This window comes from Balearica regulorum, chromosome W (assembly GCF_011004875.1).
Source record: "Balearica regulorum gibbericeps isolate bBalReg1 chromosome W, bBalReg1.pri, whole genome shotgun sequence".
In the NCBI taxonomy this organism is placed as follows: Eukaryota; Metazoa; Chordata; class Aves; order Gruiformes; family Gruidae; genus Balearica; species Balearica regulorum.
This window is the reverse complement of record NC_046219.1, coordinates 7,302,491-7,446,669: the sequence shown is the minus strand read 5'-3', so window position 1 is coordinate 7,446,669 and position 144,179 is coordinate 7,302,491. Positions and strand designations below refer to the sequence as shown.

The 144,179-nt window shown below is 43.1% G+C and overlaps 1 protein-coding gene across 1 annotated transcript; it reads left to right on the top strand.

The window, feature by feature from the left end:
* The first annotated feature begins 32,560 nt into the window (after positions 1–32,560).
* LOC142599294 (microtubule-associated serine/threonine-protein kinase 4-like) lies at positions 32,561–136,932 on the top strand. The gene is given in 13 exon segments (XM_075739167.1): positions 32,561–32,602; positions 38,047–38,148; positions 42,509–42,641; positions 54,445–54,514; positions 60,015–60,064; positions 60,067–60,094; positions 74,223–74,431; positions 75,775–75,913; positions 77,338–77,470; positions 78,197–78,362; positions 131,964–132,065; positions 136,434–136,556; positions 136,808–136,932. Coding segments are annotated over 13 exon segments (1,422 nt in total).
* Positions 136,933–144,179: the final 7,247 nt, after the last annotated feature.

The following is a 144,179-nucleotide window of genomic DNA, read 5'->3' as shown; positions in this document are numbered from 1 at the left end:
TCCATCCTTTAAATTTTAAGCTCGAAAAATAATGAGTAACTCACCAATTTTTATATATGCCTGAATGTCCTATACCACTCTTGAGATGGGACCTATTGAGTAAATTGGAAGCGCAAAACACCTTTAAAGATGGGGAGGTCGAGGTGTTAATTCCTGATTCTAAACTTGTACAAGCATCTGTGCTCCTATTGCAGGAAGATAAAATTTTAGAAACTGGCATTCCAACCGAAGTGGAAAATGCAGTGACACCCCTTGTATGGGCTGGAGAACTCCCTGGTAAAGCTAAGAACGCTGAACCAGTAAAGATTGAACTCAAAGCAGGAATGAAGCCGGTAAGGCAAAACCAATATCCTTTGAAACTAGAGGCTAGAATCAGGCTAAAACCAAGAGTGGTTCACAGTTCTAGATTTGAAAGATGCCTTTTTCTGCATACCTCTCGAGCGAGAAAGTCAAAATATATTTGCCTTTGAGTGGGAAGACCCAGAAATGGGTTGCAAATCACAGTACACTTGGACAGTGTTGCCACAGGGATTTAAAAATAGTCCCACAATATTTGGAAATCAATTAGCCAAAGAATTGGAAACCTGGAAAAGAAAACATAAAACAGGGACTGTGTTGCAGTATGTTGATGATATTTTCATTGCAACTGTAACCTGGGAAGAATGCTTACAATTAACCATTGATCTTTTGAATTTTCTGGGATTAAACGGTTACTGAGTTTCAAGAGGAAAAGCTCAAATCACACAAGAATCTGTTAAATACTTGGGATTTGAACTTTTAAAAGGACAAAGAAGATTGAGCGCAGAGAGAAAAGAAGCTATCTGTCAACTCTCAGAGCCCCAGAATGCACACGAACTGTGAACCTTCCTTGGAATAGTGGGGTGATGCAGGCTGTGGATCGCCAATTATGGACTCATTGTAAAACTTTTATATGAACTACTGAAAAATTCACCACCTGAACATTTGGAATGGGACCAGAAATGCTTTCAAACAACTAAAAAGAACTCTGATGAAAGCACCAGCTTTAGGGCTCCCCGATCTAACCAAAACCTTTGAATTGTTTGTTCATGAGTGGCAAGCTGTAGCTCTGGGGGTGCTCTCTCAGATGTTGGGAGGCAACAGATACGCTGTGGCCTATTTCTTCAAGCAATTGGACAATACCAGCAAAGGATGGCCAGGATGTCTGAGAGCTGTGGCCGCTACTGTGCTGCTAATTCAAGAAGCCCGGAAACTGACACTGGGACAGAAGATTGGCTGGTTTTGTACCACACATGGTACTCACTGTCCTGGACCAGAAAGGCGGGCACTGGCTGTCTCCGAGCCGGATGTTGAAGTGGCGCTTCTCGAGCAAGATGATGCTGTTTTGAAATCCACTGCAGTCATAAACCCGGCAGTTTTCCTGTCATCCCAACAACTGGAAGAAGAGAAACCCACACATGACTGTTTACAGACCATTGAGGAAGTGTATTCCAGTCAACCTGACCTGAAAGACTCTCCTCTGGAAAACCCAGACTGGGAGCTAATATACAGATGGGAGCAGCTTTGTGAAAAAAGGGATCCGGATGTCAGGGTATGCTGTGACCACAGTGGATACTGTTGTAGGAGCAAAAGCTCTGCAACCAAAAAAATCAGCCCAGAAAGCAGCATTGATTGCACTAACAAGAGCCTTGAAACTAAGTGAAGGAATATATGGACCGATTCCAAGTATGCATTTGGAGTATTACATGCACATGGAGCAATTTGGAAAGAAAGGGGACTGTTGTCATCTCAAGGGACCGGAATTAAGCATGTGGAGCAGATTTTAAAATTACTTGAAAGTGTACAGAAACCAAGAGAAGTGGCTATCATGCATCGTAAAGCTCATCAAACCGGACGAACCCCACAAGAAAGAGGCAATCAATTGGCTGATGTGACCGCTCGTAAGGTTGCAGAAAAGGGTAAAGGGATATTGGCAATAACACCTGAAAAGAATATAGAATTAGGAGACTTCCCTAACTGTGATAGTTGGGATAAGAATTTAATTGAAACACTGAAAACTGAAATACAGGAAAATGGATGGGCTGTTACTCCTACAGGGCAGGTAATTCTAACCCCAATTTTGATGCATGAAATAGTAAAGAAAGAACAAAATAGCGTTCATTGGGGAACTGAAAATTTATTGAAACATCTACAAAAATCAGTGGTGAGTGGTAATATGGTAGAAATTATAAAGTCCGTAGTTGAAAGGTGTGAAACATACCTTAGGAATAATCCAAAGACACAGAATACAATTCAATTTGGATCAACAAAACCAGGAAATATTCCAGGAGAACACTGGCAGATAGATTTCACTGAATTACCAAGAAAAGGAAGGTTGAGATATCTCTTAGTATTGGTGGATACTTTTACAGGATGGCCTGAAGCTTTCCCATGTCGCACCAACAAAGCCAGGGAAGTTGTTAAGAGCTTGCTTAAAGAAATAATACCACGATTTGGTGTTCTCTCCGTCCTGCCACTTTGATGATCAGCCAGGCCTCCGATACTTAGGAGATTGACTAAACACCACAGCAGCCCAACTTATATATATCAAAACACTTACAGACCTTACAAACGTTTCAGACGCTTTGTCCATCTCTGGCCGTGTTCCTCGCGGAATCACGGAACCGCAAATCAGGACTCCCACTCGCTTCACAGCGGCGCTGTGTCTCAAACACACACACACACACACACACACACACACACATGCTTTAAACATAAAATACCCGGGCGTTTCATAGATAAAACATACAGTTCATGTTCTAGTTGTTATCCCTTCAGCAGCTGCACACTTTGGGGCTCGCTTACCCTTCTCCTGCTTCTTATACAGTCCTTAGCAGGTCCGTCCTGGCTCCCGATGCCGGGATGCAGCGATAACCTCAGATTCACTTGATCTACCCCCAAGATCGCTAGCGTCCGCTCTATCGGTCAGCGAATCCCCTTCTTAACATACAGGGTACCCTCCTCCCATACGGGGACTGTGCTGTATGCCAGACGTCTCTGTGCAATTTACCAGCGGCCCCGGCCAAGCGTGGGCATCCCCTACGACTTACTGGCCCCCTTGTTAAACATACCATTTATCCGCAGCTTCAGGAGGTTTTTGTCTACTCCCGCGGTGAGCGGCTGGAAGTGGAGGCTCCTCCGAGGAAAGTACTCGGGGCGTGCCTAGGGGCATCCGCTCCGCAGTCGATCCTGCAGCCGAGCAGAGTGTCTCCTGCCTGGCTCGCCAAAACGATGTGCAGAAAATCGGACTCCACAACTGAGAAGGTTGTAAAGTAGGTATGTTTATTCAGCGCTGGGCAGCATGGGGGGTCACCCCACCACAATCGTGCGCGCCTTACAGCAGCTTTTAGCTTCCTTATATGCTACAGAGTACTACATATTCATACTAGTTTCGCAAGACGCCTATACATATTCATAACCTTTCCTGTCTCGTATTAAAATTAGCTCTTTCCCCGACTCGTCCTCCTGGCGCATGCGTAGTGTCCTCTAGTCAGGGTGGGCAGGGGTCTCTGATGATGAAGTAAATATCATCCCCTTCATAATCTTTCGACCTTCTTCCCTTACGCAGGCGCAGTACTCTCCCTGATCCTTTCCCAGACCGCAAGGTTAGTTTGAACTGGTTCTTGTAAGATGTTTCCTACTGCGTCAGGGATTCTGTCCTTGGTTCTTCCTCTCATCATTGTGATATGTGTAAACTATTCTTAATCACCCTGTTTATTTTAAGTTTACTTGTGTGGGAACAAAGTTCGTGCCTCCCTTATCTCATGACAAGTAAGTAGAATATTACAAATAACATGGGAACTGCATGCCACCTATCATCCACAATCTAGTGGACGGGTAGAGTGCATGAATCAAACCTTAAAACTACAATTGAGTAAAATTTGCCAAAAAACCTCAATGATCCGGATACAAGCACTTCCACTTGCTCTGTTGATGAGAGTGAAAGGATATCTGAAGATTTAAAAATCACACATGACCAAACAACAATTTTACATGAAGTTACTAAAGATAATACCTCTTTTGGGTTTGAAGAGATTTGGAATACTCTTACTTCTTGGTTACCTAATTGGTCGTAGTTGAAAAAGCTATTTTTATTAGTGATTTTTATTATAGTGGTTTGTATTCTTGCCTGCATAATGATTCAATGCTGTCACTGCTGTATTAACCTCTGTTCAAGATACAATAAGTTTGTATAGTGAGAAATTGTAGCATGTAAGCTACAAATCCTCAAAAAGAAAAGAAGGGATTGATACCTGTGAATATTGGAATATTAAGATCAATTCAAGCAATTAGAGCCATTGCTCAATAGATGTAACCAAACAAAAGGGAAACCATTGTAACTTAGAAAATAATTAGTTGTAAGATAAGAAGCTCTGGAACAATCTCATTCTAAACAGCTCAGCCTTGGAAGAACAGATGCGTAAAGATAAGAAAGTTACAAGGTGATCACAAAACCAGCCTTGAGGGATAAGGTATAGGTGATACCAGGACTGAGTCTGAAGACCCCCAACGACCACCTGGAGGTGCCAACAAACATGGGCGAAAGACATTAGTGTATGCCGACGAGTTCCCGGAAAATCCATGAATGTGATAAGCACTACTCGGAAATATACTGAATATGTCTATTAACATAGTATAAATACTTGCTAGTTTTGTCTTTTGGATGTGCACGTTAGGTGGAGTTATCCCCCATGCACCCAGCGCTGCAATAAAAAATGCCTGCTTTCTAAAACTTCAAAAGAAGTCTTAGTGAATTATTTTGCCGCTTTCCGGTAACACTCGTGGGTTGGGATAAGGATGGGTTACTGGGGTGGCAAGGGAGAGGGAAACAATCAACAACAGTACTGATAATGGAATATTCACAATGGGTGATAACAGAAAGCAATTTACAGATCCAACAACCAACCCACCAGACACTCAGCCCATCCCGGAGCCACGAGGAACCTACCCCTCCCTGACTAGCCCCCTTTTATGGTGAGCATGACGTCACATGGTATGGAATAGGCCCCTGGCCAGCTTGGCTCACCTGTCCTGGCTCCTTGTGAAATTAACTCTATCCTAGCCAGAACTAGGACACTACTAGAAAGAAAATTAACTCTATCATCTCAGCCGAAACCAGGACAGCAAGTCTCCCCTTTTTTTCAGATTTGTAATTTGACCAGCTTATCCTGTATTCCTAGATAGTAACAGGAAAAAAACTTTTAAAAACATATTATACTGACTGTATGGATTATCAAATTGATAGTGGAAGGAAAAATAACTATAAAGTTCTCAAATCATAGAATCATAGAATGGTTTCGGTTGGAAGGGACCTTAAAGATCATCTAGTTCCAACCCCCCCCGCTGCGGGTAGGGACACCCTCCACTAGACCACGTTGCCCAAAGCCTCATCCAACCTGGCCTTAAACACTTCCAGGGAGGGGGCCTCCACAACCTCTCTGGGCAACCTGTTCCAGTGCCTCACCACTCTCACAGTAAAGAATTTCTTCCTAACATCTAATCTAAATCGACCCTCCTTTCAGCTTGAACCCATTACCCCTTGTCCCATCACTACACTCCCTGATAAACAGTCCCTCCCCATCTTTCCTGTAGGCCCCCTTCAGATACTGGTAAGCTGCAATTAGATCTCCCCAGAGCCACCTTTTCTCCAGGCTGAACAATCACAACTCTCTCAGCCTTCTCTACTTTGAATGAGTTATTAAAGCTGGTTGTGTTTCGGATTTGCGTGGCAAGGTTTTGGTAGCAGGGGGGCTACAGGGGTGGGCTTCTATGAGAAGTTGCTAGAAGCTTCCCCTATATTCAATAGAGCCAATGCCAGCCAGCTCCAAGATGGACCCACCACTGGCCAAGGCCAAACCAATCAGCAACAGTGGTAGCGCCTCTGTGGTAACATATTTAAGAAGGGAAAAAAAAAAACCCAAAACCCACCAAAACTAGAAGAAATTTTGTAGGCAGTGAGAGGAGTGAGAAGATGTGAGAGGAACAACTTTGCATACATCAAGGTCAGTGGAGGAGGAGGTGCTCCAGGCACCACAGCAGAGATTCCCTTGCAGCCTGTGGAGAAGACCATGGTGAGGCAGGCTGTCCCCCTGCAGCCCATGGAGGACCCCATGCTGGGCTGGAGAAGGTGGAGACACCTGAACGAAGCTGTGACCCTGTGGAGATTTCACAGCGGAGCAAGCTCCTGGCAGGACCTGTGGACCTGTGGTGAGAGGACCCCATGTTGGAGCAGGTTTGCTGGCAGGACTTGTGACCCTATGGGGGACCCATGCTGGAGCAGTCTGGTTCTGAAGGACTGCACCCCGTTGAAGGGACTCACGTTGGAGCAGTTCGTGAAGAACTGTAGCCCGTGGGAAGGACTCATGTTGGAGAAGTTCGTGAAGGACTGTCTCCCATGGGAGGGACCCCATGCTGGAGCAGGGGAAGAGTGTGAGGAGTCCTCCCCCTGAGGAGGAAGGAGCAGCAGAAACACCGTGTGATGAACTGACCACAACCCCCATTCCCCGTGTCCCTGTGCCACTTGGGGGGGAGTAGGTAGAGAATTCGGGAGTGAAGTTAAGCCCGGGAAGAAGGGAGGGGTGGGGGAAGGTGTTTTTAAGATTTGGTTTTATTTCTCATTACTCTACTCTGTTTTGCTTGGTAATAAATTAAATTAATTTTCCTCTAAGTTCAGTCTGGTTTGTCTGTGACATTAATTGGTGGGTGATCTCTCCCTGTCCTTATCTTGACACACAAGCCTTTCGTTATATTTTCTCTCCCCTGTCTAGTTGAGGCAGAGGAGTGATAGAGAGGCTTTGGTGGGCACCTGGCCTCCAGCCAGGATCAACCCACCACAGGTTGTAACAATGCAGATAGTTCTCTGTGGTTTCTTGTCACTTCTTGTCAGGCCCTTAAAATGCCTAGAAGTTAATTTGTTTGCAAAGAGGATTATAATAGTCACTAGGGAGAGAATTTGACCCAGAAATTTTCCTATACCAACATTTAATGATAAGAAAACATGGGATATATGCAGGAAACACAAAAACTAATTTTGGCTAAATGACTTATATACTACTTCAAATCTAACTATAATAATTTTAACTAAGCAGATAAAAGAGTTCCTCCTCAGTACTCCAGGTTCTGCACACTACCTCTTATACCTCCAAAACAATGGATTTACTTGTAATTCCTGAGTCATCAGATTTTAAAGACAAATCTCCTCCAGTCTTCTCTCTCTGGTTTAGTGTCATTCTCATAGCAGAACAACTGGTTTAATTTCCTACCTGGGAATTTGCAATTTGTAAGAAAATTGCTAGGTGGTGAAAAGCAACACTGCAGATCTTTGTCACTTCCTTTTCTTTCTCTTACTGCCTAAGATGAGACTGGAAAAAACAGAGCTTAGCCAAAGCGCTTCTACACTTCAGCTATTATCAGCTGCCAGTACAGCCCCTGTAATCTGGGGGCAGCAAGACATACATTAGAATAGTCACCGAACTGCTCTAATTTATGTTATAAATTGAAGCCTGAGAAGGTACTCAAGATTTATTACATCACCCCAGATTTACAAAAGACAAGTGAGAGTATTGTCCTGATTTGGCCTATAGACTATGCCAGATCATGTGCTCTGCTAACATTATCTTACACAAACAGAAGAGGGATGCTATGCTGCCTATAGTTGTTAAAAGGGAGCTAAAGCTAAAAGCAGCAAAGATAGAAGTTTTCCAGCCTGGGGAAAACACTGCTGCTTGCACTTCACTGTCACAGATCAGTGATGTACTTTGTGGCAAAACACTGAATATCTGGCATGACTTGAGAAGCTCATTTTGAAAATATTTTTTAAGATGATGCCCATATTTAATAAGCTTTGAGCACCTCTTGTCAGGCATTAGATACATTTGGCGGAGAGGAGGGGAGAGAACTGCATAGCTCAGAGTGGTCCAACCTCAGCTATGGCAAGAATCAGGTTCAGCTCTGGGACATTCACATGTTTTTTTCTACCTGTATGTTTACAAGCAGCCATCCTTTGATCTCCTCCTCAACTTTCCCTTTCTGTCCTCCCCCAGTACACACAACAGCCACCCACTCTGCACCACACAGCCGCAGCAGTCTACTCTTATACCACTGCTGCTCTTTCCCTCTCCTGCCTCTGTACTTCAGGCAAGGAAATGTCCCTTTCCTCCCCTTCCTTCCAGCAGGAAGTTACCTCCTCTCCACAAGTCGTGGTCAGCACTGCACATATTGAAAGTAAAACATAGTCCTCACACAATTTATAATTAAGGAAAATAGTCCTACAGTTTGGTACGGTTGTTCACTGTGTGCACTACTCAATTCTTTCATGTCAGTTAATTGAAAACGAAACACAAGAAAAGAAATAAAATGCATCTCACCACCCTCCCACCCCCCCATTATATACCCAGTTGTTAATGCTTGGCAAATGCTTACACTATGTGGTCTTGAAGGACTGGAAGAATGACTGGCTAACAGATTTACTAACAAATTTGGCACAAGATCACCAGGTGTAAGGGAAACACTGGAAAAAGCATGAAGAGGTGTAAAAAAAAAGGTCAGTAAATCATAGCTATACATGAGACAGCATGAAAAGACACATGAGAAGATAAGCATTGGTTTTGTTATTGGTCTTGAAGATAAGGATATGGGGCTTTCCCAAGAAATGATAGCAAGGAGTCAAACAAGTAAGTAGATATATGGTAAACATGACAAAGAAAGTGAACATTCATAGAATCATAGAATATCTCAAGTTGGAAGGGACCCATAAGGAGTTTTAAACCAGAGAAAAACCAGAGAGAAAGAGTATGCAACTCAGGACAAAATTAAAAAAGGTGGATTTTAGCAGGGCAAGCAACTGTCCTGTGTTATAGCTTTAATGGGTCAAATGCAAAAAGTAGAGTTTTATAGTAGCTATTACACCAGTTTTATGACATTAGCTGACTTCAAATCATTGCCTTTTAGAACTAGGCAGTGTTCTGCCAAATTCTGTTTTATACTGCTTAGAATATTCTTCTTTCACTTTGATTCTGTGTATTTAAGCAAAAATCCACATCTGAAAAAAACAGTTTTCAAGACATAGAGTGGGTTTAGCACCTGAGACAATCCCTAGACAAGACTGACAGCTCTGGCAAATGCAGGGCTGTCCAAATAATACAGTTACACTGCCAGCAACAACAGCGCACTGCTTCCCTTTCTGTATAGTAAATGTGCATCAAGGTTGACCTGGAAGAACAACTTCTTTGGATGAATAAGTCTCCATGCTTGCTCAGTTCTTGCCCTCCCTGTTGATGCTGCCAACAGTATTGCCAATTAGTGCCAATCCTGAAAGCAAATCCTAATATGAATAGGCCTTTCAATTTTTAATTCCAGACTTTTGCACTGGTGGTGTATAAATGTTTCATTAGCACACACACTTTTCTGTAAGAGGTGGTTCATTCACTCATATTTCTGCCTTACCTCTGGGAAAAAAAGCTGTCTACCTGAAGTACTAGAAGAAAATGGGCAAACAGGAACTTGCACTTTTGAGTGCTCTTCCCAGCTCTAGCAGTAAACTCTGAAATCAGAGTTCTTTTCTTGGGAATCTAGATCTATTGAAAAAAACACCTGACAGTGCCATGAAGACCACCTTAAATTTTTACCTGATGTGCTTTATCTCTACACATTCGCTCTCAAACAGTAGCCAAGATCAGGAATTCAAAAGCTTTTATTTGGTGGCAGGAAGACCCACTGATGCCAACTACAATGGTAGGTTGGAAGCACGTAAAACAATGCATAGAGGCAACTCTCATTTCTGGGCGGGGCAGGCACCACCAAACATACAGCATGGCTTGGATGTCTGTGGAGGGTTGACCCTGCCTGGGGGCCAGGTGCCCACCAGAGCTGCTCTATCACTCCCCCTCATTCACTAGGCAGGGGAGAAAAGGTATAACGAAAAGTTTGTGGGTGAAGATAAGGACAGGGAGAGATCACTCACTAATTATCGTCACGAGCAAAACAGACTGAACTTAGAGAGGGAATTCATCTAATTTATTACTAGGCAAAACAGAGTAGAGGAATGAGAAATAAAATCAAATCTTAAAACACCTCCCCCCACCCCTCCCATCTTCCCGGGCTCAACTTCACTCCCGGCTTCAACCTCCACCCCCCCTCAGCGGCACAGGGGGACGGGGAATGGGGGTTATGGTCAGTTCATCACACATTGTTTCTGCCGCTTCTTCATCCTCAGGGGAAGGACTCCTCTCATCGTTCCCCTGCTCCAGCATGGGGTCCCTCTCACGGGAGACAGTCCTTCACGAATTGCTCCAGCGTGAGTCTCTCCCACGGGGTGCAGACCTTCAGGAGCAGACTGCTCCAGTGCTGGGTCCCCCATGGGGTCACAAGTCCTGCCAGCAAACCTGCTCTGGCATGGGGTCCTCTCTCCACAGGTCCACAGGTCCTGCCAGGAGCTTGCTCCAGTGCGGGCTTCCCACGAGGTCACAGCCTCCTTCAGGTGCCTCCACCTGCTCCAAGGTGGGGTCCTCCACGGGCTGCAGGTGGAATCTCTACACCCCCTCATCCTTCCTCCATGGACTGCAGGGGGATCTCTGCTCCGGCGCCTGGAGCACCTCCTCCCCCTCCTTCTGCACTGACCTTGGTGTCTGCAGAGTTTCTTACATCTTCTCACTCCTCTCTCTGGCTGCAAAAGCGCTCTCTAACTGGTTTTTTCCCTTCTTAAATATGTTATCACAGAGGCACTGATTGGCTTGGCCTTGGCCAGCAGTGGGTCCGTCTTAGAGCTGGCTGGCATTGGCTCTATCAGACACAGAGGAAGCTCCTAGCATCTTCTCACAGAAGCCACCCCTGTAGCCACCCCCCCCCCCGCTACCAAAATCTTGCCATGCAAAGCCATCACAATGTCTTTTCTTCTTATCTCTGAGGGTTGTCTTAGACCTTAGGATAGATGAATTTCCTACTTCGGAGTAAGCAGAATCCACTTAAGTCCTTCCCAAGAGAATCAATTCTGAGACTCTCTCTCTCCATTAAAGAGCTTTTTTGACAATTAATGTGAAGCACAATTTACTTTCCATAGCACTTGCAGAGCATGAAGCAAGGACATTTGAACATGCTGATTAGCTTCAGATCATCTTGAAAGGCATTAACAGGCTGGTCATGTTACATTGTAAATCCTTAGGTATATGCATGAACAGAATTATCCCATTCAAGTCAGTGGAACATGTAATAAACCTGAGAAAAATATATCATTGTGTTGGTTTTGCGTGGCAAGGTTTTGGTAGCGGGGGGGCTACAGGGGTGGCTTCTGTGAGAAGCTGCTAGAAGCTTCCCCTGTGTCTGATAGAGCCAATGCCAGCCGGCTCCAAGACGGACCCGTCGCTGGCCAAGGCCAAGCCAATCAGCACCTCTGTGATAACATATTTAAGAAAGAGAAAAACAGTTAGAGAGCGCTTTTGCAGCCAGAGAGAGGAGTGAGAAGATGTAAGAACATCTGCAGACACCAAGGTCAGTGAAGAAGGAGGGGGAGGAGGTGCTCCAGGTGCCGGAGCAAGATTCCCCTGCAGCCCATGGTGAAGACCATGGTGAAGCAGGCTGTCCCCCTGCAGCCCATGGAGGGAGGATGAGGGGGTGTAGCGATTCCACCTGCAGCCCGTGGAGGACCCCATGCCGGAGCAGGTGGAGGCACCTGAAGGAGGCTGTGGCCCTGTGGGAAGCCCATGCTGGAGCAAGCTCCTGGCAGGACCTGTGGATCCGTGGAGAGAGGACCCCACGCCAGAGCAGGTTTGCTGGCAGGACTTGTGACCCCGTGGGGGACCCACGCTGGAGCAGTCTGCTCCTGAAGGTCTGCACCCCATGGAGGAGACTCACGTTGGAGAAGGCCGTGAAGGACTGTCTCCTGTGAGAGGGACCCCACGCTGGAGCAGGGGAACAATGAGTCCTCCCCCTGAGGATGAAGAAGCGGCAGAAACACCGTGTGAGGAACTGACCGTAACCCCCACTCCCCGTCCCCCTGTGCCGCTGAGGGGGGCGGAGGTTGAAGCTGGGAGTGAAGTTGAGCCCAGGAAGATGGGAGGGGTGGGGGGAGGTGTTTTTATGATTTGATTTTATTTCTCATTCCTCTACTCTGTTTTGCTTAGTAATAATTAAGATGAATTCCCTCTCTAAGTTCGGTCTGTTTTGCTCGTGATGATAATTAGAGAATGATCTCTCCCTGTCCTTATCTCGACCCGTAAGTTTTTTTTTCATTGTACCTTTTCTCCCCTGTCTAATGAAAGAGGGGAGTGATAGAGTGGCTCTGGTGGGCACCTGGCCCTCAGCCAGGGTCAACCCACCACAATCATATATTAATTAAACATGTTACCAGATGTAAGGTGTCACTGTCAAGGAAGGAAAAATAGCTAGTGTAGGCCTCTACCTGCTGCAGGTGCTTTTATCAAGTTCAAGTAGTGCCACCATCTTGTCAGCTAGAGATGATGTGATCAGGACTAAACAGCATAATTGCTAAAGACACTTTCCCTGATTACTGGCACCTGAGGAGCTGCATGAGCACTGCATGAATCACTGTCAGGAGATCTGCAGAAAGTCACACTTAGAGGAAACCTCTAGCAAATGTTTACACTCTGACATTTACATTTCTGATACCTTCAGGGTAAACCCCAAGAATTCTGCCCAACACTCTTCAGGCCTTTATATATCACTGAGCATCAGGAGGTTGTATGGGAAGAGAGGGAAGCATACCCCATTGATACCCTTTTCAGGTCTCCTTCAAGTCATTGCCATAAGGTTATACCACTGTGACTAAACATCAGAAACCTCTGCTCTCAATTTCAGGCAGACTGAGGGAGGCTGTTGGGCTGTGTGCAAGCAGGGACTAGTAAAAGTGATACTGTCTTAATCTGACTTCAGCAACAGAAATGTACTGCCAGTGCATTGTGCAGAGTTTTTGCACAAGTCCTGCTGGTTTACTGATGGATAACCCTCGAGCAAGGAGCCTTCCACAAATTCTCCCTCACCTTCACAGCATCTGTGCAGCAGGGGCATATAGCGACGTGCCAGCAGCAGGGAAGAGCAATGTGAGCTTGGCACAGGCCTGTTACCAACTGGCATATGAAGAGGTTACTCTGTCTGAGAGCCATGTTCCCAAATTCACATTCTACGTTATTAGGTGTGGCTTTTATAAAAAAGTCGAAGTCAATGTTAGGACTCTCATAAAATTATTGAAAAAATATTGCTTCTCGCAACACATTTTAATAAAGGTTATCACTGTTCCTTCACAGTGCTGTATCTGGGGAAGTAGGAAGGAGATGATAATTTCCATTTTACCATGCAGTATCCTAGTGCCCAGTCATGAGTTCTTACAAAGAACAGATAGACAGGAAGAGATGGTCCAGACTCAGGATGGAAATTAGAGATAACCAAAGCTCCACTTGCAGATAGAGCGGGGAGAAGAGAAGAGCTCTTGAGACCCTTCCTGCGCTGTGGTTATGTAGCCAGCCTCATGGTCTAGCTGAGAGGCATAGTCAGCTATGGACTGCTAAATATAATCTAGACCTGCATGGCTGCATCCTGTGGTGTATTCTGGTCACTATTTTTAGTGTTTGTGGTGGGTTGACCCTGGCTGGACACCAGGTGCCCACCAAAGCCACTCTGTCACTCCCCCTCCTCAGCTGGACAGGGGAGAGAAAATATAATGAAAGGCTCATGGGTCGAGATAAGGACAGGGAGAGATCATTCACCAATTACTGTCACGGGCAAAACACACTCAACTTGGGAAAATTAATTTAATTTATTACCAAGCAAAACAGAGTAGAGCAATGAGAAATAAAACCAAATCTTAAAACACCTCCTCCACCCCTCCCTTCTTCCCAGGCTCAACTTCACTCCCAATTTCTCTAGCTCCTCCCCCCCCCCCCTCAGCAGCACAGGGGGACGGGGAGTGGGGGTTACGGTCAGTTCATCACACGGTGTTTCTGCTGCTCCTTCCTCCTCAGGAGGAGGACTCCTCTCATCGTTCCCCTGCTCCAGCGTGGGGTCCCTCTCATGGGAGACAGTCCTTCACGAACTTCCCTAATGTGAGTCCTTCCCATGGGCTACAGTTCTTCACGAACTGCTCCAGCGTGGGTCCCTTCCATGGGGTCACAGCCTCCTTTGGGTGCATCCATCTGCTCCACCATCATCCTCCATGGGCTGCAGGGGGACAGCCTGCTTCACCGTGGTCTTCACCACGGGCTGCAGGGGGATCTCTGCTCGGGTGCCTGGAGCACCTCCTCCCCCTCCTTCTGCACTGACCTTGGTGCCTGCAAAGTTGTTTCTCTCACATATTCTCACTTCTCTCTCTGTTTGTAAATGCTGCTCTTAGTTTGTTGGTTTTTGGTTGTGTTTTTTTTTTTTTTTACCCTTCTTAAATATGTTATCACAGAGGCACTACCATCATCACTGACTGGCTTGGCCTTGGCCAGTGGCGGGTCCATCTTGGAGTCGGCTGGCATTGGCTCTATTGGACATAGGGGAAGCCTCTAGCAGCTTCTCACAGAAGCCACCCCTGTAGCCCCCCTGCTACCAAAACCTTGCTGCGCAAACCCAGTACAGCGTTCCCGAACCATGTTTTAACTTTTAGCTTGATAAAGATAAATCAAATTTACACCTGTAACCTGAGAAATGCTGGATTTTCCAGGTCGAGGGGATGGTGGACTTCCCTGGGCAGGTTTATATGTCCTCAGTTAGCTACATAGGATCCCTTCCTTAAATGTCAAGGCCTTAGTTGACAACATTATTATGGGCTGTGAAGTTTGTGGAGAGATATCCTCATTAGCAAATGTTAGCCAGAGCCTCTTTGAAAAACAACATGAAAGTAGGGAACAAATATGAGATCCAGTGATTGCCCTGAATTGTCAAACTCTCCAAAGCGCCACGGCAACAACTGAGGCAGAAACAGGTTTGAGTCAGCCCACGAGGTTTCTGTAAGCTCTGCCTGCCCTCTCCCCAGGCCTAACAGTTCCTAAATAGAGCAGGCACAGTGTTTGGGGAAAAGCTGTGATTTTTCTCTGAGAAATCAGCTATTGTGTGGAAGCCCTAAAAATGGTTCCACAGTATGTACATGCTTGTTTTGTTCAGACATTCTTGCTCACAGAAATAGTAAAAGCTAAGTCCCTGTTGTACATGTAAATAGGATGAATATTCTGAGTTTCAGTCTGTTCTGCTCTCTCTCATATTAATAACTAGGGTAATCTTCTCCCAAACTCAAAATGTCATGACTCTAAAGCTAAGAAGACATTACATGCTTAAGAAGATGCATTCAATTTTTAGTGTATATACCTTATGTGTAAAGTAAAATATTTAAAAGCTCATTTTTACTTGCTTGGTCTATCAGAATTAGAAAACAGGTGGGGTTTTTTTTGATTTTTTTTTTTCAAAGTATTGCTTTACTTTTTTTTGGCCATAAGATCTTAATAGCAAAAATGACATTCTTTGTGTCATACTTCCCATTTTCAAAGTAAAACCATATGACATAGGGATTTAATTTTCTTTATTCTATTATTCTTTTTTTGGTTGTCTACATTTGTGTCCTACCATATATCAAAACTGAGTTCTATATTTCCATGGGGAGACTGAGCAGAGAGGAAATTCATTGCTGTAACCATCATTCTCACTATGATATAAACACTTCTGTGAGAGGAAGGTTTTCTAAAGATGACTGAATTCTCCATTTACCTTATCTCCACTGAAAGCTTGTTCCTGTCAAGAGGGATGCTTGGTCTCCAGATGTTGAGTATCTTTGCCCAGGCTTTATGCATGCCATGTGATAAGGGTAAGTACTAACTCAGTGGATTCTAGATCAAAATTTGGTCTTTATTTGATCTGTGGCTTGATAGACTAATTACATCAATAGTACTATTCTGTGACCATTGGTATACTTTGCTGAAAATATTACCTAAAGCATACATTTTTCAACTTTTTTTCTATGTTCTATTTGCCTGCTTGGCAGTTTCATACTAGGACAGTTAGATCTAAAAATAAGTATTTTAAAGTAGTGTTTTGGGAGCTGAAGTTGACAAATCCATATCCTTAGATTCGCTTACTGCCAAAATTTCGGTACTATTTATACCAGTAACTGCCAGTTTAAAAGAAAAACTCCACTTAATAGGGATGTAGGAAACTCTCAACTTATCCAAATACTGCATGTTTAAAATTCAAACATTTCATTTTTATGTTTCAGATTGGAAGTAGTGATCAACACTTTAAAAAGTAAATGCTTAAGGCCAAATTCCTAAACACCTACAAAGGATCCTTAAAGGCCACTTACAAATCTGAAACCAGGTTAATTTTATGTAGGGAGCTAACTTGAGGCAACTAGCTGTATAAATATTAGACATTGTTGCTCATTTGGCCAATATGAATTGTGGAAAAGATTAAGGGCAAGTGCCAGATGGCTTCCTAGCCAAGGAGATCATTCTAGATTCTGAAAACCCACCCAGACTGCCAAATGTATTAAGGAAACAAGTTTTTCTCCCAGGTAAAAATTAATAAGACCTTCAAAATTAGATAAATAATAATAATTTTAAAAGTATTCTGAAATAATACAAGATTTTTATGTATAAATGCAATTTTCTATAGTTAATTTCATAATTCAGCAGAGTAAATTTGCACCTTCTCAATGTCTTATTCTCTCTTTTCTTTTCTAAACAACTCTCTCTAAATACTGATTTTTGTGCTCCAAATTATCTTTGCATATGTGACATTTCATCTTTCTAGCCTGTTTATAGCAACAATGTAATAAAGTTGAAGTGCTTAGGAAAACTTGTCTTCATTTATTAAGTGTAGAGAGATTACGCTTCTCCAATGATAGCTTTTCTCTGTTGTAACTAATGAATATGATAGGGGATGCAGTGATTCCCAGACCTCAGAGATATGGTAAAAATATTCAGATTGAAAAATATAGTCATATACATTAATAGAAAAGCTGCCTGTATGAATCACTGTCTCAGCCTAGGCTTTGTCAACACAAACAATTTAAGAAGTATATCAAGATTAAGGACATGTATTGAAAGAATGATCCACTCTTCATAACAGATTGAAATGTGGTAGTAGACACTTTCAGTATCATAAGAATCTGTCTTGGGCTGCTTATAATTATGCACAATTTCACATTTTCAAGCTGAAGAGTTTTCTATGATGAGAATTTAGCTGAGGTTGTGATCATCCACATGTTTTTTTCTGTTGTTATTGTTGTGGCTATTTTATTTTGCTTTTTTTTTTTAATTTGTGGAATTTTCAACCAAAACAATTCAGCCATTTCCAAGAATAACATCAGAGGAAATACACTGTTTAATCACGATGAAATTCTCACAGCCATTCAATACAAAGCTCCTGTGCTTTTATGCTTTAGAACCAGAACCAAAATTCGTTGGGAGGATCACCTTCCTGTCAGGGATGTGATTTTACCATCCCTATGAGAATAACAGTAAAATGTGACAAAACATTGAGCTACATAGAATTAATTGGCCTCAACTATTCTAAACTGGGATCTTTGTGTATAGACTGAAGGACCTCTATTACCAATACAAACTGAACTTGGGCTCAAAAGTGCTTTTTCCAGATCACTATTCTTTCTATTGCATTCTCCCAGTGCTAGGGAACTGGGTGTCAGAAGGGCTTCCCACCTTCTTTTTTCCCTCAGTGAAGCACAGCAGCTTTCTTGCTGGTCCTTGGTCACAGATCATGCAGCGAGAAAGTGAGTAGCCTGGAGTACTGCATTGCAAATGCATGAAATATAGGGCTGCCTGGGAGAGGATAATGCTTTAAAAACTTGTGCTTCTCCTCAATTTACAAGAACTTGACAGTTTGCTCTGTGGATGATTAAAAAGAGTAGGTTCCTATCAGAGGGTATAGGCTGTGTATCATTTTGAATATGTAAGAGTCATATCTGTGTTGAGAGTACCTTCTACTCTTGGTTATATAGCTGAGGTCCCCATATATTCCCTTCCTTCCTTGCTGAGCCCCAGAGGCATCCTCAGTGCTCTCTAGAACATAGAAGTTACAGCCCTTGTCACAAGGGTTATTATTTAAAACCAGGTGTGCAACAGCACTTAGGAAATCAGCCCTGCCTTTATTTAAAAAGGTCTCTTGCTATGAGAATTGATCAGTGTCGTGGTTTAGCCCTGGCCAGCAACTAAGCACCATGCAGCCACTCGCTTACTCCCCCCAAGGCAGGATGGGGGAGAGAATTGGAAGAGTGAAAGTGAGAAAACTCATAGGTTAAGATAAAGACAGTTTAATAAGTAAAGCAAAAGCTGTGCAGGCAAGCAAAGCAAAACAAGGAATTCATTCACTACTTCCCCTCAGCAGGCAGGTGTTCAGCCATCTCCTGGAAAGCAGGGCTCCATCACACATAACAGTTACTTGGGAAGACAAACACCATCACTCTAAACACCACTACCTCCCCATCCTCCCTCTTCCCTAAGCCCCTTATAAGCTGAGCATGATGTCATATGGTATGGAATATCCCTTTGGTCAGTTGGGGTCAGCTGTCCTGGCTGTGTCCCCTCCCAACTTCTTGTGCATCTCCAGCCATCCCACTGGCGGGGCAGTGCGAGAAGCAGAAAAAGCCTTGACTCTGTGTAAGCACTGCTCAGCAATAACAAAAAACACCTCTATATAACAAAAACATCTCTATATTATCAACACTGTTTTCAGCACAAATCCAAAACATAGCCCCATACTAGCTACTATGAAGAAAATTAACTCTATCTCAGCTGAAACCAGGACAATCAGCTATCTTGGGCAGTGATGAGTTTCCAACTACCATCAAAGCTAGCAGGGCCCCCTCAGGGCTGGTAATGCTTTTTGAGTACTGAGTCCTTTTGCTTGCAATAGCTGGTCCGGTAGTATATACATCCAAACTTCCCTCTGGCTATTTAAGGAGAAAATCAATAGTTCTTAAAAATGCTTCAGCTTTTTTACTTCAAAATATATTTTTTAAAGAGTTACCATTTGCTGTACAGTATCCCCTTGCTCTGGCACTTCAATATTTATGTTATAACTGCTTTGGAACTAAATAAGTAGATACCACTGCATGCTGACAGAAAAACAGAACCAAAAAAACCTCAAACAAAAGAAACCATATTTATTTTGCTTTCAAATAACTTGATGGTCAAGTTCCTAAGCATCTGACCACCTGATATTACTATGAGCACTGAAATGAATGCCTATCATTTCAACATAGAGATAATGTGTTCTCGTGAACAGTATCCAGTTACTGGGACCTCATAATATTGCCTATCAAAGCTTTCACAATGCAAAAAGAAAAGCAGAATATATTCTTAGTTATGAGTTAGGTAAATTAAAATAAAATCAATTTCAGTGCATCAATGTATATAATTCATTTTCATCTAAAGACTTATCAAATGGTATTCAGCCTGGATAAGTCTAGTAAGGCCAGGTGCTCAGCAGTGACATACTCTAGTAACTGAATTGCAGTAGATGCTTGAGATCCTATTTTCAAAAGAAAAATGGCCTGGCTAAAAGGATAATTACCATGCTAAATATTACTTCTCTTCCTGCTTTCTGCAAACAAAGCTGGGTAGCAAAGTGATTGGTGTATAAAATCTATCTGCATATGAGAAGAAAGAATTGAAACATTGATGATAGGTAAGCTTCATGTTGAGTATGCAGTGTGAAAAAACATTAAAATATTGCAAATTGAAATGCTTAGCTAAGACAGTCCTTCACTTTATAGAATCATGGAATGGTTTGGGTTGGAAGGGACCTTAAAGATCATCTAGTTCCAACCCCCCTGCTACAGGCGGGGACACCCTCCACTAGACCACATTTATGAAGAACCATAGTACATTAGTCAACTTTGAAGGGAATTACAAATGTGATTTAAAAGTTATGCACTTCATCAGTACATAATAACGTTTAAAAGCCAAAATAAAACTTTTTTTCTTCTTCCCTTTTACCATGAACTCCCTACATTGGCAGTTTTCCTTCCCAAAACTTTCCACTTGACTTCCTCTAAGGTTAAACATTCTCCAGCATTTATATGTGGGCTAAAAGGAATCTGCTCTGAGGAGTTTAAAGAAATTCCAGCCTTATTACTGCTTTGTTAGGGATCAGCTGAGATGGAAGAAAACTATGTTGGAATTACTTGTGAAGATCTGTTAAAGCTCAGCCTGAAGAGAAATCAGTGATCACTGGTAAGTCATGCATACACAGCTGTGGATGGCTAGTTCATCTGTCCAGGCTCATTAAGCCTTACAATGATTGCAGATAGGTAGCAGGTTGTAGTATGCTATTTGGAGCACCTGTCCTAGCACAGAAGAGAGCCTGTATTCAATTAAAATGTCTGGCTGTGATATACAGCTAAGGTGGGCATCACTGCATGGACAATCAGGATCTCCATCCTCAAGAAACAGAACAGGTCTGATCCCTGTAAAATCCATTAACTTCAGGATTCTCTAGAGTCAGGCAGGCGTTCAGCAATTAAGCCTCATATGACACATTTTACTTATTGGAGCAATATGTGAATATATTATTTATTGAAGCTCATCTATAACTAAGCATTTCTGCATAATAAAACCCTCCTGCAATATGTTGTTAACATACAGAAATCAGCCTTTCAATATGTTATAGGTAACCTTTACCTATAGTGCTTTATGCTGTTGAAAATAACAGCTGTAACATGGATTGAATCATGCCAAAAATAACCCACAGATCTTGCAATTATTCATGAACCATTTATGATAGTGGAGAGAAAATGTTCACTGCATACTAGAGGTCTAATTTGGGGTAAGTCTATTCTACCAGGAGAAAGACACTATATGGCTACTCAGGTTTTTCATGCTATGCTGGTTTTGGCTGGCATAGAGTTAGTTTTCTTCATAGTAGCTAGTATGAGGCTATGTTTTGGATTTGTGCTGAAAACAGCACATATAATATAGAGATGTTTTTGTTATTGTTGAGCAGTGCTTCAACAGAGTCAAGGCATTTTCTGCTGGGACACCCCACCCCACCAGCGAGTAGGCTGGGGGTGCACAAGAAGTGGGGAGGGGACTGTTGCGTGAAAGGGTACAAGTCTGATGTGTGGCTGAGGGAGGCCCTCCCGTTGAGTCACGAGGTTCAGAAAGGACCCCCTTGCTTTCTAAACTCCTTCTCAGAGAGGAGCCTAGGTGCGGCTAGGTCCAGTCTTAGTCCCAGACTTGGTCAACGGTTTATGTCTAAAGGGTTACGTGTGTAGCCACTTATCAGAGTCAACGTTTGCCTGTCAGAGCCCCACTAAGGACTTTCACTGAAACAGTTTCGCAAAGTTGAAAAGAAAAATAGGTAATTTATTGGAGCGACAGATATAAAAGTTCGGAATTGCCGTTGATAAATGCACTAACTGCAACAATTTTGAGCTCAAGTTAATAGTTCAGCGCTTTTGTTAATGATAGTTTTCCCGGGGTAACATCCGACATAATCGGAGGCGCAAGTCTTACCAAAGAGGCGTCCCTGCTTGGGGAGGAGAGAGGTCCAGGCCCGTCGACCCATCCGGATAGTTGGAGTTCTCGTCCTCAGAAAAGAGGATTCTAAATGCCAGATTTATACTTTTGGCGAGGTGGGACTAAGTCAGGTATTGTGTGTCGATTGGCCCTTAACAAGGCTTGTTGTGCAGTTGATCGGGGCTGGGGGGGGAAGTGGCAGAGAACAAAGGCATTCAGTACAGAGGAGCGGTGGTCTGTTTAGTTTTACCAAAGTAACGTCAAGCTGTGAAGGCTCCCCCTCACCCCAGGCATCACTTAGTTGATTAAGGAGTATACCTGTCAGGCGCCCACATCTTGTTAAGATGAACAAATTGCTCATCTCCTGCCCCTGTTCAGGTCCAGTGCTTATCAGTGCAAGATAAGCAAGTTGCTCAATCCCTGCTCTCGCCCAAGCTGGACTCCCCCAGGGCCCCTTCTGCTGGGTCATAGTGGCCCTGTATTCGGCACCAGCAAGCCTGGACAAGTCCGGCACCCCACATTATCCACCCCGTGACTTTAGTCACAACTCGCCAAGAGGAACATCATATAATTTGGATTTAGGTGGGTTGAGGGATCCATCTCTCTCTCTCGTGTTTTCATTCTCATAATTTTCAATAGGGGATGGTATTAAAGGGACATATTCAGGATTACAGACTTGAAGCATCCTGACTTGTGCAGTTACAGCTCTGGTTATCATAGTTTTCACACATGACAATCCAATTCCAACAATAACAATCATTATGATAAACATTAATGCATACTGGATTAGATTCTGAATCCATCCACTCACTTTTAATCCAAACCAACTGAAAACTTTTGAAATCCACCCAGTCCACTGCCAGTCTCCTGGTTTCATTTTCTCACGGAGTTCGCGGGTCTGGTCTGCAATTTTTCTCATCTCATCCATCGCTTCATGCAAGGTAACAGACACATTTGGGATTGACACACAACAAGTTTCATCGGGATAGGTGTTATTTAGCCACCCACAAACGCCGTTCTCCTTCAGTAGTAGTATATCCAAGGCCAATCGATTTTGTAAGGTCATCTGTGAGGTTGTTTGTAGCTGGGTGTTGCTAGCCTCGATGGCAGTTCGTGTCCAATTAGCAAGAGTCTCCACTTGCCACGTTAGATTTTCTATATAAAGTCGATTGTTAACTATTACTGTCCAGTGACCCCAGAATGCTTTCATGGCTAAATTTATCCTCATTCCCGGTGTATAATAACTTGGCCATGACGTGGGGGGTAATACGTTTCTCTTTGTTCTGTACCCTCTTACTTTCGTCAATGATTGAGTGTAATTAAAAGCTATTGTAGGACATATAAACTTGGAAGTCCTAAAGTGCATTCCAACCCATCCCAACAGGGTTGAATGTAATCCGATATCAGTCCATCAGAACATACCCATATGGTCTCAGGTGGTGCAGGTAACATTAGAGTGGTACACGTACTGTTTTCTACTACGCTACGCGTGGAGTGTCCATTCCTATAATGTCTCGTAGGGATTCTACATTTACCAGAATTGTACACTGACCAGACGGTGATGTTTCCAGGAGTCACCTCCTTTTTACAGTCTGGTGCTGGCCCAGGGATTGGAGCACTATAATTATGGCACAGACATATACTTCTTAAAGCATGATAGAGGTCTGAGGCAAACCATACCCATAGATAATCATCAACATTGGAGCAATTTATTTTGTTGGTACAATTCCATAACCTGTCTGGTCCCAATGGCGTGGTATATTGGGGTCTCCTCACCCATTGTTTAAAACGTTTTTTGTGATCAGTGGTGGTCCATATGCAAGATAAATTATTAGATTGTGGGCCACAGTCAGATCCATACTTAGAGGGAAACTCAATACACTATTTGGCTTCTACTGGGACATTATATTGGAATGTAATAGGCAAACCCCAGAATGGCCGAGGAGGCTGATTAAGCCAAGGTACCTCAGTGCAACTGATATTTGCAGGTACATTGTTGTTATCAGCTGCTCTGCGTGGGTTTATCCAAGGATTCTGTGGCCAATATTGCATAATGCAATTGGTATCCCGTATATTGCTAAGGTGCCCTGGGTCCACTCCATCATCCTAAAAAATCCTTGCATTAGCTTAAAAGCAGTGTTGTCCTGTAGCATTTCTAAGGTTCTTTTACTTCTTCGATCATAGTCTCTCTTAGATCATAGCAAACCCAACACAATCACACACACAATTACTATACCTAACACGTACATATATATTAAACTTATCCTAAAACTACTCACACATAATAGGCTCATAATCAAAACTTTGGTTGCCACTTAACAGTAAATAGTACAAACAGAACAGCAGTAATGATAAACACAGTTAAGCCTGGAATATATTCCAAACCAACATTTTACTAAACACACAAATTATTTCAACTATGGCCCCAAACAATATCACAGTTTTGTTAACCATGGCCATATTAAAACTTTGGTTTCCAGATAAGTATGAGGATTACAAATAGAAATACACAACAAATAAAAATCAGTAGCCCTTGGGGGCACTCTAGATTGGTGTAGGGGAGTCCGTGATCCCAGGTGCAATTTCCTGTCATTCGGAGTACCTGTGAACACAAAAGAAGTGCTCGGTCTTGATTTAACTGGCAGATATTAGGTTAGAAGGTGGGTACTATCCACCTAGTGCTGATTCGACGGAGTTTTCCAGAACTGTCTTTCACTTCCCAAGCATAAAGATTCTTTGGAGTTGTTAGTACCATTGCCACTGGCCCAATGTGAGGCATTTTAACCAGCACAGGCTGGCCTGCATAAAAGCCAGTAGGCTAATTCCCCAGGTTTTACATCTGCCTTTGGCACTAAAGTTGTGGCAGAAGCACAAAAAGCTTTCATCTTCGGGCAATTGTCTCCGCTCCATCTATTGTTTAATTGATAGATGGCACTGGACAGTCGTAGATGCCATCCAGATTCATGAGTTTTAGCAAATCGCTTGACCAAGCCATTTGTTCGCTCCACAATACCATTGGCTTGGGGGTAGTAAGGAGTATGGAATACCCACCGGATGCCTTCTTCCTTTGCCCAGTCTTGTACTACTGTAGCTGAAAAATGTGACCCGTTATCACTTTGAATCTCTTCAGGAAGGGGAAGTGTACTAAACCATTCCTTCAGACTATGGACTGTGTTTTCCCCAGTGGCAGCTGTGACAGCTGTAGCCATGGTAACTCCTGAAATGACTTCCACTCCCACCAGTATGTATTTTTTACCCCCTGAGGGTCGCAGTGGGCCAATGTAGTCGATCTGCCAGGTGTGCCACAGTGTTTTCTTGTCCTGGATATGCAGAGGAGGTGCTTTACTTGGATGATCTTTGTTAAGTCGCAGACGACATTGTGAACAGGCAGTTACTACTTCCTCACACAGCTTTACCGATATGGGCCATCCTCGGGCTATACCTTCTCGATACAAATCGGCTCACCCATTGTGGCCTCGTTTTATGTGCAACCATTCAAGCAAGCATTCCCATTCACGCTCATTACTCACGACATCAATTTTCTGTAGTCGTGTGAGGCTATCGACTTGTTGATTGAACTGGGCAGCAATAGAAGCTGATCGATCGTGTCCTTTCACCCATCTGATATGCAGCAGCCTTTGTTCTCCTTTTTCTAGCAATTGTTTCCAGCTGTCAGTTTGCCAGACTGGGACTCTGTTTACCTGCCAGTCATTGACTGCCCAGTGGCCTACCCACTCTGTGGCTCCTTTAAAAACAGCATATGAGTCGGTGTAGATATGGCTGGCACCATGTCGGGCGGCTAGTAGGACTGCCCTAAGCTCCCCTACTTGTGCACTTCCTTTACCTGTTTCGCTTAACTTTTCCCCCGTGGCCACTTCCAGTGCCATGGCCTTATAATTCCACTCATTGTTTTGCCTGTAAGATGATGCATCAGTGAACCATACCCCTTTAAGGTCACTGCCTTCCTTCAGAGGAGGTGCCTCCTGAATTGGAGATGGTTTGCTTGGTGGAGTTTGGAATAACAATGTGCTGCCTATATCTTTCTGCAATTTAGATACTTTAATGCTGCCTTCCATAATAGGCATGATGTCATTGATACTTTCCAGGTAGGCGTACCATTTACGGACTGTAGGCTTCTGGGCAATGCCTGCAGGTGGTGCCGTACCCTTCCGAACTATATCCAGGAGACGGAAAGGTCCCCGAATGATCACACTCTGTTCTTTTCTTATCTGTTCCACTTTTTTCACTGCTCGCGCTAAGGCTAGCAAGCCTTTTTCAAGGTCTGAATATCTCATTTCGGTGTCATTGAAAGAATGGGAGCTAAACTCTAGCGGTCTCTCTGGCCCTTCTGGTCCCTTTTGCCATAGGTTACAATGGGAACCATGTTCACTGAATCCCCACTCTACGTGGATAGGGTCAGTCGGGTGCAAGGGGCCTAGCTGTTGAAATAGCCGCAGTTCTCTTATTAACAATTCTAACGCAGTCTCGTGCTGTTTAGTCCATTCCCATGATTTACCTTTTCTGAGCAGATTGTATAAGGGACGGGCAATAACAGAAAAACCAGGGATATGTTTGCGCCAATAGCCTAAGGTTCCCAGAACTTGCTGTAACTCCTTTATGCTAGATGGATTCTGCCCATGCTCTATTTTTTCCAGAGTGTCAGGGGGAATAGAGGCAGCTCTTTTAATCCACCAAACTCCCAGGAACTTGACCTCCTGGGCAGGTCCCTGACACTTGGATGGGGGAATGTCTAGTCCCAAAGTCATCAATTTTTCTTGTATACCTTCCATGGTATGCCCGACTTCCTCTGAGTTTTCTCCTCCTATCAGTATGTCATCAATATATTGATATATCGTGACACCCTGTGGGCTGGGAATTTCTGATAAAACCTTCGCCAAAGCATTGTGAGCAATGGTGGGGGAGTGTTTATAACCCTGAGGCAGCCTGCTGAAGGTGTACTGTACCCCTTTCCAAGTAAAAGCGAATAGGGCCTTATCATGTTCCTGGAGTGGGATCATAAAGAACATATCTTTGACATCTAAAGTCCCCATCCATGGGTGTGATGCTCCCTGAATTTGGGTTACTAATTCTGCAATGTTTGGTACGGCTGCTGTTAAAGGTGCAGTATTGGCATTCAATCGCCTATAATCAATTGTAAGCCGCCACTGCCCATTTGGCTTTTTTACTGGCCAGACAGGAGAATTATAGGGGGAGTGTGTGCGAGTGATAATACCTCTTTTTTCTAAGTCTGTTACCACCCCGTCAATGCCCGAATGTGTGGCTGCTGGCAGGGGGTACTGCTTTACATTAGTAATCCTTGATGGGGGTAGAGGTATAGACATCTCTAATAAGTTTATAGCTTTAGTTTCATCCTCTTCAAGCCATGCTATTTCTCCATCACCTTGTCCGGCGAAACTCCAGACTGACCCATCAGGGAGTTTCCACACTCTGCCATACAACACATCAAATCCCAATATGTTGGTGTTTGCAGCACCAACCGGTACTTCAGTGTGGGTCAATTTCTTCTTGCCTGGGAGCCACAGGACAATTTTTGCTGTGGGGCATTCCTTTACGATCCCATCAATCCCTGTCAATTTTACCTTACGGTGACCGGGTTTCACATTTAGGCATTCCGCGGTCTCCTTGGTGATTACTGACATTTGAGCACCCGTATCAATGAGGAAATCTGTAAAAATTCTCCTTGGTCCTACCGGAATAGCAATGACAGGTTCGTGATGTTTATCAAAGAGCCATTGTATAGTTAGCACTTGCCGGGCAGGGTGGCTCACTGTCCTCCCCGGGGATGCAAGTTTTTTGTTTGAGTATCTGCTAAATCAATCAGCTCCTGCTGTGGGGCTGAGGGCACAGATCTAACAGGAATCGATTTATTTCCAGCCGTCTGACTTCCCCCCACTGAATCAATTCTTTGGCTTAGTGATTGTACCAGAGCTCGGAGGTCAGCAGTGGATGTGCCATATAGTAACTGTTGTGGCACTCCCATCGCCAAGGCTCTGCACCACAGATCATTATGTTCCTTATCAAACTTTGGTTTGAACTCTGATTTAGGCTTAGTGGTGTGGATCTGATGAACTCATCGAGGGGGTGGTTCTGGCGGTTTCCCAGTGGTCGGTCCAATCCAACCCATGCGGCGCCCATAATTCACTATCTCTTGTACAAACTCGCTCCGGGTGGGAATTGACTGATCCCTGTAATTGTGTCTCCCAACTCGGGGTGCACGGTAAGGTACAGCATTAGCCTCCCCGGTGGCTCTGATCCTATCCTGGACATTAGCTACATATGTCTTTAGGCTGTCCGGGAGGCCACGGATGAGGGGAGTTAACCTTGCTGGATCAACAGGGGCTAGCATTGGGGATTTCCTTAACACATCCCTCTCATACATTGCTTGTATGCAGGCTGCCTTTTGTACCGACACAGCCAAGTCAGAGAATCCTGATGTTTTGATAACAAGGGGATCTCCTCTTTCTTGCGGGTCTATGCCGCCAGCCCAATAGGCAGCCCGTGTCGTTAATGAATAATTATGATTGCCTGGTGTAGTGGTTAAAAACACTCCAGGGCCCCAATAGCCTCCTGCTTCTTCCTCGCTTAGTAAGATTTGGTCCCCTCCTGTAAGGGAGACTTGCCACACGTATTCCGTCTTGGACTCCTCTGGATTCCTGGAATACTTTTCCTGCAACTTTGCTAATTCAGTAGGAGACCAGGGAATGGTGCGTACAGTAGTACGAACATCATCATCCCCCTCATTTGTAGTTTCAGTTTTTATCAATGGTCATATAGGCACGCGTTCTGTGGCAAGATCAGAATCTTCCACCAGTTCATCATTATCATTATCATACCAGATGTCTCCATCCCATGTCTCGGGATCTGCAGAGTGTATTAATTTGCGGATCTGTTTAGCCGAGACCGAGGATGGCATTTGATTCAGTAAAAGATTTAACTTTTCCTGCAGTTGTTTTTCTCGCCTTTCCACTGAGGCCAATAGCATTTTAAGTTCCTTATTTTCTGTTTTTAAGCTTTGGTGTTCAGTCATGATGGCATCTACTCGTGTTCCCAATTTCTCTCTGTTTTCCTTTTCAAAGGTCAATGACATTTTCAGTACTTCATTTTCTGATTTCAGAGAGGCATATTCTACATCTGCAACTCGTTCGGGGGGAGGGAACTCTTTAATTTCCCTTTGTGCACAGGATAAACAAGCCCCCAACACTGCACAAACAATTCCTTTGCCTTTACCTTTTTTAATCTTTTGCTCACTTCTACACAGTTCTATCCTCTCTATCACTTTGTCCTCATCTTTCCAAAATTTTGGGGCCCATTCTATTCCCGCTTGGGATGGTGCACACATATTTTTGCAGCAGTTTATCCATGGCAATCCTGTCCGTGATGCCAATTTTACTGTCGCGTGAAAGGGTACAAGTCTGATGTGTGGCTGAGGGAGGCCCTCCCGTTGAGTCACGAGGTTCAGAAAGGACCCCCTTGCTTTCTAAACTCCTTCTCAGAGAGGAGCCTAGGCGCGGCTAGGTCCAGTCTTAGTCCCAGACTTGGTCAACGGTTTATGTCTAAAGGGTTATGTGTGTAGCCACTTATCAGAGTCAACGTTTGCCTGTCAGAGCCCCACTAAGGACTTTCACTGAGACAGTTTCGCAAAGTTGAAATTTATTGAGGCGACAGATATAAAAAGTTTGGAATTGTTGTTAATAAATGCACTTACTGCAAAAATCGAGCTCAAGTTAATAGTTCAGCGCTTTTGTTAACAGTACTTTCCCAGGGTAACATCTGACATAATCGGAGGCGCAAGTCTTACCAAAGAGGCATCCCTGCCTGGGGGAGGAGAGAGGTCCAGGCCCGTCGACCCATCCAGATAGTTGGAGTTCTCGTCCTCAAAATGGAGGATTCTAAATGCCAGATTTATACCTCTGGCAAGGTGGGACTAAGTCAAGTATCATGTGCTGATTGGCCCTTAACAAGACTTGTTGCATTGCTGATCAAGGAGGGGAGTAGCGGAGAACAAAGGTGTTTGGTACAGAGGTGTGGGGCCTGTTTAGCTTTACCGAAGTAACGTTGGGCTGTGAAGCCTCCTCCTCACCCCAGGCATCACTCAGTTGATTCGAGTGATAGACCGTCAAGCACCACATATGTCAAGATGAGCAAGTTGCTCATCCCTTGTCTTTGTTCAGATCCGATGCTTATCAGTGCAAGATAAGCACGTTGCTCAATCTGTGCTCTCACTCAAGTTGGACCCCACTACTTTCTGCCAACTCACAGTGACCCTGTATTCAGCACCAACAAGCCCCAACAAGTCCGGTGTCCCACAGTTGGGAGCCCCAGAGCTGAATGCAGTACTCCAGGTGGGGTCTCACAAGAGCAGAGTTGAGGGGCAGAATCACCTCCCTCGACCTGCTAGTCACACTTGTTTTTATGCATACCAGGATATGGTTGGCTTTCTGGGCTATAAGCGCATGTTGCCGGCTCATGTCTAGCTTTTCATTCACTAGTACCCCCAAGTCCTTCTCTGCAGGGCTACTCTCAATCCCTTCATCCCCCAGCCTGGACTGATACTGGGGGTTGCCCTGATCCAGGTGCAGGACCTTGCATTTGGCCTTGTTGAACTTTATGCGGTTCACACAGGCCCACCTCTCCAGCCTGTCAAGGTCCCTCTGGATGGCATCCTGTCCCTCAGGTGTGTCAACTGCACCACTCAGCTTGGTGTTACCTGCAAACATGCTGGGGGTGCACTCAATCCTGCTGTCCATGTTACCGACAAAGATGTTAAACGGTGCTGGTCTGAATACCAACCTCTGAGGAATGCCACTTGTCACTGTTCTCCACTTGGACATTGAGCCGTTGACCACAACTCTTTGAGGGCAACCATCAGCCAATTCCTTATCCACCGAGTGGTCCATCCATCAAATCCATGTCTCTCCAATTTAGAGACAAGGATGTCATGCGGGACAGTGTCAAATGCCTTGCACAAGCCCTGGTAGATGATGTCAGTTGCCCTTCCCTTGTCCACCAACGCTGTGACCCCATCATAGAAGGCCACCAAATTTGTCAGGCATGATTTGCCCTTAGTGAAGCCATGGTGGCTGTCACCAATCACCTCCTTATTTTCCATGTGCCTGAGCACAGTACCCAGGAGGATCTGCTCCATGATCTTGCCAGGCATGGAGGTGAGACTGACCGGCCTGTAGTTCCCTGGGTCTTCCTTTTTTCCCTTCTTAAAGGGAAAAGCCATAGTGTGAGATAAGAAAGAACTTATGTTGTGTGCTCAATTATGCATGGTAATGTACTATGGCTGAAATTCATAAATGAGTTACTGTGACTTGACAAGTTACTACCCATCAGGTCAACTGGAGTAAATTCTTGATGTGCGTGTTTCTTAGCCTGCAGCAAAGTAACTTAAACTTGTTCTGAGGTGATGCAGCCTTCCCTCATAGACCAGTTCTGTGCGAGTTAACCTTTCCCAGCAGTGGGTTTTCTTCTTTTTTGCTTTTAAGAGATGATTTCATGAGATCTAGTGTAAGTTCTTAGGAATTAGGAGATATTCAGCTTTTGCCATACAGTTTGCCAGGAAATTATAAAGACTGTCTAGTTTCTGTGCTTACCAACCTAGATATTACCTGCTGACCTTAGCAATGTAGGGTAACTTCTGTACAGTACGGAAGTTTATTGATTTCCCTCACTTGGAATGATATTACAAAGCTGCTCTTCTTGTGCTGGCCTCCAATAAACGAGTAGCCAGGCAGGGGCCTTGGTGTTCTATATGAGAAGATAGATGAGAACAATAATTTACACATGAAGACTGACATATAGAAGAATCTCATTTTGTTGAAAAAGCCAGCTGAAGACTGAAGAGCTCCAGGAAGAAGTACAAGTTTTTGGACTTCTTCCCCTCCACAGGTAAAATAAAGGGAATGTCTGCATGGTACCAAGCGGCTTCATGCAGTCATACAAGGATATCTGTGAACGAAGTATCTTGGAAACTAGTTTTGGTACCAGAAAGAGTAGAGCATTTCTCTGTCTACACTCATCAGTCCAGATTAGCAAGACTGGCTGTTAATGCATTGAACTACATGCACATTTTTTACAAGGATGTCAAATCCAGACTCAGGGAAGTAGTTTCAAAGTTCTACCTCCAAACATTTAGTGTGGCTCAGGTAGCTAGCCACACTTCATAAAAGACAGTAAAATATGATAGTATGATCATCTTCACTGCTTTATGTAGTACAGTTTTACATGCAAATATGCAAGGCTAGTTATTGTGGTAGCACTTCCAATTTCATAACTGTCTGTATCTTCCATTTTGAAACTAAGTAAGTGAATGGTTTCAGTGTAATCCCTTTCATTTTTGTCAGCCATAGAACCTATCTTGATAAATGTATTAAGTTCTTTCACTTCATTTTAAATGTACAGATTTTCATGAGAAGACAGTGTATTAATTTTTTCAGCAAGAATTTAGTTTATATTTAATTTTTTTACAAGCATTGATAATGTCTTAAATTTGGATAATGAAATACCTTCAGTATGTAGAATTGCAATTTGTGTTGTGGCAATAAGTTGTACTCTACAGTTATACTTACTCTGTCCTGCTCAAATAAGTAATTTTCAGCAGATACTTTTTTAACTATTCCTTAAGTATTGGTCTGTATAACTGACATTAGATGTCATCTTTATCTTAGAGGAAATGTGAACTTTTGCAATGCAATGTCTCTTCTGGGACTGAAGTAGTTTTTATACTTTATATTTAGCTCATTAAGTTGAGACTAATTTTTGATTTTCTTCTTTCAATTGATAGTCAAGCATGGGAAACATCAACTATAATTTTTAAATTAAATGGTGTGCTGGTTTTGGTGGCAAAACCATGACAAATGGCCTTATTCATGAGCACTGAATATGGTCTTGAAAACGCTTTTTCACTCTGATAAAAGCTTATGTTCTGCTTTGCTCTTGTAGTCATCCTGCTCATCCCAAGGGAAGCTACACCAGTTACCATACCAACCGACACCTGATGAGCTACATTTTTTATCTAAACATTTCTGTACTACTGAGAGCATTGCCAGTGATAACGGATGCAGGACCACTGCAATGTGCCCTCGGTCCCGAAGTCTCAGGTGAGTTTGTCTGTCTGGAAATAGGGGTTGAATCTAAATTTATATACTCTGGAGCATCATGGTTTTGTACGTTGGGAACATTCTCTATTTTCAAAATTGCCGAAGTATAATAAAAGTAAGAATATGAGCATGAGTTATTAATAGTCCTTTTAAATTCTTACTCCTGGTTTTGAACATAGCTTACTTCAGTGGTTAACATTGTAAGATAGGGCTTAATGGAGGCAACTAACCTGTGTGAACTGTCTTGATGAGCTAGTCATTATTGATCTGACGCTAGCTCTGGTTCTCTTCCAGAGTTCAAACTGTTCACAGAATATAGTCGTTATTTGCAAAACTAATTTGAAATGTATTTATATTCTAGGAGTATCTGGAAAGAAATGTGATGATGAACAAATGAGGGTGGTGGGGGCAGTAAACATTCATTTATTTTCTTTAACCAAGATGAACTTCACTTTCTTGTTTCCCAAAGACTAGGTCTCTGCAGTTCCTTTGCAGTGGTCATTTGTACAAGATGTGTTTTATCCAAGATCAGTTTTAAATTGTCAGAATAGGTTAGATTTGGAAAATGCAGATTAATATTTATGGATAAGTTTTCAAGAACAGGAAGGGAAAAAAAGAGGAAGTATTATATTTCTAGTTGTTGTATTGATCCTTTCAAAATTTTAAAAATAGTTTCACAGGTATACGAAACTTAAGGATTTAGTTTTCTAGTGTAATCTACTTTAACTCTACTTTTTGATTATTTTTTTTTAAATCTGTGTAGACTATTATGATAAATGAAGTTGCTACCTACATGAAACTGCACAGTAATTACTAATTAATTAATAATTACTGCACTATAATTACACTGGAGCACACTGGAAATCTTATGGAGATGAGCCTGTAGTAAACACTGACCACAAGGTTCACTTTGTTGGCCTGGTCCCTAATTCTTACCCACAAGCTTTCAACCTGCTCGTGGCTATTCTTCAGAGACAGCTCTTCCCAATCTATCCATTTTTTAATGTAGAGGGCAACCCCTCTGCCCCTCCTTCCTCGCCTGTCACAGGCCTTTGACACATTCCCCCACAACATCCTTCTCTCTAAATTGGGGAGATATGGATTTGATGGGTGGACTGTTCGGTGCATGAGGTATTGGTTGGATGGTCGCATCCAGAGGGTAATAGTCAATGGCTCAATGTCTGGATGGAGATCAGTGATGAGTGGTGTCCCTCAGGGGTCCGTATTGGGACCAGTACTGTTTAATATCTTCATCAATGACATAGACAGTGGGATCGAGTGCACCCTCAGCAAGATTGCAGGCGACACCAAGCTGAGTGGTGCAGTTGACACATCTGAGGGACAGGATGCCATCTAGAGGGACGTGGACAAGCTTGAGAAGTGGGCCCATGTGAACCTCATGAGGTTCCACAAGGCCAAGTGATTTCTGCTACAATAATTCCTGTAACATGCAACTCAAATCATGGGTTACAACAATTTAAAGGTATTTCCATTACAATCTCCACCCCCGGTCCCTTCGAGTCAGACCATCAAGTTTACCATTGCAATGAACACCTCCCCTTGCCCCTGCTCCGGCTTGGACTTATCCACAGACTGCAGTCCCTTAGGAGTGTACCTGCTCCAAGTGGAGCCTTATCCATGAGCCACAGTTTCTCCAGGGGTACACCTGCTGTGGCATAGACGTATCCACAGCCAAAGTCACTTCGAGGTGCACCTGTTCCAGCATGGCCTTCTCCATGGGCCACAATGCCTTCATAGATATATTTGCTCCAGCGTGGCCTTGCCTACAGTCACAGTCGCTTCAGTCCTCTCAGAAATAAACCTGCCCTATCATGGGCTCGTCCATGGCCACACACTTTGAAATGTTCCAGCATGACCCCATGCACAGCCACTGATGCTTCAAGGCGTACCTGCTGTAGCATGGACTTATCCTTGCCACAGATGCTCCGAGGTGTACCTTCTCCAGCATGGACTTATCCTTGGCTCGCAATCCTTCCAGAGGTATACCTGCTGCAGCACAGACACAACCACAGCCACAGACACTTCGAGATATACCTGCTGCAGCACAGACGCAACCACAGCCACAGACGCTTTGGGGTGTCCTGCTCCGACGTGGACTCATCCACAGGTCACAGTCCCTTCGACTCGAGTGCACACAGGAGTTCCAGCCTGTCCAGGACGGCAGCACAGAAACAGCAGCGATGCCCTGGCAATCTGCCAGCCCAGGCGCATCGCCATTGCTGTTATCAACATGTTCCCAGGCACAGCACAGTAAAATGATAAGCAGTACAGCAGTACAGCAAGCAGTGAAAGCAAAAAGCAGCCACTAATGAGCACTAGACTCTACTATATGGTAAGGCAAGCAAGCCCCATGGCAAGCACAGGAGCCTGACAATTAATAGCTAAACAGCTAATACTAAATAGCTAATAACAGCTATAAATTCAATCTAGCACATTCCAATCAAATCTGTCATTATCTCGAACCCTTCGAGCCCCACATTGGGCGCCAAAAAAGGACTGTCGTGGTTTTATCCCAGCCGGCAGCTGAGCACCATGCAGTCGCTCGTTCACTCCCCCCTCATCGGGATGGGGGAGAGAATTGGAAAAGTTAAAGTGAGAAAACTCATGGGTTGAGATAAAGACAGTTTAATAGGTAAAGCAAAAGCTGCGCGCACAAGCAAAGCAAGACAAGGAATTCATTCACCACTTCCCATGGACAGGCAGGTGTTCAGCCACCTCCAGGAAAGCAGGGCTCTGTCATGCGTAACGGTTACTTGGGAAGACAAACGCCATCGCTCCGAACGCCACCGCGCCCCCCCCCTTCCCCCAAGCTCCTTATAAACTGAGCATGACGTCATATAGTATGGAATATCCCTTTGGTCAGTTTGGGTCACCTGTCCTGTCTGTGTCTCCTCCCAACTTCTTGTGCACCCCCAGCCATCCCGCTGGCAGGGCAGTGCAAGAAGCAGAAAAGGCCTTGGCCTCGTGTAAACACTGCTCAAGAATAAGTCCATAGAACAAAAACATCTCTATATTATCAACACTGTTTCCAGCACAAATCCAAAACGTATCCCCACACTAGCTACTATGAAGAAAATCAATCGTCTCAGCTGAAACCAGGACATTATCTGTTCTGTGATTCAAATTCTTTATTATGTAAAAATTTTCTGTTTTGCAAACACATAATTCCTTAAAATATTCAGAATTAAGTTTTGAGTCAACTGCATTGTAACTGTCAATATCATAATATGACAGTATGAAAACTTGCTCTTTGCACAACCTGTTTCTTTGCACAATTCGGTTTCGGGCACTCAGTTGTGCTCTGGATTAATGTGATTCATTTGTTGTCAATTCCCAGCTGTGACGTTCACTAGAAAGCTGCATCTCCTATTGCTACTTGGTATGTTGCGATTACTTTGCATAACCAGGGAAAGATTCCCTTGAGGTTTGAGCAGTTTGATTCAAACAACATTTGTATAATTCTAAGGTCAAGGTCAAGTGGACCTGAATGCTTTTCTGCTTCATCCATCTTAAACATAACATGTATTGAGTCTTTTGTTCACATGTGCATCTGAGTGTTCACAAAGGTGCTTTAAATTTTGCTGGTGATTAAAATAGGCAGGTATTTTGTTTACCAAAGAGTTCTCTTTGAACTTGGTTGACAGTGTGCAGAACACAAATGCTTGCGTTCAGTTAAGGTTCTTCCAAAACCTATTGCAGAGTGCTGGGTAGTATTTGTGCCTGTTTCTTTTTAATTGCTTTAAGCTTCACAGATTAATTCTTCTGAAAGATTTGGTTAGTTTTTTGTTTTTAAATTATAGTGTTTATATTGAGATCAATAAGTAGCTTCATATTTTCATAGATTTTTTAAAACTACAAAAATATAAGAGAGAGATATTGTTGTGCTTAAATCCCAGCTGGCAACTGAGCACAACACAGCCTCTCGCTCACTTCCCCCACAGTTGGATGGGGGGAGAATCGGAAGAGTAAAAGTGAGAAAACTCATGGGTTGAGATAAAGACAGTTTAATAGGTAAAGCAAAAGCTGCACATGCAAGCAAAGCAAAACAAGGAATTCATTCACTACTTCCCATCGGCAGGCAGATGTTCAGCCATCTCCAGGGAAGCAGGGCTCCATCACACATAATGTTTACTTGGGAAGAGAAACACCATCACTCCAAACGTCCCCTCTTCTTCCTCCTTCCCCCAGCTTTTTATTGTTGAGCATGACGTCATATGATATGGAATATCCCTTTGGTCAGTTGGGGTCAGCTGTCCCAGCTGTGCCCCCTCCCAACTTCTTGTACACCTCCAGCCTACTCACTGGTGGGGTGGGGTGAGAAGTAGAAAAGGCCTTGATTCTGTGTAAGCACTGCTCAACAATAATGAAAACATCCCTGTATTATCAACACTGTTTTCAGGACAAATCCAAAACACAGCCCCATACTAGCTACTATGAAGAAAATTAACTCTATCCCAGCCAAAATCACCACAGAGATATATTATATGAAAAGTACTTATTTGTCCATATTAATCACTTTTACAATGTTAGCTTCTTAGTTTTCTTTCAGTTATCTTTGTGGTTTTGAATAATCAATAGATGAGGAAAAATTTAAGTCTACAGTTTCTACTATTCAGAACAAATAAATGCTTTTGATATTTGAGGGAAGGGCTATTGGTATATATTAATCGGGAGGAGAATGATATGGTGTCTTTGCATTCATTATCACCCTTACATTATACCATTTGTTCTTAGAGGAGAAAGTTTGAAAGAAATTTGAAATGCAGCTGAGACCACTATGCAAGTCTTTTCAAATTTTCCAGAAGTATTTTTTCTGTATGTATTCTTTTATAGCATTTCCCCCCCTTTGTTGTCATCTTTGTAGAACTCAATTTTTGTTGTCTTCCTTTCTATATATACCTGTATATGGCCTCTCTCTGCAAGTATGATCTCCTGTATATATAGGTTATTGTCATTTTAGTATGACATGTGGCCATAGGAAATCAGTATCAATTTGGCATGGATGTTGCTTATGTTTATTAATATTACCTAGATCAGTTTTCATTTCATCCTAAAATTATTAACAAATTGAGAGACAGCTGTACATGTAGACAGATGTATGTTGTATTGAAATGTAGTCCCTTTGCAAAACTGATGGTAATAATACTATGTAAGTTTAAAAAAAAAAGGTATTATGTCCATCATAGGCACTTTTACTTTGTTTTTACAGTGTTAGAATTGTACAAATGGGATTACTTCAATTTGAAATTATAATGTTGCTCAAATCCTTGTTATTTCTGCTGGCATCTTGAAAATGATGTGGTGATGTTTGTCTAAAGTACATGCTTCAAAACCTGCAAAAGTGTCCCAGATATCGTATACACTTTCCTGAGTTCTGCATCAAATGCAGTTTGCTTTATTATCCCTTTATTTTTATCTTTTAGGCTCAAGAGTGATCAGAGTGCGGAGAACTGGCATTTATTAAGCAACTAGTCCAAAAAATCCTAATAGTTATTGCTCATCCTGCTCGCTTACTGGAATGCCTGGTAAGGTCATGCTTACTTTAAATAGGTTTTCCAGTTGTTAGGGTAGAATAATTTCTGGGTTAACATTCAAAACCCTTCATAATAATTTTTTGAAACATGTCAAACAACTGGACAGGGCTTCATTGTTGGTGGGATCATTTTTGCTTTTTTTTTTAGGAAACTCCAGCAGTTGTGTTTGGTTCCCTGCTGTTGCAAATACCATGTTATAGAATCCCTTTCATCAATTGAGAAAGCTCCAGTTTGAAACCAGTTGGGTTTTTCTGTTGTTTTGTTAGACTTTGCTATTCTCTTGGGAAGACTGTTCTGGAATTGTAATTTCTTGGTGGTTTCCCCATTGTTATTGTTGTTGTTCTTACAAGTTTCATAATTTTGTGTCATGGTTTAACCCTAGCCAGTAACTAAGCAACATGCGGCTGCTCACTCACCCCTCCCCCACCAAGGGGATGGGGAGGAGAATGGAAAAAAAAACTCGTGGGTTGAGATAAAGACAGTTTAAAAGGAAAAGAATAACAATAATAGTAATAACAAAATAATAATAATAATACAAGTGATGCACAAATGCAATTGCTCACCGCATGTGAAAGGAAAATAAAACAATTCGATGCCCAGTCTGTTTCTGAGCAGCAATTCTGCCTCCTGGCTAGCTTCCCCAGTTGTATACAGAGCATGATGTTATATGGTAGGGAATATCCCTTTGGCCAGTCTGGGTCAGCTGTCCTGGCTATGCTCTCCCAGCTTCTTGTGCACCTGGCAGGGTGTGAGATGCTGAAAAGTCCTTGACTTAGTGTAAACACTACAACTACCTAGCAACAACTAAAACCATCAGTGTGTTATCAACATTATTCTCATACTAAATCCAAAACACACCACTATACCAGCTACTGGAATGAAAATTAACTCTATCTCAGCCGAAATCAGGATATTTTGTTTCACTCAACAGCTGCCATGGCTATAAGCAGCTTGCAGTCAGCTCCGTGGTACCTGATCTGGGGGGAACAGCAGCAGGGGGATTAGGGTATCTGGATATACAGATAGTCCGAGTTATATTGGGGAACAGAAGAAACAGAAGAGTTAGTTTATTTATGCACAAGCATAGCACTGATGTTGCCAGATTGGGCTAGCTTGTGGGAGGCCACGTGGGCATGTTTCTGCTTTGCCTGCCCATGCTGTGAGAGCTCAGGTGGCTCAGATGCAGGAAGTCACTCTTATGCATAGAGCCAATGTGTTTCATTTGTTCAGTGGAACTAATAAACCCTTGCAGAACACTGTACTCAGGAGGATGGTGTAGACACCCAAATACCATGTAAGAGCTAGCCTGAGTCCAACAGGCCTGGCAGGCAGCCCGAGCTGATTTTGTTGAGCCACTGTGCTTGCCAACACCAGGATCACAGTGTTGACATTGCACATAGCTATTTGAGGCTGGCAAGGCTTATGTGGGGAGTTGCTAACCTGCTGCTACATTCAAGTTATGCCTGAAAGTGTCATAACTGCATTTGCATGGCACTGAATCTGATCTAATAAGTCTTTCCAACCTGATTTTGGCTCTGTGCTGTGTCTCTTCATCTGTGGCAGTTAATCCACAACCTGGATCATTCAGTCACAGGCTGTTTTGTTTAGGAAACATCATGTCTCAGTGTTCCCAGTTGCAATTTGTTCATGACTCCAGTTCAGAAGGAATTTAAAATAAGGTATGTGCTCTGGATCAGCATGAAAGAGATGTTTAAAAAACAAGTCAGGCTTTAGAGAAGAGGATGCCTTAGCATGTCCTGCCTCTGCCATTGAATCCAAACTTGCGTTACTCCTTCACCCTGTCCCCTAAACCCTGAAATACTCATTCCATATCTAGAGTAATCTTTCTTGCTCCATTCTTAGGGTTCACATAATCTTTCTCCAGCTCTTCGCCCAATTTCTCATATGATGTCTTATCTTCCATCTGGTCTGTGTCTTTATCATTGTACATTCAAAAATACCTTTAAACACATCCTGTGGGCTGACAGACTGAGGCTTCCTTGTGATGCTTTATCTTTCCCTCCCATGCTTGCTAGCTCTTCCACCCACCCCAGCCTCATCACTGTCTTTTAGCCTCTTAATTCAGGTTCTCTCCTGGTGACCTATTTGCCCATTAGTTCATTCTCCCTAAATACTAAGTTTTATAGCTAGCTAGTCCAAATCTTCATTCACTTAGTTCCCAGTTTCTGCCACTGGGATTTTATCCTAGGCTACTTCCTCTGCCTTATCATGCTTCAAGTAGAGCTGCTGTGCATCCTGTATCCCTCCTTTTGCTGGGCCTGCTGATGCAAGTGGAAGGCCAGTATTGCGAGGCCAGGAGATGAGCTCTGTCTCTTAGTGTTCTGGTGCTTAGTTGCTTCCAGCTGTTTAGCTTTTCAGAGCTCTGCAATTGCAGAGAAAGCCAGTGTGGCTGCCTTGGAATGTTCTTAGTTCAGATGGGATCTTTAAGAGATTTAAGCTGGAATATAACAATGCTGCACGGTATGTTTCTTCAGAGGCAGGTAACTTGAACAAATTTAGGCAGACTGTCACAAAAGAACACACTTCTCATGCAAGAAGGTGTTAAGCCCACCCCATAAAGGTCACTGGAATAATTTAGCTCTACAGAAACAATACTGTTGTTTTTCTATAGCTTCCCTCTGGAAACTTTTGAATAATATTGGCTGATATTTTAGAACATCTGTCTGAAATAGATACTAGGTATGGCAAACTTCAGCCTATCTAAGAAACTTTGTAGCATTATAGGAAATAAATCCAGCACTTTTATCATGATAAGTTTCAGATACCATACAGTAATGATGTCAGTTTTCTGATGGTGATCTTAGCTCAGGTGTTCATGATATGTGAATTCCTATTTGTATTCACTTGTTAATCATATGAATAAAGCTTTTGCAGTTTCATATGTGCCAAGAGCTACTGCCAAATATTGAAAGATTTCCTCCATTTGCACATGAAAAATTAAACACAAAATTAGAAAATAAATTCCTTGCTTCTAATTATTTGCATGTGTGTGCATATGTGTATGCACACACAGATATTCATATGATTAAAAGTTTCAATGCTTTCTTATTTTTATCATCTATTAAGGTAGTAAAATAAACTTATTTCCAAGGCACTTAAAGGATAGGCAGGGTTTTGCGGTCTGGGGTGTTTTTTGTTGTTGTTTGGAGTTTTTTACCTCCTTGAGGCTTGCCTTTTAGGCATGGTATAAATGATAGTAGTAGTATAGTTGGTTCCTGTCCTGGTTTCGACTGAGAAAGAGTTAATTTTCATTCTAGTATCTGGTATAGTGCTGTGTTTTGGATTTAGGATAAGAATAATGTTGATGATAACACACTGATGTTTTTAGTTGTTGCTAGGTAGTTGTAGTGTCTACACTAAGTCCAGGACTTTTCAGCATCTCACACCCTGCCAGGTGCACAAGAAGCTGGGAGAGCATAGGCCGGACAGGTGACCCAGACTGGCCAAAGGGATATTCCCTACCATATAACATCATGTTCTGTATACAACTGGGGAAGCTAGCCAGGAGGTGGATTCACTGCTTGGAAACAGACTGGGAATAGGGTTGGGTTTTTTTTTTCCTTTCACATGTGGTGAGCAATTGCATTTGTGCATCACTTGTTTTATTGTTGTTGTCGTTATTATTATCTTCCTTTGTTATCCTATTAAACTGTCTTTATCTCAACCCACAAGGTTTTTTTTCCATTCTCCTCCCCATCACCTTGGTGGGGGGAAGGGTGAGCGAGTAGCTGCCTGGTGCTTGGTTACCGGCTGGGGTTTAACCATGATGGTTCCCAAAAGGATTTTCTTTTCTAGATTTGGAACAATTGGATCAAGGAAGTTCAAATGTTGTTTTTAGCAACTTACGATTTTGGCTTCGTTCTAAAGTTAATGATTTATTTAATTTTATTTTCCATAAAACATAATACATATATATTGATTAAAAATACTTCAAAATTTCATTTAGAAGTAAAAACAGGGAGCAATGTATTGACATAGTTTCTTTATTTCAGTAGTGGATTTTTATATGCAAGTGGCTGCCAGGAGATGAAGTCTTCTGTATGTTTATAGGTCATTTCACTCTGAATATTATGGTAAGTTTTGAGGGCAAAGAACTTACTATTCTTATAAAGTAGTGCTCTGAAATAATGGTATGAAATTTCATTGCTTACAGCATGTTGCATTGTATAGGAATCAGAATAATAGGCTACTAGTAACAGAATAACGAGGTATCATTTTTAATAAGGGAAATGTCAAATATTTGCAATAGGAGAAGCAAAGGAAGCTTTTATATTAGGTTTTAAGACTTCAGTTTCTGCAGGGAGAATGATGGTGATTATTTTTCTTCTAGGAAATTGATCCCGAAGAGTTTTACTATCTTTTGGAAGCAGCTGAAGGCCATGCTAAAGAAGGGCAAGGCATTAAAACAGACATCCCTCAATATATTATTAGCCAGCTGGGCGTAAATAAAGTTCCTCTGGAAGGTAAGTATGTCTCCTGGTCAAGCTATAGACTCCCAATTGCTTCCTTCTCCATGTATTTAGTCATTGTGATAAACTATGTATACCTCAAAAGAGTCAAAGTAAAGATGGTACCAGAACAAGCATTCATTAACCCTCACTATTCTCTCACAAGCTCAAAGGCATTAAAAAGGCTATCTGAGATTTTCTGTTGTGAATATCTCTTACAAATACACTATGTCGATGATACTCATCATCTTCCAGCCTGGCAATGTAACTTTCTTAGTTCAGCTCTAGCTTGAAATTTACTGATATAATTTGATGGCAACTGTTATCCAACCAGAGGTATAAATGAAAATGAGCTGAGCTATTATTTGTCTTTCAGTGCTCCCAGGCTCCCACATCTTAGAATCCCTGGGAAGAATGTCTTCCATTCCTATTAAAACTGCAAAGATTTATTTTCCTGGGTAATTGATATGTCCATGTTGTGACCAGCAAGTCGAGGGAGGTGATCCTGCCCCTCTAATTGGCTCTTGTGAGACCCCCACCTGGAGTACTGCATCCAGCTCTGGGGGCTCCAGTACAAGATAAACATCGAGCTGTTGGAGCAAGTCCAGAGGAGGGCCACGAAGCTGATCAGAGGGCTGGAGCACCTCTCCTGTGAGGACAGGCTGAGAGAGTTGGGGTTGTTCAGCCTGGAGAAAAGGCGGCTCTGGGGAGACCTAATTGCAGCCTTCCAGTACCTGAAGGGGGCCTACAGGAAAGATGGAGAGGGACTGTTTATGAAGGAGTGTAGTGACAGGACAAGGGGTAATGGGTTTAAGCTGAAGGAGGGTCGATCTAGACTAGATGTGAGGAAGAAATTCTTCACTGTGAGAGTGGTGAGGCACTGGAACAGGTTGCCCAGAGAGGTTGTGGAGGCCCCCTCCCTGGAAGTGTTTAAGGCCAGGTTGGATGAGGCTTTGGGCAACGTGGTCTAGTGGAAGGTGTCCCTGCCCATGGCAGGGGGGTTGGGAATAGATGATCTTTGAGGTCCCTTCCAACCCAAACCATTCTATGATTCTATGATTCTATGACTTCTGTAGTGGGAACTCAGGTTCCCATGGAGGTGTCGTCATTGCACAATTTTTGGTTGCCTGATTCTTGTTTTAAGGACAGTGTTGGAAAACTAAAATTACTTCTGTTTCTGAACTAGACCATCTTCTCTTCCATCCTAAGACCAGTGTGGTGGGTTGACCCTATCTGGAGGCCAGGTGCCCACCAGAGCCACTGTATCACCCCCCCTCATTCACTAGACAGGTGAAAAAAAGTATAATGAAACACTTGTGGGTTGAGATAAGGACAGGGAGAGATCACTCACTAATTATTGTCATGGGCAAAACAGACTGAACTTAGAGAGGGAATTCATCTAATTTATTACTAAGCAAAACAGAGTAGAGGAATGAGAAATAAAATCAAATCTTAAAACACCTCCCCCCACCCCTCCCTTCTTCCCGGGCTCAACTTCACTCCCGGCTTCAACCTCCGCCCCCCCCAGCGGCACAGGGGGACGGGGAATGGGGGTTACGGTCAGTTCATCACATGTTGTTTCTGCCGCTTCTTCATCCTCAGGGGGAGGACTCCTCTCATCGTTCCCCTGCTCCAGCATGGGGTCCCTCTCACAGGAGACAGTCCTTCACGACCTTCTCCAATGTGAGTCTCTCCCACGGACTACAGTCCTTCATGAACTGCTCCAGCGTGGGTCTTTCCAATGGGGTGCAGACCTTCAGGAGCAGACTGCTCCAGCGTGGGGTCCCCCACGGAGTCACAAGTCCTGCCAGCAAACCTGCTCTGGCATGGGGTCCTCTCTCCATGGGTCCACAGGTCCTGCCAGGAGCTTGCTCCAGCTCAGGCTTCCCACGGGGCCACAGCCTCCTACAGGTGCCTCCACCTGCTGCAAGGTGGGGTCCTCCACGGGCTGCAGGTGGAATTGCTGCACCCCCTCATCCTTCCTCCATGGGCTGCAGGGGGACAGCCTGCTTCACCATGGTCTTCACCACGGGCTGCAGGGGGATCTCTGCTCAGGCGCCTGGAGCACCTCCTCCCCCTCCTTCTGCACTGACCTTGGTGTCTGCAGAGTTTCTTACATCTTCTCACTCCTCTCTCTGGCTGCAAAAGCTCTCTCTAACTGTTTTTTTCCCTTCTTAAATATGTTATCACAGAGGCGCTGATTGGCTTGGCCTTGGCCAGCAGTGGGTCTGTCTTGGAGCTGGCTGGCATTGGCTCTATCAGACACAGGGGAAGCTTCTAGCAGCTTCTCACAGAAGCCACCTCTGTAGCCCTCGCACTACCAAAACCTTGCCACGCAAACTCAATACAACCAGGTTCTATCACTGATGACGTACGGAAATTGGTTCATTGTGTTCAGTACTAGTCCTGCAAATGGAAGTCTAGCAGAAACGTCATCATGAAAAATGGGTCTAGCTAGTGCCATTTAGCTTGTCTTCTGTGTTTTGACACAGGACAAGGGGGACCTCTAGGAGAGGACTTGATAACACAAAATAATAGCAAAAAACCTGTGATAAGAGGCGTTTTTTAATCAGTTCTCATGATGCAAGCTCACATTTCCTTAAATGAAAGGAAGAGCGTATTGTAAGCGTGTTAAAAGAAAATGGTTTTTTTTTTTCAACTTAAGCAGCTTGTGTTCAGCATTGCCAGATGTTGTCAGGAATTTGGTTAGATCTAATTCAATTAAATTGGATATTGTTATAGATAATATTCGTGTTATGTTAACAGATTTAAAGGAAGTCAAGCCTATTATTAGTCCTCTTTCTATCTTCACAGAAGAATTTCCTCATCCAAATTTAGTATTATTTTTATCTGAGATATAGATTATAGCAGCCTCGGCACTTTTTGCTTGGATTTGCAGTGCAGCAAGGATGCAGGGCAAATTGGGAAAAGGCACATAAATATTGTTTTCCATGTGCTACTGGGAAAGATCAAGAAGTAGCTTAAAACTACCTGCAAGACAGAGGTGTCTGCTGGATTTGGAGAGCTGTTGGTCTGGCCTAGACTGACAATTCATAAATTCTTCACTAATCAAGTATGCAGGATTTAATTTTGAGTGTGGGTTGAGGTTGTAGTATTATTGACCATGGTTCTGCCACTTAAACCTTATCTTACTGATTGACTCTTTCTGGCCACTTGGATAAAAGTGTTCCTCAGCATAAGTCAAGAAACTTAAGTTTAGTAATGTCTTTGAATGTTTTTAAACTGTTTATTGTGAGAGAGGTCTAGAGACAAATACTACATACAAATAAGAGATAATATTTTCTCAGACTGAATATTTATTTTATGTGAGTGTACTTCATCTAGAACACATCTTATAATTGCATTTCATAAATTAAATATTGCTGAATATAACTGTCCTGGTTCTGGCAAGGATAGAGTTAATTTCACAAGGAGCCAGGACAGGTGAGCCAAGCTGGCCAGTGGGCTATTCCATATCATGTGACATCATGCTCACCATAAAAGGGGGCTAGTCGGGCAGGGGTGGGCTCGGTGTGGCTCCAGGACCGGCTGAGGGTCAGGTCAATTGTTCTCTGTTATCACCCATTGTGAATATTCCGTTATCAGCACTGTTTTTGATTGTTTCCCTCTCCCTTGCTGTCCCAGTAAACTGCCCTTATCCCAACCCTCGAGGCTTTGCCGTTGTTTTTCCATTCTCCTCCCCATCCCGCCGGGGGAGGGCTGAGGGAGCAGCGTGGCACTTAGCTGCCGGCTGGGGCTAAACCATGTCAGTCCTTTTTGGCGCCCAACGTGGGGCTCGAGGGGTTGTGATAACGACAAGTCTGACCCAAGTGTGTTAAAACAAAGTTGTTATAAGCATTTAAAATGTTATTGAAACAGTCACTGGTCATAATGATGTTCTGTTTGGTCATGTGGCTGTGGTATGTAAACCCGTGTTTACTCTATGTAATCCCTGTGGTGCTGTTTATCACCTCTGGGAGAGGGGTTCGTGTTCTCATGTTGTTGTATTGTGTGATAATGACTTATGATATCATTGACAGTCATGAGTCTGAGATGGTACTTGTATGTAGCATTTCTGTCATGCCTGTACCTCGGTCAATATCTTTCAGAATTGATTAATAATTGGACCCAATCTATGGGGAAGACAGGGGGGGATACCTTCTCCCACTCTTTCACCTCCTCTTTTCCCTTTTGGTTGGTTACAACAGTTTTTGAGAATTTTGAATACCCTTGGAAAGTTCAGGCCGGTATATTCCTGTTGCTAGGTCTCCTGTATGTTTTCCAAGTCCTGTTCAGGGTTAGCAAAAATCTTTTCAAGAGTACCACCCAGGGATCTTCCCCAAGGCTGAATGGTCAGGGCTGGCATGGCATGTGGGAGAGTATGGGCGGGTATCTAGAGACCTTTTCACCCCCAATGGTTTGGAGCTTCACTCCCGAACAATTGCAAGACCCTGATAAAATGGTAGAATATTTGAAAGGAACATGCTGTGGGGATTCCAAGGAGACACAACTGACTGTGCTGTTCTGGGCCCTGGCCACAATCTATCAAACACTGCTTGATAGTAGACAGCACCATCCAGAGGGAGAGAGCAGACCCTCAGGCACTGCAGCTGCCCAAGCCCCTGCAACAGGCACTGTAGTCGAGCCAAAAGATCAACCCATACCAGTATCAGTCACCCCTATACATAAAAAGAAATACACAAGGAAATTGGTTCGCTTAGTGAAAGATGATGATGAAACAGGACCATCACGAGAACAAGAAGAAGAGCCAGAACCAGAAGTGATTACTCGATCCCTGTCCCTGAGTGAGCTGCGAGATATGCGGAAAGTTTGCAGCCGCCTTCCAGGGGAGTGCATTATTACCTGGCTGCTCCGCTGCTGGGATAACGGGGCCAGTAGCCTGGAATTGGAGGGCAGGGAGGCCAAGCAGCTGGGATCCTTGTCTAGGGAAGGGGGCATTGACAAGGCAATTGGGAAGAAGGCACAGGCCCTCAGCCTCTGGAGGCGCCTCCTGTCAAGTGTGAGGGAAAGGTATCCTTTCAGTGAAGATGTCGTATGTCGGCCAGGCAAGTGGACCACTATGGAGAGAGGTATTCAATATCTGAGGGAATTAGCTGTGCGGGAGATGGTTTATTATGATCCGGACAATGCACAGTTGCCCACAGACCCCGATGAAGTCCACTGTACCCGACCAAAGTGGCGAAAATTTGTACGAAGTGCACCATCATCGTACGCCAACTCACTGGCAGTAATCGACTGGAAAAGTGAAGAGGCACCCACAGTGGACGAAGTGGCTGGCCGACTCTGGCAGTATGAAGAGACCCTTTCTTCCTCCCTTGTCTCGGCTGTGGAGAAACTGTCCCAGGACGTCCAGCAACTCAAAGAGGATATATCTTACTCCTCATCTGTACAGACCCGCATTTCAGCTGTTAGGAGTAAGCGTTTTTCTGCTCCGGAGAGGGGATATAGAGCATACACACCACGAGGTATCCTGTGGTTCTATCTGCGTGACCACGGAGAAGACATGAGGAAATGGGATGGGAAGCCCACCTCAACCCTGCGGGCACGCGTACATGAGGTACAAGGCAAGACAGTCATAAAAAGGGACCCTTCCAGAAAGAATGCTGCTCCAGTTTCCACCGGGCAGCCCCCCAGACCAAGTGAAAGGCCAGATCGCACTTCTGATCCTCTTGAAGGGACTTCTAAGTCCTTTTTGCAAGAGGTGAGTAGCGACTATGACGAGCAGGATTAGAGGGGCCCTGCCTCCAGCCAGGTGGAGGAAAGGGACAACAGGGTTTATTGGACTGTGTGGATCCGATGGCCTGGCACATCGAACCCACAAGAGTACAAAGCCCTAGTGGACACTGGTGCACAGTGTACCCTAATGCCATCGAGCTCTGAAGGGGTGGAACCGATCTCTATTTCTGGTGTGACGGGGGGGATCCCAACAGTTGACTCTGTTGGAGGCTGAAGTGAGTCTAACTGGGAATGAGTGGCAAAAGCACCCCATTGTGACTGGGCCGGAGGCTCCGTGCATCCTGGGCATAGACTACCTCAGGAGAGGGTATTTCAAAGACCCAAAAGGGTACCGGTGGGCTTTTGGAGTAGCTGCTTTGGAAGCGGAGGAAACTGAACCATTGTCTAGTTTGCCTGGTCTCTCAGAGGACCCTTCTGTTGTAGGGTTGCTCAGGGTTGAAGAGCAACAGGTGCCAATTGCTACCACAACTGTGCACCGGCAGCAATACCACACCAACAGACACTCCCTGGTTCCCATCCACAAGCTAATTCATCAACTGGAGGGTCAGGGAGCGATCAGCAGAACCCACTCACCCTTTAACAGTCCCATATGGCCAGTGCGGAAGTCCAATGGAGAGTGGAGCATGACAGTAGACTATCATGGCCTGAATGAAGTCACACCACCCATGAGTGCTGCCGTGCCGGATATGCTGGAACTTCACTATGAACTGGAGTCAAAGGCAGCCAAATAGTATGCCACAACTGATACAGCTAATGCATTTTTCTCGATCCCTTTGGCAGCAGAGTGCAGGCCACAGTTTGCCTTCACTTGGAGGGGCGTCCAGTACACCTGGAACCGACTGCCCCAGGGGTGGAAACACAGCCCCACCATTTGCCATGGACTGATCCAGACTGCACTGGAAAAGGGTGAAGCCCCAGAGCACCTGCAATACCTTGATGACATCATTGTACGGGGCACCTCAGCAGAGGAAGTTTCTCAGAAAGGGAAGAAAATAATCCAAATCCTGCTGCAGGCTGGCTTTGCCATAAAACAAAGTAAGGTGAAGGGGCCTGCGCAGGAAATCTAGGAATAAGGTGGCATGATGGGCAGTGTCAGATCCCAATGGATTTTATCAACAAAATAGCAGCCATGTCCCCACCGACCAACAAAAAGGAGACACAGGCCTTCTTAGGTGTTGTGGGTTTCTGGCGAATGCACATTCCGAATTACAGTCTGATAGTAAGCCCTCTCTACCATGTAACCCGGAAGAAGAATGATTTCAAATGGGGCCCTGAGCAACGACAAGCTTTCGAACAAATTAAACAAGAAATAGTTCATGCCGTAGCTCTTGGGCCAGTCCGGGCAGGACCAGATGTGAAAAATGTGCTGTACACCGCAGCCAGGGAGAATGGCCCTACCTGGAGTCTCTGGCAGAAAGCACCAGGGAAGACTCGAGGTCGACCCCTGGGGTTTTGGAGTCGGGGCTATAGAGGATCCGAGGCCCGCTATACTCCAACAGAAACGGAAATATTGGCAGCCTACGAAGGAGTTCGAGCTGCTTCAGAGGTGATTGGCACTGAAGCACAGCTCCTCCTGGCACCCCGACTGCCGGCGCTGGGCTGGATGTTCAAAGAGAGGGTCCCCTCTACACATCCTGCAACCGATGCTACATGGAGTAAGTGGGTTGCACTGATCACACAATGGGCTCGAATAGGAAGCCCCAATCGTCCAGGAATTCTGGAAGTGATCACAGACTGGCCAGAAAGGAAAGATTTCAGAATGTCGCCAGAGGAGGAGGTGACACGTGCTGAAGAAGCCCCACCGTATAATAAACTGCCAGAAGATGAGAAACCATATGCCCTCTTCACTGATGGGTCCTGTCGCATCGTGGTAAAGCATTGAAGGTGGAAGGCCGCTGTATGGAGTCCTACACGGCGAGTTGCAGAAGCTGCTGAAGGAGAAGGTGAATCGAGCCAGTTTGCAGAGGTGAAAGCCATCCAGCTGGCTTTAGATATTGCTGAAAGAGAAAAGTGGCCAACGCTGTACCTCTACACTGACTCATGGATGGTGGCCAATGCCCTGTGGGGGTGGTTGCAGCAATGGAAGCAGAGCAACTGGCAGCTCAGAGGCAAACCCATCTGGGCTGCCCCATTGTGGCAAGATATTGCTGCCCAGCTAGAGAAGCTAGTTGTAAAAGTGCGTCATGTAGATGCCCACGTACCCAAGAGTCGGGCCACTGAGGAACATCCAAACAACCAGCAGGTGGATCAGGCTGCTCAGATTGAAGTGGCTCAGGTGGATTTGGACTGGCAACATAAGGGTGAATTATTTATAGCTCGTTGGGCCCGTGAGGCCTCAAGCCATCAAGGAAGAGATGTGACATATAGATGGGCCCGTGATCGAGGGGTGGACTTGACCATGGATGCCATCTCACAGGTCATCCATCAATGTGAAACATGCGCCGCAATCAAGCAAGCCAAGCGGGTAAAGCCTCTGTGGTATGGAGGCCGATGGTTGAAATATAAATATGGGGAAGCATGGCAAATCGACTACATCACGCTCCCACAAACCTGCCAAGGCAAGCGTTAGGTTCTTACAGCGGTGGACGCAACCACTGTGTGGCTGGAAACATATCCTGTGCCCCATGCCACTGCCCGGAACACTATTCTGGGTCTTGAAAAGCAAGTCCTGTGGCGACATGGCACCCCAGAGAGAATTGAGTCAGACAACGGGACTCATTTTTGGAACAACCTCATAGACACCTAGGCCAAAGAGCATGGCATTGAGTGGGTGTATCACATCCCCTACCATGCACCAGCCTCTGGGAAAATCGAACGATACCATGGACTGCTAAAAACTACCCTGAGGGCAATGGGTGGGGGGACCCTCAAACACTGGGACACACATTTAGCAAAGGCCACCTGTTCAGTTAACTCTAGGGGATCTACCAATCAAGCTGGCCCTGCCCAATCAAAATTCCCACGCCCAGTAGAAGGGGATAAAGCTCCTGTATTGCACATGAAAAATATGTTGGGTAAAACAGTTTGGGTTATCCCTGCTTCAGGCAAAGGCAAGCCCATCTGCGGGATTGCTTTTGCTCAGGGACCAGGGTGCACTTGGTGGGTGATGAGAAAGGATGGGGAAGTCCGGTGTGTACCCCAAGGGGATTTGATTTTGGGTGAAAATAGCCAATAAATTAAATTGCATGATAGTAATAGCGATATACTGTATCAATGGTATGACCATAAGAATCACCCAAAACTAATGAAGGATGGACTTTGAAACGGAACAAAGTGCCACGATGATGGAACTAGAACTGACTTCAACTGGTGCCCAGAAACTTTATCGAAAAATCACATCCTTGACATCCAGACTGTGAGCATGGACCATACCAGATACACCGGCTGTGAAAACTCCGGATGCAGCATGCAACAATCCAGCAGCACGCACCATTGCTCCTGCCCTGACTGAAATGGCAGATGGAGCCCAAAGCCATGGACTAAATGAACTCAAGGGACATTTTAGAGCGATAGCCCATAGAGTAAGGCAATGAGATCTGTAAAATAATCTGGGCATGACGTAGATGGTATGGACTAAGGGGTGGATAATGTCCTGGTTCTGGCTAGGATAGAGTTAATTTCCCAAGGAGCCAGGACAGGTGAGCCAAGCTGGCCGGGGGGCTATTCCATACCATGTGACTGTCATGCTCACCATAAAAGGGGGCTCTTCGGGCAGGGGTGGGCTCGGTGTGGCTCTGGGGTGGGCTGAGCTCAGGTCGTGGGATTGGTAAATCGTTCTCTGTTATCACCCATTGTTACTATCTGTTATCAGTACTGCTGTTGATTGTTTCCCTCTCCCTTGCTGTCCCAGTAAACTGCCCTTATCCCAACCCTCGAGGCTTTGCCGTTGTCTTTTCCCTTCTCCTCCCCATCCGGCCGGGGGAGGGCTGAGGGAGCGACGGGTGGCACTTAGCTGCTGGCTGGGGCTAAACCTCGTCAATAACATAAACTTTGAAACATTCCAGGATAATTGAAATGTTTGTTTTCTGAGGGGGAAAATGGGTTATGTGGTTTGTCAGTAAATACTGAGGGGGTGTGTGATGTGTGGATCACTGACCTTTGGTTCAATTGGAGATTTGGGTGATTAAATTATTTTGTGTATCACTTTAAAGTCTAATGTGTATGTAGATTTGTGATCAAATAATTCAGGCCATCTGATTCATATTAATGCTTTCCTGCCTCTCTACAAAAAGTGATGTTTATAAGCAGTATAAATCTCCATGCAATGACTTCTTAAATGATCTGGTTTTGGTTTTAAATTGGTGCCTCTATATAAAGGTATGTTTCCTAAGCAAAAATAAAAGAATGTCACTGTGGGTTTATGCTCTTGAATTAATCATTTATGAATGGAATTATTTGGAAATATTGTATTCACTGGTATAAAAAATATTACATGAAGATCATCCCACTGAGAGTGCTTTTAAATTCCTTCTATGCAAAAATGGAAAATATTTAAATAGCAGAAGAACCAAATCTTTCAAAACAAACAAATCTACTTCAGTAACTCCACTTATCCTGAAACATGGAATTGTATTTCCAAATAAGCTGTTAAATTCTATCTGCAATGTCCATAAATGTTCATGCAATGGATTTGAGTTTTTGCAGAGAAAAGCAACCTACTTCTTTAGACCCTTCTCTACTTACCTCCTTTGTTTACTGCCATAGCTGTAGTATCCTTTCTTTGAGTGAAATGATGCATGCATTACTTTGAGATAACACCAGATAAAACCACGAAATCCACTCCAGTTTGGAATTTGGCCTGTATCATTTTAGCTTAGCCTCTCTTTTTTTTTAGATATGTTTATTCTTATTGGAGAATTTTTCACTGTTTATTGACTTCATATTCAGATTTTTTAAAATGTTTTTAGCTTCTGTAACACTTTAAAGATATGTTTGTTTTTTTGAAGTGACATTTTCATTACTTATGATTCTTATGCCTTACAATCGTTGTGTTTTGTATAGTGATTACATATGAGTTACTCTTTAAATCTTTAGCTGTTCCAACAGAAAATTATCTGTGTGATTAATTTGCTTTTAATGATTACAGCATTGTGCAGAATTTCAATTGTAATAGTTACTTATTACTACATAGAAAAATTCAATTTAGATGTTCTATGTGAATATTCAATTATTTTTCATATTCATAAATTGAGTTAATAGTACTGATGATAAAAATGCACCTCACAAATTTTGGGTGGTCTTATCTCTGATCCCCAGCACATAATTATGATAAAATGTGCATCTTCAGCTATGCAGAGTATATAATTAACTATGTATATGATTAAAGTAACACTAAACTTCCCAGAGTCTTTTAGCTACCAACTGTCCCGTTTAGCTTTTATTACTCAGTTAGTTACTGGGCCCCTGGAGAACAGGATAGGCTTAGGAGCTCTGCAGCATAGGTTGACCCTGGCAGGGGCAACCAGGTCAAGTTGCAGACCCCCAAAATCTTAGCAATTCCCAGAGACATCATCTGTATTAGTGACTCCATAAATGATAAGCTTCTAGGAAGGAAATGTCTTTTAGCTGAGTCTGTTAGGCATATCAGCATTTCTGTGTATAAGATAAAAACAATTTGGGGTCCATATCTGTCTAAACTAGATACTTTTTGCTCTAACTGTGAAGGAGCCCAACAACGATGGGCCTATTATTAACCCCTCAGGGCCTAAGATCTTCAGGAGTCTTAGAAAATTAGTGTTGACTTTCCCTTAATGCTCAGATCACACATGGATCTCAGAATTCCCACGTCTCAGCAGTCATGACAATATTGCTCTTCATTGCTTCATGGCTGTTTGAATTCAGTGGAAGATTACATAGGCCTGGAAGAGCAGGTCTTCATTTTCCAGGTGGTATTTTTTTATATATGTTTGGAGATACCTTAAAAGTCATTAGACAAGTAGTACAGATGGGACAGCATGTTTATTAACTATTCCAGAAAAGTGTCACCTCTCAGGTTTTCTGTACTTCAGTTAGTTTTGTACTTACTATAGTTTAAAATGAAATTTCTAATCTTTGATTTTAGAAATAGCTCAGCTAGCTAACTGTGACAATGGGACAGCGGAAACTCTGGAAATGGATGAATCAATAAGTAAGTTTTTTTGTTATGTTGCTGCATTTGCTGAAACTGAGCAAGGAAAAATAAATGTCAGGTGTCCCCTATCTCTTGTCACCCATCCCTCCTCTCTGCCTTGTATTTTCTCCCGATATGTGTAAATGGATTAAATAGAACAGTGGTTAATCCTCAGACTAACACCATGGTGCTCAGCAGACAGAAGGCTTGCAAAATATATTAGAACAAAACTTTCTGTTTTCCTAGATGTTGCAGTATCTTTAGCTTCCATGAAGTTACAGTGTTTACCATGTCCACGTGGATGGATGTTTTACCACAAATTCCACTGCTGCTTCCTTTATTTCTAATTAATGTATTTATTTTCCTTTTAGAAGGACATTTAAACCCTTTAATAAAAAATAAAGTATTTCAAAGAGACAGTCCATTTACAGAGGCAGCTAATCATAGGATCATTTAGGTTTGAAAAGATGTACAAGATCATCAAGTCCAACTGTTAAACTAGCACTGACAAGTCCAACCACTAAACCATGTCCCTAAGCACCACATCTATGTGTCTCTTAAATACCTCCAGGGATGGTGACTGAACTGCTTCCCTGGGCAGCCTGTTCCAATGCTGGACAACCCTTTCGGTGAAGAAATTTTTCCTAATATCCAATCTAAACCTCCCCTGGCACAACTTGAGGCCATTTCCTCTTGTCCTGCCTCTTGTTACTTGGGAGAAGAGACCAACATCCACCTTGCTATAATCTCCTTTCAGGTAGTTGTAGAGAGCAATAAGGTCTCCCTTCAGCCTCCTCTTCTCCAGGCTAAACCACTCCAGTTCCCTCAGCCACTCCTCATCAGACCTGTTCTCTAGACCCTTGACCAGCTTTGTTGCCCTTCTCTGGACACACTCCAGCACCTCAATGTCTGTCTTGCAGTGAGGGGCCCAAAAGTGAACACAGTACTTGAGGTGCAGCCTCACCAGTGCTGAGTACAGGGGCACAATCACTTCCCTACTCCTGCTGGCCACACTATTCCTGATCCAAGCCAGGATGCTGTTGGCCACCTGGGCACACTGCTGGCTCATGTTCAGCCAGCTATCAAGCAATACCCCCAGGTCCTTTTCTGCCAGGCAGCTTTCCAGCCAGTCTTCCCCAAGCCTGTAGCATTGCATGGGGTTGTTGTGACCCAAGTGCAGGACCTGGCACTTAGCCCTGTTGAATCTCATACAGTTGGCCTCAGCCCATCAATCCAGCCTGTCCAGATCCCTCTGTAGAACCTTCCTACCCTCGTGCAGATCAACACTCCTGCCCAACTTGGTTTCATCTGCAAACTTACTGAGGGTGCACTTGATCCCCTCGTCCAGATCTTTCACAAAGATATTAAAGAGAACTGGCCCCAATACTGAGCCCTGGGGAACACCACTTGTGACTGGCTGCCAACTGGATGTAACTCCATTCACCACAACTCTTTGGGCCCAGCCATCCAGCCAATTTTTTACCCAGCAAAGCATATACCCATCCAAGCCACAAGCAGCCAGTTTCTCCAGGAGAATGCTATGGGAAATGGTGCCAAAGGCTTTACTAAAGTCCAGGAAGACAACATCCACAGCCTTTCCCTCATCCACTAAGTGGATCACCTTGTCATAGAAGGAGATCAGGTTGTTCAAGCAGGACCTGCCTTTCATAACCCCATGCTGACTGGGCCCGATTGCTGCCTTGTCCCGTACGTGCTGTGTGATGGCACTCAAGATGATCTGCTCCATAACCCTCCCCAGTACTGAGGTCAGACTGACAGGCCTGTCATTCCCTGGATCCTCCTTCCAGCCCTTCTTGTGGATGGGCGTCACATTTGCTAACCTCCAGTCAACTGGGACCTCCCCTGTTAACCAGGACTACTGCTGATAAATGATGGAAAGTGGCTTGGTGAGCACTTCCACCAGCTCCCTCAGTACCCTTGGGTGGATCCCATCTGGCCCCATAGACTTGTGTGTGTCTAAGAGGTGCAGCAGGTCACTAAGCATTTCCCCTTGGATTATGGGGGCTTCGTTCTGCTCCCCGTCCCTGTCTTTCAGCTCAGGGGGTTGGGTACCTGGAGAACAACTGGTCTTACTGCTAAAGACTGAGGCAAGGAAGGCATTAAGTACCTCAGCCTTTTCCTCATCCTTTGTTACTACATTTCTCCCTGCATCCAATAAAGGATGGAGATTCTCCTTAGCCCTCCTTTTGCTGCTAATGTATTTATAAAAACATTTTTTAATTGTCTTTTATGGCAGTAGCCAGATTAAGTTCTAGCTGGGCTTTGGCCCTTCTAATTTTCTCCCTGCATAACCTCATGACATCTTTCTAGTCCTCCTGAGTTGCCTGCCCCTTCTTCCAAAGGCCATAACCTCTCCTTTTTTCCCCCAAGTGCCAGCCAAAGCTCTCAGTTCAGCCAGGCCAGTCTTCTTCCCTGCCAGCCCGTCTTTTGGCACATAGGGATGGCCTGCTCCTGCGCCTTTAAGTTTTCCTTCTTGAAGAATGTCCAGCCTTCCTGGACTCCTTTGTCCTTCAGGACTGCCTCCCAAGGGACTCTGTCAACCAGGCTCCTAAGCAGGCCAAAGTCTGCCCTCCAGAAGTCCAAGGTGCCAGTTCTGCTCACCCCCCTCCTTATTTCTCCAAGGATCGAAAACTCTATCATTTCATGATCTCTGTGCCCAAGACAGCCTCCAACCATCACATCACCCACAAGTCCTTCTCTGTTCGCAAACAACAGGTCCAGCAGGGCGCCTTCCCTAGTTGGCTCACTCACCAGCTGTGCCAGGAAGTTATCTTCCACACCCTCCAGGAACCTCCTAGACTGTTTCCTCTCTGCTATGTTGTATTTCCAGCAGATGTCTGGTAAGTTCCCCATGAGAACAAGGGCTAGTGATTGTGAGACTTCTCCCAGCTGCTTATAGAATATTTTGTCTGCCCCTTCATCCTGGTTGAGTGGTCTATAACAGCATCCCACCATGATATCTGCCTTGTTGGCCTTCTCCCTGATTCTTACCCATAAACACTCAACCCTATCGTCGCCATCATTAATCTCTAGACAATCAAAACATTCCTTAACATATAGGGCCACCCCACCACCTCTCCTTCCTTGCCTATCCCTCCTGAAGAGTTTATAGCCATCCATTGCAGCATTCCAGTTGTGCGAGTCATCCCACTGTGTTTCTGTGATGGCAACTATATAATAGTTTTCTCACTGCACAATGGCTTCCAGCTCCTCCTGTTTGTTCCCCATGCTGCGTGCATTAGTGTAAATGCACTTCAGTTGGGCTACTGATCCCGCCACCTTTTTTGCAGGGGAAGCCCTAATTCCTATGTGACCATTCTCAGGCGCTTCCGTGGTTTCTAACACACCAATAACCCTTGTGTCTTTGCCGCTGCGTGGATCTCCATGCCCTACCTCCACTGAGATTGCAGACTGAAGGACCTCACTAGAACACTGTCCCACAAACATTGGCATGCCACCCCCAGGCTTATCTCTAGCAAGCCTGCTTTTATCCCCTCCCCTCTTCAAATCTAGTTTAAAGCTCTTTCAATGAGCCCTGCTAACTCCTGTGCAAAGATCCTTTTCCCCCTTTGAGACAGGTATACCCCATCTGTCGCCAGCAGGCCTGGTATCATGTAGACCAACCCATGATCAAATAAACCAAAATTCTGTGGCGACACCAGACTCGGAGCCAGGTATTGATCTGCTGGCTCTTCCTGTTTCTCCCCTCATCATTCCCTGCAACTGGAGGGATAGAGGAGAACACTACTTGTGCCCCTGATCCCTTAACCAGTTGTCCCAAGGCCCTAAAGTCTCTCTCTCAATTGCCTTTGGACTTCTTGTTGCAACTTCATTGCTGCCTACCTAAAACATTAATAATGGATAGTAATCTGAGGGCTGTACCAGGGTAGGAAGCTTTCTCTTCACATCTTTAACCCAGGCCCCAGAGAGACAGCAGACTTCCCTAAGAAGTGGGTCTGGTCTGCATATTGGGCCTTCTGTTCCCTTCAGAAGGGAGTCTCCTATGACAATGACCTGTCTTATTTTCTTTATGGAAGCAGTTTTGATGCAGGGCGTAGGCCGACTTAACCTCGGCAACACCTCCAAGCTAGATGAACCATCATCCTCCTTATTGTTCAGTTCCACTTGCAAAGCCTCATACCTATTATGCAAAGGCACCTGGAAGGTGAGGTAGTCACAGGGCAAACATCTGCTGTGCCCGGCAGGAACTTGTTGCCATTGCCCCCTGTCCCTTAAGTCATTGTGTTCAGCCAGGTCAAGAGAGGATAGGGAATCTTCCATGTCATGCACCCTGCCTGCCTGTTGGGCCTGTGCCAGGGAAGGTAGGGTGTGATTCCAGTAGTCTCTCTCTCTCTCACACTCCCTGATACTCCTCAACCTACTCACCTCCTCCTGGAGCTCTGTCACTAAGCTGAGGAGTTCCTCTACCTGGGCACATATCCCACAGGTGTGCTCACTACTGCCATCCTGTACTGGCATAAGACTAGGGCACACCCTACAGTCTGACACCTGGGTGGCAGCATCTTCCCACTGGCACTCTGGTAAGCTGCATCAGTTGTGGTGGGTGCAGAGCTTAGAGAGGCCATGGCTTTCTGCTGGGTAGATACCATTGCTCCATGATGGAGCCGGCAGAACTACAGCGCCCTTTCAACCTTAACTATTATCAAACATCCTAGAAAGGGATCAGAGAACTTTTTGGAGATTTGGAAAACATCTTGAAAAGGATCTTGTGGGTTTGGAATACTGAATTTCGAAGTCCCGTCCCCTTGTCAATCATCCCCCTTCCTTGCCCCCCAATTCTAATTTGCACTTATAGCTTCAAGATTAATTAAAAATTAAAGCTAGAAAAATGTTGTACAGTACTCAGGACAACTCCATTTTGAAAATATTCTGGCATACAAGTAGTTGAAAGTGACCTCTGTAATGGTAGAATTATTGTATTTTTATCTTCCATATTTTTCTCTTTTATTTTGTGTCTCTTTTCACAGTCCATCCTAAGTTATATCATAGTCTATCCTAACATTAGTTAGAAATGTCCAAGATTTTATTTGAACGAAGGAGAGCTCATCTACATTTTGTTACTACTAGGCTGTACTGCCAGAGTCAGATTTACTAAAATGGGAAAGCAATGGCCAATGAGTGCCTGGTGGGATTCACAGAAGTGTGTAACTCTAGATAGGAATTGCCAGTAACTCCTTTACAGCAGACAGGCACGAAGGCTTCTAGTAACCCTAGCATGTAGATGAGCGGTCAAATAGCTATGGTGTAACAGATACCTTTTTGATGAAAAAGCAGCTTTGCTTCAGGAACCCCTTTGGTCCCTCCCTGTGCTACCTGTGTGGCTAACTGGCCAGAGCTTTTAGCTGATTCATCATGGTGTGACAGCCTAGTGATATTTTTTTGGTGTGTTTTGGGTTTCATTTTTGTTTTTCTTTATTTTTCCCTGATTTTGAAAAAAGTACTGTATTAATTTGTTCTTTCTCCTCTTTTACTTTGAAGAGCTCCAATACCTCACTGAAGCTGCGGAGGAAACCTCGGGAAAGTGATTTTGAAACAAACTGATTAGTAATGGAGCTTATGGGTAAGTAATCCATGAGTGCAACAGCTCTTTTACATTTTATTTTTGCATAACTTCCCATTATTTCTTACTGCAGGGATGTTTATGTGAGGGAACTTGTTTGCACTGCTGCTTTTTAAATTCTGCTTTCCTGTTTCATTGCTAATACTTGAAGTTCACAAGAAAAACTTTTTTGAAAGCCTGCTAGCCAATAATGAATTACTGTGTACTGCATTAAATTAAAATACTAAATATTACATCACAAAGTTTTTTCAGAAGTAGGCATCATGTAATGCCAAAGATGAAATCTGAATAAATCAAAAGGCAGATTTGAAGCCACCTTTATAATACTGGAAGCAGCCTATGTTTATGTAAATGTGAAACAGAATAAAACTGCATCTGTAGGGAGACAGATTGGTAAAAATGAGTGCTTACTTGACCTAAAAATATTGGTGAAGTGGAAACAAATTTCCTTAAGTAGGGCTGCACTGTTTTGTTGCTTCTCTGTGGACACTCTTCTATCCTCAAACTTTACCCAGTTATCTTTTAAGGAATTTCTGTTACTTGGCTAGTTTCCAAGTACTTGGAAAGTGCACAACTTACTGCCCAGTGGTATGTGAGTCATCTGGAGATATCCTGGAAGACCAAGAGAAAATTATGCTAGCCCAGGCCTTAAGTGAACACTAAAGGTTTTCTGGAAGTACTGAGCAGGGATTGTGTCTACCAGCAGACAGAAGTCTGTCTTCAGTCTCCTTTTCTGATCATGTACTATCTATTAGACCCTTGATTGGCTCCTTATCTGCACTGAAATGTATCAAGACAGGAACTGTTGATCTAACCTGCAGGACTCAGAAGAGATGTATTGGCTCAAAAAAGAGGGGCTTCCATCTTGAGGTGAGGAGTCCATCACCAAATGAGGCTGTGTCACAGCACAGCAGTGAAGGAGAGGGCTGTGCTGCTCTCCAGCACAGACCCCATTAGAGCTTCCTCTGCTTGATGTAGGAAGCAGCGGCAACCTGATAGGACTGAGCACTCTTTGAAGAGACCCTGGACATGGAAGAGAAAGCACCTGCAATCTACCTACTGGAGTTTTGCATGTCATTTTAATGGTCTGAGGATGATGGGCACAGTAATGCCTCTCTGATCAGGTAACCTGGTTAGAGGTAACCCTAAGCTCCTGATGGAACAGGAGGCATTTAGTACTGCCTAGTATTGTTGGTCATGATAGTCAATGTACAGGCTATTACTTGTGTCCAGACCTGCTTACATAGCTCAGCAAAAAGCCCGAAGGAAATAGCATAATTTGCATTAAAGTTATGTAAATATCTAAATACAACTTCTCACTATTCAACCTCTCCACAATTCATTTTCTCAGAATTTCTCTCTAGGCAAATTCATTACTTACCGTATGCCAGTTTCTCCCAATTACCCCAGGACTTGAAAAGCCTTTCTTCCAGCAGTTAGCAGTAGCTGCTGCTCCCCTCCCTGGCTGCATCCCTTTCTCCTTCCTTTGGCAGATGCTTAGTCCCCTCCCTTCTCCCTTTCATCTCCTACTCAGTTTCCTCTGTCTTACTGGAGGAGGATAAGAACTGTGTGGTCCCTGTCGGAGAAAAGGATGTATGAGTCACTGGACATGACCAGCTCCCCAGCAGTTTTAGGATGCTGGGGGATTGGGAAAGGAGGGAGCGGCTGCAGAAGGGCATGCTGCAACCAGCAGTGTGAGGCCGGCCACCAGAAGTCAGAGGTTCAGTAGGCCTGTGGCTCTTGCTACATAGGTGTTACAGTCAGAAGGAGTCTTGATGAGACATTAAATATAGACTGGAGACAACTATCAATTTGAAACAAGAGACAAGTAAGGATATGAAAAGCTGGAAAACAAAGGGTGAAAAGCCAAGGCTTTCTATGGCATGTATAATATAGGCATGTAGGATTTTTTTCTCAAAACTTAGGGTTAAGTTTAAAGAGGAACACATCATGATTACCTAAATACTTTTTAACCCATCTACAGAATAGAGTACATTTAAGCAATAATACCTATTCCATCTGTGAATAAAAAGCAGTAAACTGCCTCATAGGCTTTTATTGCAGTTTATTACAAGTATAAGCAGCCAAATTAAAAGTTATTGTTGTTATGTTACAAGGATTTTTTTTTTCCTCTTCCATGTTTTTCTAGGCCATTAATTTTTTGAAATAACCTAAGCATGTAAATTTTGGCTGTTCTTCATTGATTTATTCTCAAAAATACATCAGTGGACATATTTTGTGCTCTGACTTATTAAAGATTTACTATGCTATTGTAATATCTTATTTATTTTGAGGATATAATGGAGGGTTTCATTCTGAACCAATTTTAAAAAAATCCCCATACATTCTAATGTCTTTGATTTTGCTGTGGTGTTTTTGCCTTCATTAGTGAAATTGAAAGCTTTACTTGACAGGGTAATTGCTGGTCTTGGCATGCTGTAGCAGAGAGTTGTCAGATACATTAAACTTGATGAGTTTGTATTTAAACTATTGGTTTTGCAAAGGTTTGAGTAAATAAATAAATAAATAAAAAGTAAATAAAGTAAGTAAATAAAAAGCAGTTCTCTGCTTTTAATTGGTTGAGTAAACTCATTTGTAGTGCAATTAAATGACTATATAGTAGATAAGGCGTATCAGGCTTTTTGGAATGGCTAGGAATATACAATATGTTAAACAAGCTGTGAATCAGTAAACATGTAGGATGCTGGCCAAGTCATTAATGGTTTCCCAAACTGTCTATCTGTCTTCTTTCAGCTAGCCAAAACTTTTCATACTTCCCAAATATTAAACTTTTACTGGAATCACAGCAACTTTTTTTTCCATATTCCAGCTTCCAAGAGGTAGCAGGTAGTAGTAGTCCATCTCTTCAAGTTGGCATCTGTGGGATGCCAGACTTGTCCAGGCTTGTTGGTGCCGAATACAGGGCCATTATGAGCCAGCAGAAAGGGGCCCTGGGGGAGTCCAGCTTGGGCGAGAGCAGGGATTGAGCAACTTGCTTATCTTGCACTGATAAGCACTGGACCCGAACAGGGGCAGGAGATGAGCAATTTGTTCATCTTAACAAGATGTGGCGCCTGACAGGTCTGCTCCTTAATCAACTGACACCTGGGGTGAGGGGGAGCCTTCACAGCTTGACGTTACTTTGGTAAAACTAAACAGACCACCGCTCCTCTACACTGAACACCTTTGTTCTCCGCCACTTCCCCCCCCAGCCCCGATCAACTGCACAACAAGCCTTGTTAAGGGCCAATCGACACACAATACCTGACTTAGTCCCACCTCGCCAAAAGTATAAATCTGGCATTTAGAATCCTCTTTTTTGAGGACGAGAACTCCAACTATCCGGATGGGTCGACGGGCCTGGACCTCTCTCCTCCCCAAGCAGGGACGCCTCTTTGGTAAGACTTGCGCCTCCGATTATGTCGGATGTTACCCCGGGAAAACTATCATTAACAAAAGTGCTGAACTATTAACTTGAGCTCAAAATTGTTGCAGTTAGTGCATTTATCAACGGCAATTCTGAACTTTTATATCTGTCGCTCCAATAAATTACCTATTTTTCTTTTCAACTTTGCGAAACTGTTTCAGTGAAAGTCCTTAGTGGGGCTCTGACAGGCAAACGTTGACTCTGATAAGTGGCTACACACATAACCCTTTAGACATAAACCGTTGACCAAGTCTGGGACTAAGACTGGACCTAGCCGCACCTAGGCTCCTCTCTGAGAAGGAGTTTAGAAAGCAAGGGGGTCCTTTCTGAACCTTGTGACTCAACGGGAGGGCCTCCCTCAGCCACACATCAGACTTGTACCCTTTTACGCAACAGCATCAGCCTGCTTTCCTGAACCAGCCCAACAAAATAAAGATTACATTTGATTTCAGGGAAGCAAGTGATGTTAGTTCATAGAATCATAGAATGATTTCGGTTGGAAGGGACCTTAAAGATCATCTAGTTCCAATCCCCCTGCTGCGGGCAGGGACACCCTCCACTAGACCACATTGCCCAAAGCCTCATCCAACCTGGCCTTAAACACTTCCAGGGAGGGGGCCTCCACAACCTCTCTGGGCAACCCGTTCCAGTGCATCACCACCCTCAGGAATGTTAGGAATTTCTTCCTAACATCTAATCTAAATCGACCCTCCTTCAGCTTAAACCCATTACCCCTTGTCCTATCACTACACTCCCTGATAAACAGTCCCTCTCCAGCTTTCCTGTAGGCCCTCTTCAGGTACTGGTAAGCTGCAATTAGATCTCCCTGGAGCCTTCTCTTCTCCAGGCTGAACAACCCCAACTCTCTCAGCCTGTCCTCATAGGAGAGGTGCTCCAGCCCTCTGATCAGCTTCGTGGCCCTCCTCTGGACTCTCTCCAACAGCTCCATGTCTCTCCTGTACTGGGGCCCCCAGAGCTGGACACAGTACTCCAGGTGGGGTCTCACCAGAGCGGAGTAGAGGGGCAGGATCACCTCCCTCGACCTGCTGGTCACACTTCTTTTGATGCAGCCCAGGACACGGTTGGCTTTCTGGGCTGCAAGCGCACACTGCTGGCTCATGTTGAGCGTCTCATTAACCAATACCCCCAAAGACCTTCTCCTCAGGGCTGCTTTCAATCCATTCTCTGCCCAGCCTGTAGTTGTGCTTGGGACTGCGCCGACCCACGTGCAGGACCTTGCACTTGGCCTTGCTGAACTTCATGTGGTTTGCACGGGCCCACCTCTCCAGCCTGTCAAGGTCCCTCTGGATGGCATCCCTTCCCTCCAGCGTGTCGACCACACCACACAGCTTGGTGTCGTCGGCAAACTTGCTGAGGGTGCACTCGATCCCACTGTCCATGTTGCCAACAAAGATGTTAAACAGTGCCGGTTCCAGTACCGACCCCTGAGGAACGCCACTCGTCACTGTTCTCCACTTGGACATTGATCCATTGACCACAACTCTTTGAGTGTGACTGTCTAGCCAATTCCTTATCCACTGAGTGGTCTATCTGTCAAATCCATGTCTCTCCAATTTAGAGACAAAGATGTCATGTGGGACAGTGTCAAATGCCTTGCACAAATCCAGGTAGATGATGTCTGTTGCTCTTCCCTTGTCCACCAACACTGTAACCTCATCATAGAAGGCCAGTTCAGTTGCTCTTCACTAATGTATAACTGTATCTGCTTAAAGCAAATACATAATGCCACTTTGCATCTGCCTGGAATGCTTTTACTTCTACAAAGATGGTAATGTCAATGTGTACATGACATACTGGCTAATAGTGTCATTTGATAAATTTAATAACTCTCAGAGGTAGTGTTGGCTTGAGCACATGCTGTTCCTAACCTGAGTATTCATTCCTGTCCCTTTTCCACGTGGTTGACAGTACTTGGTCATGTGTAGTTGCACTGGGAATGAGACTAATAAAGTTACCCAGCTGCAGAATAACACCCCATCGATCAAGTTAATTCTTCATCAGCCTGGAAACCACCAGTTCAGAAGTGGAAGGGGATGGGGGAGTGCATCTTTGTAGGTTCACTTAAGTAGCACCACCTCTGGTCAAACAAACTGCATTCCTTTTTTTCAGTTTAGCCCTGTGGGGGACTGGTCTATACAGAGTAAGAGACTGGCTTTGATTCCTAGAAGCCCATGGCTTTAAAGAGAGGCTTACAAAGTAGAGTCTGGCAGTTTCTGTGCTAGGGATCATTTATTCATAATTCATTGTGGACTTAATCAAAATGGTGAATTTTGAACTCATGGACTTTATTGCCTTTCAGTGAGCCTCCCTTTCCAGTACAGCACAGGCCAAGTGCCTTATCTTTATCCTGTAGCTAATATATGTGTGAGGATCTAATATTTGCAGCTAATGCAATCCTCTCAGTGGTAGAGAAAGGTTGTTACCATGTTGAAGGTCTCAAATTCTGTCCTTCCTGAATGTACAGCATGCTACAAACTGGTGAGGAACTCAATTTCTCAAGTGTTTCTTTTGCAAATACAGAATAGTTCTTAGTGAGTTTCCCATAGGAAATCTGGACAGTGGTTTCATCATTTTGCACCTGTGTTTACTAGCTGCTGTAAAGATAGAAGTTGCTACTGTTAGATATGGAGAGGTAGTTTTATTCGCCAAAATCTATATGATGTATTGAAACAACTAGGACTACTACCAGTTGTGAGAGAAGAATCATGGCCATCATGTTCTCTTCTTCAGATGGCCAGCATCTCATTTCCTAGTAGGCAGACTAGGATAAATCTGAAATGGTGCTGAGTGGAGGCTGTGCGCATTGTCCTGGGGCTCAGAAGACCCACACTGTACTGGATGCTCATGTTAGGAGTGCTACAATGCTTTAGGCAGCATTTCCCCTTGCCCACAAATAAATCTCATCTGGTCATGGACATTTGTCTAGCTAGGAGATGGTGCAGCATTGCTTGTAAATTCTGATCTTAAATAACTATCTGTAAACTTCACTGTATTACCATGACATGAATTACAGCCTTGCAAATCATGCCTGACCAATCTGATAGCCTTCTTTGATGGCATGACCAGCTGGGTGGATGAAGGGAGAGCAGTGGATGTTGTCTACCTTGACTTCAGCAAGGCTTTTGACATCATCTCTCATAACATCCTTGTTAGCAAGCTTAGGAAGTGTGGATTAGATGAGTGGACAGTGAGGTGGGTTGAAAACTGGCTGAATGGCAGGGCCCAGAGGGATGTGATAAGCAATGCAGAGTCTACTTGGAGGCCTGTAGCTAGTGGTGTGCCCCAGGGGTCAGTACTTGGTCCCGTCTTATTCAACATATTCATCAATGACCTGGATGAGGGGACAGAGTATACCCTCAGCAAGTTTGCTGATGATACAAAACTGGGAGGAGTGGCCGATACATCAGAAGGCTGCGCTGCCATTCAGTGAGACCTTGACAGGCTAGAGAAGTGGGCAAAGAGGAACCATATGAAACTCAGTAAGGGCAAGTGTAGGGTCCTGCACCTAGGGAAGAACAACCCCAAGCACCAGCATAGGTTGGGGGTTGACCTGCTGGGAAGCAGCACTGCAGAGAAGGACCTGGGAGCTCTCCATGATCTCTTGTGGCCAAGAAGGCCAATGGTATCCTGGGGTGCATTAAGAAGAGTGTGGCCAGCAGGTCGAGGGAGGTTATCCTCCCCCTCTACTCTGCCCTGGTGAGGCCACATCTGGAGCATTGCGTCCAGTTCTGAGCTCCCCAGTTCAAGAAAGACAAGGAACTACTGGAGAGAGTCCAGCGGAGGGCTACAAAGATGATTATGGGGACTGGAGCATCTCTCATATGAGGAAAGGCTGAGAGAGCTGGGTCTGTTTAGCCTGGAGAAGAGAAGACTGAGAGGGGAGCTTATCAATGCTTATAAATATCTAAAGGGTGGATGTCTAGAAGAAAGGGCTAGACTCTTCTCTATGGTGCCCAGCGACAGGACAAGGGGCAACAGACACAAACTGGAACACAGGAAGTTCCATCTGAATATGAGGAAAAACTTCTTCACTTTGAGGGTGACCTAGCACTGGAACAGGCTGCCCAGAGAGGTTGTGGAGTCTCCTTCTCTGGAGATATTCAAAAACCTCCCCAGACACGATCCTGTGCAGCCTGCTCTAGGTGATCCTGCTCTAGCAGGGAGATTTTGGACTAGAGGTCTCTTCCAACCCCTGCCAATCTGTGAAAATGGCTCCCCTACACTGGAGAAAACATCAGACATAATTCCAGGGTACTACAGAATTTAGCAGTGTCTTCTCAGGAAACTGCTTGTGAAAATGAAGCATCGTTCCTGGTTAGCAGTTGTAACTTTTAAACAGCAAGTACAGTACCTGTGTTTCCACAAGGAGTTCAGGGTACTTTGACAAATTAGAGAATTGAGTCAAAGCAAGCAACACAGCGAGATTAGCCTGAATGTAGACTAGATTGTAAAATGGCTCTAAAATAGCTGTAAACTAGGCCTGAAACCTGTAAGTAATTTAGAGAAAAAACAGGAATCTTGGTTATAAGATTTGAGGGACAGATTGCATAACAGCTAAGTTGGAGCAATTCAGTTAAATGTTTTATCATTTTTTTGTCATCTTAACACATGTGCACAGTGTTTTTATATTTGTGCCTAGCTAAAGGCATTTTAGAGTGTCCTGGTTCTGGCAAGGATAGAGTTAATTTCCCAAGGAGCCAGGACAGGTGAGCCAAGCTGGCCGGGGGCTATTCCATACCATGTGACATCATGCTCACCATAAAAGGGGGCTAGTCGGGCAGGGCAGGGCAGGGGCGGGTTTCCTGTCGGTTGGTCATCGGATCGGTAAAATCGTTCTCTGTTATCACCCATTGTTACTATCTGTTATCAGCACTGTTGTTGATTGTTTCCCTCTCCCTTGCTGTCCCAGTAAACTGCCCTTATCCCAACCCTCGAGGCTTTGCCCTTGTTTTTCCGTTCTCCTCCCCATCCCGCCGGGGGAGGGGTGAGCGAGCGGCGCGTGGCACTTAGCTGCCGGCTGGGGCTAAACCACATCATAGAGATACTTTTTCAAGTTGAAATTTATGTTGGAAGTGGAAGAAGATGATGTTTGGACATTGCCTTATTTTATGATTTTTTAAAATTTCTCTTGAAAAGTAAACTTTGTTTGCTTTGTTAAAATATGTCATCAGTAAAATACAGAGCACTTGTGCACCTGTTGAGACCCATACAGTGAAATCAGAGGATGTTTTGGACATCTCTTGTTGCTATGTTATGAAAACAGAAAGGAGGAGGTAGGAAAGCAAATTCTTCATTTGAATGCATAGGAGATTGCACCAATGCGGTGGCTTTGCAGGCAGAGAGGGCATACCACTGTTACTGAATGGATCAACAGGGCAGTTGGATGTTCTGGATGTTCTTAATACATTGCTTTTGTGTTAAATGAATCCTCAAATTTACCATTGCCTTTATAATATACTGAAAATCATGAACTGCATTTAATGATCAAGGCCAAGAAACTGGGAGTGAGGTACTGTGCTCTCTCTTAAAAGCACGTATAAAACTGTCCTGGTTTCAGCTGAGATACAGTTAATTTTCTTCATAGTAGCTAGACAGGGCTATGTTTTGGATTTGTGCTGGAAACAGTGTTGATAATATAGAGATGTTGTTGTTGTTGAGCAGTGCTTACACAGAATCAAGGCCTTTTCTGCTTCGCACACCACCCCGCCAGCAGGATGGTTGGAGGTGCACAAGAAGTTGGGAGGGCACAGACAGGACAGCTGACCCCAACTGACCAAAGAGATATTCCATACCATATGACGTCATGCTCAGATTATAAGGGGCTTGGGGAAGAGGGAAGAGGAAGGATGGAGGGGGTGACGGCATTCGAAGTGATGGTGTTTGTCTTCCCAAGTAACTGTTATGTGTGGTGGAACTCTACTTTCCTGGAGATATCTGAACATCTGCCTGCTGAGGGGAAGTGGTGAATGAATTCCTTGTTTTGCTTTGCTTGCATGGGCGGCTTTTGCTTTATTTATTAAACTGCTTTTATCTCAACCCATGAGCTTTCTCCCTTTCACTCCTCTGATTCTCTCCCCCATCCCACTGTGGGGGAAGTGAGCGACTGCATGGTGCTTAGTTGTCAGCTGGGGTAAAACCATGACAAAAACAATGATAAACTTCCACCTAATGCTCTAGCTATAACATTCTGTAAAGTAAAGAATAGAGAGATGTGAGAAAGTCGGCCTGTGGGGGAAAAAGAAAAGATGTGAGTTCAACGCCAGGATTAAGAGAACGTAGCAAGATGACAGCTTCGAGGAGAGTGAATGGAAACTGGAAGGCCATCACAATCTACATGCTAACCTATTATACAATAACAGAAGCATACTTCGAAGGTGGCAAATTAGGGTTCAGAATTACCCAAGACAAAGTTGTTATGTGCCAGAAGTATGGTTCTTCCCATCATTTTACTTCAAAATTCAGCATCTTTAGTGTCTCAGCAGATGTGTGCTTTACTCCAGGCTTTCCATTTAGATTAAGTTGAAGCCTCACTTCTGTGCAGAAACATGGAAGATTTCCTGTTTCTCTCTTTCTTTTTTGTTTTATGTCCAAGCAATTTATATATGTTTACTTAACTGTTTCTCTTTGGGAAGATTTTATTTTCTATGTATCATTTTAGTGACATTTCAGCAAATTCTAATATGATCTTTCAAATCGTGGGAGCTGAGAACACCAGTGTTGCAGGCAGTCCTGGGCACAGTTGTTGCAGTGTGCTTAGTTTAGTGTACTGGTAGACCGGGGCAATGGCATCACTGCTGTGAACTGGGAGCAGCATCCTGGAGGTAGAAAGGAGGTCTTCTGCAGGAATAAAGTGCTGCTGTCTAGGGCATAGTTTTCTTTTTAAAGCATAAATGCTGTTTGCTCAGGTTACTGTGATATACAGTGTAGGATGTGAATAAGTAATGATAGACATTTTGTTTTGGGTTTGCATGGCAAGGTTTTGGTAGTCGTGGGGGGGGCTACAGGGGTGGCTTCTGCAAGAAGTTACTAGAAGCTTCCCCTAGGTCTGACAGAGCCAATACCAGCCAGCTCCAAGATGGGCCCGCTGTTGGCCAAGGCCAAGCCAATCATATTTAAGAAGGGGAAAAAAAAAAAAAAAACAAAAACCTAGCAGCAGCTTTTGCAGCCAGAGTGAAAAGCTGTGAGAACATTTGCAGACACCAAGGTCAGTGAAGGAGGGGGAGGAGGTGCCTCAGGTGCTGGAGCAGAAATTCCCCTGCAGCCAGTGGAGAAGATCATGGTGAGGCAGGCTGTCCCTCTGCAGTCTGTGGAGAATGATGGGGAGCACAAATTCCACCTGCAGCCTGTGGAGGACCCCACACCGGAGCAGGTGGAGGCACCTGAAGGAAGCTGTGACCCTGTGAGAAGCCCATGCTGGAGCAAGCTCCTGGCAGAACCTATGGACCCCTGGAGAGAGCCCACACTGGAGCAGGTTTTCTGGCAGGATTTGTGACCCTGTGGGGGACCCACGCTGGAGCAATCTGTTCCTGAAGGTCTGCACCCTGTGAAAGGGACCCACGCTGGAGCAGTTTGTGAAGAACTGTAGCCCATGGGAAGGACTCATGTTGGAGAAGTTCGTGGAGGACTGTCTCCCATGGGAGGGACCCCACACTGGAGCAGGGGAAGGGTGTGAGGAGTCCTCCTCCTGAGGAGGAAGGAGCGGCAGAAACAATGTATGATGAACTGACCATAACCCCCATTCCCCATCCCCCTGTGCCACTCAGGGGCAGTAGGTAGAGAATTTGGGAGTAAAGTTGAGCCCAGGAAGAAGAGAGGGGTGGGGGGAAGGTGTTTTTAAGATATGGTTTTATTTCTCATTACTCAACTCTGATTTTATTGGTAATAAATTAGATGAATTTTTCTAAGTTGACTCTGTTTTGCCTGTGACGGTAATTGGTGAATGATTTCTCCCTGTCCTTATCTCAACCCACAAGCCTTTAATTATACTCTCTCCCCTGTCCAGCTGAGGAGAGGAAGTGATAGAGCGACTTCCGTGTCCAGCCAGGTGATGTGATGTCCAGCCAGGGTCAACCCACCACAACGTTATATGGTAGGGAATATCCCTTTGGCCAGCCTGGGTCAGCTGTCCTGGCTATGCTCTCACAGCTTCTTGTGCACCTGGCAGGACATGAGAAGCTGAAAAGTCCTTGACTTAGTGTAGACACAACAACTACCTAGCAATGGCTAAAACCATCAGTGTGTTATCAATATTATTCTCATACTAAATCCAAAACAGCACTATACCCCTATTTGAAAGAAAATCAACCCTTTCTCAGCTGAAACCAGGACAACTTGTACAGCCCATGACATCAGCACTGATACATATCAGGGGTAGGTCACCAGTCTGAAACAAAGATCACTGCATTAAGATTGTTGTTGTTATTGGTGGTGATGATATTATTATTATTATTATTATTATTATTATTTTCCTTTGTTATCCTATTAAACTGCCTGTATCTCAACCCACGAGTTTGATTTTTCCATTGTCCTCCCATCCCCTTGTAGGGAGGGAGTGAGCGAGCAGCTGCATGGTGCTTAACTGCCAGCTGGGGCAAAACCATGACAGTCCTTTTTAAATGGGGACATTGGGGACTGTTGTGGTTTAACCCCAGCCGGCAACTAAGCACCACGCAGCCGCTCACTCACTCCTCCTCAGTGGGATGGGGGAGAGAATTGGAAGAGTAAATTGAGAAAATTCTTGCGTTGCGATAAAGACAGTTTAATAAGTAAAGCAAAAGCCACGCTCACAAGCAAAGCAAAGCAAGGAATTCATTCACCACTTCCCCTCAGCAGGCAGGTGTTCAGCCATCTCCAGGAAAGCTGAGCTCCATCACGCATAATGGTTACTTGGGAAGACAAACACCATCACTACAAATGTCCCTCTATTCCTTCCTCTTCCCACAGCCCCTTACATGCTGAGCATGATGTCATATGGTATGGAATATCCCTTTGGTCAATTTGGGTGAGCTGTCCTGTCTGTGTCCCCTCCCACCTTCTTGTGCACCCCCAGCCATCCCACTGGCAGGGCAGTGCGAGAAGCAGAAAAGGCCTTGGCTCTGTGTAAGCACTGCTCAACAACAACATGTCTATATAACAAAAACATCTCTATATTATCAACACTGTTTCCAGCACAAATCAAAAACATAGCCAATGTGTTGGGTTTGTGTGGCAAGGTTTTGGTAGAGGGGGGGGCTACAGGGGTGGCTTCTGTGAGAAGCTGCTAGGAGCTTCCCCTGTGTCTGACAGAGCCAATGCCAGCTGGCTCCAAGACGGACCCGCCGCTGGCCAAGGCCAAGCCAATCAGCGCCTCTGTGATAACATATTTAAGAAGGAAAAAAAAACCAGTTAGAGAGAGAGCTTTTGCAGCCAGAGAGAGGAGGGAGAAGATGTAAGAAACTCTGCAGACACCAAGGTCAGTGCAGAAGGAGGGGGAGGAGGTGCTCCAGGCGCCGGAGCAGAGATTCCCCTGCAGCCCGTGGTGAAGACCATGGTGAAGCAGGCTGTCCCCCTGCAGCCCATGGAGGAAGGATGAGGGGGTGCAGCGATTCCACCTGCAGCCCGTGGAGGACCCCACCTTGCAGCAGGTGGAGGCACCTGTAGGAGGCTGTGACCCCGTGGGAAGCCCACACTGGAGCAAGCTCCTGGCAGGACCTGTGGACCTGTGGAGAGAGTCCACGCCAGAGCAGGTTTGCTGGTAGGACATTTTGACCCTGTGGGGGACCCACACTGGAGCAGTTTTCTCCTGAAGGTCTGCACCCCATGGAAGAGACCCACTGTGGAGCAGTTTGTGAAGGACTATAGCCCGTGGGAGAGACTGCATGCTGGAGCAGGGGAACGATGAGAGGAGTCCTTCCCCTGAGGATGAAGAAGTGGCAGAAACAATGTGTGATGAACTGACAGTAACCCCCATTCCCCGTCCCCCTGTGCCACTGAGGGGGGTGGAAGGTTGAAGCCAGGAGTGAAGTTGAGCCCGGGAAGATGGGAGGGGTGGGGGGAGGTGTTTTAAGATTTGGTTTTATTTCTCATTCCTCTACTCTGTTTTGCTTAGTAATAAATTAGATGAATTCCCTCTCTAAGTTCAGTCTGTTTTGCTCGTGACAATAATTAGTGAGTGATCTCTCCCTGTCCTTATCTCGACCCAAGCCTTTTGTTATATACCTCCTCCCCATCCCGCTGGGGGAGGGGTGAGCGAGCGGCCGTGTGGTGCTCTGCTGCCAGCTGGGCCTAAACCACGACAACACTTACCGAATAAGCATTTGTCAGAATGATTTGTAACACTGCAATAGCTGGGGTTTGTATATAATCCTATGCTGATGGAAACACCCAAAATCTGTTTAAGCTGAGAGAGTTTGCTATATCTGTTGGTTTTTTTGGAGGGAAGAGGATTGGGTTTTTTCTAATTTGTGTACTAATTTGTGTTGACTGATACTCATCCTGGTTATGAAACAAAATGAGGTCTGTAGCCATTCTTTAATGTGAAAGGCTGGTCAACTACATTAAATCAAAACCAAGTCTTTTATATAATATTTATAGAGTGGTTTTAATATATATATTTATTTGTTTAAAAAAGTATTTTAAAATACATTTTTAATACAGTCATTCAGTTTTTTTTCTTTTTCTCTCCCAGTTGAACTTCTTCAGTGCAGTTTATTTTGTGAGACATAAAGAAACCAGACAAAGATTTGCCATGAAGAAAATTAATAAGCAGAATCTCATCCTCCAAAACCAGATTCAACAGGCCTTTGTCAAACGCGATATCCTGATATTTGCAGAAAATCCATTTGTTGTCAGCATGTATTGCTCCTTTGAAACAAGATGTCATTTATACTTGGTCATGGAATATGTAGAAGGTAAAGTGTTCTGTTTTACAGAGGAAAAAGAGGGTTTTCTTAAACCAAGAAAGAAAAATAAACTGTATGGTACTTGCATTAGAAAGGCCCTCCTCTGACTCTGGCAATACAGATTTAGGATCTAAATCCAACAACAAGGTGGTTTTTTTCCCAGTCATCATCTACTGGTGAGAGCTTATAAAACACTTGTGCTCCAGCTATAATGGGAAATAACTGCTCTTTGAATAAGTTCCTCATACACTGTAATTGTAAGTGTCCTAGCATTCAAAGTTCATGTGGAAATTCTGTTTGCTTTTCTGGAGTTTAAGTTTTCATTAGCATGTGTTGGGGTACTTGTAATAGTTATTTTTACAAAGAAAGAGGGAAGAGGAAGCAATTTGAAAAGGTGCTAATGCTGAAGGAAAACAGTGGACAGAGACAGTGCAAGATGAGATACCCAGGCTTTGGTTGTGTGTGTGTTTCCTTTTTTTAATTATTTTTTTAAAGTAGCAGCACAGGCTTTATTAGTTTCCAGCTGAATCCTTGTACTGCTCGCTCTCAGCTTCACGCTGTTTTTCCAATACAGTAGTTGGTGTGATTACATGTTCAATTGAATCATCTGACTGGAAAATAAACCTTTATGACTACAGGTTGTGTCTACTTCTGCAACTTATATGGATGACATGGTTTTGCCCCAGCCAGCAACTAAGCACCACACAGCTGCTCGCTCACTCCCCCCAAGGCAGGATGGGGGAGAGAATCGGAAGAATAAAAGCGAGAAAAATCTTGGGCTGAGATAAAGACAGTTTAATAAGTAAAGCAAAAGCTGCACGCACAAGCATGGCAAAACAAGGAATTCATTCACTACTTCCCATCGGCAGGCAGATGTTCAGCCATCTCCAGGAAAGCAGGGCTCCATCACACATAACAGTTACTTGGGAAGACAACTACCATCACTCTGAAAGCCTCTACCCTCCCCCGCCTCTTCCCCAAGCCCCTTATAAGCTGAGCATGATGTCATATAGTATGGAATATCCCTTTGGTCAGTTTGGGTCAGCTGTCCTGGCTGTCCCCCCTCCCACCTTCTTGTGCACCCCCAGCCTACTCGCTGGTGGGGTGGTGTGAGAAGCAGAAAAAGCCTTGACTCTGTGTAAGCACTGCTCAGCAATAACAAAAAACACCTCTATATAACAAAAACATCTCTATATTATCAACACTGTTTTCAGCACAAATCCAAAACATAGCCCCATACTAGCTACTATGAAGAAAATTAACTCTATCCCAGCCAAAACCAGCACAATGGATTATACTGAAACACCTCTGAATTTATAGCATCATCTGGAACATTTGTCCTGTTTTCACAGGTGGAGACTGTGCTACTTTGATGAAGAATATGGGTGCCTTACCTGTAGACATGGCAAGGATGTACTTTGCAGAAACTGTTCTGGCCTTGGAATACCTTCATAATTATGGAATTGTACATAGGGATTTGAAACCAGACAAGTATGTATATAGAATATAACCAAAAGAGGACTTTAAAATTGTTAGATAAAACATGAAAGGTGTAAATTTGCTATGCATGAAATGTTTTTTGTTATCGTGAATGTTATGTAGATTCACAATTTCTGCATGTCGTGGTTTAGCCCCAGTCAGCAGCCGAGCACCATGCGGCCGCTTGCTCACTCTTCTCCCCCCCCCATAGGATGGGGAGGAGAATCGGAAGACAAAGGCAAACCTCGTGGGTTGGGATAAGGACAGTTTACTGGGACAGCAAAGAAAGAGGAAAACAACAACAGTACTTAGAATATACAAAGCGGGTGATGCACAACACAATTTTACTGACCCAACAACTGACCAAACACTGAGCCCACACTCAGACTGTCCTGGAGCCGGTCCAGAGCTGTGCCGCCCCTCCCCAACTAGCCCCCATTTATATACTGAGCATGACGTCATATGGTATGGAATACCCCTTTGGCTAGTTTGGGTCACCTGTCCTGGCTGTGTCGCCTCCCAGCTTCTGGTGAAAATTAACTCTATCCTAGCCAAAACCAGGACACTGCACAATATGTGAATTTTCATTACCTGCAGTTACAGAGAATGTGTTTTTTCCAAAAGTGTTCTTTAAAAACCTTTAAAATGGGAGAGGCTATCAAAGTAGCTAAAGAAAAATCTACTTACTCTTCTGGCTGAAATGGAGGGAAATGCATTTTGGTCATTAAGGAAATGATCTTTCAAAGTGCTCAAAACACTGTTTAATACAAAGTATCCTCAACTTGCAGATATTTGCATATACAAAGATAAGATTGATCAGATTGAAAAATCTTTCCTGTTTAATTTTTTTGCAATATTTAGAAATACAGTATATCTCCTATACATGTAAATAACATTACAGCAAATAGCTGTAGTGAAAAGTATGACTGTTGTATCTCCATTAATCTTTTTCCTGTTTCATATTTTAAAAAAAGAGGAATTGGAGTCACATCTGTTGAGTGACAATACATTCATAGCATAACAACCTCAGGCCAGTGTAGTATTAGTTAACAGCTAACTTAATACCTGAGGTTTTTTCAGCTTGTTACAGACAGAAAAATCCCACCTCACTTCAAAAGCTAAATTTGTTCTATTCTAGATCTTTCAGAATGATGACTTTTTTTAATTTGAAGCATCTAACACTCAACTCTCAACACTTGTATGGTTCTATAAGATTATGTGCAATTGCATATAAAAAGTTTGTTTACATCTGGTAATAATAGTAACAAATGTAAGACTGTCAGATTTTTAACCTGTTTATTTTGTACCTGGTTAAATTACTTTTTAAGTGTTTTTTATATTTTTCCCATTCTGAGGAAACACTTTCCTATAATAATAATAAGTAGCACATAATGTTGAATTATATCACAGTAACTTCATATCATTCTAATTTTCAGTTTATTGGTAACATCCATGGGCCATATAAAGCTTACAGACTTTGGCCTGTCAAAGGTGGGTCTAATGAGTTTGACTACCAATTTGTATGAGGGTCACATTGAGAAGGATGCCAGAGAATTCCTTGACAAACAAGTAAGACAAAGCTTTTTTTCATTTCTACATTGAGTGATCAAATGAAGTGGTGTTTTGCCAGCAAAATGTACTGTAATACTGTATAAACTTGTTATTTCTGCATTGGTGTTCCAATTGTCTATGATGTCAGTTACTTTTACTGATGCACTGCAAATTATTCTAGGCTTTTTTCTTTCTACATTAGGATCTATTAGTAAGATGAACAACCTAATTGTGTGCAAGTGGATCCGAGAGAAACACAAATGGAAAACTGTTTTTATAAGGAATTCAGAAGTCTCAGCAGAGTACTTGTAGAGCTCATGATGCATTGTATAACCAAGGGTGCTAAAATCCTTGCTATGGCCTATTTCCCTTTAAGCATCCCTCATTACCATCACTCACAATCTGTTCACTGTAAAAGTTACTTAAGATATAACCATCACAACTTTTGTGTAAAGATAAGGATATGTTTAATTTAAATAAAATATTTGCTGTGATGGACTCCCATGTATGAAAAGCAAACTGTCCTTTGCATGACAGACATGCAAATATGATTATGATGCCTGTAAATGTTAGATAGGTCATTCTAAAAACATGAGATGTTATGCAAACTCAGCAGACTAAAACCTACAGAATTCCATTTTTACATGTTTCCACATTATTTTACATTTCAAGAATTATAAATGATGCGATATAGCTAGTACCACTAGACTTATTTTACCATCATGCTTATTTTCTTTCTTTTAGGTCTGCGGTACACCTGAATACGTAGCTCCTGAAGTGATACTGAGACAGGGTTATGGAAAAACAGTGGACTGGTGGGCTATGGGAATTATACTTTATGAATTTCTTGTTGGGTGTGTGCCATTCTTTGGAGATACACCAGAAGAACTGTTTGGACAAGTAATCAGTGGTGAGGATTATCACAAAAAAACAGATTTCTTAGCTTGCTGTGAAACATTTCAATTTAAGTTAATAGTGAAGATATTTACAACTTTACTGATACACTAGGTTTTCAAGCTAATTTTGCTCAAAAAAACCCCACATTATTGTAATATACAATTTGCTGTAATGTTAAAGAAAAATTCTAAATTTTGCAAATACAATAAATATTGAGTTACCTGTTCATCTCCATCCAAAAGGCTTGTTTTTGCTGGAATATAAGTTCCAGGTACTGCTAAAATTCTCCCAAATAAAACTTCTGCTGGAGATACACCTACTGGTTGCCTTGGTGTATTTCTAATGTCCCAAAGTACTAAATTTAATGCTTCTGGCCACTTCAAGCCAGTTTGTTTACAAGTCTTAACTAATTTGTCTTTGATCGTCCTATTCATCCTTTCTACTTGTCCTGACGATTGTGGATGATAAGGTGTGTGCAATAGCATCTTGATATTTAATGAATGATAAATTTGCACTAAAATTGCGGCAGAGAAATGTGCTCCCCTGTCCGAGTCAATTATTTCAGGAACTCCATATCTAGGTATTATCTCTTTTAACAGAGCTTTAACCACTGCTTTTGAGTCATTCTTTCGAGTTGGGAAAGCCTCCACCCAGCCCGAAAGCTGATCAATGATCACAAGTAAATAAGCATATCCCATAGCCCTAGGCATCTCCGCGTAGTCAATTTGTAGTTTTTGAAAAGGATACGTTGCTGGAGGTCGCTTTCCTGCTGGTGCCTTGATTTTCAAAGCAGCATACTGTTTGCACAGTCGACACCCTTCGCAAACTCTCTTAATAGCAGCATAAATCCCTGGTGCTGCCCACAGTCTCTGTACTCTCAAAGCTATATTCTCAGGTCCACCATGGGTTTTCTCATGGTGCCATCGTGCGATTGGTATTAAATACCTTTTTGGGAGTAATGGTTTCCCCCCTAGAGTCCATTGTCCATTCTGCTGTTCGGCTCCCAGCTTCTCCCAGAGCTGGCTGTCTTCCTCAGGAAGTTGCTCATACAGCTTTTGCGTGTCTGGCAATTCCCGGTCGAGCTCTCCTTGATGGGTCAGTGTCATTGCAAAGATGACTTGTTGGGCTGCCGCTTTTGCAGCCTGGTCCGCGAGCTCGTTCCCTTTTGCCAATTGATTCTCTTGGTTGGTGTGTGCTTTAATATATATTACTGCCAGTTCAGATGGTAATTGGATCGCCTCCAAAAGTTCTTTAATCTGTTGTCCATGGGCGATCGTTTTACCTGCTGATGTGAGAAATCCCCTTTCTTTCCACAGCATTCCTGTAGCATGACAAACTCCAAACGCATACTTAGAGTCAGTATACAAATTAACCCGTATTCCGATCGCATATTGTGCAGCTTTCGTGAGGGCGACGATCTCTGCGCCTTGAGCACCTAGACTGGGAGGCAAAGGTCCTGCTAACAATACCTTAGTTTCCGTGGTAACAGCAAACCCAGTACATTTCCATCCTTCTTCATAATAGGAGGAGCCGTCGGTAAACAAGTTCATATCTGGGTTATCCAAAGGCTGATCTCGTAGGTCGTCTCGTGGTTTGCTTGTCATTTTGATCACCTGTTCACAATCATGTTCATCCTTTTCTCCATCCGTGGGCAGTGGCATTAAGGTGGCAGGATTCAAAGTGTTACATCTTTCCAATCTTAAATTGTCAGCAAGCAAAAGTATTAGTTCATATTTATGTGCTCTTTGTGGAGAAAGTGCTTTCTCGGCATATTGTTTCAATAATATTTCAACTTCATGTGGCACACAGACTACTAGGGGATGTCCCAAGACTATGTTCCGGCTTTTTTCCACTAACTCAGCAGCAGTAGCCACAGCTCTTATGCAAAACGGAGTTCCTCTTGCTACTGAATCTAATGTGCAAGAATAATAGGCTATAGGTCTTTCATGTGGCCCTAAAGTTTGAACTAAAACTCCATTTGCTGTTCCTTTGTTTTCTGTGCAATAAAGTTTAAAGGGTTTAGAATAGTCTGGAAGCCCCAAAGCTGGAGCTTGCATTAATGCTTCCTTTAATGCACGAAAGGCTTTTTCTCGTTCAGGACCCCAAGCTATTGGTTCCACTTCCTCATTTTTCATTGCCTCATTAAGAGGTTTCGCTATTTCACTGAATCCAGGAATCCATGGCCTACAATATCCTACTTGTCCTAAAAATCCCCTTAATTGTTTCTTTGTTACTGGTCTGGGAATTTCTTGTATAGCTCTTACCCGTTCTGGATCTACTTCTCTCCTCCCTGGTTTAAGAATAAACCCCAGATACTTTACCTGTTGTTGACAGAGTTGCAGTTTGGATAGAGATGCACGGTGACCCTTTTTTGCAAGTTGGATGCACGAATATTCAGTATCCCGCATACAATCTTCAGCCATATGGCTTGCTAGTAACAAATCATCAACATATTGAATTAAAACAGAACCCCCAGAAAATTTTAAGTCTCTTAGATCGTTTCTGAGAATTTGAGAAAAGATGGTTGGTGAACTAGTAAACCCTTGTGGCAAGCATGTCCAAGTCAACTGTTTTCCTTGCCAAGTGAAGGCAAAAATCAATTGACTTTCTTCAGCAATAGGTATACTGAAAAATGCTCCTGTTAAATCCAAAACAGTAAAATATTGTGCCCATACAGGTATTTGGGTAAGAATTAAATTTGGGTCAGGGACAACAGGGTGTGGGGAAATTACATGCTCATTTACTGCACGGAGATCTTGAACAAATCTATATTCTGGATCCCCATCTTTATCTAATCGATGTTTACTTACTGGCAAGATTGGAGTATTATATGGACTTTGACATTCCTTGAGTATTCCTTTTTCTAAGAAAACTGCAATCTGTTTTTGAATACTTGGGATAGCCTCATCTGCAATCGGGTACTGTTTAATTGATGGAGGTGACCCTCCTTTTGTTTTAATTATTACCGGTTCTGCAGATAACAATAATCCTATATCATCACCAGAGCTGCTCCATAGTTCCCGGGGAACTGCTTCAAGTCCTTTTGGAATTTTAAAAGCCGATTCTTCTTCTTGTGGAATTTGCACAATTTCCAATCCCATGATTATTAACTTGATTCCAGCCGGAGCAAGGAGTATTTGAGTACCAAATTCCTGCAAAAGATCACATCCTAGCAAAGACACAGGTGAATTTGGAGATATCACAAATCTTCCCCATACCATTTCCTCTGCAATGATAATTGGAAGTGGGGTTGAAATATATTTTATTTCTTGTCCAACAACCCCTCTTATAAGTACCTTCTCTTTAGAAATCAATGTTTGTGGGAGTGCGTAATTCAAAAGGGACAAAGTTGCTCCTGTGTCTACTAAAAATTCAACAAAAAGTCCGTTTACCTTTGCAGAAATTTGTCCATACTCATTTACCTTCACTCCTTCATTCGACATTTTCGCAGTCCTTCGGTAAGCATGGAATTCAGCTCATTAATTTTCTATTGTGAGTGAGGGCACGGCGGATACGGTGGATTTGATCCTCGTCCAGCACTTACTGGGCGGAGTGGGCACTCTCGCTGGATATGCCCTATATTCCCACAATAAAAACCCTCTAAAGTATTAGGATTAGATTGGTTAAGAGAAGAAAGAAAGGGAGCCCTTCCCCCACGTCCCCTTCCTCTTGGAGTTCCCCTTGAAATTCCTCTGCCCCTTCCTCTTGATTGATAATTCTGTGTAATTGCTGCAGCCAACAAACTAATTTCTCTCTCTTTTTCCTGTCGCTCTCGTTTTCTTTCCTGTTTATTTCTCTCGTTCTCTCTCTTTTGTTTTTCTTCATCTCTACCATCAAAAACAAACGCAGCAATACGCAGTATTTTAGTCAGGGTTTCCCCTTGCCACCCAGGCATGTGCTTTTTAAAATACTTATTTATATCAGGAGAAGACTGCTCCACAAATACACTAATAGCCAATGGTTCTTGAAAATTTCCTCTAGTCATTCCCCCGTATTTCAACAAGGTAGTTTTCAATCTTATCCAATAATCGCTGGGGTGTTCATCAGGTTTTTGTCTGCATTCAAGGACCTTTGTCCAATTTGTAACTCTTTCGCCACATTGCCGTATGGCCTCCAATAATTGTCCGATGGCTGCCCGATAAGCTTGCATTCCATCGGTTGTGGCTAAATTCCAATTAGGGTCCTCAGTGGGCCAGGGATTTAATCCTTGGCCCCTCTGAGCAATTTCTCGGTCCTTTTGAAAAATTTTATCTCGCTCATCCATCTGGAATAGTTCTCTCAGCAAAGTTTTCATGTCACTCCAATTAGGTGTATAATCAGTGACTATTCCAGATAGCATTTGCGCACATTTTTCCGCATCATCTCTTAATCTTGGCATTTTGCTTTGCCACATAATCAAATCACCTTGTTTCCAAGGTTTGTGGCGCATCACAGCAGTCACTGCAGGAACTTCAGGAGGAGCTCCTGGTCCTGCTCTGGGATTTGGGATGTAATCCAATTTCATGGGAAACATCCCTGCTTGGGGAAGGTCAGTTTCCTCGGCCTCAGGGGCAGAGGGAAGTGGGCTTACCCGTGGTTTAGATGGCTTACGTCTTTGACAAGACCAATCATACCAAATATACCAATAATCAATATTTTGACTTGCAGTATCTTCTAAAATAGTCCTTAAAAACTTTAACTTATGGGGCTTAAAAGTTCCTTTGGGAGGCCAAATATCCATAGGTCCTCCCCCTCGAGATTGAGTTAGGAATGGCCATTCCTCCTGACACAACACAATCAGTCTTTTCTTTTGCAAAGTCTGTGCCCCATAAACCTTATTCCAATTTTCCAAAACCTCAGCAAGGGGCGTCCCCCTTTCAACGCTGGGTGTATTTCCCATTTCTTACTTCTTTTCCTCTTACCAAATCTTTTAGCAAGTTTAAACACAAGAGTACTCCCAGTATCATCTGGAAAGACCCGTGTCCAAGTCTCTTAGGTGAACTCACCTATTTTTGCCGGCAACGAGCGTTGGTCACGGGTTTGTCCAGAGAATTAACTGGTGCTCCTTCCTCTTGCGTCCTAGGGTCCCATCTGGGTCGCCATCTGTTAAAGAAAAATTCTACCAGACGTGAGTTACCCTAGGTATGCTTTATTGCAGCGCTGGATGCACGGGGGAAATAGCTCCACCAAACGTGCATGCCAGGTGATCACCAACATACAGGTTATATAGAATCAAAATATACATATTCATTATTTTTCCGAGAAAAGGCAGTCCTATGATAATCATTTCTTGGAGTCCATTTCCATATTCTCCTCCCCATCACGCATGCTCAGTGATTTGAGTTAGTGGTCCTCAGGGGTCTCTGGTGGTCGTCAGTGGTCTCGCACCCGTGTTCACTGGATGACCCTCTTCTTGCGGGCATGCGCAGTATCCTTGCTGTGGATACACTTGTCCCTTACAACTTACTTCATAAGATTAATATTCCCGGGCCTATTGTCCGGTTGGGTAGGGACTGTACAAGGAACGTAGCAGCATTGTACATTGCCATGGTCAGTTAGCTATTACCTTGATTACAAACCCCTTTCCCACGATTATAGGCTTTAAAATAGTTCGAGGCCTTAAGCAGCTTTCTAGTTAATATAAGTTTTCTTATAGCTAAGCTTCTATATTTTTACAATTCCCTCCTTTTGTTTTCATTGCATCCCTGCAATTCTTTATATCCAAGCTCCTTGTAATTTTGCTACTCTACTAGAAAAACAGGTTATGCAACATTGAAAAATCACTATTATACATATGTACCTGAATTTCAGGTGTTATCCCTTGATACCAATAAGCATGATTTCGTAATTGCATAAAAGAATTTTGCAAATACAATAAATATTGAGTTACCTGTTCATCTCCATCCAAAAGGCTTGTTTTTGCTGGAATATAAGTTCCAGGTACTGCTAAAATTCTCCCAAATAAAACTTCTGCTGGAGATACACCTACTGGTTGCCTTGGTGTATTTCTAATGTCCCAAAGTACTAAATTTAATGCTTCTGGCCACTTCAAGCCAGTTTGTTTACAAGTCTTAACTAATTTGTCTTTGATCGTCCTATTCATCCTTTCTACTTGTCCTGACGATTGTGGATGATAAGGTGTGTGCAATAGCATCTTGATATTTAATGAATGATAAATTTGCACTAAAATTGCGGCAGAGAAATGTGCTCCCCTGTCCGAGTCAATTATTTCAGGAACTCCATATCTAGGTATTATCTCTTTTAACAGAGCTTTAACCACTGCTTTTGAGTCATTCTTTCGAGTTGGGAAAGCCTCCACCCAGCCCGAAAGCTGATCAATGATCACAAGTAAATAAGCATATCCCATAGCCCTAGGCATCTCCGCGTAGTCAATTTGTAGTTTTTGAAAAGGATACGTTGCTGGAGGTCGCTTTCCTGCTGGTGCCTTGATTTTCAAAGCAGCATACTGTTTGCACAGTCGACACCCTTCGCAAACTCTCTTAATAGCAGCATAAATCCCTGGTGCTGCCCACAGTCTCTGTACTCTCAAAGCTATATTCTCAGGTCCACCATGGGTTTTCTCATGGTGCCATCGCGCGATTGGTATTAAATACCTTTTTGGGAGTAATGGTTTCCCCCCTAGAGTCCATTGTCCATTCTGCTGTTCAGCTCCCAGCTTCTCCCAGAGCTGGCTGTCTTCCTCAGGAAGTTGCTCATACAGCTTTTGCGTGTCTGGCAATTCCCGGTCGAGCTCTCCTTGATGGGTCAGTGTCATTGCAAAGATGACTTGTTGGGCTGCCGCTTTTGCAGCCTGGTCCGCGAGCTCGTTCCCTTTTGCCAATTGATTCTCTTGGTTGGTGTGTGCTTTAATATATATTACTGCCAGTTCAGATGGTAATTGGATCGCCTCCAAAAGTTCTTTAATCTGTTGTCCATGGGCGATCGTTTTACCTGCTGATGTGAGAAATCCCCTTTCTTTCCACAGCATTCCTGTAGCATGACAAACTCCAAACGCATACTTAGAGTCAGCATACAAATTAACCCGTATTCCGATCGCATATTGTGCAGCTTTCGTGAGGGCGACGATCTCTGCGCCTTGAGCACCTAGACTGGGAGGCAAAGGTCCTGCTAACAATACCTTAGTTTCCGTGGTAACAGCAAACCCAGTACATTTCCATCCTTCTTCATAATAGGAGGAGCCGTCGGTAAACAAGTTCATATCTGGGTTATCCAAAGGCTGATCTCGTAGGTCGTCTCGTGGTTTGCTTGTCATTTTGATCACCTGTTCACAATCATGTTCATCCTTTTCTCCATCCGTGGGCAGTGGCATTAAGGTGGCAGGATTCAAAGTGTTACATCTTTCCAATCTTAAATTGTCAGCAAGCAAAAGTATTAGTTCATATTTATGTGCTCTTTGTGGAGAAAGTGCTTTCTCGGCATATTGTTTCAATAATATTTCAACTTCATGTGGCACACAGACTACTAGGGGATGTCCCAAGACTATGTTCCGGCTTTTTTCCACTAACTCAGCAGCAGTAGCCACAGCTCTTATGCAAAACGGAGTTCCTCTTGCTACTGAATCTAATGTGCAAGAATAATAGGCTATAGGTCTTTCATGTGGCCCTAAAGTTTGAACTAAAACTCCATTTGCTGTTCCTTTGTTTTCTGTGCAATAAAGTTTAAAGGGTTTAGAATAGTCTGGAAGCCCCAAAGCTGGAGCTTGCATTAATGCTTCCTTTAATGCACGAAAGGCTTTTTCTCGTTCAGGACCCCAAGCTATTGGTTCCACTTCCTCATTTTTCATTGCCTCATTAAGAGGTTTCGCTATTTCACTGAATCCAGGAATCCATGGCCTACAATATCCTACTTGTCCTAAAAATCCCCTTAATTGTTTCTTTGTTACTGGTCTGGGAATTTCTTGTATAGCTCTTACCCGTTCTGGATCTACTTCTCTCCTCCCTGGTTTAAGAATAAACCCCAGATACTTTACCTGTTGTTGACAGAGTTGCAGTTTGGATAGAGATGCACGGTGACCCTTTTTTGCAAGTTGGATGCACGAATATTCAGTATCCCGCATACAATCTTCAGCCATATGGCTTGCTAGTAACAAATCATCAACATATTGAATTAAAACAGAACCCCCAGAAAATTTTAAGTCTCTTAGATCGTTTCTGAGAATTTGAGAAAAGATGGTTGGTGAACTAGTAAACCCTTGTGGCAAGCATGTCCAAGTCAACTGTTTTCCTTGCCAAGTGAAGGCAAAAATCAATTGACTTTCTTCAGCAATAGGTATACTGAAAAATGCTCCTGTTAAATCCAAAACAGTAAAATATTGTGCCCATACAGGTATTTGGGTAAGAATTAAATTTGGGTCAGGGACAACAGGGTGTGGGGAAATTACATGCTCATTTACTGCACGGAGATCTTGAACAAATCTATATTCTGGATCCCCATCTTTATCTAATCGATGTTTACTTACTGGCAAGATTGGAGTATTATATGGACTTTGACATTCCTTGAGTATTCCTTTTTCTAAGAAAACTGCAATCTGTTTTTGAATACTTGGGATAGCCTCATCTGCAATCGGGTACTGTTTAATTGATGGAGGTGACCCTCCTTTTGTTTTAATTATTACCGGTTCTGCAGATAACAATAATCCTATATCATCACCAGAGCTGCTCCATAGTTCCCGGGGAACTGCTTCAAGTCCTTTTGGAATTTTAAAAGCCGATTCTTCTTCTTGTGGAATTTGCACAATTTCCAATCCCATGATTATTAACTTGATTCCAGCCGGAGCAAGGAGTATTTGAGTACCAAATTCCTGCAAAAGATCACATCCTAGCAAAGACACAGGTGAATTTGGAGATATCACAAATCTTCCCCATACCATTTCCTCTGCAATGATAATTGGAAGTGGGGTTGAAATATATTTTATTTCTTGTCCAACAACCCCTCTTATAAGTACCTTCTCTTTAGAAATCAATGTTTGTGGGAGTGCGTAATTCAAAAGGGACAAAGTTGCTCCTGTGTCTACTAAAAATTCAACAAAAAGTCCGTTTACCTTTGCAGAAATTTGTCCATACTCATTTACCTTCACTCCTTCATTCGACATTTTCGCAGTCCTTCGGTAAGCATGGAATTCAGCTCATTAATTTTCTATTGTGAGTGAGGGCACGGCGGATACGGTGGATTTGATCCTCGTCCAGCACTTACTGGGCGGAGTGGGCACTCTCGCTGGATATGCCCTATATTCCCACAATAAAAACCCTCTAAAGTATTAGGATTAGATTGGTTAAGAGAAGAAAGAAAGGGAGCCCTTCCCCCACGTCCCCTTCCTCTTGGAGTTCCCCTTGAAATTCCTCTGCCCCTTCCTCTTGATTGATAATTCTGTGTAATTGCTGCAGCCAACAAACTAATTTCTCTCTCTTTTTCCTGTCGCTCTCGTTTTCTTTCCTGTTTATTTCTCTCGTTCTCTCTCTTTTGTTTTTCTTCATCTCTACCATCAAAAACAAACGCAGCAATACGCAGTATTTTAGTCAGGGTTTCCCCTTGCCACCCAGGCATGTGCTTTTTAAAATACTTATTTATATCAGGAGAAGACTGCTCCACAAATACACTAATAGCCAATGGTTCTTGAAAATTTCCTCTAGTCATTCCCCCGTATTTCAACAAGGTAGTTTTCAATCTTATCCAATAATCGCTGGGGTGTTCATCAGGTTTTTGTCTGCATTCAAGGACCTTTGTCCAATTTGTAACTCTTTCGCCACATTGCCGTATGGCCTCCAATAATTGTCCGATGGCTGCCCGATAAGCTTGCATTCCATCGGTTGTGGCTAAATTCCAATTAGGGTCCTCAGTGGGCCAGGGATTTAATCCTTGGCCCCTCTGAGCAATTTCTCAGTCCTTTTGAAAAATTTTATCTCGCTCATCCATCTGGAATAGTTCTCTCAGCAAAGTTTTCATGTCACTCCAATTAGGTGTATAATCAGTGACTATTCCAGATAGCATTTGCGCACATTTTTCCACATCATCTCTTAATCTTGGCATTTTGCTTTGCCACATAATCAAATCACCTTGTTTCCAAGGTTTGTGGCGCATCACAGCAGTCACTGCAGGAACTTCAGGAGGAGCTCCTGGTCCTGCTCTGGGATTTGGGATGTAATCCAATTTCATGGGAAACATCCCTGCTTGGGGAAGGTCAGTTTCCTCGGCCTCAGGGGCAGAGGGAAGTGGGCTTACCCGTGGTTTAGATGGCTTACGTCTTTGACAAGACCAATCATACCAAATATACCAATAATCAATATTTTGACTTGCAGTATCTTCTAAAATAGTCCTTAAAAACTTTAACTTATGGGGCTTAAAAGTTCCTTTGGGAGGCCAAATATCCATAGGTCCTCCCCCTCGAGATCGAGTTAGGAATGGCCATTCCTCCTGACACAACACAATCAGTCTTTTCTTTTGCAAAGTCTGTGCCCCATAAACCTTATTCCAATTTTCCAAAACCTCAGCAAGGGGCGTCCCCCTTTCAACGCTGGGTGTATTTCCCATTTCTTACTTCTTTTCCTCTTACCAAATCTTTTAGCAAGTTTAAACACAAGAGTACTCCCAGTATCATCTGGAAAGACCCGTGTCCAAGTCTCTTAGGTGAACTCACCTATTTTTGCCGGCAACGAGCGTTGGTCACGGGTTTGTCCAGAGAATTAACTGGTGCTCCTTCCTCTTGCGTCCTAGGGTCCCATCTGGGTCGCCATCTGTTAAAGAAAAATTCTACCAGACGTGAGTTACCCTAGGTATGCTTTATTGCAGCGCTGGATGCACGGGGGAAATAGCTCCACCAAACGTGCATGCCAGGTGATCACCAACATACAGGTTATATAGAATCAAAATATACATATTCATTATTTTTCCGAGAAAAGGCAGTCCTATGATAATCATTTCTTGGAGTCCATTTCCATATTCTCCTCCCCATCACGCATGCTCAGTGATTTGAGTTAGTGGTCCTCAGGGGTCTCTGGTGGTCGTCAGTGGTCTCGCACCCGTGTTCACTGGATGACCCTCTTCTTGCGGGCATGCGCAGTATCCTTGCTGTGGATACACTTGTCCCTTACAACTTACTTCATAAGATTAATATTCCCAGGCCTATTGTCCGGTTGGGTAGGGACTGTACAAGGAACGTAGCAGCATTGTACATTGCCATGGTCAGTTAGCTATTACCTTGATTACAAACCCCTTTCCCACGATTATAGGCTTTAAAATAGTTCGAGGCCTTAAGCAGCTTTCTAGTTAATATAAGTTTTCTTATAGCTAAGCTTCTATATTTTTACAATTCCCTCCTTTTGTTTTCATTGCATCCCTGCAATTCTTTATATCCAAGCTCCTTGTAATTTTGCTACTCTACTAGAAAAACAGGTTATGCAACATTGAAAAATCACTATTATACATATGTACCTGAATTTCAGGTGTTATCCCTTGATACCAATAAGCATGATTTCATAATTGCATAAGAGAATTTTGCAAATACAATAAATATTGAGTTACCTGTTCATCTCCATCCAAAAGGCTTGTTTTTGCTGGAATATAAGTTCCAGGTACTGCTAAAATTCTCCCAAATAAAACTTCTGCTGGAGATACACCTACTGGTTGCCTTGGTGTATTTCTAATGTCCCAAAGTACTAAATTTAATGCTTCTGGCCACTTCAAGCCAGTTTGTTCACAAGTCTTAACTAATTTGTCTTTGATCGTCCTATTCATCCTTTCTACTTGTCCTGACGATTGTGGATGATAAGGTGCGTGCAATTGCATCTTGATATTTAATGAATGATAAATTTGCACTAAAATTGCGGCAGAGAAATGTGCTCCCCTGTCCGAGTCAATTATTTCAGGAACTCCATATCTAGGTATTATCTCTTTTAACAGAGCTTTAACCACTGCTTTTGAGTCATTCTTTCGAGTTGGGAAAGCCTCCACCCAGCCCGAAAGCTGATCAATGATCACAAGTAAATAAGCATATCCCATAGCCCTAGGCATCTCCGCGTAGTCAATTTGTAGTTTTTGAAAAGGATACGTTGCTGGAGGTCGCTTTCCTGCTGGTGCCTTGATTTTCAAAGCAGCATACTGTTTGCACAGTCGACACCCTTCGCAAACTCTCTTAATAGCAGCATAAATCCCTGGTGCTGCCCACAGTCTCTGTACTCTCAAAGCTATATTCTCAGGTCCACCATGGGTTTTCTCATGGTGCCATCGTGCGATTGGTATTAAATACCTTTTTGGGAGTAATGGTTTCCCCCCTAGAGTCCATTGTCCATTCTGCTGTTCAGCTCCCAGCTTCTCCCAGAGCTGGCTGTCTTCCTCAGGAAGTTCCTCATACAGCTTTTGCGTGTCTGGCAATTCCCGGTCGAGCTCTCCTTGATGGGTCAGTGTCATTGCAAAGATGACTTGTCGGGCTGCCGCTTTTGCAGCCTGGTCCGCAAGCTCGTTCCCTTTTGCCAATTGATTCTCTTGGTTGGTGTGTGCTTTAATATATATTACTGCCAGTTCAGATGGTAATTGGATCGCCTCCAAAAGTTCTTTAATCTGTTGTCCATGGGCGATCGTTTTACCTGCTGATGTGAGAAATCCCCTTTCTTTCCACAGCATTCCTGTAGCATGACAAACTCCAAACGCATACTTAGAGTCAGTATACAAATTAACCCGTATTCCGATCGCATATTGTGCAGCTTTCGTGAGGGCGACGATCTCTGCGCCTTGAGCACCTAGACTGGGAGGCAAAGGTCCTGCTAACAATACCTTAGTTTCCGTGGTAACAGCAAACCCAGTACATTTCCATCCTTCTTCATAATAGGAGGAGCCGTCGGTAAACAAGTTCATATCTGGGTTATCCAAAGGCTGATCTCGTAGGTCGTCTCGTGGTTTGCTTGTCATTTTGATCACCTGTTCACAATCATGTTCATCCTTTTCTCCATCCGTGGGCAGTGGCATTAAGGTGGCAGGATTCAAAGTGTTACATCTTTCCAATCTTAAATTGTCAGCAAGCAAAAGTATTAGTTCATATTTATGTGCTCTTTGTGGAGAAAGTGCTTTCTCGGCATATTGTTTCAATAATATTTCAACTTCATGTGGCACACAGACTACTAGGGGATGTCCCAAGACTATGTTCCGGCTTTTTTCCACTAACTCAGCAGCAGTAGCCACAGCTCTTATGCAAAACGGAGTTCCTCTTGCTACTGAATCTAATGTGCAAGAATAATAGGCTATAGGTCTTTCATGTGGCCCTAAAGTTTGAACTAAAACTCCATTTGCTGTTCCTTTGTTTTCTGTGCAATAAAGTTTAAAGGGTTTAGAATAGTCTGGAAGCCCCAAAGCTGGAGCTTGCATTAATGCTTCCTTTAATGCACGAAAGGCTTTTTCTCGTTCAGGACCCCAAGCTATTGGTTCCACTTCCTCATTTTTCATTGCCTCATTAAGAGGTTTCGCTATTTCACTGAATCCAGGAATCCATGGCCTACAATATCCTACTTGTCCTAAAAATCCCCTTAATTGTTTCTTTGTTACTGGTCTGGGAATTTCTTGTATAGCTCTTACCCGTTCTGGATCTACTTCTCTCCTCCCTGGTTTAAGAATAAACCCCAGATACTTTACCTGTTGTTGACAGAGTTGCAGTTTGGATAGAGATGCACGGTGACCCTTTTTTGCAAGTTGGATGCACGAATATTCAGTATCCCGCATACAATCTTCAGCCATATGGCTTGCTAGTAACAAATCATCAACATATTGAATTAAAACAGAACCCCCAGAAAATTTTAAGTCTCTTAGATCGTTTCTGAGAATTTGAGAAAAGATGGTTGGTGAACTAGTAAACCCTTGTGGCAAGCATGTCCAAGTCAACTGTTTTCCTTGCCAAGTGAAGGCAAAAATCAATTGACTTTCTTCAGCAATAGGTATACTGAAAAATGCTCCTGTTAAATCCAAAACAGTAAAATATTGTGCCCATACAGGTATTTGGGTAAGAATTAAATTTGGGTCAGGGACAACAGGGTGTGGGGAAATTACATGCTCATTTACTGCACGGAGATCTTGAACAAATCTATATTCTGGATCCCCATCTTTATCTAATCGATGTTTACTTACTGGCAAGATTGGAGTATTATATGGACTTTGACATTCCTTGAGTATTCCTTTTTCTAAGAAAACTGCAATCTGTTTTTGAATACTTGGGATAGCCTCATCTGCAATCGGGTACTGTTTAATTGATGGAGGTGACCCTCCTTTTGTTTTAATTATTACCGGTTCTGCAGATAACAATAATCCTATATCATCACCAGAGCTGCTCCATAGTTCCCGGGGAACTGCTTCAAGTCCTTTTGGAATTTTAAAAGCCGATTCTTCTTCTTGTGGAATTTGCACAATTTCCAATCCCATGATTATTAACTTGATTCCAGCCGGAGCAAGGAGTATTTGAGTACCAAATTCCTGCCAAAGATCACATCCTAGCAAAGACACAGGTGAATTTGGAGATATCACAAATCTTCCCCATACCATTTTCTCTGCAATGATAATTGGAAGTGGGGTTGAAATATATTTTATTTCTTGTCCAACAACCCCTCTTATAAGTACCTTCTCTTTAGAAATCAATGTTTGTGGGAGTGCGTAATTCAAAAGGGACAAAGTTGCTCCTGTGTCTACTAAAAATTCAACAAAAAGTCCGTTTACCTTTGCAGTAATTTGTCCATACTCATTTACCTTCACTCCTTCATTCGACATTTTCGCAGTCCTTCGGTAAGCATGGAATTCAGCTCATTAATTTTCTATTGTGAGTGAGGGCACGGCGGATACGGTGGATTTGATCCTCGTCCAGCACTTACTGGGCGGAGTGGGCACTCTCGCTGGATATGCCCTATATTCCCACAATAAAAACCCTCTAAAGTATTAGGATTAGATTGGTTAAGAGAAGAAAGAAAGGGAGCCCTTCCCCCACGTCCCCTTCCTCTTGGAGTTCCCCTTGAAATTCCTCTGCCCCTTCCTCTTGATTGATAATTCTGTGTAATTGCTGCAGCCAACAAACTAATTTCTCTCTCTTTTTCCTGTCGCTCTCGTTTTCTTTCCTGTTTATTTCTCTCGTTCTCTCTCTTTTGTTTTTCTTCATCTCTACCATCAAAAACAAACGCAGCAATACGCAGTATTTTAGTCAGGGTTTCCCCTTGCCACCCAGGCATGTGCTTTTTAAAATACTTATTTATATCAGGAGAAGACTGCTCCACAAATACACTAATAGCCAATGGTTCTTGAAAATTTCCTCTAGTCATTCCCCCGTATTTCAACAAGGTAGTTTTCAATCTTATCCAATAATCGCTGGGGTGTTCATCAGGTTTTTGTCTGCATTCAAGGACCTTTGTCCAATTTGTAACTCTTTCGCCACATTGCCGTATGGCCTCCAATAATTGTCCGATGGCTGCCCGATAAGCTTGCATTCCATCGGTTGTGGCTAAATTCCAATTAGGGTCCTCAGTGGGCCAGGGATTTAATCCTTGGCCCCTCTGAGCAATTTCTCGGTCCTTTTGAAAAATTTTATCTCGCTCATCCATCTGGAATAGTTCTCTCAGCAAAGTTTTCATGTCACTCCAATTAGGTGTGTAATCAGTGACTATTCCAGATAGCATTTGCGCACATTTTTCCGCATCATCTCTTAATCTTGGCATTTTGCTTTGCCACATAATCAAATCACCTTGTTTCCAAGGTTTGTGGCGCATCACAGCAGTCACTGCAGGAACTTCAGGAGGAGCTCCTGGTCCTGCTCTGGGATTTGGGATGTAATCCAATTTCATGGGAAACATCCCTGCTTGGGGAAGGTCAGTTTCCTCGGCCTCAGGGGCAGAGGGAAGTGGGCTTACCCGTGGTTTAGATGGCTTACGTCTTTGACAAGACCAATCATACCAAATATACCAATAATCAATATTTTGACTTGCAGTATCTTCTAAAATAGTCCTTAAAAACTTTAACTTATGGGGCTTAAAAGTTCCTTTGGGAGGCCAAATATCCATAGGTCCTCCCCCTCGAGATCGAGTTAGGAATGGCCATTCCTCCTGACACAACACAATCAGTCTTTTCTTTTGCAAAGTCTGTGCCCCATAAACCTTATTCCAATTTCCAAAACCTCAGCAAGGGGCGTCCCCCTTTCAACGCTGGGTGTATTTCCCATTTCTTACTTCTTTTCCTCTTACCAAATCTTTTAGCAAGTTTAAACACAAGAGTACTCCCAGTATCAGTCTGGAAAGACCCGTGTCCAAGTCTCTTAGGTGAACTCACCTATTTTTGCCGGCAACGAGCGTTGGTCACGGGTTTGTCCAGAGAATTAACTGGTGCTTCCTTCCTCTTGCGTCCTAGGGTCCCATCTGGGTCGCCATCTGTTAAAGAAAAATTCTACCAGACGTGAGTTACCCTAGGTATGCTTTATTGCAGCGCTGGATGCACGGGGGAAATAGCTCCACCAAACGTGCATGCCAGGTGATCACCAACATACAGGTTATATAGAATCAAAATATACATATTCATTATTTTTCCGAGAAAAGGCAGTCCTATGATAATCATTTCTTGGAGTCCATTTCCATATTCTCCTCCCCATCACGCATGCTCAGTGATTTGAGTTAGTGGTCCTCAGGGGTCTCTGGTGGTCGTCAGTGGTCTCGCACCCGTGTTCAGCTGGATGACCCTCTTCTTGCAGGGCATGCGCAGTATCCTTGCTGTGGATACACTTGTCCCTTACAACTTACTTCATAAGATTAATATTCCCAGGCCTATTGTCCGGTTGGGTAGGGACTGTACAAGGAACGTAGCAGCATTGTACATTGCCATGGTCAGTTAGCTATTACCTTGATTACAAACCCCTTTCCCACGATTATAGGCTTTAAAATAGTTCTAGGCCTTAAGCAGCTTTCTAGTTAATATAAGTTTTCTTATAGCTAAGCTTCTATATTTTTACAATTCCCTCCTTTTGTTTTCATTGCATCCCTGCAATTCTTTATATCCAAGCTCCTTGTAATTTTGCTACTCTACTAGAAAAACAGGTTATGCAACATTGAAAAATCACTATTATACATATGTACCTGAATTTCAGGTGTTATCCCTTGATACCAATAAGCATGATTTCGTAATTGCATAAAAGAATTTTGCAAATACAATAAATATTGAGTTACCTGTTCATCTCCATCCAAAAGGCTTGTTTTTGCTGGAATATAAGTTCCAGGTACTGCTAAAATTCTCCCAAATAAAACTTCTGCTGGAGATACACCTACTGGTTGCCTCGGTGTATTCCTAATGTCCCAAAGTACTAAATTTAATGCTTCTGGCCACTTCAAGCCAGTTTGTTTACAAGTCTTAACTAATTTGTCTTTGATCGTCCTATTCATCCTTTCTACTTGTCCTGACGATTGTGGATGATAAGGTGCGTGCAATTGCATCTTGATATTTAATGAATGATAAATTTGCACTAAAATTGCGGCAGAGAAATGTGCTCCCCTGTCCGAGTCAATTATTTCAGGAACTCCATATCTAGGTATTATCTCTTTTAACAGAGCTTTAACCACTGCTTTTGAGTCATTCTTTCGAGTTGGGAAAGCCTCCACCCAGCCCGAAAGCTGATCAATGATCACAAGTAAATAAGCATATCCCATAGCCCTAGGCATCTCCGCGTAGTCAATTTGTAGTTTTTGAAAAGGATACGTTGCTGGAGGTCGCTTTCCTGCTGGTGCCTTGATTTTCAAAGCAGCATACTGTTTGCACAGTCGACACCCTTCGCAAACTCTCTTAATAGCAGCATAAATCCCTGGTGCTGCCCACAGTCTCTGTACTCTCAAAGCTATATTCTCAGGTCCACCATGGGTTTTCTCATGGTGCCATCGCGCGATTGGTATTAAATACCTTTTTGGGAGTAATGGTTTCCCCCCTAGAGTCCATTGTCCATTCTGCTGTTCAGCTCCCAGCTTCTCCCAGAGCTGGCTGTCTTCCTCAGGAAGTTGCTCATACAGCTTTTGCGTGTCTGGCAATTCCCGGTCGAGCTCTCCTTGATGGGTCAGTGTCATTGCAAAGATGACTTGTTGGGCTGCCGCTTTTGCAGCCTGGTCCGCGAGCTCGTTCCCTTTTGCCAATTGATTCTCTTGGTTGGTGTGTGCTTTAATATATATTACTGCCAGTTCAGATGGTAATTGGATCGCCTCCAAAAGTTCTTTAATCTGTTGTCCATGGGCGATCGTTTTACCTGCTGATGTGAGAAATCCCCTTTCTTTCCACAGCATTCCTGTAGCATGACAAACTCCAAACGCATACTTAGAGTCAGTATACAAATTAACCCGTATTCCGATCGCATATTGTGCAGCTTTCGTGAGGGCGACGATCTCTGCGCCTTGAGCACCTAGACTGGGAGGCAAAGGTCCTGCTAACAATACCTTAGTTTCCGTGGTAACAGCAAACCCAGTACATTTCCATCCTTCTTCATAATAGGAGGAGCCGTCGGTAAACAAGTTCATATCTGGGTTATCCAAAGGCTGATCTCGTAGGTCGTCTCGTGGTTTGCTTGTCATTTTGATCACCTGTTCACAATCATGTTCATCCTTTTCTCCATCCGTGGGCAGTGGCATTAAGGTGGCAGGATTCAAAGTGTTACATCTTTCCAATCTTAAATTGTCAGCAAGCAAAAGTATTAGTTCATATTTATGTGCTCTTTGTGGAGAAAGTGCTTTCTCGGCATATTGTTTCAATAATATTTCAACTTCATGTGGCACACAGACTACTAGGGGATGTCCCAAGACTATGTTCCGGCTTTTTTCCACTAACTCAGCAGCAGTAGCCACAGCTCTTATGCAAAACGGAGTTCCTCTTGCTACTGAATCTAATGTGCAAGAATAATAGGCTATAGGTCTTTCATGTGGCCCTAAAGTTTGAACTAAAACTCCATTTGCTGTTCCTTTGTTTTCTGTGCAATAAAGTTTAAAGGGTTTAGAATAGTCTGGAAGCCCCAAAGCTGGAGCTTGCATTAATGCTTCCTTTAATGCACGAAAGGCTTTTTCTCGTTCAGGACCCCAAGCTATTGGTTCCACTTCCTCATTTTTCATTGCCTCATTAAGAGGTTTCGCTATTTCACTGAATCCAGGAATCCATGGCCTACAATATCCTACTTGTCCTAAAAATCCCCTTAATTGTTTCTTTGTTACTGGTCTGGGAATTTCTTGTATAGCTCTTACCCGTTCTGGATCTACTTCTCTCCTCCCTGGTTTAAGAATAAACCCCAGATACTTTACCTGTTGTTGACAGAGTTGCAGTTTGGATAGAGATGCACGGTGACCCTTTTTTGCAAGTTGGATGCACGAATATTCAGTATCCCGCATACAATCTTCAGCCATATGGCTTGCTAGTAACAAATCATCAACATATTGAATTAAAACAGAACCCCCAGAAAATTTTAAGTCTCTTAGATCGTTTCTGAGAATTTGAGAAAAGATGGTTGGTGAACTAGTAAACCCTTGTGGCAAGCATGTCCAAGTCAACTGTTTTCCTTGCCAAGTGAAGGCAAAAATCAATTGACTTTCTTCAGCAATAGGTATACTGAAAAATGCTCCTGTTAAATCCAAAACAGTAAAATATTGTGCCCATACAGGTATTTGGGTAAGAATTAAATTTGGGTCAGGGACAACAGGGTGTGGGGAAATTACATGCTCATTTACTGCACGGAGATCTTGAACAAATCTATATTCTGGATCCCCATCTTTATCTAATCGATGTTTACTTACTGGCAAGATTGGAGTATTATATGGACTTTGACATTCCTTGAGTATTCCTTTTTCTAAGAAACTGCAATCTGTTTTTGAATACTTGGGATAGCCTCATCTGCAATCGGGTACTGTTTAATTGATGGAGGTGACCCTCCTTTTGTTTTAATTATTACCGGTTCTGCAGATAACAATAATCCTATATCATCACCAGAGCTGCTCCATAGTTCCCGGGGAACTGCTTCAAGTCCTTTTGGAATTTTAAAAGCCGATTCTTCTTCTTGTGGAATTTGCACAATTTCCAATCCCATGATTATTAACTTGATTCCAGCCGGAGCAAGGAGTATTTGAGTACCAAATTCCTGCAAAAGATCACATCCTAGCAAAGACACAGGTGAATTTGGAGATATCACAAATCTTCCCCATACCATTTCCTCTGCAATGATAATTGGAAGTGGGGTTGAAATATATTTTATTTCTTGTCCAACAACCCCTCTTATAAGTACCTTCTCTTTAGAAATCAATGTTTGTGGGAGTGCGTAATTCAAAAGGGACAGAGTTGCTCCTGTGTCTACTAAAAATTCAACAAAAAGTCCGTTCACCTTTGCAGAAATTTGTCCATACTCATTTACCTTCACTCCTTCATTCGACATTTTCGCAGTCCTTCGGTAAGCATGGAATTCAGCTCATTAATTTTCTATTGTGAGTGAGGGCACGGCGGATACGGTGGATTTGATCCTCGTCCAGCACTTACTGGGCGGAGTGGGCACTCTCGCTGGATATGCCCTATATTCCCACAATAAAAACCCTCTAAAGTATTAGGATTAGATTGGTTAAGAGAAGAAAGAAAGGGAGCCCTTCCCCCACGTCCCCTTCCTCTTGGAGTTCCCCTTGAAATTCCTCTGCCCCTTCCTCTTGATTGATAATTCTGTGTAATTGCTGCAGCCAACAAACTAATTTCTCTCTCTTTTTCCTGTCGCTCTCGTTTTCTTTCCTGTTTATTTCTCTCGTTCTCTCTCTTTTGTTTTTCTTCATCTCTACCATCAAAAACAAACGCAGCAATACGCAGTATTTTAGTCAGGGTTTCCCCTTGCCACCCAGGCATGTGCTTTTTAAAATACTTATTTATATCAGGAGAAGACTGCTCCACAAATACACTAATAGCCAATGGTTCTTGAAAATTTCCTCTAGTCATTCCCCCGTATTTCAACAAGGTAGTTTTCAATCTTATCCAATAATCGCTGGGGTGTTCATCAGGTTTTTGTCTGCATTCAAGGACCTTTGTCCAATTTGTAACTCTTTCGCCACATTGCCGTATGGCCTCCAATAATTGTCCGATGGCTGCCCGATAAGCTTGCATTCCATCGGTTGTGGCTAAATTCCAATTAGGGTCCTCAGTGGGCCAGGGATTTAATCCTTGGCCCCTCTGAGCAATTTCTCGGTCCTTTTGAAAAATTTTATCTCGCTCATCCATCTGGAATAGTTCTCTCAGCAAAGTTTTCATGTCACTCCAATTAGGTGTGTAATCAGTGACTATTCCAGATAGCATTTGCGCACATTTTTCCGCATCATCTCTTAATCTTGGCATTTTGCTTTGCCACATAATCAAATCACCTTGTTTCCAAGGTTTGTGGCGCATCACAGCAGTCACTGCAGGAACTTCAGGAGGAGCTCCTGGTCCTGCTCTGGGATTTGGGATGTAATCCAATTTCATGGGAAACATCCCTGCTTGGGGAAGGTCAGTTTCCTCGGCCTCAGGGGCAGAGGGAAGTGGGCTTACCCGTGGTTTAGATGGCTTACGTCTTTGACAAGACCAATCATACCAAATATACCAATAATCAATATTTTGACTTGCAGTATCTTCTAAAATAGTCCTTAAAAACTTTAACTTATGGGGCTTAAAAGTTCCTTTGGGAGGCCAAATATCCATAGGTCCTCCCCCTCGAGATCGAGTTAGGAATGGCCATTCCTCCTGACACAACACAATCAGTCTTTTCTTTTGCAAAGTCTGTGCCCCATAAACCTTATTCCAATTTTCCAAAACCTCAGCAAGGGGCGTCCCCCTTTCAACGCTGGGTGTATTTCCCATTTCTTACTTCTTTTCCTCTTACCAAATCTTTTAGCAAGTTTAAACACAAGAGTACTCCCAGTATCATCTGGAAAGACCCGTGTCCAAGTCTCTTAGGTGAACTCACCTATTTTTGCCGGCAACGAGCGTTGGTCACGGGTTTGTCCAGAGAATTAACTGGTGCTCCTTCCTCTTGCGTCCTAGGGTCCCATCTGGGTCGCCATCTGTTAAAGAAAAATTCTACCAGACGTGAGTTTACCCTAGGTATGCTTTATTGCAGCGCTGGATGCACGGGGGAAATAGCTCCACCAAACGTGCATGCCAGGTGATCACCAACATACAGGTTATATAGAATCAAAATATACATATTCATTATTTTTCCGAGAAAAGGCAGTCCTATGATAATCATTTCTTGGAGTCCATTTCCATATTCTCCTCCCCATCACGCATGCTCAGTGATTTGAGTAGGTGGTCCTCAGGGGTCTCTGGTGGTCGTCAGTGGTCTCGCACCCGTGTTCACTGGATGACCCTCTTCTTGCGGGCATGCGCAGTATCCTTGCTGTGGATACACTTGTCCCTTACAACTTACTTCATAAGATTAATATTCCCGGGCCTATTGTCCGGTTGGGTAGGGACTGTACAAGGAACGTAGCAGCATTGTACATTGCCATGGTCAGTTAGCTATTACCTTGATTACAAACCCCTTTCCCACGATTATAGGCTTTAAAATAGTTCGAGGCCTTAAGCAGCTTTCTAGTTAATATAAGTTTTCTTATAGCTAAGCTTCTATATTTTTACAATTCCCTCCTTTTGTTTTCATTGCATCCCTGCAATTCTTTATATCCAAGCTCCTTGTAATTTTGCTACTCTACTAGAAAAACAGGTTATGCAACATTGAAAAATCACTATTATACATATGTACCTGAATTTCAGGTGTTATCCCTTGATACCAATAAGCATGATTTCGTAATTGCATAAAAGAATTTTGCAAATACAATAAATATTGAGTTACCTGTTCATCTCCATCCAAAAGGCTTGTTTTTGCTGGAATATAAGTTCCAGGTACTGCTAAAATTCTCCCAAATAAAACTTCTGCTGGAGATACACCTACTGGTTGCCTTGGTGTATTTCTAATGTCCCAAAGTACTAAATTTAATGCTTCTGGCCACTTCAAGCCAGTTTGTTTACAAGTCTTAACTAATTTGTCTTTGATCGTCCTATTCATCCTTTCTACTTGTCCTGACGATTGTGGATGATAAGGTGTGTGCAATAGCATCTTGATATTTAATGAATGATAAATTTGCACTAAAATTGCGGCAGAGAAATGTGCTCCCCTGTCCGAGTCAATTATTTCAGGAACTCCATATCTAGGTATTATCTCTTTTAACAGAGCTTTAACCACTGCTTTTGAGTCATTCTTTCGAGTTGGGAAAGCCTCCACCCAGCCCGAAAGCTGATCAATGATCACAAGTAAATAAGCATATCCCATAGCCCTAGGCATCTCCGCGTAGTCAATTTGTAGTTTTTGAAAAGGATACGTTGCTGGAGGTCGCTTTCCTGCTGGTGCCTTGATTTTCAAAGCAGCATACTGTTTGCACAGTCGACACCCTTCGCAAACTCTCTTAATAGCAGCATAAATCCCTGGTGCTGCCCACAGTCTCTGTACTCTCAAAGCTATATTCTCAGGTCCACCATGGGTTTTCTCATGGTGCCATCGCGCGATTGGTATTAAATACCTTTTTGGGAGTAATGGTTTCCCCCCTAGAGTCCATTGTCCATTCTGCTGTTCAGCTCCCAGCTTCTCCCAGAGCTGGCTGTCTTCCTCAGGAAGTTGCTCATACAGCTTTTGCGTGTCTGGCAATTCCCGGTCGAGCTCTCCTTGATGGGTCAGTGTCATTGCAAAGATGACTTGTTGGGCTGCCGCTTTTGCAGCCTGGTCCGCGAGCTCGTTCCCTTTTGCCAATTGATTCTCTTGGTTGGTGTGTGCTTTAATATATATTACTGCCAGTTCAGATGGTAATTGGATCGCCTCCAAAAGTTCTTTAATCTGTTGTCCATGGGCGATCGTTTTACCTGCTGATGTGAGAAATCCCCTTTCTTTCCACAGCATTCCTGTAGCATGACAAACTCCAAACGCATACTTAGAGTCAGTATACAAATTAACCCGTATTCCGATCGCATATTGTGCAGCTTTCGTGAGGGCGACGATCTCTGCGCCTTGAGCACCTAGACTGGGAGGCAAAGGTCCTGCTAACAATACCTTAGTTTCCGTGGTAACAGCAAACCCAGTACATTTCCATCCTTCTTCATAATAGGAGGAGCCGTCGGTAAACAAGTTCATATCTGGGTTATCCAAAGGCTGATCTCGTAGGTCGTCTCGTGGTTTGCTTGTCATTTTGATCACCTGTTCACAATCATGTTCATCCTTTTCTCCATCCGTGGGCAGTGGCATTAAGGTGGCAGGATTCAAAGTGTTACATCTTTCCAATCTTAAATTGTCAGCAAGCAAAAGTATTAGTTCATATTTATGTGCTCTTTGTGGAGAAAGTGCTTTCTCGGCATATTGTTTCAATAATATTTCAACTTCATGTGGCACACAGACTACTAGGGGATGTCCCAAGACTATGTTCCGGCTTTTTTCCACTAACTCAGCAGCAGTAGCCACAGCTCTTATGCAAAACGGAGTTCCTCTTGCTACTGAATCTAATGTGCAAGAATAATAGGCTATAGGTCTTTCATGTGGCCCTAAAGTTTGAACTAAATCTCCATTTGCTGTTCCTTTGTTTTCTGTGCAATAAAGTTTAAAGGGTTTAGAATAGTCTGGAAGCCCCAAAGCTGGAGCTTGCATTAATGCTTCCTTTAATGCACGAAAGGCTTTTTCTCGTTCAGGACCCCAAGCTATTGGTTCCACTTCCTCATTTTTCATTGCCTCATTAAGAGGTTTCGCTATTTCACTGAATCCAGGAATCCATGGCCTACAATATCCTACTTGTCCTAAAAATCCCCTTAATTGTTTCTTTGTTACTGGTCTGGGAATTTCTTGTATAGCTCTTACCCGTTCTGGATCTACTTCTCTCCTCCCTGGTTTAAGAATAAACCCCAGATACTTTACCTGTTGTTGACAGAGTTGCAGTTTGGATAGAGATGCACGGTGACCCTTTTTTGCAAGTTGGATGCACGAATATTCAGTATCCCGCATACAATCTTCAGCCATATGGCTTGCTAGTAACAAATCATCAACATATTGAATTAAAACAGAACCCCCAGAAAATTTTAAGTCTCTTAGATCGTTTCTGAGAATTTGAGAAAAGATGGTTGGTGAACTAGTAAACCCTTGTGGCAAGCATGTCCAAGTCAACTGTTTTCCTTGCCAAGTGAATGCAAAAATCAATTGACTTTCTTCAGCAATAGGTATCCTGAAAAATGCTCCTGTGAAATCCAAAACAGTAAAATATTGTGCCCATACAGGTATTTGGGTAAGAATTAAATTTGGGTCAGGGACAACAGGGTGTGGGGAAATTACATGCTCATTTACTGCACGGAGATCTTGAACAAATCTATATTCTGGATCCCCATCTTTATCTAATCGATGTTTACTTACTGGCAAGATTGGAGTATTCTATGGACTTTGACATTCCTTGAGTATTCCTTTTTCTAAGAAAACTGCAATCTGCTTTTGAATACTTGGGATAGCCTCATCTGCAATCGGGTACTGTTTAATTGATGGAGGTGACCCTCCTTTTGTTTTAATTATTACCGGTTCTGCAGATAACAATAATCCTATATCATCACCAGAGCTGCTCCATAGTTCCCGGGGAACTGCTTCAAGTCCTTTTGGAATTTTAAAAGCCGATTCTTCTTCTTGTGGAATTTGCACAATTTCCAATCCCACGATTATTAACTTGATTCCAGCCGGAGCAAGGAGTATTTGAGTACCAAATCCCTGCCAAAGATCACATCCTAGCAAAGACACAGGTGAATCTGGAGATATCACAAATCTTCCCCATACCATTTTCTCTGCAATGATAATTGGAAGTGGGGTTGAAATATATTTTATTTCTTGTCCAACAACCCCTCTTATAAGTACCTTCTCTTTAGAAATCAATGTTTGTGGGAGTGCGTAATTCAAAAGGGACAGAGTTGCTCCTGTGTCTACTAAAAATTCAACAAAAAGTCCGTTTACCTTTGCAGAAATTTGTCCATACTCATTTACCTTCACTCCTTCATTCGACATTTTCGCAGTCCTTCGGTAAGCATGGAATTCAGCTCATTAATTTTCTATTGTGAGTGAGGGCACGGCGGATACGGTGGATTTGATCCTCGTCCAGCACTTACTGGGCGGAGTGGGCACTCTCGCTGGATATGCCCTATATTCCCACAATAAAAACCCTCTAAAGTATTAGGATTAGATTGGTTAAGAGAAGAAAGAAAGGGAGCCCTTCCCCCACGTCCCCTTCCTCTTGGAGTTCCCCTTGAAATTCCTCTGCCCCTTCCTCTTGATTGATAATTCTGTGTAATTGCTGCAGCCAACAAACTAATTTCTCTCTCTTTTTCCTGTCGCTCTCGTTTTCTTTCCTGTTTATTTCTCTCGTTCTCTCTCTTTTGTTTTTCTTCATCTCTACCATCAAAAACAAACGCAGCAATACTCAGTATTTTAGTCAGGGTTTCCCCTTGCCACCCAGGCATGTGCTTTTTAAAATACTTATTTATATCAGGAGAAGACTGCTCCACAAATACACTAATAGCCAATGGTTCTTGAAAATTTCCTCTAGTCATTCCCCCGTATTTCAACAAGGTAGTTTTCAATCTTATCCAATAATCGCTGGGGTGTTCATCAGGTTTTTGTCTGCATTCAAGGACCTTTGTCCAATTTGTAACTCTTTCGCCACATTGCCGTATGGCCTCCAATAATTGTCCGATGGCTGCCCGATAAGCTTGCATTCCATCGGTTGTGGCTAAATTCCAATTAGGGTCCTCAGTGGGCCAGGGATTTAATCCTTGGCCCCTCTGAGCAATTTCTCGGTCCTTTTGAAAAATTTTATCTCGCTCATCCATCTGGAATAGTTCTCTCAGCAAAGTTTTCATGTCACTCCAATTAGGTGTATAATCAGTGACTATTCCAGATAGCATTTGCGCACATTTTTTCCGCATCATCTCTTAATCTTGGCATTTTGCTTTGCCACATAATCAAATCACCTTGTTTCCAAGGTTTGTGGCGCATCACAGCAGTCACTGCAGGAACTTCAGGAGGAGCTCCTGGTCCTGCTCTGGGATTTGGGATGTAATCCAATTTCATGGGAAACATCCCTGCTTGGGGAAGGTCAGTTTCCTCGGCCTCAGGGGCAGAGGGAAGTGGGCTTACCCGTGGTTTAGATGGCTTACGTCTTTGACAAGACCAATCATACCAAATATACCAATAATCAATATTTTGACTTGCAGTATCTTCTAAAATAGTCCTTAAAAACTTTAACTTATGGGGCTTAAAAGTTCCTTTGTGGGGGCCAAATATCCATAGGTCCTCCCCCTCGAGTTCGAGTTAGGAATGGCAATTCCTCCTGACACAACCCAATCAGTCTTTTCTTTTGTAAAGTCTGTGCCCCATAAATCTTACTCCAATTTTCTAAACCTCAGCGAGGGGCGTCCCCCTTTCAATGCTGAGTGCAGTTCCCATTTCTTAAATTTCTTTTCCTCTTACCAAATCTTTTAGCAAGTTTAAACACAAGAGTACTCCCAGTATCATCTGGAAACACCTGTGTCCAAGTCTCTTAGGTGAACTCACCTATTTTGCCGGCAATGAGCGTTGGTCACGGGTTTGTCCAGAGAATTAACTGGTGCTTCCTTCCTCTTGCGTCCTAGGGTCCCATCTGGGTCGCCATCTGTTAAAGAAAAATTCTACCAGACGTGAGTTACCCTAGGTATGCTTTATTGCAGCGCTGGATGCACGGGGGAAATAGCTCCACCAAACGTGCATGCCAGGTGATCACCAACATACAGGTTATATAGAATCAAAATATACATATTCATTATTTTTCCGAGAAAAGGCAGTCCTATGATAATCATTTCTTGGAGTCCATTTCCATATTCTCCTCCCCATCACGCATGCTCAGTGATTTGAGTTAGTGGTCCTCAGGGGTCTCTGGTGGTCGTCAGTGGTCTCGCACCCGTGTTCACTGGATGACCCTCTTCTTGCGGGCATGCGCAGTATCCTTGCTGTGGATACACTTGTCCCTTACAACTTACTTCATAAGATTAATATTCCCGGGCCTATTGTCCGGTTGGGTAGGGACTGTACAAGGAACGTAGCAGCATTGTACATTGCCATGGTCAGTTAGCTATTACCTTGATTACAAACCCCTTTCCCACGATTATAGGCTTTAAAATAGTTCGAGGCCTTAAGCAGCTTTCTAGTTAATATAAGTTTTCTTATAGCTAAGCTTCTATATTTTTACAATTCCCTCCTTTTGTTTTCATTGCATCCCTGCAATTCTTTATATCCAAGCTCCTTGTAATTTTGCTACTCTACTAGAAAAACAGGTTATGCAACATTGAAAAATCACTATTATACATATGTACCTGAATTTCAGGTGTTATCCCTTGATACCAATAAGCATGATTTCGTAATTGCATAAAAGAATTTTGCAAATACAATAAATATTGAGTTACCTGTTCATCTCCATCCAAAAGGCTTGTTTTTGCTGGAATATAAGTTCCAGGTACTGCTAAAATTCTCCCAAATAAAACTTCTGCTGGAGATACACCTACTGGTTGCCTTGGTGTATTTCTAATGTCCCAAAGTACTAAATTTAATGCTTCTGGCCACTTCAAGCCAGTTTGTTTACAAGTCTTAACTAATTTGTCTTTGATCGTCCTATTCATCCTTTCTACTTGTCCTGACGATTGTGGATGATAAGGTGTGTGCAATAGCATCTTGATATTTAATGAATGATAAATTTGCACTAAAATTGCGGCAGAGAAATGTGCTCCCCTGTCCGAGTCAATTATTTCAGGAACTCCATATCTAGGTATTATCTCTTTTAACAGAGCTTTAACCACTGCTTTTGAGTCATTCTTTCGAGTTGGGAAAGCCTCCACCCAGCCCGAAAGCTGATCAATGATCACAAGTAAATAAGCATATCCCATAGCCCTAGGCATCTCCGCGTAGTCAATTTGTAGTTTTTGAAAAGGATACGTTGCTGGAGGTCGCTTTCCTGCTGGTGCCTTGATTTTCAAAGCAGCATACTGTTTGCACAGTCGACACCCTTCGCAAACTCTCTTAATAGCAGCATAAATCCCTGGTGCTGCCCACAGTCTCTGTACTCTCAAAGCTATATTCTCAGGTCCACCATGGGTTTTCTCATGGTGCCATCGCGCGATTGGTATTAAATACCTTTTTGGGAGTAATGGTTTCCCCCCTAGAGTCCATTGTCCATTCTGCTGTTCAGCTCCCAGCTTCTCCCAGAGCTGGCTGTCTTCCTCAGGAAGTTGCTCATACAGCTTTTGCGTGTCTGGCAATTCCCGGTCGAGCTCTCCTTGATGGGTCAGTGTCATTGCAAAGATGACTTGTTGGGCTGCCGCTTTTGCAGCCTGGTCCGCGAGCTCGTTCCCTTTTGCCAATTGATTCTCTTGGTTGGTGTGTGCTTTAATATATATTACTGCCAGTTCAGATGGTAATTGGATCGCCTCCAAAAGTTCTTTAATCTGTTGTCCATGGGCGATCGTTTTACCTGCTGATGTGAGAAATCCCCTTTCTTTCCACAGCATTACCTGTAGCATGACAAACTCCAAACGCATACTTAGAGTCAGTATACAAATTAACCCGTATTCCGATCGCATATTGTGCAGCTTTCGTGAGGGCGACGATCTCTGCGCCTTGAGCACCTAGAGTGGGAGGCAAAGGTCCTGCTAACAATACCTTAGTTTCCGTGGTAACAGCAAACCCAGTACATTTCCATCCTTCTTCATAATAGGAGGAGCCGTCGGTAAACAAGTTCATATCTGGGTTATCCAAAGGCTGATCTCGTAGGTCGTCTCGTGGTTTGCTCGTCATTTTGATCACCTGTTCACAATCATGTTCATCCTTTTCTCCATCCGTGGGCAGTGGCATTAAGGTGGCAGGATTCAAAGTGTTACATCTTTCCAATCTGAAATTGTCAGCAAGCAAAAGTATTAGTTCATATTTATGGGCTCTTTGTGGAGAAAGTGCTTTCTCGGCATATTGTTTCAATCATATTTCAACGTCACGTGGCACACAGACTACTAGGGGATGTCCCAAGACTATGTTCCGGCTTTTTTCCACTAACTCAGCAGCAGTAGCCACAGCTCTTATGCAAAACGGAGTTCCTCTTGCTACTGAATCTAATGTGCAAGAATAATAGGCTATAGGGCTTTCATGTGGCCCTAAAGTTTGAACTTAAACTCCATTTGCTGTTCCTTTGTTTTCTGTGCAATAAAGTTTAAAGGGATTAGAATAGTCTGGAAGCCCTAAAGCTGGAGCTTGCATTAATGCTTCCTTTAATGCACGAAAGGCTTTTTCTCGTTCAGGACCCCAAGCTATTGGTTCCACTTGCTCATTTTTTGTTGCCTCATTAAGAGGTTTCGCTATTTCACTCTATCCAGGAATCCATGGCCTACAATATCCTACTTGTCCCAAAAATCCCCTTAATTGTTTCTTTGTTACTGGTCTGGGAATTTCTGGTATAGCTCTTACCCGTTCTGGATCTACTTCTCTCCTCCCTGGTTTAAGAATAAACCCCAGATACTTTACCTGTTGTTGACAGAGTTGCAGTTTGGATAGAGATGCACGGTGACCCTTTTTTGCAAGTTGGATGCACGAATATTCAGTATCCCGCATACAATCTTCAGCCATATGGCTTGCTAGTAACAAATCATCAACATATTGAATTAAAACAGAACCCCCAGAAAATTTTAAGTCTCTTAGATCGTTTCTGAGAATTTGAGAAAAGATGGTTGGTGAACTAGTAAACCCTTGTGGCAAGCATGTCCAAGTCAACTGTTTTCCTTGCCAAGTGAATGCAAAAATCAATTGACTTTCTTCAGCAATAGGTATCCTGAAAAATGCTCCTGTGAAATCCAAAACAGTAAAATATTGTGCCCATACAGGTATTTGGGTAAGAATTAAATTTGGGTCAGGGACAACAGGGTGTGGGGAAATTACATGCTCATTTACTGCACGGAGATCTTGAACAAATCTATATTCTGGATCCCCATCTTTATCTAATCGATGTTTACTTACTGGCAAGATTGGAGTATTCTATGGACTTTGACATTCCTTGAGTATTCCTTTTTCTAAGAAAACTGCAATCTGCTTTTGAATACTTGGGATAGCCTCATCTGCAATCGGGTACTGTTTAATTGATGGAGGTGACCCTCCTTTTGTTTTAATTATTACCGGTTCTGCAGATAACAATAATCCTATATCATCACCAGAGCTGCTCCATAGTTCCCGGGGAACTGCTTCAAGTCCTTTTGGAATTTTAAAAGCCGATTCTTCTTCTTGTGGAATTTGCACAATTTCCAATCCCATGATTATTAACTTGATTCCAGCCGGAGCAAGGAGTATTTGAGTACCAAATCCCTGCCAAAGATCACATCCTAGCAAAGACACAGGTGAATCTGGAGATATCACAAATCTTCCCCATACCATTTTCTCTGCAATGATAATTGGAAGTGGGGTTGAAATATATTTTATTTCTTGTCCAACAACCCCTCTTATAAGTACCTTCTCTTTAGAAATCAATGTTTGTGGGAGTGCGTAATTCAAAAGGGACAGAGTTGCTCCTGTGTCTACTAAAAATTCAACAAAAAGTCCGTTCACCTTTGCAGAAATTTGTCCATACTCATTTACCTTCACTCCTTCATTCGACATTTTCGCAGTCCTTCGGTAAGCATGGAATTCAGCTCATTAATTTTCTATTGTGAGTGAGGGCACGGCGGATACGGTGGATTTGATCCTCGTCCAGCACTTACTGGGCGGAGTGGGCACTCTCGCTGGATATGCCCTATATTCCCACAATAAAAACCCTCTAAAGTATTAGGATTAGATTGGTTAAGAGAAGAAAGAAAGGGAGCCCTTCCCCCACGTCCCCTTCCTCTTGGAGTTCCCCTTGAAATTCCTCTGCCCCTTCCTCTTGATTGATAATTCTGTGTAATTGCTGCAGCCAACAAACTAATTTCTCTCTCTTTTTCCTGTCGCTCTCGTTTTCTTTCCTGTTTATTTCTCTCGTTCTCTCTCTTTTGTTTTTCTTCATCTCTACCATCAAAAACAAACGCAGCAATACGCAGTATTTTAGTCAGGGTTTCCCCTTGCCACCCAGGCATGTGCTTTTTAAAATACTTATTTATATCAGGAGAAGACTGCTCCACAAATACACTAATAGCCAATGGTTCTTGAAAATTTCCTCTAGTCATTCCCCCGTATTTCAACAAGGTAGTTTTCAATCTTATCCAATAATCGCTGGGGTGTTCATCAGGTTTTTGTCTGCATTCAAGGACCTTTGTCCAATTTGTAACTCTTTCGCCACATTGCCGTATGGCCTCCAATAATTGTCCGATGGCTGCCCGATAAGCTTGCATTCCATCGGTTGTGGCTAAATTCCAATTAGGGTCCTCAGTGGGCCAGGGATTTAATCCTTGGCCCCTCTGAGCAATTTCTCGGTCCTTTTGAAAAATTTTATCTCGCTCATCCATCTGGAATAGTTCTCTCAGCAAAGTTTTCATGTCACTCCAATTAGGTGTATAATCAGTGACTATTCCAGATAGCATTTGCGCACATTTTTCCGCATCATCTCTTAATCTTGGCATTTTGCTTTGCCACATAATCAAATCACCTTGTTTCCAAGGTTTGTGGCGCATCACAGCAGTCACTGCAGGAACTTCAGGAGGAGCTCCTGGTCCTGCTCTGGGATTTGGGATGTAATCCAATTTCATGGGAAACATCCCTGCTTGGGGAAGGTCAGTTTCCTCGGCCTCAGGGGCAGAGGGAAGTGGGCTTACCCGTGGTTTAGATGGCTTACGTCTTTGACAAGACCAATCATACCAAATATACCAATAATCAATATTTTGACTTGCAGTATCTTCTAAAATAGTCCTTAAAAACTTTAACTTATGGGGCTTAAAAGTTCCTTTGGGAGGCCAAATATCCATAGGTCCTCCCCCTCGAGATCGAGTTAGGAATGGCCATTCCTCCTGACACAACACAATCAGTCTTTTCTTTTGCAAAGTCTGTGCCCCATAAACCTTATTCCAATTTTCCAAAACCTCAGCAAGGGGCGTCCCCCTTTCAACGCTGGGTGTATTTCCCATTTCTTACTTCTTTTCCTCTTACCAAATCTTTTAGCAAGTTTAAACACAAGAGTACTCCCAGTATCATCTGGAAAGACCCGTGTCCAAGTCTCTTAGGTGAACTCACCTATTTTTGCCGGCAACGAGCGTTGGTCACGGGTTTGTCCAGAGAATTAACTGGTGCTCCTTCCTCTTGCGTCCTAGGGTCCCATCTGGGTCGCCATCTGTTAAAGAAAAATTCTACCAGACGTGAGTTACCCTAGGTATGCTTTATTGCAGCGCTGGATGCACGGGGGAAATAGCTCCACCAAACGTGCATGCCAGGTGATCACCAACATACAGGTTATATAGAATCAAAATATACATATTCATTATTTTTCCGAGAAAAGGCAGTCCTATGATAATCATTTCTTGGAGTCCATTTCCATATTCTCCTCCCCATCACGCATGCTCAGTGATTTGAGTTAGTGGTCCTCAGGGGTCTCTGGTGGTCGTCAGTGGTCTCGCACCCGTGTTCACTGGATGACCCTCTTCTTGCAGGCATGCGCAGTATCCTTGCTGTGGATACACTTGTCCCTTACAACTTACTTCATAAGATTAATATTCCCGGGCCTATTGTCCGGTTGGGTAGGGACTGTACAAGGAACGTAGCAGCATTGTACATTGCCATGGTCAGTTAGCTATTACCTTGATTACAAACCCCTTTCCCACGATTATAGGCTTTAAAATAGTTCGAGGCCTTAAGCAGCTTTCTAGTTAATATAAGTTTTCTTATAGCTAAGCTTCTATATTTTTTACAATTCCCTCCTTTTGTTTTCATTGCATCCCTGCAATTCTTTATATCCAAGCTCCTTGTAATTTTGCTACTCTACTAGAAAAACAGGTTATGCAACATTGAAAAATCACTATTATACATATGTACCTGAATTTCAGGTGTTATCCCTTGATACCAATAAGCATGATTTCGTAATTGCATAAAAGAATTTTGCAAATACAATAAATATTGAGTTACCTGTTCATCTCCATCCAAAAGGCTTGTTTTTGCTGGAATATAAGTTCCAGGTACTGCTAAAATTCTCCCAAATAAAACTTCTGCTGGAGATACACCTACTGGTTGCCTTGGTGTATTTCTAAGTGTCCCAAAGTACTAAATTTAATGCTTCTGGCCACTTCAAGCCAGTTTGTTTACAAGTTTTAACTAATTTGTCTTTGATCGTCCTATTCATCCTTTCTACTTGTCCTGACGATTGTGGATGATAAGGTGTGTGCAATTGCATCTTGATATTTAATGAATGATAAATTTGCACTAAAATTGCGGCAGAGAAATGTGCTCCCCTGTCCGAGTCAATTATTTCAGGAACTCCATATCTAGGTATTATCTCTTTTAACAGAGCTTTAACCACCGCTTTTGAGTCATTCTTTCGAGTTGGGAAAGCCTCCACCCAGCCCGAAAGCTGATCAATGATCACAAGTAAATAAGCATATCCCATAGCCCTAGGCATCTCCACGTAGTCAATTTGTAGTTTTTGAAAAGGATACGTTGCTGGAGGTCGCTTTCCTGCTGGTGCCTTGATTTTCAAAGAGGCATACTGTTTGCACAGTCGACACCCTTTGCAAACTCTCTTAATAGCAGCATAAATCCCTGGTGCTGCCCACAGTCTCTGTACTCTCAAAGCTATATTCTCAGGTCCACCATGGGTTTTCTCATGGTGCCATCGTGCGATTGGTATTAAATACCTTTTTGGGAGTAATGGTTTCCCCCCTAGAGTCCATTGTCCATTCTGCTGTTCAGCTCCCAGCTTCTCCCAGAGCTGGCTGTCTTCCTCAGGAAGTTCCTCAAACAGCTTTTGCGTGTCTGGCAATTCCCGGTCGAGCTCTCCTTGATGGGTCAGTGTCATTGCAAAGATGACTTGTCGGGCTGCCGCTTTTGCAGCCTGGTCCGCGAGCTCGTTCCCTTTTGCCAATTGATTCTCTTGGTTGGTGTGTGCTTTAATATATATTACTGCCAGTTCAGATGGTAATTGGATCGCCTCCAAAAGTTCTTTAATCTGTTGTCCATGGGCGATCGTTTTACCTGCTGATGTGAGAAATCCCCTTTCTTTCCACAGCATTCCTGTAGCATGACAAACTCCAAACGCATACTTAGAGTCAGTATACAAATTAACCCGTATTCCGATCGCATATTGTGCAGCTTTCGTGAGGGCGACGATCTCTGCGCCTTGAGCACCTAGACTGGGAGGCAAAGGTCCTGCTAACAATACCTTAGTTTCCGTGGTAACAGCAAACCCAGTACATTTCCATCCTTCTTCATAATAGGAGGAGCCGTCGGTAAACAAGTTCATATCTGGGTTATCCAAAGGCTGATCTCGTAGGTCGTCTCGTGGTTTGCTTGTCATTTTGATCACCTGTTCACAATCATGTTCATCCTTTTCTCCATCCGTGGGCAGTGGCATTAAGGTGGCAGGATTCAAAGTGTTACATCTTTCCAATCTTAAATTGTCAGCAAGCAAAAGTATTAGTTCATATTTATGTGCTCTTTGTGGAGAAAGTGCTTTCTCGGCATATTGTTTCAATAATATTTCAACTTCATGTGGCACACAGACTACTAGGGGATGTCCCAAGACTATGTTCCGGCTTTTTTCCACTAACTCAGCAGCAGTAGCCACAGCTCTTATGCAAAACGGAGTTCCTCTTGCTACTGAATCTAATGTGCAAGAATAATAGGCTATAGGTCTTTCATGTGGCCCTAAAGTTTGAACTAAGACTCCATTTGCTGTTCCTTTGTTTTCTGTGCAATAAAGTTTAAAGGGTTTAGAATAGTCTGGAAGCCCCAAAGCTGGAGCTTGCATTAATGCTTCCTTTAATGCACGAAAGGCTTTTTCTCGTTCAGGACCCCAAGCTATTGGTTCCACTTCCTCATTTTTCATTGCCTCATTAAGAGGTTTCGCTATTTCACTGAATCCAGGAATCCATGGCCTACAATATCCTACTTGTCCTAAAAATCCCCTTAATTGTTTCTTTGTTACTGGTCTGGGAATTTCTTGTATAGCTCTTACCCGTTCTGGATCTACTTCTCTCCTCCCTGGTTTAAGAATAAACCCCAGATACTTTACCTGTTGTTGACAGAGTTGCAGTTTGGATAGAGATGCACGGTGACCCTTTTTGCAAGTTGGATGCACGAATATTCAGTATCCCGCATACAATCTTCAGCCATATGGCTTGCTAGTAACAAATCATCAACATATTGAATTAAAACAGAACCCCCAGAAAATTTTAAGTCTCTTAGATCGTTTCTGAGAATTTGAGAAAAGATGGTTGGTGAACTAGTAAACCCTTGTGGCAAGCATGTCCAAGTCAACTGTTTTCCTTGCCAAGTGAAGGCAAAAATCAATTGACTTTCTTCAGCAATAGGTATACTGAAAAATGCTCCTGTTAAATCCAAAACAGTAAAATATTGTGCCCATACAGGTATTTGGGTAAGAATTAAATTTGGGTCAGGGACAACAGGGTGTGGGGAAATTACATGCTCATTTACTGCACGGAGATCTTGAACAAATCTATATTCTGGATCCCCATCTTTATCTAATCGATGTTTACTTACTGGCAAGATTGGAGTATTATATGGACTTTGACATTCCTTGAGTATTCCTTTTTCTAAGAAAACTGCAATCTGCTTTTGAATACTTGGGATAGCCTCATCTGCAATCGGGTACTGTTTAATTGATGGAGGTGACCCTCCTTTTGTTTTAATTATTACCAGTTGCGCAGATAACAATAATCCTATATCATCACCAGAGCTGCTCCATAGTTCCCGGGGAACTGCTTCAAGTCCTTTTGGAATTTTAAAAGCCGATTCTTCTTCTTGTGGAATTTGCACAATTTCCAATCCCATGATTATTAACTTGATTCCAGCCGGAGCAAGGAGTATTTGAGTACCAAATTCCTGCAAAAGATCACATCCTAGCAAAGACACAGGTGAATTTGGAGATATCACAAATCTTCCCCATACCATTTCCTCTGCAATGATAATTGGAAGTGGGGTTGAAATATATTTTATTTCTTGTCCAACAACCCCTCTTATAAGTACCTTCTCTTTAGAAATCAATGTTTGTGGGAGTGCGTAATTCAAAAGGGACAGAGTTGCTCCTGTGTCTACTAAAAATTCAACAAAAAGTCCGTTTACCTTTGCAGAAATTTGTCCATACTCATTTACCTTCACTCCTTCATTCGACATTTTCGCAGTCCTTCGGTAAGCATGGAATTCAGCTCATTAATTTTCTATTGTGAGTGAGGGCACGGCGGATACGGTGGATTTGATCCTCGTCCAGCACTTACTGGGCGGAGTGGGCACTCTCGCTGGATATGCCCTATATTCCCACAATAAAAACCCTCTAAAGTATTAGGATTAGATTGGTTAAGAGAAGAAAGAAAGGGAGCCCTTCCTCCACGTCCCCTTCCTCTTGGAGTTCCCCTTGAAATTCCTCTGCCCCTTCCTCTTGATTGATAATTCTGTGTAATTGCTGCAGCCAACAAACTAATTTCTCTCTCTTTTTCCTGTCGCTCTCGTTTTCTTTCCTGTTTATTTCTCTCGTTCTCTCTCTTTTGTTTTTCTTCATCTCTACCATCAAAAACAAACGCAGCAATACGCAGTATTTTAGTCAGGGTTTCCCCTTGCCACCCAGGCATGTGCTTTTTAAAATACTTATTTATATCAGGAGAAGACTGCTCCACAAATACACTAATAGCCAATGGTTCTTGAAAATTTCCTCTAGTCATTCCCCCGTATTTCAACAAGGTAGTTTTCAATCTTATCCAATAATCGCTGGGGTGTTCATCAGGTTTTTGTCTGCATTCAAGGACCTTTGTCCAATTTGTAACTCTTTCGCCACATTGCCGTATGGCCTCCAATAATTGTCCGATGGCTGCCCGATAAGCTTGCATTCCATCGGTTGTGGCTAAATTCCAATTAGGGTCCTCAGTGGGCCAGGGATTTAATCCTTGGCCCCTCTGAGCAATTTCTCGGTCCTTTTGAAAAATTTTATCTCGCTCATCCATCTGGAATAGTTCTCTCAGCAAAGTTTTCATGTCACTCCAATTAGGTGTATAATCAGTGACTATTCCAGATAGCATTTGCGCACATTTTTCCGCATCATCTCTTAATCTTGGCATTTTGCTTTGCCACATAATCAAATCACCTTGTTTCCAAGGTTTGTGGCGCATCACAGCAGTCACTGCAGGAACTTCAGGAGGAGCTCCTGGTCCTGCTCTGGGATTTGGGATGTAATCCAATTTCATGGGAAACATCCCTGCTTGGGGAAGGTCAGTTTCCTCGGCCTCAGGGGCAGAGGGAAGTGGGCTTACCCGTGGTTTAGATGGCTTACGTCTTTGACAAGACCAATCATACCAAATATACCAATAATCAATATTTTGACTTGCAGTATCTTCTAAAATAGTCCTTAAAAACTTTAACTTATGGGGCTTAAAAGTTCCTTTGGGAGGCCAAATATCCATAGGTCCTCCCCCTCGAGATCGAGTTAGGAATGGCCATTCCTCCTGACACAACACAATCAGTCTTTTCTTTTGCAAAGTCTGTGCCCCATAAACCTTATTCCAATTTTCCAAAACCTCAGCAAGGGGCGTCCCCCTTTCAACGCTGGGTGTATTTCCCATTTCTTACTTCTTTTCCTCTTACCAAATCTTTTAGCAAGTTTAAACACAAGAGTACTCCCAGTATCATCTGGAAAGACCCGTGTCCAAGTCTCTTAGGTGAACTCACCTATTTTTGCCGGCAACGAGCGTTGGTCACGGGTTTGTCCAGAGAATTAACTGGTGCTCCTTCCTCTTGCGTCCTAGGGTCCCATCTGGGTCGCCATCTGTTAAAGAAAAATTCTACCAGACGTGAGTTACCCTAGGTATGCTTTATTGCAGCGCTGGATGCACGGGGGAAATAGCTCCACCAAACGTGCATGCCAGGTGATCACCAACATACAGGTTATATAGAATCAAAATATACATATTCATTATTTTTCCGAGAAAAGGCAGTCCTATGATAATCATTTCTTGGAGTCCATTTCCATATTCTCCTCCCCATCACGCATGCTCAGTGATTTGAGTTAGTGGTCCTCAGGGGTCTCTGGTGGTCGTCAGTGGTCTCGCACCCGTGTTCACTGGATGACCCTCTTCTTGCAGGCATGCGCAGTATCCTTGCTGTGGATACACTTGTCCCTTACAACTTACTTCATAAGATTAATATTCCCGGGCCTATTGTCCGGTTGGGTAGGGACTGTACAAGGAACGTAGCAGCATTGTACATTGCCATGGTCAGTTAGCTATTACCTTGATTACAAACCCCTTTCCCACGATTATAGGCTTTAAAATAGTTCGAGGCCTTAAGCAGCTTTCTAGTTAATATAAGTTTTCTTATAGCTAAGCTTCTATATTTTTACAATTCCCTCCTTTTGTTTTCATTGCATCCCTGCAATTCTTTATATCCAAGCTCCTTGTAATTTTGCTACTCTACTAGAAAAACAGGTTATGCAACATTGAAAAATCACTATTATACATATGTACCTGAATTTCAGGTGTTATCCCTTGATACCAATAAGCATGATTTCGTAATTGCATAAAAGAATTTTGCAAATACAATAAATACAGAGTTACCTGTTCATCTCCATCCAAAAGGCTTGTTTTTGCTGGAATATAAGTTCCAGGTACTGCTAAAATTCTCCCAAATAAAACTTCTGCTGGAGATACACCTACTGGTTGCCTTGGTGTATTTCTAATGTCCCAAAGTACTAAATTTAATGCTTCTGGCCACTTCAAGCCAGTTTGTTTACAAGTTTTAACTAATTTGTCTTTGATCGTCCTATTCATCCTTTCTACTTGTCCTGACGATTGTGGATGATAAGGTGTGTGCAATAGCATCTTGATATTTAATGAATGATAAATTTGCACTAAAATTGCGGCAGAGAAATGTGCTCCCCTGTCCGAGTCAATTATTTCAGGAACTCCATATCTAGGTATTATCTCTTTTAACAGAGCTTTAACCACTGCTTTTGAGTCATTCTTTCGAGTTGGGAAAGCCTCCACCCAGCCCGAAAGCTGATCAATGATCACAAGTAAATAAGCATATCCCATAGCCCTAGGCATCTCCACGTAGTCAATTTGTAGTTTTTGAAAAGGATACGTTGCTGGAGGTCGCTTTCCTGCTGGTGCCTTGATTTTCAAAGCAGCATACTGTTTGCACAGTCGACACCCTTCGCAAACTCTCTTAATAGCAGCATAAATCCCTGGTGCTGCCCACAGTCTCTGTACTCTCAAAGCTATATTCTCAGGTCCACCATGGGTTTTCTCATGGTGCCATCGCGCGATTGGTATTAAATACCTTTTTGGGAGTAATGGTTTCCCCCCTAGAGTCCATTGTCCATTCTGCTGTTCGGCTCCCAGCTTCTCCCAGAGCTGGCTGTCTTCCTCAGGAAGTTCCTCAAACAGCTTTTGCGTGTCTGGCAATTCCCGGTCGAGCTCTCCTTGATGGGTCAGTGTCATTGCAAAGATGACTTGTCGGGCTGCCGCTTTTGCAGCCTGGTCCGCGAGCTCGTTCCCTTTTGCCAATTGATTCTCTTGGTTGGTGTGTGCTTTAATATATATTACTGCCAGTTCAGATGGTAATTGGATCGCCTCCAAAAGTTCTTTAATCTGTTGTCCATGGGCGATCGTTTTACCTGCTGATGTGAGAAATCCCCTTTCTTTCCACAGCATTCCTGTAGCATGACAAACTCCAAACGCATACTTAGAGTCAGTATACAAATTAACCCGTATTCCGATCGCATATTGTGCAGCTTTCGTGAGGGCGACGATCTCTGCGCCTTGAGCACCTAGACTGGGAGGCAAAGGTCCTGCTAACAATACCTTAGTTTCCGTGGTAACAGCAAACCCAGTACATTTCCATCCTTCTTCATAATAGGAGGAGCCGTCGGTAAACAAGTTCATATCTGGGTTATCCAAAGGCTGATCTCGTAGGTCGTCTCGTGGTTTGCTTGTCATTTTGATCACCTGTTCACAATCATGTTCATCCTTTTCTCCATCCGTGGGCAGTGGCATTAAGGTGGCAGGATTCAAAGTGTTACATCTTTCCAATCTTAAATTGTCAGCAAGCAAAAGTATTAGTTCATATTTATGTGCTCTTTGTGGAGAAAGTGCTTTCTCGGCATATTGTTTCAATAATATTTCAACTTCACGTGGCACACAGACTACTAGGGGATGTCCCAAGACTATGTTCCGGCTTTTTTCCACTAACTCAGCAGCAGTAGCCACAGCTCTTATGCAAAACGGAGTTCCTCTTGCTACTGAATCTAATGTGCAAGAATAATAGGCGATAGGGCTTTCATGTGGCCCTAAAGTTTGAACTAAAACTCCATTTGCTGTTCCTTTGTTTTCTGTGCAATAAAGTTTAAAGGGTTTAGAATAGTCTGGAAGCCCCAAAGCTGGAGCTTGCATTAATGCTTCCTTTAATGCACGAAAGGCTTTTTCTCGTTCAGGACCCCAAGCTATTGGTTCCACTTCCTCATTTTTCATTGCCTCATTAAGAGGTTTCGCTATTTCACTGAATCCAGGAATCCATGGCCTACAATATCCTACTTGTCCTAAAAATCCCCTTAATTGTTTCTTTGTTACTGGTCTGGGAATTTCTTGTATAGCTCTTACCCGTTCTGGATCTACTTCTCTCCTCCCTGGTTTAAGAATAAACCCCAGATACTTTACCTGTTGTTGACAGAGTTGCAGTTTGGATAGAGATGCACGGTGACCCTTTTTTGCAAGTTGGATGCACGAATATTCAGTATCCCGCATACAATCTTCAGCCATATGGCTTGCTAGTAACAAATCATCAACATATTGAATTAAAACAGAACCCCCAGAAAATTTTAAGTCTCTTAGATCGTTTCTGAGAATTTGAGAAAAGATGGTTGGTGAACTAGTAAACCCTTGTGGCAAGCATGTCCAAGTCAACTGTTTTCCTTGCCAAGTGAAGGCAAAAATCAATTGACTTTCTTCAGCAATAGGTATACTGAAAAATGCTCCTGTTAAATCCAAAACAGTAAAATATTGTGCCCATACAGGTATTTGGGTAAGAATTAAATTTGGGTCAGGGACAACAGGGTGTGGGGAAATTACATGCTCATTTACTGCACGGAGATCTTGAACAAATCTATATTCTGGATCCCCATCCTTACCTAATCGATGTTTACTTACTGGCAAGATTGGAGTATTCTATGGACTTTGACATTCCTTGAGTATTCCTTTTTCTAAGAAAACTGCAATCTGTTTTTGAATACTTGGGATAGCCTCATCTGCAATCGGGTACTGTTTAATTGATGGAGGTGACCCTCCTTTTGTTTTAATTATTACCGGTTCTGCAGATAACAATAATCCTAGATCATCACCAGAGCTGCTCCATAGTTCCCGGGGAACTGCTTCAAGTCCTCTTGGAATTTTAAAAGCTGATTCTTCTTCTTGTGGAATTTGCACAATTTCCAATCCCATGATTATTAACTTGATTCCAGCCGGAGCAAGGAGTATTTGAGTACCAAATCCCTGCCAAAGATCACATCCTAGCAAAGACACAGGTGAATCTGGAGATATCACAAATCTTCCCCATACCATTTTCTCTGCAATGATAATTGGAAGTGGGGTTGAAATATATTTTATTTCTTGTCCAACAACCCCTCTTATAAGTACCTTCTCTTTAGAAATCAATGTTTGTGGGAGTGCGTAATTCAAAAGGGACAGAGTTGCTCCTGTGTCTACTAAAAATTCAACAAAAAGTCCGTTTACCTTTGCAGAAATTTGTCCATACTCATTTACCTTCACTCCTTCATTCGACATTTTCGCAGTCCTTCGGTAAGCATGGAATTCAGCTCATTAATTTTCTATTGTGAGTGAGGGCACGGCGGATACGGTGGATTTGATCCTCGTCCAGCACTTACTGGGCGGAGTGGGCACTCTCGCTGGATATGCCCTATATTCCCACAATAAAAACCCTCTAAAGTATTAGGATTAGATTGGTTAAGAGAAGAAAGAAAGGGAGCCCTTCCCCCACGTCCCCTTCCTCTTGGAGTTCCCCTTGAAATTCCTCTGCCCCTTCCTCTTGATTGATAATTCTGTGTAATTGCTGCAGCCAACAAACTAATTTCTCTCTCTTTTTCCTGTCGCTCTCGTTTTCTTTCCTGTTTATTTCTCTCGTTCTCTCTCTTTTGTTTTTCTTCATCTCTACCATCAAAAACAAACGCAGCAATACGCAGTATTTTAGTCAGGGTTTCCCCTTGCCACCCAGGCATGTGCTTTTTAAAATACTTATTTATATCAGGAGAAGACTGCTCCACAAATACACTAATAGCCAATGGTTCTTGAAAATTTCCTCTAGTCATTCCCCCGTATTTCAACAAGGTAGTTTTCAATCTTATCCAATAATCGCTGGGGTGTTCATCAGGTTTTTGTCTGCATTCAAGGACCTTTGTCCAATTTGTAACTCTTTCGCCACATTGCCGTATGGCCTCCAATAATTGTCCGATGGCTGCCCGATAAGCTTGCATTCCATCGGTTGTGGCTAAATTCCAATTAGGGTCCTCAGTGGGCCAGGGATTTAATCCTTGGCCCCTCTGAGCAATTTCTCGGTCCTTTTGAAAAATTTTATCTCGCTCATCCATCTGGAATAGTTCTCTCAGCAAAGTTTTCATGTCACTCCAATTAGGTGTATAATCAGTGACTATTCCAGATAGCATTTGCGCACATTTTTCCGCATCATCTCTTAATCTTGGCATTTTGCTTTGCCACATAATCAAATCACCTTGTTTCCAAGGTTCGTGGCGCATCACAGCAGTCACTGCAGGAACTTCAGGAGGAGCTCCTGGTCCTGCTCTGGGATTTGGGATGTAATCCAATTTCATGGGAAACATCCCTGCTTGGGGAAGGTCAGTTTCCTCGGCCTCAGGGGCAGAGGGAAGTGGGCTTACCCGTGGTTTAGATGGCTTACGTCTTTGACAAGACCAATCATACCAAATATACCAATAATCAATATTTTGACTTGCAGTATCTTCTAAAATACTCCTTAAAAACTTTAACTTATGGGGCTTAAAAGTTCCTTTGGGAGGCCAAATATCCATAGGTCCTCCCCCTCGAGATCAAGTTAGGAATGGCCATTCCTCCTGACACAACACAATCAGTCTTTTCTTTTGCAAAGTCTGTGCCCCATAAACCTTATTCCAATTTTCCAAAACCTCAGCAAGGGGCGTCCCCCTTTCAACGCTGGGTGTATTTCCCATTTCTTACTTCTTTTCCTCTTACCAAATCTTTTAGCAAGTTTAAACACAAGAGTACTCCCAGTATCATCTGGAAAGACCCGTGTCCAAGTCTCTTAGGTGAACTCACCTATTTTTGCCGGCAACGAGCGTTGGTCACGGGTTTGTCCAGAGAATTAACTGGTGCTCCTTCCTCTTGCGTCCTAGGGTCCCATCTGGGTCGCCATCTGTTAAAGAAAAATTCTACCAGACGTGAGTTACCCTAGGTATGCTTTATTGCAGCGCTGGATGCACGGGGGAAAAAGCTCCACCAAACGTGCATGCCAGGTGATCACCAACATACAGGTTATATAGAATCAAAATATACATATTCATTATTTTTCCGAGAAAAGGCAGTCCTATGATAATCATTTCTTGGAGTCCATTTCCATATTCTCCTCCCCATCACGCATGCTCAGTGATTTGAGTTAGTGGTCCTCAGGGGTCTCTGGTGGTCGTCAGTGGTCTCGCACCCGTGTTCACTGGATGACCCTCTTCTTGCGGGCATGCGCAGTATCCTTGCTGTGGATACACTTGTCCCTTACAACTTACTTCATAAGATTAATATTCCCGGGCCTATTGTCCGGTTGGGTAGGGACTGTACAAGGAACGTAGCAGCATTGTACATTGCCATGGTCAGTTAGCTATTACCTTGATTACAAACCCCTTTCCCACGATTATAGGCTTTAAAATAGTTCGAGGCCTTAAGCAGCTTTCTAGTTAATATAAGTTTTCTTATAGCTAAGCTTCTATATTTTTACAATTCCCTCCTTTTGTTTTCATTGCATCCCTGCAATTCTTTATATCCAAGCTCCTTGTAATTTTGCTACTCTACTAGAAAAACAGGTTATGCAACATTGAAAAATCACTATTATACATATGTACCTGAATTTCAGGTGTTATCCCTTGATACCAATAAGCATGATTTCGTAATTGCATAAAAGAATTTTGCAAATACAATAAATATTGAGTTACCTGTTCATCTCCATCCAAAAGGCTTGTTTTTGCTGGAATATAAGTTCCAGGTACTGCTAAAATTCTCCCAAATAAAACTTCTGCTGGAGATACACCTACTGGTTGCCTTGGTGTATTTCTAATGTCCCAAAGTACTAAATTTAATGCTTCTGGCCACTTCAAGCCAGTTTGTTTACAAGTTTTAACTAATTTGTCTTTGATCGTCCTATTCATCCTTTCTACTTGTCCTGACGATTGTGGATGATAAGGTGTGTGCAATTGCATCTTGATATTTAATGAATGATAAATTTGCACTAAAATTGCGGCAGAGAAATGTGCTCCCCTGTCCGAGTCAATTATTTCAGGAACTCCATATCTAGGTATTATCTCTTTTAACAGAGCTTTAACCACCGCTTTTGAGTCATTCTTTCGAGTTGGGAAAGCCTCCACCCAGCCCGAAAGCTGATCAATGATCACAAGTAAATAAGCATATCCCATAGCCCTAGGCATCTCCGCGTAGTCAATTTGTAGTTTTTGAAAAGGATACGTTGCTGGAGGTCGCTTTCCTGCTGGTGCCTTGATTTTCAAAGCAGCATACTGTTTGCACAGTCGACACCCTTCGCAAACTCTCTTAATAGCAGCATAAATCCCTGGTGCTGCCCACAGTCTCTGTACTCTCAAAGCTATATTCTCAGGTCCACCATGGGTTTTCTCATGGTGCCATCGCGCAATTCGTATTAAATACCTTTTTGGGAGTAATGGTTTACCCCCTAGAGTCCATTGTCCATTCTGCTGTTCAGCTCCCAGCTTCTCCCAGAGCTGGCTGTCTTCCTCAGGAAGTTGCTCATACAGCTTTTGCGTGTCTGGCAATTCCCGGTCGAGCTCTCCTTGATGGGTCAGTGTCATTGCAAAGATGACTTGTTGGGCTGCCGCTTTTGCAGCCTGGTCCGCGAGCTCGTTCCCTTTTGCCAATTGATTCTCTTGGTTGGTGTGTGCTTTAATATATATTACTGCCAGTTCAGATGGTAATTGGATCGCCTCCAAAAGTTCTTTAATCTGTTGTCCATGGGCGATCGTTTTACCTGCTGATGTGAGAAATCCCCTTTCTTTCCACAGCATTCCTGTAGCATGACAAACTCCAAACGCATACTTAGAGTCAGTATACAAATTAACCCGTATTCCGATCGCATATTGTGCAGCTTTCGTGAGGGCGACGATCTCTGCGCCTTGAGCACCTAGACTGGGAGGCAAAGGTCCTGCTAACAATACCTTAGTTTCCGTGGTAACAGCAAACCCAGTACATTTCCATCCTTCTTCATAATAGGAGGAGCCGTCGGTAAACAAGTTCATATCTGGGTTATCCAAAGGCTGATCTCGTAGGTCGTCTCGTGGTTTGCTTGTCATTTTGATCACCTGTTCACAATCATGTTCATCCTTTTCTCCATCCGTGGGCAGTGGCATTAAGGTGGCAGGATTCAAAGTGTTACATCTTTCCAATCTTAAATTGTCAGCAAGCAAAAGTATTAGTTCATATTTATGTGCTCTTTGTGGAGAAAGTGCTTTCTCGGCATATTGTTTCAATAATATTTCAACTTCATGTGGCACACAGACTACTAGGGGATGTCCCAAGACTATGTTCCGGCTTTTTTCCACTAACTCAGCAGCAGTAGCCACAGCTCTTATGCAAACGGAGTTCCTCTTGCTACTGAATCTAATGTGCAAGAATAATAGGCTATAGGTCTTTCATGTGGCCCTAAAGTTTGAACTAAAACTCCATTTGCTGTTCCTTTGTTTTCTGTGCAATAAAGTTTAAAGGGTTTAGAATAGTCTGGAAGCCCCAAAGCTGGAGCTTGCATTAATGCTTCCTTTAATGCACGAAAGGCTTTTTCTCGTTCAGGACCCCAAACTATTGGTTCCACTTCCTCATTTTTCATTGCCTCATTAAGAGGTTTCGCTATTTCACTGAATCCAGGAATCCATGGCCTACAATATCCTACTTGTCCTAAAAATCCCCTTAATTGTTTCTTTGTTACTGGTCTGGGAATTTCTTGTATAGCTCTTACCCGTTCTGGATCTACTTCTCTCCTCCCTGGTTTAAGAATAAACCCCAGATACTTTACCTGTTGTTGACAGAGTTGCAGTTTGGATAGAGATGCACGGTGACCCTTTTTTGCAAGTTGGATGCACGAATATTCAGTATCCCGCATACAATCTTCAGCCATATGGCTTGCTAGTAACAAATCATCAACATATTGAATTAAAACAGAACCCCCAGAAAATTTTAAGTCTCTTAGATCGTTTCTGAGAATTTGAGAAAAGATGGTTGGTGAACTAGTAAACCCTTGTGGCAAGCATGTCCAAGTCAACTGTTTTCCTTGCCAAGTGAAGGCAAAAATCAATTGACTTTCTTCAGCAATAGGTATACTGAAAAATGCTCCTGTTAAATCCAAAACAGTAAAATATTGTGCCCATACAGGTATTTGGGTAAGAATTAAATTTGGGTCAGGGACAACAGGGTGTGGGGAAATTACATGCTCATTTACTGCACGGAGATCTTGAACAAATCTATATTCTGGATCCCCATCTTTATCTAATCGATGTTTACTTACTGGCAAGATTGGAGTATTATATGGACTTTGACATTCCTTGAGTATTCCTTTTTCTAAGAAAACTGCAATCTGTTTTTGAATACTTGGGATAGCCTCATCTGCAATCGGGTACTGTTTAATTGATGGAGGTGACCCTCCTTTTGTTTTAATTATTACCGGTTCTGCAGATAACAATAATCCTATATCATCACCAGAGCTGCTCCATAGTTCCCGGGGAACTGCTTCAAGTCCTTTTGGAATTTTAAAAGCCGATTCTTCTTCTTGTGGAATTTGCACAATTTCCAATCCCATGATTATTAACTTGATTCCAGCCGGAGCAAGGAGTATTTGAGTACCAAATTCCTGCAAAAGATCACATCCTAGCAAAGACACAGGTGAATTTGGAGATATCACAAATCTTCCCCATACCATTTCCTCTGCAATGATAATTGGAAGTGGGGTTGAAATATATTTTATTTCTTGTCCAACAACCCCTCTTATAAGTACCTTCTCTTTAGAAATCAATGTTTGTGGGAGTGCGTAATTCAAAAGGGACAGAGTTGCTCCTGTGTCTACTAAAAATTCAACAAAAAGTCCGTTTACCTTTGCAGAAATTTGTCCATACTCATTTACCTTCACTCCTTCATTCGACATTTTCGCAGTCCTTCGGTAAGCATGGAATTCAGCTCATTAATTTTCTATTGTGAGTGAGGGCACGGCGGATACGGTGGATTTGATCCTCGTCCAGCACTTACTGGGCGGAGTGGGCACTCTCGCTGGATATGCCCTATATTCCCACAATAAAAACCCTCTAAAGTATTAGGATTAGATTGGTTAAGAGAAGAAAGAAAGGGAGCCCTTCCCCCACGTCCCCTTCCTCTTGGAGTTCCCCTTGAAATTCCTCTGCCCCTTCCTCTTGATTGATAATTCTGTGTAATTGCTGCAGCCAACAAACTAATTTCTCTCTCTTTTTCCTGTCGCTCTCGTTTTCTTTCCTGTTTATTTCTCTCGTTCTCTCTCTTTTGTTTTTCTTCATCTCTACCATCAAAAACAAACGCAGCAATACGCAGTATTTTAGTCAGGGTTTCCCCTTGCCACCCAGGCATGTGCTTTTTAAAATACTTATTTATATCAGGAGAAGACTGCTCCACAAATACACTAATAGCCAATGGTTCTTGAAAATTTCCTCTAGTCATTCCCCCGTATTTCAACAAGGTAGTTTTCAATCTTATCCAATAATCGCTGGGGTGTTCATCAGGTTTTTGTCTGCATTCAAGGACCTTTGTCCAATTTGTAACTCTTTCGCCACATTGCCGTATGGCCTCCAATAATTGTCCGATGGCTGCCCGATAAGCTTGCATTCCATCGGTTGTGGCTAAATTCCAATTAGGGTCCTCAGTGGGCCAGGGATTTAATCCTTGGCCCCTCTGAGCAATTTCTCGGTCCTTTTGAAAAATTTTATCTCGCTCATCCATCTGGAATAGTTCTCTCAGCAAAGTTTTCATGTCACTCCAATTAGGTGTGTAATCAGTGACTATTCCAGATAGCATTTGCGCACATTTTTCCGCATCATCTCTTAATCTTGGCATTTTGCTTTGCCACATAATCAAATCACCTTGTTTCCAAGGTTTGTGGCGCATCACAGCAGTCACTGCAGGAACTTCAGGAGGAGCTCCTGGTCCTGCTCTGGGATTTGGGATGTAATCCAATTTCATGGGAAACATCCCTGCTTGGGGAAGGTCAGTTTCCTCGGCCTCAGGGGCAGAGGGAAGTGGGCTTACCTGTGGTTTAGATGGCTTACGTCTTTGACAAGACCAATCATACCAAATATACCAATAATCAATATTTTGACTTGCAGTATCTTCTAAAATAGTCCTTAAAAACTTTAACTTATGGGGCTTAAAAGTTCCTTTGGGAGGCCAAATATCCATAGGTCCTCCCCCTCGAGATCGAGTTAGGAATGGCCATTCCTCCTGACACAACACAATCAGTCTTTTCTTTTGCAAAGTCTGTGCCCCATAAACCTTATTCCAATTTTCCAAAACCTCAGCAAAGGGCGTCCCCCTTTCAACGCTGGGTGTATTTCCCATTTCTTACTTCTTTTCCTCTTACCAAATCTTTTAGCAAGTTTAAACACAAGAGTACTCCCAGTATCATCTGGAAAGACCCGTGTCCAAGTCTCTTAGGTGAACTCACCTATTTTTGCCGGCAACGAGCGTTGGTCACGGGTTTGTCCAGAGAATTAACTGGTGCTCCTTCCTCTTGCGTCCTAGGGTCCCATCTGGGTCGCCATCTGTTAAAGAAAAATTCTACCAGACGTGAGTTACCCTAGGTATGCTTTATTGCAGCGCTGGATGCACGGGGGAAATAGCTCCACCAAACGTGCATGCCAGGTGATCACCAACATACAGGTTATATAGAATCAAAATATACATATTCATTATTTTTCCGAGAAAAGGCAGTCCTATGATAATCATTTCTTGGAGTCCATTTCCATATTCTCCTCCCCATCACGCATGCTCAGTGATTTGAGTTAGTGGTCCTCAGGGGTCTCTGGTGGTCGTCAGTGGTCTCGCACCCGTGTTCACTGGATGACCCTCTTCTTGCGGGCATGCGCAGTATCCTTGCTGTGGATACACTTGTCCCTTACAACTTACTTCATAAGATTAATATTCCCGGGCCTATTGTCCGGTTGGGTAGGGACTGTACAAGGAACGTAGCAGCATTGTACATTGCCATGGTCAGTTAGCTATTACCTTGATTACAAACCCCTTTCCCACGATTATAGGCTTTAAAATAGTTCGAGGCCTTAAGCAGCTTTCTAGTTAATATAAGTTTTCTTATAGCTAAGCTTCTATATTTTTACAGTAAAAGCAATAAGAATAAATTTGGATTAAAAGTTGAATTTACTGTATATTGTTGCTGAGTACAGAAATACAGTAAAGTACAATGGTTAAGCTACACTGTTTGAAAAAGAAAAGCAGTATTAGTGGAAAAGTCATGCCACTATGGCACAGTGTTTTCAGTCTTTAGTAGAGAAATTACACCAGAGAAGAAACAGTTAACATTAATTTGCATAAATGGGGAAATGCCTCATGGCACAATGAAGAAATTAACAAAGATGTAATAAAACCCTAAACCAAATAACTCCCAAATAATAAATAATGAGAAAGAGAAGGAAACAAATTCAATTCACAGATTGTTAATGATTTCATTGATGCCTGTTGTAGTGTAATGTTATCCCTGTAACAGCTGTTCTTCTTTCATTTAAAATTCAATAACCTTTTAGATCTTAATCTGCAAGCTGACCCTAAGTATTGTTATGTGGCTTGTGGCAAAACTGAATCATAATTAAACAGAATTGTTTACTATCCTACCTGATGTTTCCATAAATTTCCCAGATGCATAGATGTAGAAGGCCTCTATTTATGCCAAAAGTTTAACAGAATGGCAACTCTGTTACTGAATATTTCCCAGTCTGTTTTATGGTCTGCTTAAAAGGTCCATTAGCTAAGACCAAAAAAACCCAAACAAACAAAAAACCCAATAGAAACAAAACTAACCACCCCTCCGGTTCCTTGTTCTCTGAGAAGGCAACAAATCCCCTTTTGTACATAAGGAGACACTCTGTCACCATTTTGCTTTCCTCCATCTCTGAAGTTGAAAGCCAGGCATGTTTGCAAACAGTAATGAAATAGATTTATGAGTTGCCTCTAATATATGACCTCTGTATACAACATCCTAGCTGTTTATGGATTTATAACCATGCTGGTTTCTGATGTGATATACCAAGGCCTGAGTGGCAAGGAGAATCAACTGTTTAACACAAGCAGCAAATGCTGGCTTTGTTCTGGATGCCTCACAGCTGTGATGCATATTCATGCTTTATTTTCCAAATCAGGTTTTAACTGCAGCGGAAGCTGTAGGCAGGCAAACATGGAAATAACTCATGTTTTTATTGCGTTTCCAGACACATGTGTTTTTATCTTTATGCTCTCTGACTGCGTGTAGGGGGAGGGAATAGTCTAAAATTAATGACAAAATTTGCACTTTAGACTTTGTTTCACATGTTGCATTAATTTTACATTTTGTAAACCAAATTGTTGTGTGTTACAATCTAGCTGATACTTATGTAAATAACTTTATCTGTTTGAATGTGCCCACTTATCTTCCAGGTGTATATTTGTAAACCTGATCCATTCCCGCTCACTCTCCAAGACTGTTGGTCAGCTTAGTTTCTTGTTTTGACGTTGACTTGTCAGGCTTTTTTTTTTAATATCCTTACTTACTGAAATCATTCTTACTGTCAATATCTGCAGGAGAACTTTTGTTGGATAAGATTCCTGTGCTAACGTATACAGTCCCCTTGTATTCAACTGTAAAAGCCGTGTTACAGAATCCAAACTATATAGTGTAGACTTTTATTCCAGTTTCTGTGGGTAAAATCTACATTCTACTTGAAAATATACTTTAAATCTTGCCCCCTCATTTTAGCACCTTGCTTCTTCATTGTAGGTTGTCTTTCCTTCCCCCAAGTTGTATGAGTACAACTGTAGGAGGCCTCAGTGTAAACTTAGGTGCCTAAAATGATCATGGTTAAAAATAACCCTCCAGAAACAGATTACATTTCATGCCTGTTTATTTCAGTACCTTTCTTTAAACTTTGAAATGCAAAGATTAATCTTATGTCTAGCTTCTGATCATTATTTCTCCAATTATGAACATTTTGAAGGAAAAGTCTAGATCATATAATTACAACAAAATCCTTAACAGTCTAATGTATTTCCTCAGCTTCTAGCATTCTGTTTCTCTGATGCCAAAATTCTTGTACCTCCCAAGAAACTTCTGCAGTTTTGTCTAAACTTGCAATATATTACATTTATAGAGCCAGCTTCTGCTAAAAATCAGACAAAACTTGCTGCATAAGCTTTTATAAAGTTCATGTTCATATTGAAACTGGCACAATTTTCCATTGTTTAATTTAGATGAAGGTTTGGCAGAATTTTTATTCAGCCTTACCTGAATGCTGCAGGGTTTAATAGCTTGACTGCAAGATTTAGGTGCAACTTGCTATGAAGTGCAAAAGCCTTAGTAGTATAAGAGTCAGTGAAGTGAGGGGGTTTTCCTCTGAATATGAGAGACTTGGATAAAAGATACTTTGGCATGTATCTCTCCAGAGCAGAGTCCAATACTTCAGCCCTTAGTCATGGGAGTAATGACTTCAGTGAATCTACTAGCATTAGAGAAGGATTACAGATGTGAGCAATGACTGCTTGGTCAGTCAGGTCAGCTGTGTCCATCTTATCAGCAGTTTCTGTGGAACAGATCTAAAATTTAAACCATGATGATTAGAGGAGGGACACCATACAAGTATGCTAGTGTTTTGCAATAGTTTTCTGTGAGCCAAGCATTCCTGTGTTCTGTTGTTAAACACTGTTTTGGGTTAAAGGATACTTCTGAGGAAAATGGGACCATAAAAATATGTTTATGGACTCTGTATAGAGAATATTAAAATTAGAAGTAATTGGTATGCAACAGAGAGCAACTTGAAAAAGTTGCCTTAGCTCTGACTTTATTGTTAGCTCACTACAAGAGCTTTTACAGTTTATAACAAACAACTTTCTGTTTTGCTAGATGAAATCAACTGGCCTGAAAAGGATGAAGCACCACCTCCAGATGCGCAGGATCTGATTACCCTGCTGCTCAGGCAGAATCCTTTGGAAAGACTGGGAACAGGTTAGGAGGCACTATTTTAAATTGTTAGTGTGCTAGAAATAGCTTCTACATTCGGCCTTGGGAGCTTTTGTTCACCTATTTCTTTTGCCCGGGAAACATCTGTCAGGGCAAATTAGTTCCTCCAGGCTTTAGGGTGGTTGATGGGTAATCGAACTAATTATTCAGAAGTTACTGTCTGAGGTTGTCTTGTGAAGGGTCTTGTCATTATCATTCAGCACTACTGCCTCGCATGAAAAAGAATAAAACCAAAAGTGTGAATGTTAAGGAAGTAAATGGATATCGGTGAGAATGCAAGCTGCCAGCTTATTCCACTGTAGTCATTCAGTGCTTTGCTTGTTCCATTTCAAGTGAAGAACCTGGCATGTGGTATTAGGAGCAGTGAGCCTGCATAGGCTAATGAAAGCACTGTGCATTTATGTAATAGAATTTATTTGTTAGTTGATGGAGCAGGACTTATTTGGGAATTTGGGTGAGAGGCAGTAATGAACAATATTGCACATGATTTTTAAAGTGTTAATGTATGGGAGCCCTAGTCACTACTTGCCATCCCACTGGGCAAAGCACTGTGTAAACACAGCAAAAAAGGCCTCCTACGTAAAAGAGCCTGAATATAAAGCCATATTTTTATTTATAGAGAATACTGTGTGCCATGAATATAAATATATTTGGGACACTAAGAAAACCAAGTGGCAGGTTGAGTCAGCATGATGGTATTTGGAAAATTGCTGACAAAACTGAGTCCAGATTGCAATGCATATTTTTAGAGCTAATATAAAAAGGAGCTTTAGGAATCAGTTCATAACTGGCCTTACCACAGCCACTTAGGGGGAATGTGAGTATAACCCAGACCCTAAGTACTATTGATGCAGTCCCAAATGACAGGTCTTCCTTTGGGACATGGTGACGTGACAGATGAGTGAACTTCATGTCCCTTGCTCCCTGAACATCTGGGATCTCTGTAGACTTAGACTTCACTGTAGCTGATGGTCTGGAGTAAGTGGCATGCAGCAAAGTTTGTTGTTCTCTCTTGCCTCATGTTGAACAAGATTAGAGTGAGGGAGGTATCATGCCCCAGTCAGCTTCTCCACTTGCTTCATCTGCTGCAAAGGGCACTACTGCCAAAAGCAAAATAAAGAGCCACAACTAGATCCATTCCCTTGTTTTAAGTATACTCCTTTCGGGCATTTTCATTTCATTGCCAGGATGCTTTTTTCTGGTAAATGTAGCATTAATGCAAGACTGTCACCCTGTGAGAGGCTGGATCACAAGTAGATTGCAAATTCTGCCTCTGTTTTGCTACAGCTGGTTGAGAAAGTGAATTGGCTAGAATGAGGCTGGCTTAAGTCCTGTACTGGTCAGTTCTGCCACATGGAGCATCTGTGCAGTTTTTTTACAGGCTGATTTCTCTCGACTGTTCGTGGTTTCTCAAGAGCTGGCAATCAGGCAGCCATTTTATTGAAGCACAGAGGGGTGTTTAGAAACCACGACAAAGTTTTTTTAAATGTCAGAAGCAACTCACAGAAATGGAGGCGGCAACATGACAAGTCCTATAGGGGTACTGGAAAAATAGCATGATTTATCCCAGGCCCCACCATGCATTTCAAATTACAGTCCTATCTAATACGTATTAGCTAGCTGCATAATACTCCATGAAAATTGTAATCGTGTATTTGCTCAGGAGACCTGAGTGGCGTAGTCAAGTTGAAAGAAGAGAGAAAGATACTGCACTTCTGAAGAAAGAAAATGACAGAAAAAAGACCTCTGGGTTTTTGAAGTGTCTGATACCTATTCAAGAATTACACAATTCTGCCATAATATTCATAGAATCATAGAATGATTTGGGTTGGAAGGGACCTCAAAGATCATCTAGTTCCAACCCCCCTGCCATGGGCAGGGACACCATCCACTAGACTATGTTGCCCATCCAACCTGGCCTTAAACACTTCCAGGGAGGGGGCCTCCACAACCTCTCTGGGCAACCTGTTCCAGTGCCTCACCACCCTCATAGTGAAGAATTTCTTCCTAACATCTAATCTAAATCTACCTTCTTTCAGTTTAAAGCCATTACCCCTTGTCCTATCACTACACTCCCTCATAAACACTTCCTCACCATCTTTCCTGTAGGCCCCCTTCAGGTACTGGAAGGCTGCAATAAAGTCTCCCCAGAGCCTCCAGGCTGAACAACCCCAACTCTCTCAGCCTGTCCTCATAGGAGAAGTGCTCCAGCCCTCTCATCAGCTTCGTGGCCCTCCTCTGGACTTGCTCCAACAGCTCTATGTCCTTCTTATGTTAGGGGCCCCAGAGCTGGACACAGTACTCCAGGTGGGGTCTCATGAGAGTAGAGCAGAGTAGAAGGGCAGAATCACCTCCCTTGACCTGCTGGTCACACTTCTTTTGATGCAGCCAGGATACGGTTGGCTTTCTGGGCTGCAAGCGTGCATTGTCGGCTCATGTTGAACTTTTCATCAACCAACATCCCCAAGTCCTTCTCCTCAGGGCTGCTCTCAATCCATTAATATTCCATTACTGTGTTCAGGGAAATGTTCACTCCTTGGCTAGTGACTTATAATTAGATGTGATTTTGCTTTCCTTTGGGAAGATTTGGCTTTTATGAATTTTTCCCTGGTACAGTCAGAAAAGCAAAGAACCCTACCTAGTAATCTTGACACTAACATGGAGACTTCACACTTTTTCTGTGGCTCTTTCCTGACTTATCCTCAACATAGGGAAGTTTACACACAGTATCAAGTTGGCAGTAATTCTTGCTGCTGTAGGTTATCTGTTCAGTTTTTAGAATTACATTTATGCTTATTAATAACATCCCCTCCCACCTCCCCAGGGCAAAAATTCCAGCGCTTCATTGTGTTCTTATAGTTGTTTCTTAACTTGAAATTAGTATAGTTGTTTAACATGCATTATGACAAGTAGTAATCCAAGGCAGTAATCCATAAGAAGCTAAATGATAAGGTATTTCCTATAGAATTGTGTATTATTGCCATAAAACATCAAAAGGAGCTCCTGATCAGCAATGATATTTACAGTGAGCAACTATTAAGAATCATTCTTTGTTACTAATTTGTACTTACTCATCTAATGCATGTATTTACATTTTGACAATGACTACTATTACATCTGATGCTTCTGACTAATGTGTAGCTGATAGATAATAATTAGCCTAGCCAGAAAAATAGAAATGTTAAAAGGGGAAAGAAGAAGATAAAGCAATGTCACCACTATTAAAGAAATGCAGCAACAAAACAGGGATAAGGAGGTGCTCTGACAGGTTTGGGGGAGATTCTAGTGGGAATGGGTAGTAGATGTTCCTGCCTGCAGTGATGACTATGCCTTTCCATGCTAATTTGCATTTTGCGACCAGGGATTTAGTTGAATCAATGTCAGGGAATTTGGTATAATTTACTCAATGTTTTTCTCTGTGTGGTGGGTTGACCCTGGATGGAGGCCAGGAGCCCACCAGAGCCACTCTATCACTCCCCCTTCTCAACTGGACAGGGGAGAGAAAATATAATGAAAGGGTTGTGCATCAAGATAGGGACAGGGAGAGATCACTCACCAATTACTGTCATGGGCAAAACAGACTCAACCTAGAAAAAATTGAACCAATTTATTACCCAGAAAACAGAATAGAGGAATGAGAAATAAAACCATATCTTAAAACACCTCCCCCCACCCCTCCCATCTTCCCAGGCTCAACTTTACTCCCAAATTCTACCTACTCCTCCCCAGCAGCACAGGGGGATGGGGAATGGCAGTTGCAGTCAGTTCATCACACGTTGTCTCTGCCACTCATTCCTCCTCAGGGGGAGGACTCCTCACATTCTTCCCCTGCTCCAGCATGGGCTCCTCTCTCCATGGGTCTACAGGTCCTGCCAGGACCTTGCTCCAGTGTGGGCTTCCCACAAGGTCACAGCCTCCTTCAGGTGTCTCCACCTGCTCCAGTGTGAGGTCCTCCACAGGCTGCAGGTGGAATCTCTGCTCCCCACCATCCTCCATGGGCTGCAGGGGAATCCCTGCTCTGGCACCTGGAGCACCTCCTCCCCCTCCTTCTACAGTGACCTTGGTGTCTGCAGAGTTTCTCACTCCTCTCTCTGGCTACAAAAGCTGCCACTCCTTTTTTTTTTTTTTTTTTCTTTTTAAAATATGTTATCACAGATGCACTACCACTGTTGCTGATTGGCTTGGCCTTGGCCAGCAGCGGGTCCATCTTGGAGTCGGCTGGCATTGGATCTGCCCCCCCCCCAAGGGAAACTTCTAGCAACTTCTCACAGAAGTCACCCCTGTGGCCCGCCCCCCCCCCAAAAAAAAAAAAAACCCTTGCCATGCAAACCCAAAACACTCTGTCTCCCCTAGGTGGTGCATATGAAGTAAAGCAGCATCAGTTCTTCAGGAACCTCAACTGGAATAGTCTGCTGAGGCAGAAAGCAGAATTTATTCCACAGTTGGAGAGCGATGATGATACAAGTTATTTTGACAGTAAGTATTAGATAGTATTAAAAAAATGTGATGAACACTTTGTTTAAATAATCACTGTCTTTGACTTTTGTACTTGCTTACTGCTTTGAAAATCTGCTTTATGAGAACCACTGATAGCTGTGTAATTTCACTGGTGGTTTGATGTTTCAGGAGAAATAATCTTAAGAATAAAATTATGCTTTTAGTTAATATTAAAGCTTGGTACTCATTCTTCCTGATAAATTCAAATATTTTATTTCCCTTGACTGTAGCTTGTTCTGAGAAATACCACCATATGGAAACTGAGGAAGAAGACACAGATGATGATGATTTTAATTTGGAGATAAGAGAGTTTTCCTCATGTTCACACAGACTTTCAAAAGCAAGTAAAAATTGATATAATGTTAATATGTATTGTGTACATAAATGTTTTGCTACTTTTGTAGAGTTTGGAAATGTTACATATGGAAGAGGTGTTTATGGCATTGTTTCTTCAAGAAATGTTAACTGAAATTGAGCAAGAATTAAATTAATACCATTAAATCAAAACATGGGAAGATTCTGTAGGAAAGTTATTTCTTGAATCCTTATGAAAGTAATAGAAATGTAAATAGTTTGATATTTTCTGTAGAAAATTCATGATAGCATAAGAGAAATTTTAGGGAAACTGTTCTGTTAAATGTTAATGCATGTTCCTTATGTTGGTTTTCTTTGTACATAGTTTGTGTGTTGCTCCAGTTGTGTTCTGGGTATCTTGCAGGCAATGGCATAACAAAGATTACAGTACTAGCCTGTAGTAGAGATTAATTAAATGACATTAGACTGTAAGGAAAAAGCATAGTGGTGAGCATGTGATTTGGTCAAGGAGCAACCTATATTTGAGGCAGTGATTTGAATGCTGTGAATTGAAGGTAAAGCTGACTGTCCAAAGGTTACTATAGCAGTTGAGATAAGAGCTAATTATTGCTGGACAAGGGACGCCAGTAGGAGCAGAGTGGACATGCTCGGGAAATACTGTGGAGGAAAAACTGGCAGGAAATAATGGATTAAGAAGTGGAATGCCTAATGAGTGTGCATAGTACGTAGTAGGCAGCAGTGATTTTTTCAAAAGCTTTCTATTAAAAAAGTTTCTTTAACCTACTTTAGGAACTGTTTAAATGTATTTTGAAAGTCTATGTTTATATCTTGTTTGTTCTGGTTTAATTGGTGGATTTTATACTGACTCTGCAGTATCACATATGTATTGTATCTGTGATAGCATGGAGGAGCAGAGACAGGAATTGTGGATGTAGTTATCCTCATTCTATGTAAACTCCTTATTTTGACTTGGTGGCATGTTGCAAATTCAGATACTAGTAAGTGATGCAGTCTCTTTGGAGATAACTTGGATGAAAGGCAGTGGGCACAAACTGAAACGCAGGAAGTTCTGTCTGAAGATAATAGAATAGAATAGTTCAATTGGAAGGGACCTACAGTGATCATCTAGCCTACAGTGATCATTCTGCAGGAAGCTGCAGAGAGCAATGAGGTCACCCCTCAGCCTCCTTTTCTCCAAACTAAACAAACTCAAAGTCCTTAGCTGCGCCTCATAGGACATTCCTCACAGCCCTTTCACCAGCTTTGTTGCCCTCCTCTGGATGCATTCAAGGACCTTCACATCCTTCTTAAATTGTGGGGGCCCAGAACTGCACACAGTACACAAGGTGAGGCCGCACCAATGCTGAATACAGCAGGATAATCACCTCTTGACTGGCTGGTTATACTGTGTTTGATGCACCCCAGGATGTGGTTTGCCCTCTTGGCTGCCAGGGCACACTGCTGACTCATATTGAGCCTGCTGTCAAGCAGCACCCCCAGATCCCTTTCTGCAGGGCTGCTCTCCAGCCACTCCTCTCTCAATTTATACTTGTGTCTGGCTTTACTCTGTCCCAGATGTAGAATCCAGCATTTGTTCTTGTTAAATTTCATGCCATTGATGATTGCCCAGTGCTCCAATCTATCTAGATCCTTCTGCAAGGCCTCTTGTCCCTCGAGAGAGTCAACAGCACCTCCTAGTTTAGTATCATCAGCAAACTTGCTAATAGTGCATTCAACTCCTGCATCCAGATCGTTGATAAAAATATTAAACAGAATTGAACCCTGAGGAACACTGCTGGTGGCCGGTTGCCAGCCAGATGTAGCCTCATTAACTACAACCCTTTGAGCCCTGCCATTCAGCCAGTTCTTCACCCAGTGCACTGTGTACCCACTCATCCCACAGTTGGACAACTTGTCCAGAAGGATGCTGTGAGGGACAGTAGCAAAAGCCTTACTGAAATCCAGAAAAACTGCATCCACCACCTTCCCTTCACCCACTAGGTGGGTGACCTTATCATAGAAGAATATCAAATTAATTAAACAGGACTTTCCTTTTGCGAACCCATGTTGAATATGCCTGATGATTGCATTGTTCTTTAAATGCCTTTCAATAGCACCCAGTATGATCTGCTCCATAATTTTTCCAGGAACTGAGGTTAGACTAACGTGTCTATAGTTTCCTGGGTCTTCCCTCACACCCTTCTTGTAAATTGAAATAACATTGACTGGCTTCCAGTCAGCAGGGACCTAGAAAGGAAGGAAACACTTTTTTACTGTGAAGGTTATTGAGCACTAGCACAGGTTGTCCAGAGAGGTTGTGGAGTCTCCATCCTTGGAGATCTTCAAAATCTGTCTGGACATAGTCCAGGGCAAACAGCTCTAGGTGACCCTGCTTGAGCAAAGGGGGGTTGGACTAGATGACCTGCAGAAGTACCTTCTGACCTCATTCTGTGAACTTCTGTTCTTTTGAAAGCTCTCTACCACAGTAATAGTTTGGTTTGTTAATGTCATTATGTCATTGCATCTCTAGTTATGCCTTTCATGCTGACAGTTTCTGTATGCAATTTGTCAGCTAACCAAACAGACTTCCAAAGATCAGTTTGTTTTTTTTTTAAATCCTTTAGCCAAGTGATTTATTCTTAACGTCAAAGTCAATTCAGATTCATTTTTCTGCTTTCCACACCTGACTGGTAGATATTAAGTCAGTATCTTAGAGTTAATGTTGGTGATGGGATTTTTTTCTTGATTGACTTCATGGTTGTGAATTAATCCAAGATGTGCATTGATCCTGTGACCTAGAGCCCCCAAGGCTATGGATTTTCTTTGTAGTCTCATGGTTCACACAGTGAAATGGGGAGAAAGCTGATGAATTTGTAATAAGATGTTATTCATGACCTTTTGTGTGGGAAGCCAAGAAAGCAAAATAGGAAAGCATTTTAAGAAAACAAACTCTTAGAAATTTGAAATGGCTCAATAAGTTTGAAGTATACACTCTGAAATACTGTTTAAGCATTTAGAACATAGAGTAACACCTGAAATGTACTTTCCTGCATATCTTTTTATATCAAATATGTCTGTGATGAGTTGGGATTTTTGTTGTGTTTTTTTGTATATGTAATAGGTTTTTAGTAGCATAGATCGAGTCACTCAAACGCAAGGTGAAGAAAAGGAAGACACAGGAGACAAACCAAAGAGCGTAATATTGCCTTCTGTGGAATCTTTAAGCTGGAGTTCAGAATATTCTGAAATGTAAGTAGAATGAGGTGCTGGAAGTGGTCCATGTCTTGCTTGTCAGGTAGCAGGCCTCCTCATCTCAATAACTGCGTGAGAGTTTGCTTATTTTTAATGCAGACAACAAATATCTACATCCATCTCCTCTGACACTGAGAGCAGCAGGCAGCGACACAGTTCTGGTTTGCTTCCGAAGTTGGCCATATCAGCCGAAGGAGAACAGGATGATTCCACCTGCTTAGTGGGACCTTGGGAGGAACAGGAAAAGCCTGCATTTGTGAGTGAGGAAATAGTGCAAGATGAACCGGAAGTAACCACTCCAGCAAGTACGATCGGTGGCTCCACATTATCAGGTAATTCACAGTGGGTCTCTTTAATTATGACATTAGAAACAGTTGTGAATCTTCTTTGTTTAGCAGTAGCATTCATGGATTTAAAAGTCCTGCATTTCAGAACTGCTTTAAAAAAGAAAACATCCCCAAAAGAGGTCTGGTTTGGGCTCAGGCTCAAACGAATAAAATCTCATAAAAATATGTATGGGAAACTGTCAGCATTTTTGGAAATGCCAACATTTGATGTTACTTCACTGACTCTGGAGAGCTGCTAGGCAAGTGAATAAAATTATGACTTTGACCATAGAGCTCTTGCAGGATCCTTCTGTGGATCTCTTGAGCACTTAAAGCAATATTAAAGCAGATCGAACCCCTTCATATGCTGCCAATATCTCTCTTTCAGATGGAGTGTAGCGAGCCTCAGATCCTCTGTATCCCCGACTCCAAAACCCCAGGGGTTGGCCTCGAGTCTCCCCTGGTGCTTTCTGCCAGAGACTCCAGGTAGGGCCATTCCCCTCGGCTGCAGTGTAGAGCACACATTCTTTACATCTGGTCCTGCCCGGACTGGCCCAAGAGCTACTGCGTGAACTATTTCCTGTTTAATTTGTTCAAAAGCTTGTCATTACTCAGGGCCCAATTTGAAATCATTCTTCTTCCGGGTTACGTGGTAGAGAGGGCTTACTATCAGACTGTAATTTGGAATGTGCATCCTCCAAAAACCCACAACACCTAAGAAAGCCTGTGTTTCCTTTTTGTTGGTCGGTGGAGACATGGCTGCTATTTTGTTGATCACATCCATTGGGATCTGATGATGCCCATCATGCCATCTTATTCCTAAAATCTGAATCTCCTGTGCAGGCCCCTTCACCTTACTTCACTTTATGGCAAAGCCAGCCTGCAGCAGGATTTGGATTATTTTCTTCCCTTTCTGAGAAACTTCCTCTGCTGAGTTGCCCCATACAATGATGTCATCAATGTATTGCAGGTGCTCTGGGGCTTCACGCTGTTCCAGTGCAGTCTGGATCAGTCTGTGGCCAATGGTGGGGCTGTGTTTTGACCCCTGCAGCAGTCGATTCCAGGTGTACTAGACGCCCCTGCAAGTGAAAGCAAACTGTGGCCTGCACTCCACTGTCAAAGGGATGGAGAAAAATGCATTAGCTATATCAATTGTGGCATACCACTTGGCTGCCTTTGACTCCAGTTCATATTGAAGTTCCAGCATGTCTGGCACAGCAGGACTCATGGGTGGTGTGACTTCATTCAGACCATGATAGTTGACTGTCAGCCTCCACTCTCCATTGGACTTCCGCACTGGCCATATGGGACCGTTAAAGGGTGAGTGGGTTCTGCTGATCGCTCCCTGACCCTCCAGTTGATGAATCAGCTTATAGATGGGAACCAGGGATTCTTGGTTGGTGCGGTATTGCCACCGGTGCACAGTTGTAGTAGCAATCAGCACCTGTTGTTCTTCAAGCCTGAGCAACCCTACAACAGAAGGATCCTCCGAGAGACCAGGCAGACTAGACAACGGTTCAATTTCCTCCATCTCCAAGGCAGCTATTCCAAAAGCTTGATGGGATTAAAGTACAGTGTGCACCGTTGTCCACTAGGGCCTTGTACTCTGCCTTATACGCGCCAGGCCATCGGATCCATGCAGTCCAATAATCCCGGCTGTCTCTTTCCTCCACCTGGCTGGAGGCAGGGCCCCTCTAATCCTGCTCGTCATATTCGCTACTCACTTCTTGAAAAATATACTTAGAAATCCCTTCAAAAGGATCATAAGTGTGATCGAGCCTTTCACTCGATCTGGGGGACTGCCCGCTGGGAACTGGAGCAGTATTTTTCCTGGAAGAATCCCCTTTTACGTCTGTCTTGCCTTGCAGCTCATGTACTCATGCCTGTAGGGTTGAGGTAGGCTTCCCATCCCATTTCCTCATGTCCTCTCCATCGTCACTCAGATAAAACCACAGGATACCTCGTGGTGTGTACACTCTATATCCCCTCTCTGGAGCAGAGGAACGCTTACTCCTAATAGCTGAAATACAGGTCTGTACAGGTGGGGAGTAGGACATATCCTCTTTGAGTTGTTGGACCTACTGGGACAGTTTCTCCACAGCCGAGACAAGAGAGGAAGAAAGGCTCTCTTCATATTGCTGGAGTTGGCCAGCCACTTCATCCACTGTTGGTGCCTCTTTACTTTTCCAGTCGATTACTGCCAGTGAGTTGGCGTACGATGATGGTGTGCTCCGTACAAACTTCTGCCACATGAGTCAGGTACATTGGATTTCATCAGGGTCTGTGGGCAACTGCGTGTTGTCCGGATCATAATAAACCATCTCCTACACAGCTAATTCCCTCAGGTACTGGATACCTCTCTCCATGGTGGTCCGCTTGCCTGGCCAACACACGACATCTTTGCTGAAAGGATACCTTTCCCTCACACTTGACAGGAGTCTCCTCCAGAGGCTGAGGGTCTGGGCCTTTTTCCCAATTGCCTTGTCAATGTCCCCTTCCCTAGACAGGGATCCCAGCTGCTTGGCCTCCCTGCCCTCTAATTCCAGGCTACTGGCCCCGTTATCCTAGCATTGGAGCAGCCAGGTAATGATGTGCTCCCCTGGAAGGCAGCTGAAATCTTTTCTCATATCTCGCAGCTCACTCAGGGACAGGGATCAAGTGATCACTTCTGGTTCTGGCTCTTCTTCCTGTTCTCGTGATGGTCCTGGTTCATCATCATCTTTCACTAAGCGAACTGATTTCCTTGTGTATTTCTTTTTGTGTATAGGGGCGACTGATACTGGTATGGGTTGGTCTTTTGGTTCAGCTACAGTCCCTGTCACTGGGGTTTGAGTAGCCACTGTGCCTGTTGTGGGGGTTTGGGTATCTGTAGTGCTTGTGGGTCTGTTCTCCCTCTCTTCCCCTTAATGGTGCTGCCTACTATCGATCAGTGTTTGGTGGATAGTGGCCAGGGCCCAGCACAGTGCAGTAAGCTGTGCCTCCTTGGAATAGCCACAACATTTTCCTTTCAAATATTCTCCCACTTTATCAGGGTCTTGTTCGGGGGTGAAGCTCCAAACCATTGGGGGTGAGAAGGTCTCTAGATACCTGCCCATACTGTCCCACATGCCATGCCAGAAATAATTTTTGCTAACCCTGAACAGGACTTGGAAAACATTCAGGAGACCTAGCAATAGGAATATACTGGCCTGAACATTCCAAGGGTATTCAAAATACTCAAAAATTGTTGTAACCAACCAAAAGGGAAAAGGGGAGGTGAAAGAGTGGGAGAAGGTATCTCCCTCTGTCTTCCCCATAGCATCCTATCAAAACCTGATATTTAATGCAGGTCTAGACCTATATCTGTCTCACACTTGTCCATATATGGATTCCAGTTACTTCCTCTGCACTTACACTTGTCTTCAGCTTATTTCTCTTTTGTACCTCATTGAGTTGTTTCAAGATACCCCTTATATTATATCTCCTTTCTGTCCCCATACCCCTAATTGCCTCTGTAGTCTGCATTTTCCTCAAGCCCATACATCTGTACAACCATTTCCATCTCCTTCCCTGGTCAAAAACCTTGACTGTGTTGTATCCTGAGTCCTACTCACTCCCCCCAGCCCCATGTTGTGGTGTTGGCATTAGCACAGCAGTGACAGTGACAACTCAAAGCATTTGTTCCTCTCTTGTCACTTATCAATTACACTTAAGAAAAATTTCATCTTTT